At 47.3% G+C, this 141,246-nt stretch overlaps 4 protein-coding genes and 3 long non-coding RNA genes across 15 annotated transcripts; 4 read left to right on the top strand and 3 right to left on the bottom strand.

Annotated features, from left to right (window-relative positions):
• The first annotated feature begins 1,738 nt into the window (after window positions 1-1,738).
• SGK2 (serum/glucocorticoid regulated kinase 2) lies at window positions 1,739-30,448 on the top strand. 5 transcript variants are annotated; one of them, XM_020911437.2, is made up of 15 exons: window positions 1,739-1,919; window positions 7,513-7,756; window positions 9,105-9,164; window positions 9,712-9,761; window positions 10,213-10,270; window positions 10,482-10,565; window positions 11,680-11,811; window positions 12,852-12,964; window positions 13,137-13,173; window positions 14,157-14,243; window positions 21,545-21,640; window positions 22,377-22,532; window positions 25,261-25,350; window positions 27,543-27,749; window positions 30,036-30,448. In XM_020911437.2, the coding sequence occupies exons 3-14, from the start codon at window positions 9,129-9,131 to the stop codon at window positions 27,705-27,707; spliced, it is 1,104 nt and encodes a 367-aa protein (XP_020767096.1). In that variant the 5' UTR covers window positions 1,739-1,919; window positions 7,513-7,756; window positions 9,105-9,128; the 3' UTR covers window positions 27,708-27,749; window positions 30,036-30,448. The 5 variants fall into 5 exon arrangements, with proteins under 5 accessions (XP_020767096.1, XP_070328758.1, XP_070328760.1 ...); XM_070472657.1 differs by lacking the exon at window positions 7,513-7,756 and having other exon boundaries at window positions 1,851-1,919; XM_070472659.1 differs by lacking the exon at window positions 1,739-1,919 and having other exon boundaries at window positions 7,671-7,756; window positions 12,870-12,964.
• On the bottom strand, window positions 22,825-32,614 carry LOC110149107 (uncharacterized). Its single transcript, XR_011489634.1, has 3 exons — window positions 31,630-32,614; window positions 27,535-27,747; window positions 22,825-23,226 (listed from the first exon to the last, which is right to left on the bottom strand). It is a non-coding gene; the product is annotated as an uncharacterized lncRNA (long non-coding RNA).
• Window positions 32,615-32,694: 80 nt separating this feature from the next.
• On the top strand, window positions 32,695-60,242 carry IFT52 (intraflagellar transport 52). The gene is given in 15 exon segments (XM_020911438.2): window positions 32,695-32,805; window positions 34,808-34,935; window positions 35,551-35,638; window positions 36,578-36,707; window positions 36,998-37,073; window positions 38,124-38,195; window positions 42,018-42,144; window positions 45,460-45,546; window positions 46,695-46,763; window positions 50,035-50,189; window positions 54,879-54,966; window positions 56,072-56,180; window positions 58,101-58,246; window positions 59,988-60,000; window positions 60,003-60,242. Coding segments are annotated over 14 exon segments (1,305 nt in total). The 5' UTR covers window positions 32,695-32,805; window positions 34,808-34,816; the 3' UTR covers window positions 60,029-60,242.
• Window positions 60,243-61,337: 1,095 nt separating this feature from the next.
• On the bottom strand, window positions 61,338-64,652 carry LOC139036778 (uncharacterized). Its single transcript, XR_011489635.1, has 2 exons — window positions 64,291-64,652; window positions 61,338-61,500 (listed from the first exon to the last, which is right to left on the bottom strand). It is a non-coding gene; the product is annotated as an uncharacterized lncRNA (long non-coding RNA).
• Window positions 64,653-72,242: 7,590 nt separating this feature from the next.
• MYBL2 (MYB proto-oncogene like 2) lies at window positions 72,243-97,492 on the top strand. Of its 5 annotated transcripts, none has more exons than XM_070472662.1 (15): window positions 72,243-72,339; window positions 75,927-76,020; window positions 79,735-79,806; window positions 80,625-80,717; window positions 80,853-81,073; window positions 82,998-83,160; window positions 87,094-87,381; window positions 90,133-90,546; window positions 90,950-91,089; window positions 91,469-91,664; window positions 92,375-92,474; window positions 93,745-93,858; window positions 94,945-95,037; window positions 96,231-96,380; window positions 96,961-97,492. In XM_070472662.1, exons 1-15 carry the CDS (start codon window positions 72,320-72,322, stop codon window positions 97,140-97,142), a joined length of 2,340 nt encoding a protein of 779 aa, XP_070328763.1. In that variant the 5' UTR covers window positions 72,243-72,319; the 3' UTR covers window positions 97,143-97,492. The 5 variants fall into 5 exon arrangements, with proteins under 5 accessions (XP_070328763.1, XP_070328766.1, XP_070328762.1 ...); XM_070472661.1 differs by having other exon boundaries at window positions 72,256-72,339; window positions 75,924-76,020; XM_070472665.1 differs by lacking the exon at window positions 91,469-91,664 and having other exon boundaries at window positions 72,244-72,339.
• A 1,963-nt stretch (window positions 97,493-99,455) lies between these two features.
• Window positions 99,456-104,874, top strand: LOC139036779 (uncharacterized). Its single transcript, XR_011489636.1, has 3 exons — window positions 99,456-99,811; window positions 100,333-100,380; window positions 102,346-104,874. It is a non-coding gene; the product is annotated as an uncharacterized lncRNA (long non-coding RNA).
• A 2,070-nt stretch (window positions 104,875-106,944) lies between these two features.
• On the bottom strand, window positions 106,945-107,872 carry GTSF1L (gametocyte specific factor 1 like). Its single transcript, XM_020911416.2, has one exon. The coding sequence runs from the start codon at window positions 107,500-107,502 to the stop codon at window positions 107,044-107,046; it is 459 nt and encodes a 152-aa protein (XP_020767075.1). The 5' UTR covers window positions 107,503-107,872; the 3' UTR covers window positions 106,945-107,043.
• Window positions 107,873-141,246: the final 33,374 nt, after the last annotated feature.

A 141,246-nucleotide genomic window follows, 5' to 3' on the forward strand; every position in this document is an offset into this window, starting at 1 on the left:
GTATGTGTTGACCCGGGCTTCCCAGGTGGCACTAGTGGTAGAGAACCCACCTGCCAATGCAGGTAGACTTAGGAGAGCTCCATCCCTGAGTGGGTGAAGATCTCCTGGAGAAGGGCATGGCAACCCACTCCAGTATTCTTTCCTGGGGAATCCCACGGACAGAGGAGCCTGGCAGGCTGCAGTCTGTGGGTCACACAGAATTGGACATGACTGAAGTGACTTAGCATGCGGCATGTACACATGTGTTGACATGGAGAGTTGTGTCTGAGGGGAAAAAGCGAGTTGCTGAACAATATGTACAGTATGGTCCATTTTTCAGCGGGATGGGGGGGGGTGTGGATGAGATATGCAGATGAAGGTGTAGGCAAAAGTCTGAAAGAAAAGTCACCTTTGAGTTAATAGCAGTTATCTCTGGAAATGAGGTTGAAGATAGGCTGGAGGAGAAGTTTTCACTTTTTATTTCAAGGTCTTTGGTGTGTTGGAATGCTTCCATACTGTTTACGCAATACCATCTTGTGGGGTTTTTTTCAAACTGGCTGGAAGAAAGGAGGAGGTTGGCAGAGGAGGAGCAGCTCAGACCAGGAAAGAGGCAGGACCCTGGGATCTGCCCTGATTTGCCCGGTGCTCTAGAGCCAGCCGCTGCCCCTCTCTGGGCCAAAGCCAGGCAACTGCTGCTGTGTGTGCTGGCGGAGGAGTGAGGCAGGCAGAGCTGTCCAGAGCACATCACCAGTTTCTAAGGCCCTGGAATGACTGGGAAGTTGTTGACATTTTAAAATTTTTATTTTTGGCTGCACTGGGTCTTTGTTGCTGTGCGTGGGTTTCTCTTGTTGTGGAGCATAGGCTCTAGGCATTTGGGCTTAGTAGTTGTGGCAAAGGACTTAGTTGCCCCAAAGCGTGTGGGATCTTCTCAGACCAGGAATCAAACCAATGTCCCCTGCATTGGCAGAGAAGGGGGACACAGGGCAAAGCTTTGCTCACCTGTCCAGCAATCCAGGCTCCACCCCTGCTCTGAGTTAGAATGCTCAGTCTGGGCAGCTTCAGATCAAACAGGACAAAGCCTGGGGCGAGCTGAGCCCTGGTCCCTGAGTCTCAGTTCTCCAAAGGGCAAAGTGGGGCATGGGTCTCCATTCAGACAGGGTACTCCTCCCAGGTCGGTGCCCAGGCAGTGCTGGGGCAGGTGAGCTCTGGGCCCAGGATTTGGCTCAACACAAGAGAGTTCCAGGGGTATCAGGTGGCCGGGCTGGCACAGCGGGCAAATGAGCTGCTCTTCCCCAGATGGATCCACGATTGGGCTAATCAAAGAGGCTGGGGGTCCCCATTAGTGAGAACCGTGCAAAACAAGTGCCTTCCTTGGTCAATTTCTCAGGCTCTAAGTGGAAGGGATAGTGACTCTGCTAATGGAATCAGGGAAGGCTACGTAGAAAGAGTCAGCATTTGAGCAGGACTTGGAGCTGGGGTTGGTGGGGGCAAGATTTCAGAGAATGAAATGTGACAATGTTAAAGGGACTTCAGAGCCCCTCCCTGCTGGACAGCATCACAGATTCACCCGAGGTTCTGGGAGCTGGAGTCACTTGCCCAAGGTCACACAACGTAAGTTGTGCTGTACCTTTTAAAAGACGGTCCCCAGGGCAGGGCCCGGTGAAGAAGCCAGTGGACACCGCCAGCATTGTGATTCAGGTCCAGCAGTTAATTAGTAACCGGAAAGCCCGGTAGCCAGTGCCCAGCCAGCAGGGCTGAAGGTTGAACTTCAGCTGGTTTGGGAGCCTGAGCGAGTGGGTGACAGGTCGCTCCTGCCTGGGAAGGTTGTTCGGCCAGTCAGGATTGGGTTGTGGGTCAGAGGGACCATGCAGAGAGCCTGGAAGGCAGAGCTGGGTACGGGGCCGGAGCCCAGGACTTGAGCGGGACCTTGTTTTGTTCAGGTGAGTGACTCCACCGTGAGCAGGACATCTGCCTGCCAACGTGTTTGTCTGCCAAAATGGGAAACTAGTTACCTAGCTAATTTCCTTCCTAACTCCCATCCTGACTTCCTTTCCTTTTTGACACCCCCCTCCCTAACTCCTTTCCTTCATTTTTTGCTTCCTATCACTTCCCTCCCTTCCTTCTTCTTTTCTTTCCTTCCTTCCCTCTCAGCTAATTCTCTACCTGTGTTGCCTAATTTTCTTCCTTCCTAACGAATCCATTTCATCCTTGCTTCCTTCCCACTAACTTCATTCCTTCCTTTTTTAATTAAAAAAAATGGTAAATGTTTGTTTAATTTCTTGGCAGTGCCACGCAGCGTGTGGGAACTTAGTTCCCCAACCAGAGCTTGAGCCTGCACCCCCTGCATAGGAAGTGCAGAGTCTTAACCACTAGATCACCAGGGAAGTCCCCCTTTCTTCCTTTTCTAAATTCCTAACTTCTCCCTGAAATTCCAGACTATGGGCTTTGGTGTCAGACTGGCTGGTTTCAAATCCAGTTATATCGTTAAGTACCTAGATGTCTGAGTGACATCACTTCACCTCTCTGTGCCTGTTTCCTCCTTTTTAAAACAAGAATGATGATAGTTCTTAACCCATGGCACTGCGGAAACAAAATAAGACCGAAGTGATACGTAATGTCACTGGTGTGTCATTGCTAGGCGCTGGGCGGCTTGTAAATGGATAAACAGCAATAGAGTGAAGACTAGCAACAGAAGTGGGCACAAGGAAGGAAGGGGTCATGGGATTGGGGGTGGTCTGGTGAAGCTCATGGGAAAGGCTGGTGAGGACAGATGCAAAGGGTTAGCGGAGCATCTGGTTGAGAGGGTGTTCCAAAGAGAGGGACCTGTGTGACCACCCCCGCCCCCCGCATTCCCACTGCATCCAACAGGTCCAGAAGACGCGGGCAGGAACATGGAGTGATGGGGCAGAAGGCTGCACATCTAGGCTGGGGCAAGTTAGAGGAAGGAACAGGCTTGAGGGCTCTCAGGAACTTGGACCACCTCCCAAGAGTTTGCGGAGTCTCTGTAAGTCTAAAGAACTGGGAGAAAATGCTGATGCTCATTCAACCTCTAGCCAGAAAATCAGAAGGCAGTGGTGCAGGAGAGAAAGACGCTGAGAACTACTCAGGTGTGGGCGTCACAGTCAAGGTGATGGGAGAGTGTGGTGGTGGGCAATGAGCCTGTCAAAGTTCCCACCAGGACTTAGCACCCAAGTAGTAAATGAACAGCACCACCTTGAGAATTTTTACGCAATGGTACAAAGATAAAAAGATAACTAAGGTAACCCAACCCCACTGTCACCTTGGGTCATGTCCCTCCAGCCATTTTTTGGTGGTTATGTGCATTATGTCTTTATTTTCTTAACAAAGTCACCTACCATTGGTCACCTACCATTTGGAAACCTGCTTTTTTTGCCTTGACATTGTATTACATATATGTTCCCATTTCCGTTTACATAGGCCAATATGTCATTTTTTAACTGGGTGATTTTCCAAATTGTAGATGTACTCTAATTTATCTTTTCAATTCATTCCTCGATTCATTAGTCACATATGTACTGTGCTCCAACCCTATCCCAGGCTCTGATCTGGATGATAGAGATTCAGGGTGAATAAGAGAAGCCTTTGCTCTTGCAGAGCCAATGTTCAAGTTCAAGACAAAAAATAAACAAAGCGTTGTAAGATAAGGTGTCAGAAAGTGATGTAAAGTAAAGTTGTAAAGTAAAGTATTGTTGTTGTAAAGTAAAATATAAAGCAAAAAAATGTGGATGGGGAACGGGTGGGACTGGTATTGCAGAGTGTTCAACCATCCTGGTTTGCCCAGGATTGCACTGGTTGAAACACTGAAAATCTCACATCCCGGGAAACCCCTAACCAGGACAATTGGTCGTGGAAAGGGCCTCTCTGGGAGGTGACGTTTGAGCAGAGACCTCTGTGATGTGAGTGGAAGGCGATCACGCAGATGTCTGGGGGAAGAGTATTCTAAGCACACTGAAATGTAAGGGCAAGGGGCAGGAGGTCAGAGGGTGCTCTGTGGGTTTGAGGGACAGCAAAGAAGCCAGGCTGGAGCGTAGTGAAAGGGAGAGCCTGGAGACCAAGGAGGAAAGGGAGACAGGAGCCAGGTCACGTGGAATCTCGTAGACTGTGGTAAAGACTGGATTTTAATCCTAAATTTGGTGGCAAGTACACTGGAGTTTTTGAGCAACAAAGTCACATGATCTGACCTCCAGTTATAAAGAGTCACTCTGGTTTTTGGTGAAGAAAGATTGTAGAGGGTCAAGTAAGAAATAGGAACACATTGGGAAAGTGAGTGCAATAATCCATGCAAGTGATGATGGTGGCTCAGGGCCAGGTGGTTGCAGCTGTAGAGTCTGGATAGATTTAGTTTCATTTATTTATTTATCTAGCATATAATTGCTTTACAGTGTTGTGTTAGTTTCTGCTGTATGATGAAGTGAGTCAGGTATATGCGTACATATATCCCTTTCCTCTTGGACCTCCCTCCTACCTACCCCCATCCCACCCACCTGAGTCATCACAGAGCAGCAAGCTGAGCTTCCTGTGCTTTTTATAGCACGTTTCCCCTAGTTTTCTGTTTTACACATAGTAGTGTATATATGTCAATCCCAGTCTTCCAATTCATCTCACCCTCCCCTTCTCCCACTGTGTCCACATGTCCATTCTCTACATCTGTGTCTGTATTCCTGCCCTGCAAATAAGCTCATCTGTACCATTTTTCTAGATCCCACATATATGTGGGATTTTGAAGATAAAGTCTAAGGTGATTTTATGGTGTAGTGGTGGAAGCAGGGTGAAGGTGCAAAGTTTCTAGGATCAATTTATAGTTGCTGGTTAGAACTTTTGAGTAAGTGGTAGTACCATTACGGAGATAGATGTCAATGGAGGAGCAGGCTGGGGAGAGTGGAAAGAATGAAAGTCAGGACTTTCGTTTTGGACATGTTAAGAGTGAGGTGCCTCTAGACCTCTAACTGGTGAAGTGTCAGAGAATCCAGAGTCAGGAGTGTATCAGAGCTAGAGAGATGAGTTTGGGAATTATGGGGTTTAGTCGACACTTAAAACCGTTAAACTGGTTGCTATCAACTGGGAAACAAGTATAGAGAAAGGCCGGGCCAGTGTTTCTGGGGAAAAAAGAGGGAATCCAGTAGAAAAGATGGAGAAAAAGCAATTGGCAAAGTAGGAGGAAAACCAGCAGATCCTAACGCCAAGTGGGAAAAGGGGGTCATATCCTCAGAGACACAGAATGACATGAGAACAAAGAATTCATCACTGGCTCTGGCACATGGAGGTTACTGGTCTATTCTTTTGGGAGCATGTTGGGATAACAGCCTCTTTGGAATGGCTCCAAGAGAGGAAAGGAAGAAGGAGTAGGAACTGAGTCCAGACAACTATTTCAAGGAGTTTAACTGAAAAGAGAACATAGAAAATGGGACAGTCTCTCAAGATGTAAATCCCAGAGAGGAAACAATTACGGTCAGCGAGTATTCTAACGTGCCCTATGCTTGGACCTTGAGGTTACTATTATTTTCATTATTGATTTCCTGTTCTAAGCAGTGCTCCTAAATGAAGGCTTCATCAGGGTCTTGTCATTGAAAAGAATGACCTTGTTCCGGGCGTTATGTTTTGTCAACATAATATCCTACCCATCTGTGTGTTGGCTCAACATTTCCATTTTCTTAAAAAACGAAAGGCTCTGATTCTGTTCAGTTGAGTTTTCCTTAGATGACTCCCCCCACCTACATCAAAGCCCACAGAGGACCCCCCCCCCAAGGCCACTGGGCTCAGGTCCCTTTCTGACGAGCCCCCTTGGCCCCAGCTCCACAGATCCCCCCTCTGTGGTGAATTACAGAGGTCTGAGTGTGGCATGTGGCAGCCACACAGAAAGTTCCCGAAGAGCAGGGGCCGTGTCAGTCCCTGTCAACCCCTTCATTCCCCAGAACACCCCGTATAACCTCCTGGAGAGAGGAAGATACCCTGTGAGTACCTGATTATTGCACTAAGCCGTCATGTGCTAGGTTGCCGCAGGGACCCTGCTTCCTGGTGATACCAACCAGGGTTCTTGACCTTCACAATGAATAGAAATTGACCAGAGACCAGGCAAGAAATTCAGGCAGGATTTTCTGGGGTCCCTGTTGCAGCAGGGTGAGCGAGAACAAACAAAATATCCTTTTGCTTGCTCATTCCTTAAGTAGGGGACAAGCTTGTTCCTTACATGGGTGAGAGTAGGGGTGTGTCCAGGGCTTTCTTGGTAGCTCAGCTGGTAAAGAATACGCCTGCAATGCAGGAGACCCCGATTCGATTCCTGGGTTGGCCAGATCCCCTGAAGAAGGGACAGACTACCCACTGCAGTATTCTTGGACTTTCCTTGTGACCCAGCTAGCTGGTAAAGAATCCGCCTGCAATGCAGGAGACCTGGATTCAATCCCTGGGTTGGGAAGATCCCCTGGAGGAGGGCATGGCAACCCACTCCAGTATTCTTGCCTGGAGAATCCCCATGGACAGAGGAGCCTGGTGGGCTACAGTCCATGGAGTCACAAAGAATCAGATGTGATGGGGCAAGTAAGCACAGCACAGGGGTGTGTCCAGGGGTAGGGGGAGGAAGGGTAACTTTAAATATCTTGCCCCCACCCTTAAGTGGTATTGAGTGAAGGAGGCATGCACAGTACCCTGCTTTTGCTCCAGGCTCCTCAAAAGTGGCAATTGGTTTTTTTGGTCTCTTTGTATCCTTTGGGTTCAGAAGTTTGCCCCATCTGCCCACGCATGCAGTTATTTTTAGCCCCACACAGTTTCTTTGTATTTTGTTGCTAGAGGAGAGGTGTGTCCAGGTGCAAGCATTGCAGCACTGCAGCAAAGAGTGCTAGGTCCCAGTCCTGCTCTGGAGACAATGGTCAGAACCTGGAGGGCCATCGGGAAGGACCCCAAAGTCCAAGTGTTCAGCAAAGACCGAGGCCAGGCTGATTGAACCAGACACCCAGGCCCTGAAACACCGGCAGGTTCTCGGGAGCCAAAGTGCTCCCAGGTCTCTGAACTTCATCTTCAGCCCCAGATGGTCTGCAGCGGGCCTGGGTAGGCCCCGGGGAACATGTCTCCTCCCAGACAGGTTCCCTACACACACACACACACACACACACACACACACAGATTTACGGATAAACACCGATATGAACACAGACCCACAAAGACCACTGTCACACACGTGTATTCATAGACACACACACATGCACACATGTTAACATGTATGAGGTACACACTGCCGGATCCACACACTATACTACACAGAGACTCACTGAGGCACATCGACACACAGGCCAGTCACTGATGTACGACAAAATCACACAAACATGGTCACACTGATGCACAAATACCTTGACACACAGGGACACACTGATACACCAGATAGACAGACAGACACACATCTCTGCACCAAACACCTGCACACACACCCCCACCCCACACTCACGTGCATTCCAACAAGCCCCAGCATCGCTCCGGCTCTCCCGCAGCTGTCGCTCACGCCCTTCTACCCACACCCCCCAGGGGGAGGCGATGTCCCCGAGGGAACAGAGGACTTCGGTCCCTTCTTAAGCTCTGCTGGCTCCCGCGTGACATCAACAGCTCCCTCGCCGCGGCCGGGAGTTCCGAGCTGGGGGCCGGGGCCGGGCCGGCGCCAGGCACAGACACTTCGGCCCTTGTTGGGAGAACAGAGAGGGCTTCTTGTCCACTGTCCACCCTCCAGCTCCCACTGCGGCTTCTCCCAGCGGCCTCTCCGCAGGCTGTGCAGGTACGTGGGGCCAGGGAGGCAAGGGTCTGGCAGAGGGGCTGCCAGGGCCGGGCCAGGAGGGATGTGGGCTGCAGGAGTGTGGACTCAGGGCACTGGCTGAAGCCAGGCTACGCTCCGTATTTGGGCAGCTCTGCGGCTCACCTTCTCAGGGCTCTGTGGGGCTGGGCCTCCTGGAGTAGCCTGGACAGGGAAAATTCCCTCGCTTCCCCTGTGGTCACTTTCTCAGCTCCCGAGAAGACCAGGGGGTGGTTGCTCTAGGGGCCCCCTTGTAAAAATGGGTGGTCTCCATGGCAGCCCAGGCCCCACCACAGGCCAAAGCTGTGGTCTCAGGAGGCACAGTACCCTGCAGTCCCTGAGAGCAATCTGAGTTCCTGGACTTGATCTTCCAGTCTAGGGTGGGGCTGTGGGGTCCTGGGCTTGCCGAGCCAGGGCCTGGACATATAAGCATCTTCCACCATGCAGGCTAGGGGGCAGGGAAGACATATGCTCCTGGCTGCACAGACCGCGGTTCACACTCTCCACTGTTTATCTCAAACAGACACAGCCAGGGGCTTCCCAGCCAGTGTTAGTGGTAAAGAACCTGCCTGCCAGTGCAGGAGATGTGAGAGATGCAAGTTCGATCCCCGGGTCAGGAAGATCCCCTGGAGGAGGGCATGGCAACCCACTCCAGTATTCTTGCCTGGAGAGTTCCATTGACAGAAGAGCCTGGAGGGCTACAGTCCATGGGGTCACAAAGAGCCGGACACAACTGAAGTGTCTTAGCTCGTTTGCTCTTGGGTCTGTTCGTGATTCTGGTCCAAGGTCCCCAGGGCAGCTGCCCCTCCAGGGACATTAGGCGGAAGTCCTTGTGGCAGAGATATAATAGTCAACACAGCACCCAGCCCAGGGCTGTCTCTAGGGATCCAGGGTGGCAACATGCCTGTATGGGATCCAAGGGAGCCCAGCCTACCCCTCACAAGCTGTGGGACCCTAGGCAAGTCCCTTTCGAGGCTTCAGGCTCCCCGCCTCTGAAATGGGAGGAAGAGTCCAGACTTTATGCCCTGCAAGAGTCCTTCCAGCCTTGGCCTTCCCAGACATCAGAGCTGCCCTGGCCACCCCCAGTGCTTGAAAAGACTCAGCCTGGGAAGGGCCACCCCTGACCATTCTCCCTCCTTCTCTCCTGAGATGTCTGACTGGAGAAGCTGGGCCCAGAGGACATCATTTCTTGTCCCAGGCAGGGGTTGTTAGCCTAGGGCAGGTGCAGGGCGTCAGGCAGGGGACGACAGAGCAGCGGTGCCTAACACCCTAGACAGGCGACACTGATTCCCCAGCGGCACCTCCCTCATCCTGCTCCTCCTTGCGTCCCCAGAGCGTACCTGATCATTGCTACAGCATGGACTCGAGCCCAGCTGGCACCCCCAGTCCACAGGTAGGTGGGTCTTGGTTCCCCCACCCACCACTGGGGGGCGGTCCCTTCCTCCCAAGGTCAAGGAAACCCAGGGAGGTCCTCATCAGCCAGGTGGACGGTCCCAGGATTGGGGCGCCCACCGGGATCACTGTGAGCTCATGGAATTGGGCCATTTGCAGGGTAAAGAGAAAAGACACTTGAGCAAGGTCTTCAAGAAGTAAGTGAGGTGGAAAAATTATGGGATTGGCTTCGAGGTCACCTGTATTCTCATGCTGGTGGGGCTGCCTATAAGTCCTCTGACAGCTCTTCTCTGGGTCTCAGTTTCCTCATCCTCACATTTGGTATAACAGCCTCCCAAGGCTATCATGAGAAGCAGGTGAGATGTGGATGGTTGGGTGGGTTGGTAGATGGAGGGAAAGAAGGAAGGGAGACAGGGATGCAGGAAAGAAGGCAGGCAGGCTAGTAGAGATGTTGGAAAAGGGAGCAGGGCTTGGGCCAGCGGGGAGGGAGGAGGCCAATGAGTCGGGAACCTCTGATCTTCATCGCCTCTTTCTTTAAATGTCTTTAGCTCCCGAGGGCCAACGGGAATATCAACCTGGGGCCTTCTGCCAACCCAAAGTGAGTTCCAGTCTCTCAACCGCTTTCTTCCCTGGCTCCCCTCACCTTGGGAATAGAACCCAAATTCTCTGATTCAGCATCAAGACCCTCTACCATCTGAGCCCAGGACCGGCCCCCAGTTTTATCTCCCACTCATTCCCCAGCCTCTTCTCATGCTGAGCCCTGTGGCTGGAATATCCCCCCAAAGCCTGCATTATTAGCAGCCCCCCACCCTCCAGGCCCTTCTCTGTCTTTGGAGACCAGCCTTCTGTGGTTGTGTTTGGTTTTCTCTCCTTCTTGTCTGTTGTTTACTCCATTGTGAGATCCCCAGAGGCAGGGGCCAGTCTGAGAAGACCCTCTTGGATGGAAAAACATGGCCTTCTCCAGCTTCAAAGAGAAGCCCTGATTTGAACTAATGTACCGGTTTCCCAAGCTGGCAAATGCTGACCTGTGTTCCTTCCTCTTGCCCCAGTGCCCGGCCCACGGACTTTGACTTCCTCAAAGTCATTGGCAAAGGAAACTATGGGAAGGTGAGTGACCTATGAGCATGGGAGACCTGGGTTTCCCCCCTTTCCAGCCCCTTCCATCCCTTACTGTCACTCACGTGTGCAAAGTGGGAGCTTACAACCTGGGCAAAAATCATGGGCGCGGGGCTGGAACTGGAGGTCTGCACCACCACTGAGAAACCCAAAGCTCAGAGGAGTAGTCACCTGTGGGTTCTGCATTTGTCCTCCTGCTCAGGTCCTACTGGCCAAGCACAAGTCCGACGGGATGTTCTACGCAGTGAAGGTGCTGCAGAAAAAGTCCATCTTAAAGAAGAAAGAGGTACCAGGGCTTGGGCTCAGGCATCTCCTCTCCTGCTTCTTGACCCCCAGCCTCAGGTGGCTTCTAATGATGGGTCCAACTCTGGGCATAGAGGCAGTCCAGTGCAGGGGGGCTGGGTGTTCTGCTGGCCCTTCTCCAGGAAGGCAGGCTAACCGCCTCACCTGGAGGGCCTGCAGGTGACCCTGTCCCGGCCCTCTGCTTTCCCCTAAAGACCCAGGGCTCCATGGCGAACCAGTCTTCTGCCCTGTCAACTGCCAGCCTCCTTACCTGTGCAATGTGGGGGTCACACTTCAGGCTCGCCAAAGGCCCTTCAGGCCACAGCCATCCAGGGATTCTAGATGCTTCCACTGACTCGAGTCTCTTTAATGCCAACTCTATAAGAAGGACAGAGCAGGCCCCGAGGAAGGACTGAATGTCAAGTCAGAGGACTCAGGAGAGGGAACTGATGTTAAAAAGGAGCTCACGGGGCAGATCTTGCTGAAGGAGGTGGCCTTGAAGATAGGCTTTTGGTGATCTGAAAAGAGGACGTCTAGGCAGGGGAACAGGATCAGAGGCCTGGATATGCGTAGTGCCTGCCTTCTTTTCTCTGAGAGCTTGTCCTTGGAACTCATCTATTCAGTCATCTCGCAGCTTTGTTGAGGCTTCCCTGGTGGCTCAGATGGTAAAGAATTTGCCTGCAATGCAGGAGCCTGGGTTCAATCCCAGGGTTGGGAAGATCCCCTGGAGAAGGGAATGGCAACCCACTCCTGTATTCTCGCCTGGAGAATTCCATGGACAGAGGCGTCTGAGGGGGCTACAGTCCATAGGGTCAACGAAAGAGTCAGACATGATTGAGCGACTAACACTTTCACTGGGGTGGGGGAGGCAGGGAATTTGGACCCAGGGCTGGAGCTGCACCCAGCTGCACTGGTGGGGGATGAGGTGGACCGCGCAGAGCCCTGAATGCCAGGCAAGGCCCCTGGGCTTGGCTCTGAGGGCAGTGAGGAGCCACGGAGGGTATTTGAGCAGTGTGGCTACGTGGGTGGTAATGCGACCCGTGTGTGTGTGCGCGTGTACATGTGTGTGTGCATGTGTGTGTGCATGTGTGCGTGCGTGTGTGTGCGTGACTCCGCAGCAGAGCCACATCATGGCCGAGCGCAGCGTGCTCCTGAAGAACGTGCGCCACCCCTTCCTCGTGGGCCTGCGCTACTCCTTCCAGACCCCCGAGAAGCTCTACTTCGTGCTGGACTATGTCAACGGGGGAGAGGTGGGTGACCTGGAGCTCTCCATGCCATGTGCCCACGGGGCACCAGCTTCTGGAATGACCTCCCCTCATCCTTATCCCCGACCCATTTTGCAGCTGAAAAGACTGAGGCTCAGGGAGGTAACTCACTGGCTCAAGGCTACCCTGCATGCGACTGGCAGAGCCAGGATTTGAAGACAGGTCTGTCTGACTCCCAGCCATTTTCATTTCCTGACTCCCACGCAAAGCTGCCCAGAATCCCTTCAGTGAACCTGGGAAAGGTCAAAGTTAGAGGAGCTCTGTGTTCAGTAGTTCTAATTTTACCCATTTTATACCATAGACCACAGCATGGGAGTGAGCAGTCCCTGTGGTTGTGATCTGGGGCCACCTGGTGACCCAGAAGCACAGCTGGGGAAAGCTGGGCTCCCTCCTCTGTCTCTCTGAGCAAGATGGCCCTTCTCAGTGACCCCAGATTTAACCTGTGTGACCTCATGCTCCGTAGCCTGATGCCAAGAGGGAAGTTTTGTGTCCTCCATCCTTAAATTCCCTGGTGGAGGTGACGGACTTTTCTTTGCCAGTAAAATAGATGGAAGCAATTGGCCCAGGGCCAGATCTAACCTGGACTCAGTTTGACCAACATAATCACTTTATCACGTGGGTTAGAGGAAAAGCACATGTCTGACCCACCCAGGTTCAAATCATGGCTCTGCCAGTTATAGTCCGTGACCTTGGGCAAGTCACCTGGCTGCTCTGATACTTCCAGTTTCCTTTTCCGTGAAACTGGCCTCCTACTTGAAACCTGGAAGGTAGTCAGGAGGATAAAAGAAAAGTAGAGATGTATTAGGGTGTGACTGGCACCTGGCACACAGTAGGGGCTCCATTCTTGTTGATTCACCTTTGCGGCTGACACTTCGCCAGCTCTGTAGGGCGGGGGCCGGCATGCCCTTCCTTGTATGAGGGCATTGGAGCCTAGAGAAGGGGTGACTTGCCCAGCTGCCTCCCACCCTGCATCTGAGGAGCAGGAGCCCCCCAGGAACCCGCTCACACGGCTCCTCCCCCTCCAGCTCTTCTTCCACCTGCAGCGGGAGCGCCGGTTCCTAGAGCCCCGGGCCCGGTTCTACGCTGCCGAGGTGGCCAGCGCCATTGGCTACCTGCACTCCCTCAACATCATTTACAGGTGAGGCCTGCCTGTGGCGCAGAGCCAGGCCTGGCCCTTCCGCCCCAACAGCCAGGGGGGGTGTGTGGATCCCTAGATCCCAATGAAATCCCAGTGAACTTGGTCCTCTGTCTGAGGAGGAGGGGCGGCGTGGCTTTGACATCACAGCACCCTTTTCTTTCAATGTCTGCAGGGACCTGAAACCAGAAAACATTCTCTTGGACTGCCAGGTTAGTGTGTGTGTGTGTGTGTGTGTGTGTGTGTGTGTGCACATAGTTGCACATGTATGCTGTGTGCCCAAGAACATGTGTATGTGCATGCATTGTGCATGTGTGCCTATGACTGTGTACACGCATGTAAATGTTTGTTGTGTGCACATGGATGTATATGTACTTGTGTCTGCACGTGTGTATATGAGGCCTGTGGTGGGGCAGGGGTTGTGTTACACAGAGGCTGGAGGATTTTGTAGTGCTTCCATGTCTTAGACTGAGTTCCTTGGAAATAGACTCTGAAACGGAGTATGGGGTGCCGAAGGTTATTGGGGAACACATTTAAGGGGTGACGGGCAGGTTTGAGCAGAGGAAGAACCACACCGGCACTCTGGTTGCAAGTGAGACCTCAGCTGATCTTTCAGGGGTGGGGTGCACCCAAGCTGGGATGGTTCTCTAGGACTCTTCCAAAGTGAGGCAAGGATGCGGGCATCTGTGCCACTGTACTGGCCAGTCATCAGATGGGGATTGCCCCTTGAGAGGGGCATGACTTTGGGTGAAGGCAATGGTCCGGCATAGGGGGTGGGCAGGACAGCTCCTAAACAGGGGATCTGGGAAGAGCCCGGCAGTATCACTCACATCACGACCTCCACCAGCCACCCTCTCGCCCAGCCACAAAGTGTGCTCACCCTCTCGGACCCCGTCCTCCGATAAGGGGGCTGCTGCCACCAGGTCCCTCCAGCAAGGACATTCTGGAACTGCTGGGTGTGGACGTGAGTCTGTGATGAGCTGGGGGCCGACAGCGCGAGGCCATCTCCCCACCCCTGTGCTGTGCTTGGCGTCCAGGTTAGAAGCACAGAGTGAGTGGAGCCTCCAGCTCGGGCTTGTGCCGGGGACACAGAGCCCACGGCCATGACCCGCAGGTGGCATCTGTGCTTTAGGGTTAGACCTGGCCATCCCTTTGGCTCAGATCCCCCTCCCACCCTGCCCTCCCTCCTCTACAGGGACACGTGGTGCTGACAGACTTTGGCCTCTGCAAGGAGGGTGTAGAGCCCGAGGAGACCACATCCACGTTTTGTGGGACCCCCGAGGTAAGCTAAACCTCCTGGGAGGGGTGAGGCAGGAAGTGGGTGAGGCCATGGCTCCTGACTAGAGCCACCAGATTATAGCAGAGGGGCTCACTCCCTCCACCCGCGCTTCCCCTGAGCTGACTGCACCCAGAGCCTTGGTTTCCTCGTCTGTGTCGTGGGTGGACCAGCTCCGGGGGCTTCTGGGACCTGGCTTTGAGCCTCTGCAGCAGTGCTATCCAACAGAAACAGAAACAGAAATGCAAATCATATATGCAATTTTTAAATTTCCAGCAATCCACACTCAAAAAGATGAAATCAATTTTAATAATACATTTTATTTAACCCAACATATGCAAAATAGTGGATTTCCCGGGGGGCTCAGTGGTAAAGAATCCACCTGCCAATGCAGGAGATGCAGGTTCGAACCCTGGGTTGGGAAGATCCCCTGGAGGAGGAAATGGAAACCCACTCCAGTATTCTTACCTGGGATATCCCATGGACAGAGGACCCTGGTGGGCTGCAGTCCATGGGATAGAAAGAGTCAGACACAATATTGTAGAGCAATTGTCCTCCAATAATAGTATTTTGTTCTGTACTTCTCAATATTGTACAGTTGTAATCTTTGATAATTAAAAAAGAAAAACCCAGCATGTGGGACATCCCCAGTGGTCCAGTGGCTAAGACTCTGGGCTCCCAATACAGTGGGCGTGGGTTCGACCCCTGGTTAGGGAACTAGATCCCTTAGGGAACTGAGAGCCAATGCAGCCAAAAAAAAAAAAAGTCAGAGATGACTTGGCGACTAAACAACAGCAATACAAAATAGTATCATGTCAATATACAGTCAATATAAAATTGTTGAAATACTTTGTTTTATTTTTTCTAACTAAGTCTTTGATCCTGTGTGCATTTTACACTTCCTGTCCCTCTCAGCTTAGCTCAGCCACATTTCAACTGTTTGGTGGTCACACGTAGCTAGTGGTTACTGTGTTAGATAACACTGCCCTGCAGGGTGAGGTCCATGTGCAATAGGAGGCCCTGGCCTGACCTGACAGTTAAGATCAAACGTGAAGATACCGATCTCCCTCCTTCTTCCAGCCACGAAGAGCCTGGAGGGTTAAAATTTGTGAATCTCAGCAATCATTCATACATGTCTCTTTGTCCTGCCAAGGCCTCCCTGCAACTTTGGGGTTAAAAACCTTTCCTTAAACTTCTACCAGTGTTGAACCTTGGACCTTGAACCCAAAGGGGTTTCCAGCTGCTTGGACTGATGTCTGGGGCGGGGGTGGAGGTCTGAGGCTGCAGGGCTGAAGAGTCCTCTCAAGCTGGCATGGCCCAAGACTTTAGCTTTTGTTTTTTTCCATGTGCTTGAGTATCTGGGTCTCAGATTTCAGCTGAGCCTCCTCTGTTTGGTTTTAGGAGAGCCAGTGGACAGATAACCTCTCTAACCAGGAGTAGTTTTCTGCGTTTGGGTCTGGAAAGGTGTTCACTGGACAGAGCTAGCCTCCCAAAGCCCTGCCAGCCCAACCATCCCTTCTCTGGCTACTGCCAGGAACAGATGGACCATGTAGGAGACATGTGGCTCTAACAGGTCATCTCTTGCATGACTCAGGCACTGCCAGGGTGCCGGGGAGCACAGACAAGAGATATCACCGTTGCTCAGTCATTCACAGTTGTTCAAGGGCCAACACATACATTAGCTTGTGTCTTTTTTATGTGTGTGTGGCTACGCTGGCTCTTTGTTGCAGCATATGGGCTTTGTCTAGTTGCAGTGAGGGGGCTTCTCTTGCTGCAGTGTGCAGGCTCAGATGCCCTGCAACATGTAGGATCTTAGTTCCCCCACCAGGGATCGAACCCGCGTCCTCTGCATTGGAATGAGAACTCTTAGCCACGGGACCACCAAGAAAGTTCCTCATCTGTGTCCTTAACACAGTCCCTAGGGAGAGATTCTGCAGTTCCATTATGTGGGATCAGTTCAGTTCAGTTCAGTTCAGTTGCTCAGTTGTGTCCGACTCTTTGTGACCCCATGAACCGCAGCACACCAGGCCTCCCTGTCCGTCACCAACTCCCGGAGTCTACCCAAACCCGTGTCCATCAAGTTGGTGATGCCATCCAACCATCTCATCCTCTGTCATCCCTTTCTCCTCCTGCCCTCAATCTTTCCCAGCATCAGGGTCTTTTCCAATGAGTCAGCTCTTTTCATCAGGTGGCCAAAGTATTGGAGTTTCAGCTTCAGCATCAGTCCTTCCAATGAACACCCAGGACTGATCTCCTTTAGGATGGACTGGTTGGATCTCCTTGCAGTCCAGGGGACTCTCAAGAGTCTTCTCCAAACCACAGTTCAAAAGCATCAATTCTTTGGCACTCAGCCTTCTTTATAGTCCAACTCTCACATCCATACACGACCACTGGAAAAACCATAGCCTTGACCAGATGGACCTTTGTTGACAAAGTAATGTCTCTGCTTTTCAATATGCTGTCTAGTTTGGTCATAATTTTCCTTCCAAGGAGCAAGCATCTTTTAATTTCATGGCTGCAATCACCATCTGCAGTGATCTTGGAACCAAGAAAAATAAAATCAGCCACTGTGTCCACTGTTTCCCCATCTATTTGCCATGAAGTGATGGGACCAGATGCCATAATCTTAGCTTTCTGAATGTTGAACTTTAAGCCAACTTTTTCACTCTCCTCTTTCACTTTCATCAAGAGGCTTTTTAGTTCCTCTTCACTTTCTGCCATAAGGGTGGTGTCATCTGCATATCTAAGGTTATTGATATTTCTCCTGGCAATCTTGATTTCAGCTTGTGCTTCTTCCAGCCCAGCACTTCTCATGATGTCCTCTGCATATAAATTAAATAAGCAGGGTGACAATATACAGCCTTGACATACTCCTTTTCCTATTTGGAATGAGTCTGTTGTTCCATGTCCACTTCTAACTGTTGCTTCCTGACCTGCATATAGGTTTCTCAAGAGGCAGGTCAGGTGGTCTGGTATTCCCATCTCTTTCAGAATTTTCCACAGTTTATTGTGATCCACACAGTCAAAGGTTTTGGCATAGTCAATAAAGTAGAAATAGATGTTTTTCTGGAACTCTCTTGCTTTTTCGATGATCCAGCAGATCATTGGATCCAGCGGATGTTGGCAATTTGATCTCTAGTTCCTCTGCCTTTTCTAAAACCAGCTTGAACATCTGGAAGTTCACAGTTCACGTATTGCTGAAACCTGGCTTGGAGAATTTTAAGCATTATTTTACTAGCGTGTGAGATAAGTGCAATTGTGCGGTAGTTTGAGCATTCTTTGGCATTGCCTTTCTTTGGGATTGGAATGAAAATGGACCTTTTCCAGTCCTGTGGCCACTGCTGAGTTTTCCAAATTTGCTGGCATATGGAGTGCAGCACTTTCACAGCATCATCTTTCAGGATTTGAAATAGCTCAACTGGAATTCCATCACCTCCACTAGCTTTGGTTCGTAGTGATGCTTTCTAAGGCCCACTTGACTTCACATTCCAGGGTGTCTGGCTCTAGGTAATTGATCACACCATCGTGATTATCTGGGTCCTGAAGATTTGTTTTGTACAGTTCTTCTGTGTATTCTTGCCACTTCTTCTTAATATCTTCTGCTTCTGTTAGGTCCCTACCATTTCTATCCTTTATTGAGGCCATCTTTGCATGAAATGTTCCCTTGGTATCTCTAATTTTCTTGAAGAGATCTCTAGTCTTTCCCATTCTATTGTTTCCCTTTATTTCTTTGCATTGATCACTGAGGAAGGCTTTCTTATCTCTCCTGACTATTCTTTGGAACTGTACATTCAAATGGGTATATCTTTCCTTTTCTCCTTTGCTTTTTGCTTCCCTTATTTTCACAGCTATTTGTAAGGCCTCCTCAGACAGCCATTTTGCTTTTTGCATTTTTTTTCTTGTGGATGGTCTTGATTCCTCTCTCCTGTACAAAGTCATGAACCTCCATCCATAGTTCATCAGGCACTCTGTCAGATCTAGTCCCTTTAATCTATTTCTCACTTCCACTGTATAGTCATAAGGGGTTTGTTTTAGGTCATACGTGAATGATCTAGTGGTTTTCTCCACTTTCCTCAATTTCAGTCTGAATTTAGCAATAAGGAGTTCATGATCTGAGCCACAGTCAGCTCCCGGTCTTTTTTTTTTTTTTCCTTTTTTTAAAATTTTTTTATTTTTTTAATTTTTTCCATTTATTTTTATTAGTTGGAGGCTAATTACTTTACATCATTACAGTAGTTTTTGTCATACATTGAAATGAATTAGCCATAGCTCCTGGTCTTGTTTTTGCTGACTGTATAGAGCTTCTCCATCTTTGGCTGCAAAGAATATAATCAACCTGATTTCAGTGTTGACCATCTGGTGATGTCCATGTGTAGAGTCTTCCCTTATGTTGTTAGAAGAGGGTGTTTGCTATGACCAGTGTGTTCTCTTGGCAGAACTCTATTAGCCTTTGCCCTGCTTCATTCCGTAATCCAAGGCCAAATTTGCCTGTTACTCCAGGTGTTTCTTGACTTCCTACTTTTGCATTCCAGTCCCTTATAATGAAAAGGACATTTTTTGGGGTGTTAGTTCTAGAAGGTCTTGTAGGTCTTCATAGAACTGTTCAACTTTAGCTTCTTCAGCATTACTGGTTGGGGCATAGACTTGGATTACCGTGATATTGAATGGTTTGCCTTGGAAATGAACAGAGCTCATTCTGTCGTTTTTGAGATTGCATCCAAGTACTGCATTTTGGACACTTTTGTTGACTATGATGGCTACTCCATTTCTTCTAAGGGAGTCCTGCCCACAGTAGTAGATATAATGGTTATCTGAGTTAAATTCACCCATTCCAGTCCATCTTAGTTCACTGATTCCTAGAATGTCAATGTTCCCTCTTGCCATCTCCTGTTTGACCATTTTCAATTTGCCTTGATTCATGGACCTAACATTCCAGGTTCCTATGCAATATTGCTCTTTACAGCATCGGGCCCTGCTTCCATCACCAGTCCCATTCACAACTGGGTGTTATTTTTGCTTTGGCTCCATCCCTTCATTCTTTCTGGAGTTATTTGTCCACTGATCTCCAGTAGCATATTAGGCATCTACTGAACTGGGGAGTTCTTCTTTCAGTGTCCTATATTTTCACCTTTTCATACTGTTCATGGGGTTCTCAAGGCAAGAATACTGAAGTGGTTTGCCATTCCCTTCTCCAGTGGACCATATTCTGTCAGACCTCTCCACCATGACCTGGCCGTCTTGGGTGGCCCCACACAGCATGGCTTAGTTTCATTGAGTTAGACAAGGCTGTGGTCCGCGTGATCAGATTGGCTAGTTGTCTGTGATTGTAGTTTCAGTCTGTCTGCCCTCTGATCCTCTCTATGTGGGATAAGGACACCAAAATTCTTGGAGGTTCAATGACCTGCTTGGGACCACACATTCAGTGGGACTCAGTTCAGTTCAATTCATTTGCTCAGTCGTGTCTGACTCTTTGCAACCCCATGAACCGCAGCACACCAGGCCTCCCTGTCCGTCACCAACTCCCGGAGTCCACCCAAACCCATGTCCATTGTGTCAGTGATGCCATCCAACAATCTCATCCTCTGTCGTCCCTTTCTCCTCCTGCCCTCAATCTTTCCCAGCATCACGGTCTTTTCCAATGAGTCAGCTCTTCACATCAGGTGGCCAAAGTATTGGAATTTCAGCTTCAACATCAGTCCTTCCAATGAACACCCAGGACTGATCTCCTTTAGGATGGACTGGTTGGATCTCCTTGCAGTCCAAGGGACTCTCAAGAGTCTTCTCCAACACCACAGTTCAAAAGCATCAATTCTTCGGCACTCAGCCTTCTTTATAGTCCAACTCTCACATCCATACATGACCACTGGAAAAACCATAGCCTTGACTAGATGGACCTTTGTTGACAAAGTAATGTCTCTGCTTTTTAATATGCTGTCTAGGTTGCTCATCACTTTCCTTCCAAGGAGTAAGCGTCTTTTCATTTCACAAGACTAGTCCTGGGAACTCCCTGCCCCTCTCCACACCCATGCAGTCTCTCAGCGTGCCTTGGTCTGCTGCTGAGGCCTCTTTCCTTGGTGGTAGAGACCCCAGTCTAAGAGGTTCCCAAGCCCTCGCGTCTGCAGGAAGCACAATTCTGCCTCAGGTTCTCCACCTGAGCAAGGTGCAGATACACAGCACACATTCAGCTGTCAGTAGGAGCTCAAATGCAACCTCCTCTTTCCCGACTCCTTTCCATCTCTCTGTTACTAAGGTTACCCGTGCAAAGATGGGCCACACTGACTTACACTTCATCTTGAGTCTTCCCACTGCCCTGTGAGTATCCCCAGGGCTCTCCTCATTCCAAGACATCACTTGGATGCTTTTGAGCAAATTAAAGGCACTCCCTTTGGGCAGACTCATTAGAATATGTTTTCCGTTTATTTATTTTGTATTTTATTTTATTTCTGGCTGCTGCTCATTACTGGGCATGGGCTTTCTCTAGTTGCAGCAAGCAGGGGCTACTCTTTGTTGTGGTGCTTGGGCTTCTCATTGGGGTGATTTCTCTTGTTGCAGAGCCCTGGCCCTAGGGCACATGGGCTCAGTAGTTGTGGCATATAGTCTTAGTTGTCCTGTGGCATGTAGGATCCTAGTTCCTGGACCAGGGATTGAACCTGTGTCCTCTGCACTGGAAGGTGAATTCTTAACCACTGGACCACCAGGGAAGTCCCAAGTTTTCCCTTTAAACATGTGTGAGTTGCTGGATGGGGATTCCTAAGTGCAGCTAGTGGTAAAGAACCTGCCTGCCATGCAGGAGACATAAGAGATGCGGTTTGATCCCTCGGTCAGGAATACATGGAGGAGGGCATGGTAACCCACTCCAGTATTCTTGCCTGGAGAATCCCATGGACAGAGGAGCCTGGTGGGCTACAGTCCATCAAAAAGAGTCAGGCATGACTGAAGCAACTTAGCATACATGCACACAAGTTGCCAGAGATCCACTGTCTTGTACTAGGGTTATGGTTTGGTGAGTTGGTCACAGACAGGCTTGCAGCCCCCTTTACCCCTTTGGCTGGTGCTTCTGTGTGGTGCACAACATATACAGCCGTACAGGGCAGTCCAGCCAGATTTCCTCTATGTCCTCAGCACACTGGCAAAGGGTCCTGCACAAAGCAGGTCTTTGATGAACTGATGCTGAAGGAACACACGCACAGCTAAGTAAATACCACCACAGAATCAGCTTCTGCTGATCTTTTCCTCCAAGTACCTTGTTTACAAATGGGGAGATGGAAGCTGAGTGTCTTTCAAATAAGTGTGTTTTCTCTCAACAGTACTTGGCTCCGGAAGTGCTCCGTAAGGAGCCTTACGATCGGGCAGTGGATTGGTGGTGCTTGGGAGCGGTGCTCTACGAGATGCTACACGGCCTGGTGAGTCGGGTAGAGCTGATTCTGGAAGAGATGGGAAGTGGATCTCTTCCTTGTGTGGCCTCCTCAGGCTCCTCAAGGAATTGAATGAGCCACCTCTTCTCTACAAGCTCAAAAAGGGTGATGCAAACATGGATACAAGGATAAAGTATATTTTTTTCAATAAAGTCAGTTCCACACTTTATCATATATTATCTCATGTGTTACTCCTTTGGTGCCTCAAAACAGCCTTTGGATGCGGGCACTGCAGGAAATGGGGTTGTTCTTATTTTACCAAGAGGGAAACTGAGACTCAAAAAGGTCACAGTCCTGGGAGGTGGTAGAACTAGCTCCTGGATCCAATCTTAGACTGCCTGCGCTTCTTGTCTGAAAAATGACAACATGTCTCATAACCATCATGAGGCTGGAATAAAATGATGATGGGAAACTGTTAACTTTGCAAAGTGCTAAGTTGGTACACAAGCTTGATTAAGAGACGTGGGATAGAGGGGGCACCTGGAGAGGTCCACAAGCCTCATGCTGGAGCGGAGAGACCTCTCGGCCTTCCCAGCAGCCTCTCCACTGTGCTGGAGGCCAAGAGGTCTCTGTCTGTCTCCAGTCTGCCGCGTGAGCCATCGCCCAAGACACAGGTCTGGCTGAATCCTCCCAGCTGCTCCCCCACTTTGCTCCAAGTGTCTCTGAGAACTGTGCCCACTTTAGCATGGATGATCCTCCCATCTCTCTGCCTGTCTCTCACCAGCCGCCCTTCTACAGCCAAGACGTGTCACAGATGTATGAGAACATTCTGCACCAGCCACTACGGATTCCCGGGGGCCGGACGGTGGCCGCCTGCGACCTCCTGCAAGCCCTGCTCCACAAAGACCAGAGGCAGCGGCTGGGCTCCAAAACAGACTTTGTAGGTGCCCTGCCAGTGGGGCGCTGGGCTCTCAGCCTCCTGCAGAGGCAGCCCAGAAGCAGTCACGCTTCCAGCTGTTCCCTAGAGCCAGGCACTGCTAATTCACAGCTGCTGCTGTTTATTTCTTTCGATCTAACGCTTCTAGTCAACCAATATTTATGGAGCACCTACTATGTGCTGGACTTTGAGTTAAATGCTAGGGACTTGTTAGATTGGGTCTCTGCCCTTAAGTTTATGAGGGAAAGGCAGACAAACATAAACTATTACAGAGTGTGACTATGCTGAGGCCAGATGGGAATTCAGGCAAGGCTTTATTGGGACTTGTGAGGTAGGAAGAGGGAGCAGAAATAAGTAATAGGTGCCCTTGTTGGCTGTCCGAGGAGGGCAGACTGATTCATTATATGGGGTGAGGGTAAGGGCAGATCTGGGGTCAGGCAGGAGAGGTGGCTTAGGTGGTCTGCCCACCCCCTTGGCGGTGTTGTGTGCAGGGTTCATGCACAGCACCCTGCTTTTTCTTCCAGCATCCCAGAGGGGGCAGTTGGTTTTTGGTCTTCTTGTATCTTACAGCTCATAATTTGTCCCCACGGCGCATGGGTGCAGTTCTTTTTCGTCCCTTATAGTTTCTTTGTATTCTGCTGCTGGATGAGACATTTCTCTGGGTGTTTGTCTCCGGTAAAGGGTCCCAGGTTCCAGCCTGTTTCAGAAAGACATGAACAATGAGCAGAGATAGACAATAATGGGGGACATTCACACTGGCGTGGTCAGGGCAGGCCTCTGTGAGGAGGTGACAATTGAGCAGAGATTTGAAGGATGGGAAAGAACTGGGAGGAGGCATCCCAGACACTGGACACAGCATGTGCAAAAGTCCTAAGTTGGAGCAAGGCGGAGAGAGATAATTAGAGGATTGATTAATTAGTATATGCTGAGCAGGAGAGTGGACGCCCCAGGTTAAGTTTTGACAAATTCCTCTGGCTTCTGTACAGAGAGCAAACTAAATTGCTTTTCACAAATATCTGAGCACTTCCTCTTGCCTGGACCTAGGCTAGACATCTGAATGGAGAGGTGAAGAATTCAGAGTCTGTTCTCCAAACAAGTTCATGGCTTAAAAAAAAAAATTAAAGCAAAATTTAAAAAATAATCATACATTCTCTACTCAACAAAAGATCATTTGGATTTATAAAAAGACCACAGTACTTTTCTCCATAGAAGTTTGTTCTTTAAGCGTAGAAGCTGAGATTGCATGAACTGTGAGACAGACTGCCTGGATTCAGATCCTTTCTCCACCAATGACTAGGTGCAGGGTAAATGGCTTAACCTCTCTTTGTTGTTTAGTTGGTAAGTCACGTTCAAGTCTTTTGCGACCCCAGAGAGTGTAGCCTGCCAGGCGCCTCTGTCTGGAATTTCCCAAGCAAGAATACTGGAGTGGGTTGCCATTCCCTTCTCCAGGGGATCTCCCACGTCTCCTTCTTGGCAGGCAGATTCTTTACGGTTTGAGGCCCCTGGGAAGCCCCTGCTGTAACGTTTCTTCCCATCTGTAATAACAGCACCCAGTTCATAGCTCTTATGAAGGTCAAATAACATAAGCACTTAGGCTAGTGCCTGCCACGTAGTAAGTGCTTTTTGAGTGTACAAACTATCCTATATTCCAGATACTGTGAAGTTTAACAACATTTAAGGCTTTTGCCTACCCATCCCTGGACAGTTTAAAGAAAAGGCTTTCATGAAGACAGGTCCCTCCTTCCCAGAGGAAATTTGCATCGTAAAAAAAAATGTGATTTTTTAAACTAAGGTATACTTTCCTATAGACCAAGATTCAAAGGATATTCAGAAGAAGTCCCTTCAGCTACCTAGTTTTTTAAATTTGGAGGCAACAAGTGTTACCAGTTTTGTGGGTATTCTGGAAATAGTTTGAATCTGGCTTGTTAACAATTCCCTAGGGGGTTCAGATACACAGAGTTAAGAATCATTCTTTGAGAGACAGAGAGAGAGGGAGGGCTTTGCTGGAAAAGGCGGAAGTTTTTGTCAACATTAGTTTGGATTAGGAAAGAAGTGATGAATCATGCCCAAGGCTGAATCCTTAATTCTGGATCTTTGCGAAACTGCAGCTTTTCTTGGGGCTTTATTTCTCAAATCTTCCTTAGTGAGTTGATTTGGTCTGTCTAGAATTCTGGAAGAGGGATCTCCCTGGTGGCCCAGTGGTTGGGACTTCCTCTTCCAATGCAGGGAATGTGGGTTCAGTCTCTGGTTGGGGATCTGAAATCCCACATGCCTTGCAACCAAAAAGCCAAAACATAAAGCAGAAGTAATATTGTAACAAATTCAATGAAGACTTAAAAAAAAAAAAAAAAAGAATTCTGGAAGAGTCAGGATGCACTGAGAGAGTGGGGTAAGATTCCCCGGGACCCTCCAAGAGCAGGTTCTGCCATCTTCTTCACTGACATACCTCACAGCCTAGTATATATAGTACAGGGTAGGTGCTCAATAAACAGCTGTGGCATAAACAGATGTTACAGGGAAAAGATCTGGGTTTGAGATAACGGCTAAGGGGAGAGGTCTTATGGCAGACACTCCTTTGTTCCAGGAAACCAGCTATAATGGCAAGTTGCCTTCCTAGTAAAGATTTTAGGGCTAGACAACCAGTTGCCGATAGAGTTGGAGCTCCGAGGCATGTGGGGTGGGGTGGGGGCGCCAATGGAGAGGACTGCGACTGATCACCTTCTTCCCACAGCTTGAGATAAAGAGCCATGTATTCTTCAGCCCCATAAACTGGGATGACTTGTACCACAAGAGGCTGACTCCACCCTTCAACCCAAATGTGGTAAGAGGCCATCATGTTCTAGCTTCTGGGTTCCCAGGACTGGTGGAAGCTTGGAGGGTACCTGGGGAGGGTATCCTGGCCTGGCCTCTTCCTAGAGATGGGAGAACCGAGGGTCCAAGAAGCTCAGTGATTTGTTCAAAGCTACCCTGTAAGCAGAGGCAGAATTGAGTCTGGAACCTGGAAGTCCTGACTGCCAGTTCAGCTCTGTAAGAGGAGCCAGGTTGCCTCCCCTTTACTGTCAATACCAATAACTCTCATCGCAAAGCACTTTACAGCCTTTAAAGTGTTCTGTGTCGTGGAGCACACCCAGACAGAGCCGAGTCCTGTTAAGATTTTTTTTTCTAGGTTTAGCTTTCTTCCTGGTAATAAAAATGACATGTATTTATTGTAGAAAGTGTGTAAAACAGAGACATTTAAACCATCATGGAGAGGGGCTTCCTTGCAGTCTACTGGTTAAGACTTTGAGCTTCCGCTGCAGCAGGAGCAGGTCTGATCCCTGGTCAGGGAACTCAAGATCCTGCATGCTACACAGCATGACCAAGAAATAAAATAATTTTAAAGCATCAAGGAGAAAAAGCGTATTATCTCACCACCCAAGAGAAAGCATGCACCACTGGCATGTTTCTTTCAGGTCTTTTTTTCTGTTTTTTATGTAGGTCATAGTTCATACATAGACACATATATCATCTCCCCCAACATAGATCATAATTCATGTATATAGATAGATCTCATTTCCTCCCTGTTTTTGCTAAAACTATGTCGTCATTTTCCTAAGTCACATAAGACTATGACTTTAAGTGGCTGTATAATATTTCAACCCTATGTTGGTAACATAGTTTATTCCACCATGTTCCTAATGGTGCACTTTAGGTTAGTACCATTTTTTCTTTATCATGATGGATTAATGAATGTCTTTAAGTTCACGTCTTTGTCCAGTTATTTTTTAATTAAATTTTTCATTGGAGTATAGTTGATTTACAATGTTAGGCTAGTTTCTGCTGTAAAGTGGAACAGTCGCACATACGTAGATCCACTCTCTTCCAGACTCCATTCCCATAGAGTCATGACAGAGCACCGAATAAAGTTCCCTGGGCTACACAGTAGGTTCTTACTAGTACTCTTTCATAAAATAGTGTGTATATATCAATCCCAGTCTCCTAATGTATCCCTCCCCTGTTCCCCGTGGCAACCAGAAGTTTGTTTTCTATGTCTGTGAGTCTATTTCTGTTTTGTAAATAAGCTCATTTCTATCATTTCTTTAGATCCCACATAGAAGCGATACCATATATTTGTCTTTCTGTCTGACTTCACTCAGTATGACAACCTCTAGGTCCATCAATGTTGCTGCAAATTGTCCAGAGTTCTGATTATTTCAAGATGGATTCCAGATGGGGGATTACCAAGTCAAAGAATGTGAATATATTTTATTTTTTATTGTTGAGGTATAGTTAGTTGCGGCTTCCCTCATAGCTTGGTTGGTAAAGAATCTGCCTGCAATGCAGGAATCCCAGGTTTGATTCCTGGGTTGGGAAGATCCCCTGGAGAAGGAAATGGCAACCCACTCCAGGATTCTTGTCTGGAGAAGCCCATATGGACAGAGGAGCCTGGTGGGCTGCAGTCCGTGGGGTCACAAGAGTCGGACATGACTTGGCAACGAAACCACCAGCACCGCCACAGTTAGTTGACTTACGCTATGATTTTAGTTTCAAGTGTACAGCGGAGTAATTCAATATTTGTACAGATTATACTCCATACAGAGTTACTAAAAACTACTGACTATGTTCCCCGTGCTGTCCATTACATCCTTGTAACTTGATACCTAGTGGTTTGTACGTCTTAATCCCCTTCACCTGTTCTGCCCTTCCTCCAGCCCCTCTCCCCTCTGGTAACCACTCATTTGTTCTCTGAATCTGTTGTGCACATTTTTGAGGTTCTTGATTCATACTTTCTTCATGTCACAATCTACCAGCAGCATATGGAGGGTTGATGTAGAGCAGGCAGGGGGCCAGGCGGGTAGAGGAATTGGTAAATGGTTAATGGACCTTGTGGAATATGATGATTAGTGTAAATGCATGAAAAAGTGATGCCCCTGGGGCACTCAGAGGGGACATCTGACAGCTCTCTCAGGGCTCTGGGCTCCTCTGGCAGCTCTGACCCAGTGTTCCCTTCTCATCGTTGGCTTACATTCACAGGCAGGACCTGCTGACTTGAAACACTTTGACCCAGAGTTCACACAGGAAGCTGTGTCCAAGTCCATTGGCTGCACTCCTGACACCATGGCGAGCAGCTCTGGGGCCTCCAGTGCCTTCCTGGGATTCTCCTATGCGCCGGAGGATGATGCCATCTTGGATTGCTAGAAGAGAAGCTCCCGTAAAACCACCAAAGCCAGCTTGAAATCTGTAAGGAATTACCTTCAACTGTTAGTCACAGAAGCCCAAAGTAACAATGGCTTAAACAAGATTCCCTCCCTGCCCCAGCCCATGGAAGAAGGATGGTGTTAGGTGATCCAGGGCTGGTACCACAGGTCATCAGAGGCTTTCTGTATTTCTTCTCTGTCATTCTTGGCAAGTGGCTTCTACTATTAGGATTATTATATTATCCTAAGATGGTACTGGAGCTCTAGCCACTGTTTCTGGGTCCTGGGCAGGAAAAAAAGGAGGAAAGAGCAAAAGGGCACCTTTACAGAGCTTCCCAAGAAGCCCCACCCAATGACTTCTGCTTGCATCTCACTAGCCAGCCACCTTACCTGCGTTGGAGGATGGGATATATGTCCAATTAACTGGGCACATGACTCCCCACAATAATGCAGGGGTTCTGACACTAAGGGAGAAGGGAAAATGTTGGGTAGGCAATGAGCACCTTTTAACCAGAAGATCTCTTGGTGTTTGAATTTTGATCTCAATGTGTAAAATGACCAAGGTGTAACAAGCCTGTAAGGTATCACCCAACATCCACTTTTTTTCCTATGTCAATGATGTCTTTCTTTGGGTGAGTGGTATTGCACATTTATTAGGTTTGTCTGCCTGGCATCTGAACCCCAGCCTATAGTCAGGGAATCTCTTATTTTATGAGCCATGATGGGAAGTAGTTCACTACCTCCACTTAACTGTAGCTGACAATGCCAAACACTAACTTTCCCAGCCTACCCTGGAGCTCGGGCCAGGCATGTGGCCTCAGGATGCACCTGTTATCAGATTTTTGGCTCAAGGAAGGAACTGGGAGCTCCCTTTCATGTGGTTGCTGTGGTAACAAAACTGAGTTCCTGGTGTACAAGTGGCAACGATGCTCTTATTGGCAGCACCAGATCTTTTGCTCTTTCCTCCTTTTTTTCCTGCCCAGGACCTAGAAACAGTGGCTAGAGCTCCAGTACCATCTTAGGATAATATAATAATCCTAATAGTAGAAGCCACTTGCCAAGAATGACACAGATAACATCCTGGTGCTTATTGGAAAACACCAGAGATCACATCCATGCTGCAGTGTCATGCCTCGGAATCCTGGATTCTCCCTCTCTAGTTTTCCCAATGATTTTGAGAGCTTCTGTTAATCACTTCTTTTTTTTCTTCATCCCTCTGCTTCACGTCTTGACCAGAGACGTGTTAGTGTGTCTTTTGTCACCTGCATGTTATTAAGATGTATCAGTATCACTTACAAAACAAATCGCTGGCCACAGGTGTCAGTTTCTGCAAAAGTCCTGTGGTGCATAGAGTTAACTGGTCAAAGTCAGCCTCAGAACATCTGCCTACTCTGATCCAGTTTCTGTGCTAGACTTTTTCATGTCTGTTACCAGTTTTCATCCAAACAACCCTAAGGCAGGAATCTCCTTTTTACCAATGAAGAAACACAGAGAAGCTGTACCTTTCCTAGAGGTCACAGAGCTAATAAGGGCCGGAGTTGGGACTTGGAGCCATATAAACTGACTCGGGCTCTCACATGTAACCTCTGTGCTGGTCTGCTGCTCACTCTGGCTGTTAGGTCCAAGCAGAGTAACTGTCAAAATCTCTAAGCAGAGCCAAGCCAGGAACTGTCTGGAACAAGCCAGGTAATGGGAAATGGGGTCTTCCAAGAGGAGGCTCAATTGGATGCTCATGGTCTGAGCCTGGTTGCCAAGTTAATTCTCTGCTCCTTTTTCTGGATGGAAAAGAATCTGCCTGCAATGGAGGAGACCTGGGTTTGACCCCTGGGTTGGGAAGATCCCCTGGAGAAGGGAATGGCTACCCACTGCAGTATTCTTGCCTGGAGAATTCCATGGACAGAGGAACCTAGCGGGTACAATCCATAGGGTTGCAAAGAGTCAGGCAGGATGGAGCCCCTAACACTTTTTACACACGTCTACCTCATATACTTCTGTATGCTTGTCAAGTCTAGGGCCATAAGGAGCCCAGGAAGGGTCTGTACAGGCCTAGTGATAAGCCATTTCTAAAAGCAATTCTGACCTGACAAAATGTGAGCATATAACACACATGAGTTCAGGACACCCCTCACTTGTCTGATGGATTTTATACTGCCTTATTTCAGTGAAGAAATCTTTTCACTATAGTTCATCATCTACTTCAGGGAGGTCTTATTAGCTGGGGACAAGAGGAGAACTTTCATTCTTTTCAGCATCAATGTGTGCTAGTGATTTTATCAGCTTTTCCTTTTAACTCAGCCCCACTCTTTGCCTTACATTTTTGTTTGCCCAGCGCCCTGCCCCAGTAATTATGGAGGATGAAGCTGGAAGACCATGGAAAACACATCGATGACACCACAATGACCTACTGGGGATCAAATATGGGTCAAGGAAAACTAGTTACATGTGCTGAGAATTCTGAAAGAAACACTCTGATTTGATTTCCATCTTAATAGTGTCTGCTAAGAGACAAGTGTGGAACGTGATGAGAGGCCAAAATTCTCCCAACTTCCCAGAGCAAAAAGCCAGAGCACTAAGCATCAGAAATGGAAATAGTACTGTCAAAGTACACAACTTGCTATGAGTTGTGAAACATGCAAAGGTTCTATCTGTTCTAAGACTGTAAAATCACAAAATGTTCACCAGGAGAAAAAATAAAAATGAAAAATTATGACTATTCATTAAAAATGAATATGTTTAATATCAGATTTGTTCACACCTGTTTATTGAGCACACTTAGAGCTTCATATGCATTATCAGCCATATGTATTACACCAGCATTTAGAAATTATTAATCTTACTTTACAGATAAACACTTACTCAGAGATAGTAAGCGACTTGCCCAAGGTCACCTAGCTGTACAAGGCACAGCCAGGAATTGGGACTTGGTAGCAGCTGATTCTCAGGCCCTTGCTCTCTCTACAGTCTCCAGTACTGGGCACAGTTCTCTGGGCAGGTACTTTTTTGGTTTTCTAGCAAACAGTGATTGCAAACAGGATTTACGGAATTTTGTACCAAAAGACAGCATCCTCAGGAAGAGAAATCAGAAGCACCCTCTTCTCTACTCTTTAACTTTGCAGGGACAATAGCTGTGAAAAGGCAACAAGAGAGAGTGTGTGTGTATGTGTGTGTTTTAAGACCCTAAACCTCTGTACCTGCTGAAGACAGTAACAAAAATCTTTGTCTCTGCATTCATCAGTTTGAGCCAGAGAGACAGGTGCATTGCACACAGATCCATGCTCCCTCAGGGCAGCCACTAAGTGCTCCCCCCTACCCGGGGAGAAGCGTGGCCAGTTTGTGGTTACCGCCCGCTAGTTTTTTCGATGGCTCTTTCCAAACGCAATTTCTTCTGCTCAAAAGCCCTTCTCCAGCCCTGGCCTTAATGATCTATTCTTTTTTCTCTTCTCTGCTCAACGAGGATGCCTGTCTACCCAGCTTCAGCCCCTCACAGGTCCCTCAAAACGGTCTATATTTTTTATTTAAAAAATAAAAGGGTCTTCGTTTCCGCCAGTGGGGATCTTTCATTGCGGCTTGCGGGCTCAGTTGCTGCCTGGCATGAGCGAGCTTAGCTCCCCTACCAGGGATCAAACCTGCCTCCCCTCCCTTGCAAGGAGAGTTCTTAACCAGTAGATCACTAGAGAAGCCCTATATTTTTTATTCTTTGGTTGGATTGACAAGGTCCAACGTCCCCTAAGGACCACCGCCCCATCCTGAGCCTAGCACTGTGGCGCTCATAGATGCGGGGCTTATCAGAGAGGAGTAAGTCGTATTCCCGTTCTCACCACTAAACCTGCCCGCCCTGCAACTGGATGCCCGCTCTGGTCTCCCAAGAGGCCGAAACTCTCCCATAACGCAGCGCCGACCCTCCAGTCCAGCGTTCCTAGTACCGTTGCTGAAGATCGCTGGCTCAAACTTCCCTCCGGCGGGCCGCCGCTCTGCGCCTGCGCCCTTGGGATCCGGGCTCGGCATTCCGCACTCCCCGCGGGAAGCCTCCATTAGACTCTTCCCTCCGGGTGGAGCGAAGTTTCGGCCCTTGGCGGGGGGGTGGGGTTGGGGGTCTCATTTTTCAATTCAGTTCAGTCGCTCAGTCGTGTCCGACTCTTTGCAACCCCATGGACTGCAGCACACCAGGCCTCCCTGTCCATCACCAACTCCCGGAGTTTACTCAAACTCGTGTCCACTGAGTCAGTGATGCCATCCAACCATCTCATCCTCTGTCGTCCCCTTGTCCTCCCAACCTTCAATCTTTCCCAGCATCAGGGTCTTTTCAAATTAGTTCTTCGCATCTTGTGGCCAACGTATTGGAGTTTCAGCTTCAGCATCAGTCCTTCCAATGAACATTCAGGACTGATTTCCTTTTATTGACTGGTTGGATCTCCTTGCAGTCCAAGGGACTCTCAAGAGTCTTCTTCAGCACCACAGTTCAAAAGCATCAATTCTTCGGCGCTCAGCTTCGTTTATGGTCCAACTCTCACATCCATACATGACTACTGGAAAAACTAGACGGACCTTTGTTGGCAAAGTGATGTCTCTGCTTTTTAATATGCTGTCTAGGTTGGTCATAACTTTCCTTCCAAGGAGCAAGCGTCTTTTAATTTCATGGCTGCAGTCACCATCTGCAGTGATTTTGGAGCCCCCCAAAATAAAGTCTGTCACTGTTTCCACTGTTTGCCCATCTATTTACCAAGAAGTGATGGAACCAGATGCCATGATCTTAGTCGTTTCTATCAGCCCTTAATGAAACTAGACATTAATGGAGAAAATACAATGAGTTTGTTTTTAGCCTAAAGTTATTCCACGTTCTGTCTGGATTTACCCCCATCCAAAATAATGGTACAGTCCCGCATAGGCCCCGCCCCTGCCCACCGGACTCCGCCTCCTAGAGAGTTAGGCCTAGCGGCGTCTTCCGCCAGGTCTTCGGCACGTCGCTCCGGAGGTGGGACCACGACCCGGTCCCCGCCTTCCCAGCGGGCAGTTTTCCCAGCCCCCGTTGCTAAGCGGCCGTTATCTGGCCGCGCGGTGCTGGGCGGCGGCAGTTGCAGACCGTGGTCACCGGGCCTCAGGTAAGGCGGATTCCTGCTGCGGTGGGCCGGCCAGGGCGCTGAGGCGGCCTGGGAGTTGGCGAGGGCTTCGGCTAGGTGTCCTCGAGGATGCTGCGCATATCCTAGGGAAAATTGAGGTCCACTAGGGTAAAGTAAACAAGGAGCGCAGATAGAGGCCCGGATCCCAGACCTCAGATGGGTCTCGAATCTGACTCGCCTTCTGCTGGAAGGCCTTTGATCATCCTCCTAAGTGGAGCATTGACATGAAACCGTAATGTAACATCCTAGTCCTATCCCCTTTTCCTAGGTATCCTGCGCTTAGGAATTTGTTCTAGGACAAAAATAGTGACAGAAACAGAAATATGTAAATTGCAGTAGGCCAGAAATAGAAAAGATGCTTATGAATATTGGGTTTATTGTGGCACCCATGCAACCACTAAGGTAATCAGAAGGCAGGGTATAATGTTGTTTGTACACTCTGAAAATAAGCATGGGCGTGGATAAATAGAACATGAGAAGATCATGGGGGGATTTTTTTTTTTTTAGCCTGTCAAAATCATTTTAAAGTTCAGCTTGAAGAATGAAGATGTGGGACTAGCCAGGAAAATTCTAAAAATTCTGAGTAATAGAGGGACTAGCTTTTTATCAGCAACACCAAATATTATAACATACCTATAGGAATTAAAATAGGTGAGACTGAGCAGGAACTTACAGGCAGATAGATTATATAGAATATATAATAAAATTCAATTTTTAGGGATTTACTGTATAGGCAAGGTGATATTTTAAATCAGCATTGAAAACATAGATTAGTGTCAGGCAGCTTTCTAGTAATTAAAACAATAACAAAAGTAATTTTAAACACCAAAATAAATTGCAAGTGGACTAAAGTTTAAACCTTAAAAATTATAACATCATAAGAATACTAGAAGAAAGCATTGTGAGATGTATTTATAACCTTAGCATGGCAAAAACTCTTCTAAATACACCATGCAATTCAGAAGCCAAAAAGGAAAACGTTAATACTTTTGATTCTACTAAATGTAAAACTGTCCCTACAGCCTGCAAAATTCATCCAAAGGAAACCAAAAAAAACTACCAGTAACTTAAGTCTAAAAACAAACTTCTGAAAATATTTGTTTCATGATCAACTAAAAAGTATTAAGCCTAATAGAAAAATGATCTGCGTATGTGAACAAGAAATACAAGTGGCTAATATACCCAGTGAAAGATGGTCTTCTTATAATTTCAGAGTGCAGATAAAAACAATAAGGGTTTTTTTGCCTATCTTATTTGCAGAGATGAAAAAGTTAAAAAGAGTGGTGTGGAAACAGAAATGTATTAGTGAAAGTAAAAATTAGTACAGTTTTTTGTAGGGCAATTTAGAAATAATTTAGTTAGCCATTCAACAGGGATTTATTCTGAAGATCTACAAAGTGTGCCAAAATGTCATGTTCAATGATGTTCGTAGTACTGTTTTACTAGCAAAAAATTGGGGGAAAAAACAGATGTCCATTGGTATATGACTGATGACATACATTTTGGTACATCCATAAAATGGAATATTGTGCAGCACTTAAAAAAATAGTGGTATATAGTGACATGAAAAGATGTGAAAGATACAGGTTAGATGAAAAAAGTGTGTTGCAGAATAGTGCATATGGTCCTATTTTGTAAATAAAACTTCAACTGTATGTGTAAAAAGAATTTAGAAAACTGTACCCCACATTTAAGAGTAGTTAAGGGTGAGGAATCAGGTTGGAAACATGGTTCCCCATGTGGCAGGGTGATGGCAGAGCAGGGCCATGAGAGTGAGCTGGTAGGAAACCCAGGGTCTGCCTTGGGTTTCTGCAGCCATGATTATTTATTTCACTTTCAGCCTTTGGGAATTGTAGGTAAGTTGCAGCTGTGCTCCTTTTCTTAAAGAATTATAGGAAATAGACTATTTATTCCTTTTAGGGTCTTTCTTTTTGGAGTATTGTTTATTGTTTCCCTTTTTCTGATTCCTTCTTTTTCCCGTAAGGAGGTGACCATGGAAAAAGAGCTTCGGAGCACCATTCTTTTCAATGCATACAAAAAGGAAGTCTTTACCACCAGCAATGGCTATAAATCCATGCAGAAAAGGCTTCGGAGTCATTGGAAAATTCAGAGGTGACTGAGTATACTGTTTTCGCTTCTAAGCAGTAAAAACAGCTTGTTGTTGAGGTGGGAGGGGTTCCACTAAACATTGTTCAGAAGTAAATTATTAAACCATCTTGTTTGAAAATTGTCAGTTGGCATATTATTAAGTTGTCCCCCCAAATTACAAGTCAAAAAATGATTCTAATTATACATATATGAGTTTTTCAGAGGCTAAAGCCTTTCTCCATATTTTAACTCAGGTCAGTACTTCAGTTTAGGGAAAGGAAAAACTGAAAATATCTCTTGAGTGTGTATGTATGGTTTTTCTTAATGGATAAGGATATGTAGTCATGTGAGCTAATGGTAGAACTGATTGAATTAGTAGTTGGGGGACTTCTTTATGCTCTAGTGTGGTCTCTTGGGACATCTTGTCTTATAGGTATATTTGAACAGAGGCTGATGACTCTGGGACAGGCCTATTAGAGAGGAGTCTCACTTTTGATAGAGAAGCTAGACTAGGTACCTCTAAATCCTTCATGTCTGGGCCTCTGTAGCCTCTGATTCCATACAGTCTAGACGCTAAAATAGCTCATAAATTTGTTTAAATCATGGACCTAACGCTTGCTTTTAAAATCATATTTCTAGCTTAAAAGATGAAATCACACCTGAGAAGCTCAGTGGGGTGAAACTATGGATTACAGCTGGGCCGAGGGAAAAATTTACCGCAGCTGAGGTAAGAAACATTCATAAAGACATGTAGTGAGATAGCTAGGAAAATGGGCTCTGAAATCTTGAATGTAAATTCCTCTTCACCACTTACCTATGAGGCCTCAAAGTGGGCACTTCATCTGTGTCTTCATCATGGAGTTGTGATGAGTCATGCAGCACAACGGCTCTGGTATGGTGTGGCTGTGGTGTGGCTGAGTTATTGCGTGAAAAGTGCCAGACACACAGTGCAGGCGAGTTCAGTATCAGTCATACCTCTTTGCCATATTTTTGCTTTAAAAATAGGAAATTCCATTTAAAATTAAGCTATTTTTAAACTCTGTTTCATGGCTAGACAAAGAATGAGAAATGTGAAACCCAAACATAAATGACAAGTGAAGATGTGAAGAAATCGGACCCCTTATGTCCCATTGGTGGAGAGGTGAAGTGGTGCAGCCGCTATGGAAAACAGGATGGTGGTTCCTACAAAAATGACAATTCCATGATTCAGCAATCCCACTTCTGGGATATATGCAGAGAACTGAAAGCAGGATCTCAAAGAGGTGTTTGTACACCCATGTTTGCTGAGAGCACCATTCCCAGCAGCCAAAAGGCAGAAGCAACCCAGGTGTCCACCGAGAGTTGAATGGATAAACAATATGGGATCTATATGACAGTGACTTGTGATCTTCCTTTAGCTAGTAGTTTTCCACTTTTGCTGTCCAGATAGTCAACTGGGAAAATGTCATTTCAGTTTGAGTATTTTGGAGCTTTATGCTAATGACAAATATGGAAATCTTATTGATACATAGAGAGTAAATTTTATGTTTTCTTAATATAAAGTTATATTTAAGTGCCTTTACAGATTGGAAGTGTTTCTTTTTTAGCTAGTTAAGATCTTATTCACAGTAGTTTTGACAAAGGTCTTTAGCATAAATTTATAGATTGTTTTTTTTTCTTTGTGTAGTTTGAAGTCCTAAAGAAATACCTTGAAGGTGGTGGAGACATCCTTGTGATGCTAGGAGAGGGTGGGGAATCCAGATTTGATACCAACATTAACTTTCTCCTAGAAGAATATGGAATCATGGTTAATAATGGTAATTATTATTATTTTATTAGAGGCAGTAACTTCCTATTTATTATTTATATCATAGTCCTCTGGGCCTAATAGTACAATGGAGAAAGCCCTGGGCTGTAAGGGTGCTTGGTCCTGCATTCTGACCTCCCCAGCAGTCTCACTTTTTTGGTGCTTAGCTTCTTTCATGTATGAAATGAGAGCAATTGGAATACAGTTCCAGGATTCCTTTCAGGTCAAAATTTGTACCTATCTGTAATATCAAACTTACTTCTCATCTAAGATGCACCTTCTTCTCTTTTCTGCCTAAAGATGCTGTGGTTAGAAATGTGTATTATAAGTATTTCCATCCTAAAGAAGCTCTAGTTTCCAATGGAGTCTTGAATAGGTAAGCATATCAAAACGGGACTCTCCTCTTTCCTCCGTGACTCTTCCCCTCTGTCTTCTCACACATTGTTTTCTCCAGCCCTTTTCCTTTCTTGCCTTTTTGTTTTATTTTATTAAATGATAGTCTATTGTATTATATCACTTCTTAACCATCAAATAATATTACTCCCATCTTTTGAAACCTGACTTCACATCACCTTTTGACAGAATATATTCAATTTCAAGTAACAGAAAACCCTGTTCAAATGGGATTAAGCAATAGGGAGATTTTATTGATTCATGTAATTGAAAAGCCTAGAAGTTGGACAGGCTTTGGATATGGACTGACAGAAAGATTCCTGATGTCATCAGGGCTCCAGTCCCATTTCCCTGCAGTTCTCTTGGCTCTGCTGTCCTGTGTGTGTGGACTGAATTGTTCTAACAGTTCCCAAATTGGTATCTTCATGCTACATGAGTTAGGGCAAGAGTTCAGGCCTTGGTTCCAACCTGCTCAGCAAAAGTAGACCTGAGGTGTGGTTTCTTTGAGCTGACCTAGACCACAGGCTCATCATGAACTAGTCGCTGTGGCAGAGGGCATGGAAGGCCCTGGGTCATAAACACCCCTGGAACCAAAGGTGAAACTCGTTTTTTCTCATTCATTGGATCCTAAACCGTAAGAGCTTTGAGAAAGGAACTGAGTGTATCGGGGCAATGTCAAGGACCGTCTGGTCCCCGTATCCAGAACGATTCATTCTACACTTCAGCTTGCCAGGTACGTAGGGTCTGAAGATCCAGAGTCTAGAATACAAGGCTAGAATTTGGGTCTAACACATATTTGAGCCCTATCCTCAGGACTCAAGAAAGAGCAACTAACTCTTACATTTTCATATTAACTTTTGCAAACTTCCCAGAAGAGATAGAAGTGTATAGGAGTACCTTTATTTAATTTTTTTAAGAACCGTATTTTCAACAAGTCTGCACAGTCCTTGTATCTGACAGCTAATGAATGGAGTGTGAAATCCCTAAATTTTGTTGTCATTGTTTACTGGATTTTAATTCGTTTTTCTTCAAGGGAGATTAGCCGAGCTGCAGGGAAGGCCGTGCCTGGGATCCTTGATGAGGAGAGCAGTGGAAATAATGCCCAGTGAGTGTGTTCCCCGAGGCCACCTGAAGAGGGCGGAGTTGTCATTTGAAGAGTTTCCTTTTTCAAAGTGAAAAAGTTTTCGTTCTTGATTACAAAAGTAGTTCTCATCAAAAAACCAGTTTGATCAGTTCAAAAGGAAGAAAATAGAAGTCCTCCACTCTTAATCCATGCCCTTGTCCCCAAAGATAATCCTTCTAAACAACATTTAGATTAAAAAAAAATTTTTTTTTTCATATATAAGAATAGGGATAGGTACTTTATCTTTCCCTGGTGGCTCAGAGGTTAAGGTGTCTGCCTGCAATGCGAGAGACCCAGGTTCAATCCCTGGGTCAGGAAGATCCCCTGGAGAAGGAAATGGCAACCCACTGCAGTGTTCTTGCCTGGAGAATCCCATGGAGGGAGGAGCCTGGTAGGCTACCATCCACAGGGTCACAAAGAGACTGACAGGACTGAGCCACTTCACTTCACTTCACTTTATCCTTTTAATAATGACTGGATTAAGTTGGATGTATGCTAACCTAACCAGTCTCCTCTTACTAAACATTTAGGTAATTTTATTTTGCATTAATAATACCACCTAACATTTAATGAGCACTTACTATGTTGTAGGCATGGCATGTATTATTACTTCAGTTAATCTTCACAGCAGCCTCTAAGATTATTGACAAATTAACAGAGGGTGTAGTTGCCCATGCTCACTTGACTAGTGTCAGAACTGAGTTTCGGTGCTAGGCAGTCTGCTCCGAGGCCTGTACTCTTAACTTCTTTTCCTTATTTTTATTATACACAGTTTGATGATGATGTTCAGCCACCAAGTCGTGTCTGACTCTTTGCGACCCCATGGACTGCAGCATGCCAGGCTTCCCTGTCTTCCACCGTTTTATATTAATTGTCATAAATAACAAAGCACAAAGTGAACATCTTTGTAGGTAGTTTTTGAGCACTTATGCTAGTATCTTAGTAGGCCAGATTCTTGGCATTTAAATTTCAGGGTCACAGATCTTCCAGTTGATGCATTGCCAAGTGTGATGCATTAAAGTCACCCTCCAGGCATGTGTAACGTTTACGGTTCCTATGAACATGCCCCTTTCCTCTCTTGCCAGCACAGAATATTCTATTGAAAAATGATACCACTTTATTTTCAGTTGTAGTTCTTTGATTATTATGATTGGGATGGCTGTTAAAGTTTATTGACTGATTGTGTATATCCTGTGAATTTCCTAGTCACTGCTTTTGGTCTGTTTTTCTGTTGATGGTATATCTTATTCATTTAAAGACCTCCATGTGTTGCAAGTATTTTTCCCAGTTTATCATTTTACTTTGGGGTATTTTGCCCCATAAAAGTTGAATGTCTTTATATTATTAATGCATATTACAAACCTCTAATAGCTAAAATACTGTGACACTAATTCCAAACTAGTGAAAAATAAAAAATTAGACCCAAAATATGTGGAAGATAAGGGTTATTTTATAGTAAAAGTGACATTTCAGATTATTGGGGAATGAATGGTAGAATTTTGACTAAAATGTTTTTCACTTGGAAGAACATAAACATTCCTATTTTCATGCCATATCTCAAAATGTATTTCAAATGGGTTAAATTTTTAAATATTAAAAATCAGACCACAGCAGCACTGAAACTCTTAAGTGAATGTTTTATAATCTTAAAGTAAAAAAACTTTATTAGTATGAAACCACAGTAGTCATAAAGAGTAAAAATATGTAGCAACATATAAGTTAACGTTTTTGGACATTCAAGAATCACAATCTGATTCTTGGTGAAGAAGTGAAAGAACTGTGGACTTGGATTTAGAAGGATTTAGAAGTTCCTGATTTCATGCGTTAGTTGCAGAGTGGCCCAGGGCAAAGTAACTCTTAGGTTTAGTTGCTGTATCTGTGTAATGGGGATGATATGAATCTTAGAGAGTTGCTGGGAAACTCCAGTGAGGCAATACTTGTGGGAGCGCTTGTAAGCTATGAGGCATTGTACCTTCCCGGCTGTCACATTCTCATTTACTCAGTCATTGTACTGAAGGGCAGATGGCAGGTTGGTGTTTCCTGGGTTATCTCAGAAGCAGAACTGTGTCTTGAGAGGCTCTGAGGTTTGGATAAGCAGCCCTGCTTTGTGCTTTGAAATCTCTTAGCTGTTGGAGTCTCAGGCTCTCATTTAGCCCTGTGTTTTTTATCATGTCTTTTTTCCTTCTCTAACTCTGCTCTAGCCACACTGACTTTGTTTGAATTCCTTAAGTGTGCTAAGCTCTCTCTCACCTTCGGACCTTTACATACCTGCTTCCTCTTCCAGGAATACCTTCCCAGCTAATCTTACTCATTCACATGTGTTAGGAGAAGTCCTGTTTTGGGGGTGGGTGTTTAGCTTTAACACTTAAAAGTCCCATCAAAATGTCAGTCTGATTGATTTCTTAGTAATAATAAAAGAAATGGAGTATAAATAGCTTGACAGTTTTCATCTTATAACCGACCATTCTCTGCTTTCTTAAGAATTATCTCCCTTGAGTGCACTTGGGAAACTGTGGGAAAGGATGGGCCCTGACATCCACATAACATCCCTTTTCTTCCTCCTCGGCAACTGCTCACTTCCTCCTGCTCCTGCTCTGGAAATCCTGGGCTGCAGCTGCCTTACTGGGATACTGTTAGGTATCCCAGTAGAAGGAAGGAAGGAAGAGAATGGGCAAGGGGGGTCAGGGGCCTCTCTTCAGCCATGATGAGACCTAGAAGTCAAAGCTGTAGATGAGACTTTACTGAAGGGACAGGGAAAACTGACACAGGAAGGAAATAATGGAAAACTTAAGCTAAAAAAATGAGTCTGAAGCTAAAAAGAACGGTCTAAGAGAAAGAAAAATTAAAATCTTCATAGGGAACTCTTCATGGGTATTCCCTCTGCCCGTTCCTCCCACCTCCTGCCCCAGTTTCTAATTTTATGCTTTGCTTTTAAGACTCCTGTTTCTCTCCATTCTGAGAACAATTCTTTCAAACAAATACTTTGGAGAGCTCCTTTTTTCTCTTTTTTTTTTTTTTTTGTGGCTGCGAAGCTCCTTTTGTTTTTTTGGTCACTTAGCAAGCAAGATCCTAGTTCCCCAACCAGGGATGGAACCCGCACCCTCTGAACTAGAAGCACAGAATCTTAACCACTGGACCACCAGGGAAACCCCTCCATTTTTCTTTCACTGAAACCCTAGCTCTTCCTGCAGGGCCTGGCCTCACCGAGGTGTGCACCCCACCCTTAGCTGCTCAGTCCCACACCTTTTCCAGGAGTACATTGCCCAACTAGTGATTCACTCTGGTACTCATAGTCTTTGACAGAACAGTGTGGAGTAGAGGGGGTACTCCAAGATTGGTCTGTGTAGAAGTCTCCAGTGTGGGATAAATATACACCTGTATTCGTATAAGCCCTCAGCCACGCCACACCCTTCCAATGGCAGACTTCGTACTTAGCAATAACACCAGTCAGGTTTATGAGGGGGAGAAAACTGTCCAAGACATGGTTCCCCCAAGCAGGCTCATGTGTGGTTCTGGTTCAGTTCTTAGATGAAGCCGTCTCCTCTTTTACTTCTTCCATAGGGACTACTTTCTTTCTTTCTGTTACAATCATTTACACATACGATTGTACATTTTTCATTTATATTCACATTTCTTAAAATGCTTCATTAAACTTAGAGCTAGAGTTATACTGATTTTGAGTTAACAAACCAAAGCTTATAGAAGATTTTCTGTCTGATTGTAACTTGCTCAGGAAACACTGAGATTATCTTCAAAAACTTTTTATTCATTAAACACCTTGAACGTTTCTTTTCTTTCTTTCAGGGCTCTCACCTTTGTCTATCCTTTTGGTGCCACGCTGAGTGTCACGAAACCTGCAGTGGCTGTTCTGTCCACAGGCTCTGTCTGTTTCCCGCTCAACAGGCCCATCCTGGCTTTCTATCACTCGAAGGTACAGCCTTTCTTAGATACGGGTGGATATGTAATTTTTATTACTGAAATTGTGAGAACTACTTTACTGTTTCTATAGGGGTTTCATATATTGTCTCTTTTTTAGGGGGGGGAGGGCTACACCACTATGCAGGATCTGAGTTCCCCAACCAGGGGTTGAACCCGTGTTCCCTGCAGTAGAAGTGTGGAGTCTAACCACTGGTCCACCAGGAAATGCCTATATTTTCTCATTGGTTTTCACAATAGTCCTGTGAAGTAGAATTTCAATGAATTACATTTTACTTATGGGGAAACAGTGGTCACTGATGGAGTCAAGACCTAAACCTAGCTCTTATTATAAATCCAGTGCAGCATGAGCCTGCCTGTAGTACAGCTGCCTCTGACTGCCAGCCCTCACCCTCAGTGTAAGAGAATCCGTTTAGAGAAAGGTTGATTTAGCAAACTATACCACAGAATTGTGCTGCTTGTATTTTACTGCATTCCAGGAAAACATTCCAGGAGACTAGTTGTTCAGTTCTCATCCTGGAGTACCTGCAAGATACCGGTTCAGGTGGCTCGAGAGGGCACCATCGTCCTCCTCATCACCCCATATGTCCACTGCCTTTTAATTCATGTCTGTTGAACCCACCTTCATCTGTCTACCAAGATGTGGATTTCACCAGTGACCTCCCAGTTTTTCCAGAGACCCACATGTCTCTAGTTCAGCAGGATCCTATTTTTCTTTATGGGACCTAGGTATTACTTTTCCTTCTTATACTTAAAATTTCTGACATCATGTTATTAGGAAGTAAGTAAAATGTCTATGCTGTGCTTGAAAGATGATTTTAGACAAAATTGGTATAGCTATTATGGCAGTTAGTCTCGTCTAATCAGAAAGAAATACTGTTTTAGAATTAAAGTGTTATTAAATGATTCAAGATGTGAAAATGACCAGTTTACATGAAATGTCTGTTCAGAGGCACAAAAGTCATGAGACACCATCTTAAGGAGCCTCTGGTATTGTGTGTAATACCAGAGCTTTGATTTTTTTAACTAGGCACAAAGATGTTACCTGGCTTAATCAGTGGACTTTATGGAGTATCTGGTGGGTATTCCATTCTGTGCTAAGTGTGGCGTTTCCTCTGGAACTCATGAGATTATTATCTGTTCATTGCCTAGCTATTTAAAGCCCATTTTCTCCTCCTAATAGGCTTTCAGTCCTGCCTTGTAAACACAGTCTTTCAGAGAGGTTGCTGCCTGTCACTCTTGTCGGTGAGATGAGGCAGTGATCCCCGGGAGGAGTTCCACCTGGTCCCATGAGCAGGGTCAGGCCAGCACTGGAGGGTTCTGCCTCCTTGCCCAGAGCCCTTGCCTTCACTGGGCTCATCACGAGCCTTTCAAGGTCTTCAGTTTATTGGTACAGACTCATTAACACTGAAGGAGCAATGGTCCTTGAGTTAAACATATGCCTGTTTAATTGGAACAAGTTATAGACAGATGCTGGAAAAGGCCACTGAACACAATGGTATAATCTGTCAGGATAGAATAAAAGGATTAAAGGACAATCTACAGTCTATTTGAAATAAATGAAGTAGGAAAAAGAAAATACAGCCGACCCTTGAACAGTGTACGGGTTAGAGGTACCGACCATCTGCATGGTGGAAAATCGTGTGTGATAGAGCCAGGCCTCCATCTGTGCAGTCTGCTTCTATGAACTCAGCCGACCATGGACTGTGTTATACAGTAGTATTTACTGTTGAAAAAGTTCACTTGTAAGTAAAACCATGCAGTCGAAACCCATGTTCATTCAAAGGTCAGCTGTATATTAAGGGAAAGATAAATCTGTAAATAGTTTTATGTATTTACTTAGCCTGTGGGGATTCAAATCACAACCCAGTTCATCTAGTCATTTCCCCATTCTTTCTGTAGAATTCCACGCAGTTAATTTCCTGTTCTCAGTAACCGATCTGTTTGCAGTGGTTATGGTGTAGAAATAATTTATTTTTCCTATGAAGCATTTGCTTTTCATGTGGGACCTTTTAGAGTTTGTTTTGCAAATTTTATTTACAGAATTTGTATATTTGTATCCCAACATCTATGGCTTAGGTGTCATTCTTTTTCAGTACCATTATAACTGTGTCTTCCCTGTATGTGACATTGCTAGAAAATCTGATTTCATTTTGTATTTTTAATTCTGTACTCTTTTTTTCTTATGACAAAATAATATATACTCGGCATTTTAAAATACAGCTATGGAAGGATTTCCCTCGTGGTTCAGTGGTTAAGAATCTGCCTTCCAGTGCAAGGGATGTGGGTTTGATCCCTGGTGAGGGAACTAAGATCTCACATGCTATGGGGCAATGAAGCCCGCCCAATCTAGAGCTCATGCACTGCATGGAAGACCCAGCGCAGCCACAAAATACAGAGATGGAGGGAAAACATGCGGCCTCCTGCACTGTTCTGAGGCGGGCCAGGCGGACATTGTGGTCATTTTCTCCTACTTCTGCTTGTGCTGCATTTTTGTTTATTTGTCTCACAGGCTTTAAACTCTCTACAACTGATGGTATACTTTTTTTTTTAACCTAATGTTATGGCAGAAGCATTTCCCCAAGTTATTGAAAACCCCTTCTAATATATAATTTAACAGCTGGGGGAAGTCCCATTGTTCTTAACCGTATTCTGGGTGAGCGTTTGGATTTATTTCTGATCTTTTGTGGTTGTTACTGTAAAGGGGTGCAGAGTTTGGTGTATTGCATACTGCTTTGTTGCTTTTGTTGGCAGTTTCAGCACCATGTCAGAGACTGTCACTGAAAGCTGGCCAAATTTATGGTCACTTTTTCTTGCTTATTAATCTGATAGGGAAAAATACTTTATTTTTTAATTACTAATACTTAAAGTTTTTTATTATTAGCTAGTCATTTCTTTTGTGAATTTTTCATGCTTGCGGCTTAGTTTTCTGTCTCTTAAACACTTTTTTTGTACTCGAAATGTCTAAATCTTTACAGATTGTTTTTGGATTTGTCTTTTTTTTCCCCTTTAAGATTATGATTTTCATTTATAATTTCACTAACAATGGGAAAATTCTGTCAAACCAATTTACTTTACATTACTTTCTGTTAAAGTTGAATAGAAGGGTATAGAAGTGTCTAAATTGAGAGGCAGGTTGGAATATAGTTGTCATAATTGACATTTCTAAACCATTAAAATGCCCATGTGAATAGACCCATGTTAGTATGTAGAAGACATTTGCTCACATGATTGTGATGATGTTTGGTGACTAGGATGCACGTGGTCCATTTGGGGATCTGAATTGCTGACCCTGCTTTGTCATCAACAGAACCAAGGTGGGAAACTGGCAGTGCTTGGCTCATGTCACATGTTCAGTGACCAATATTTGGATAAAGAAGAAAACAGCAAAATCATGGTAAGCTCTTTTCTTTTGTCATACTAATGAATATTGTAGATGATTTTCATGTCATTTAAGAAACGTCCTGCTGAGTTCATCTATTCATTTAAAACCAGCTCTTCAGAGCCCATTCTGTTCCAGGCACTAAGGACTCAGGTGAGTCAGGCATAGTCTCTGCTCTGGAGAAGGATATAGGACATTGAGAGAGAGTGAGAGACGAACGGTCAGTGCAGAGGGATGTGGTGAGTGTCTCTAGGCATGCCACCCGGCTGGACGCCTCCCTGGGGGAGCAGCGGGGAGCAAGCCCAGCCAGGGCCTCGTGGGTGTGTAGAGCCTTGGAACTCAAACTCTCTTTGAAAAGCCATGGCGAGCCCTTGTAGAGTATCCGGCAGCCTTGGGCTGTCAGATCTTTGGGTGTGGAAGGGGGAACAGAGGGAAACACATAGCCAGTTAGGCTGGCTGGCTCAGCTAGGCAAGGAGGGACCAGGACCTGAATGAAGGCAGGGAGGGGGTGACTGGGCGAGGGACTGGCCAGCACAAGGAGACTGTGATGGGACTGGCTGCTGATCGAGGCAGGGAATGAGGGAAAGGCATGGCAGGTGTGAAGGGAGCATGTCCTGGGAAGGACGGCAGGGTGCTGGCCAGAGCTGGACTTTGGCGTGATGCTGGTGACTCACTCACCAGAAGGAGAAGGTCCCTCTGAGCTTTCTCATTAATGAAAGATGTTCCTTCAGCCTTAAGGATTGTTGTTGTATTGAGATTGATTGAAGATCTTGTTTCTATAGAATCCATGTGACGTTCCATTGTCTTTAGTCACATTCTGGGGGCATCTTGCTGTATTCTGCATTTTAAGTCCAGACTGTCATCAGCACATTATACGAGGATTGTTTCAGAATTGTGAACACATTTTAATAAATTTGGGCTTGTGGTTAAAGGCTTGAGTGCCCTAAGATAAATGGTAAATTTCTAAGAATAAAAATGGCACTAGAGTGAGAAAGACTTTTTTCATATGATTTCACCAAGACAGGGGTGACTGCCCTTTTTCAAATCACTGCTGTATAGTCTCTTTCCTATCATCATTTTTCTTGATTAAATTATCTAGTCCTGCCTACAGCTTTCTCAAATACCCAGTGTGTAATTCTGTGTTTATTTTTTTTTAAATTTAGGATGTTGTTTTCCGGTGGCTCACGACAGAAGACATCCACCTAAACCAGATTGATGCTGAAGACCCAGAGGTAGGTAGAAGGTTGTGAATTACTTAAAAACTTTGAAATGAAAAATGGGTCCAGCTTCTCAGCACCACTTCTAACAGTTCCAAAAACATAGCTGTCTCTTACCTTATCTGTAAGATATCAAGCAATGATGCTTTTTGGCAAGATGAAGCCTATGCTGTAAAAAAAAATCAGTAAATTATATTGTTAGTCATAGAATTCAGCAGGGTGGGAGCCTCTCTCTGTATATGTTATAACTGGAACTTAACATATGCTCTCTGGCTGAAATATTCAGAATCAGTATCTGTAGAGAAATAACGTCTTCCAAACTGTGAAGGATATAAAAGTACTTTTTCATAAAGAAACAAAGACCTTCAGAATTTAAGTTTTAAACTCCAATTTGGTTGCCTTTAGGAAGAACAATCCTCAAGGCATTACGATAATGCTTCATCAGACGTGGGAGAGTGGTAAGACCACCACTGGAGGGACTTCCCCGGTGGTCTGTGGCGAAGACTGTGCTCCCACTGCAGGGGACCTGGGTTCAGTCCATGGTCGGGGAACTAGATCCCACTTGGCGCAATTGAAGTTTCCTCATGCGGCAACTAAGACCCAGTAGAGCCAAGTAAAGAAATATTTTTTAAAAAATAAAAGACCAGCACTGGACTGGGAACCAGTAACTACATTCTTGGTCCCACTCCACCATGAGCCTTGAAACCTTAAGCAGGTTACTTCTGACCTTTTTTCATATTCAGTTTCTCATTAGTTTTGGGGCTACTAGTACCTGTCTCATAGGGTTATTATGAGGCTTAAGTGAATCAACATAAATTTACTTGTTAAACTAAAGTGTATAAAGGGGCTACACATCTATCAAGACTTTTTTAAAAAACCTCTTGTATTTGTTATATGTTAATACCAGGCCCTGTATATCACATACTTCCACATAAATCATTCTATTTAAACCTCACTACATCTCTGGGAAGTAGATGGTTTTATTCTCTTTTTATTAATGAAACTGAAATTCTGCAAGACTGCAATATGCCCAAAGTACCAACAGTTACAGAGCCGGGAACCAAACCCAGGACTCCTGACTCAAAAGTCTACTCCTCCTTCATTTACCTCTGTGTTTCTTAACTGCTGACATGTCAGGAACATTATTTTTTGGCTATGGGTCGCACAAGGCGGCCAGAGACCATCAGAAATGGCTGCCCACAGACGGCCTGTGCCCTCGGCTGAGGACTGACTTGGCTGGGAAACCTCGGGCTGATCAGGTTCGGAAACATGAGAGCCTCACGTCTAAAACATGCCCTCACGTGGAAATATGAAGTGTGGGGCTGTTGTGCTTAAATTCCTCCTGAAAAGTGATGTAAGCCCCAAAACCAAAGAATTGGGGTACAACCAGGAATTGGCTTTTCAGGTTTCAAAGGACCCAACTCTGAGTGGATGGTGTGTTTGGCAGCCAACCCTAGTTAGAGTGTTGTGTGTCAAGGGAAGTAATGCTAAGAGGTGTTGCGTCTGCTCCGGTCCTGTGTGGCCACCTTGCTCTTGCTCAGTTTCTGTCATTCCTGTTTTCTCACTGAGGAAACGGAAGTAAGTAAATTCTTCAAGGTTCCCACTTAGATTAATCCCTGGCTGAGCCATTGTTCCTGGGTCAGGAAGATATCATGGAGAAGGGAATGGCAACCCAATCCAATACTCTTGCCTGATGAATCCCATGGACAGAGGAGCCTGGTGGGCTACAGTCCATGGGGTTGCAGAGTCGGGCACGAGTGAAGCGACCTTTGGGATGTCTCGGCCTGCACTCATCCCCATGCCCTGTGCTCATATGTGTCCTGCTCTCACCGTCGTCTCTTCCCTGTTAGAGGGTTGAAGCCTCTGCATCAGCAGATCATGCTAGGAAGGGCATTACTGAAGCTTCCCCCTTGTTTCTGGTCTAAAAAGTTTAAGGATCAGGGAAGTTTATGATGCGTGGGGTGTAGAAAAAAGTGCGTCTGTTTGGCCCAGAGTCTCACTGTCATCAAGCTCAGCCGCATCTCCCCGAGCACTGGTGGTGGAGAATGTGTAGCCGTTTGTTGTCAGTGAGTTTAGAGATCAGTTTTTAAAACTGTTAGCAAGTTAGCCTTGTTAGAAGTCCAGGATAAACGCAGTTCAGAGGCAAATTAGGAACACACAAACTTCAGGCTGCCAGCATGCATTCATTTAAACTTAAATTTATTGCCTGGCTAGGTAATGTCTTCCCATCGTTTGGAATTCAAGAGCAGGCACACTGAAGGCTCTCCCTTCTGCCCTTGCCCAGCCGCCTGGTTCTCCTCCCCAGTGACACCAATCTTAGCAGTTTCTCATATGTTATTCCAGAGATAGTTTATACAGAGATAAGCAAACGTGTGTGTGTGTATACTCTCCTTCCCCCTTGTTTTACCCAGATGGTGCTATATGTATGGTATGTATATATACTGCCTAGCACCTCACTTTTTAAATATCATGTCTGGGAGATTTTTCCATATTGTTCATAAAAAGCTTTCTTTTGATTGTTTTTTGGAAGCTGTATTGTCCATTATTTGTACTGTGGTATACTGACTGTGGTACACCTATTGATGGACATAGGATTTCCTGGTCTTTTACTGTAACCAAGGTGTCATCATTCAAGGTTCTCAGCAGGGCTGCAGGCATGTCCTCGGCTAGGCAAGAAGAATTAGGGTCTAGTGTTCAGGAAGGGGTTGTCTGCCGGGGTCACACGTGATTCATATATAGGACAGGAGAGAAAGCAGAGTATACAGCCCGGATGCTGGTGGCTGGAGAGAGGATAGACTTTGAAATGGGAGCTTGTGGATTTTCTCTTATGGTTGCTTCTGTTTTCTCACTGAACTAGAGAATAAGGTCACCAACTAAAATTAAGAAAGGGAAAATCATTTTAGTCGGTTGAGGTGGCAGACAGAACTGCCTAGGAGAATGGGAATAGGGAATGAACTTGAGAATTGAGTTGATGGCTGAGCCTTCAAGATCACAAAAAGGAGAAGGAGGGCCATCAGCAGAGGTTATGCATTTCTCCAGCTGTGTCCAGCTGTGTGCACACCAGCCTGCACCATGGATTTCGCCAGCGCTGGGGTTTACTCAGGTGACCTTGGTCCTTCTTTCCACAGAAATTGGCATATTTAAGGTTTGGTTGTCAGTGAGTGTAATCAGTGAGATGTCTTAGCAAGAGAAGAGAAATATTGCAGATTCAGACCTGAGGTGTTGGAGACCAGACAGTAAATCCTAGCCCCTGCTCTGCTGAAAGGAACCGTCTTGTCACTTTCAGATTTCCGACTACATGATGCTGCCCAACACAGCAGCCCTGTCCGAGCGGCTGCGAGTGTGTCTCCAGGAGGGCGATGAGAACCCACGTGACTTCACCAGCCTCTTCGACCTGTCCCTTTACCAGCTGGATACCACCTCCCTCCCGAAGGTCATCAAGTCAGTACCGCAGCTCTCCACTGCTCTGCACTCCAATCTGAGTGTTCAGTCTGCAGACACGAGCCTGGGGACAGGAGATAGGGTCACAATAAGTGTGACGGACAAAACGTGTTCTCAGATCTGTGATGAGGTTGACCAGGACAGCTGGGGGATGGGGGTGGGATTTGATGCAGAGGAAACTGCCCGCAGTTATCAGCCTCTGCTGTGTTCCAGGCTCTGTATCAGACATTTAGAGGAACCAGCTTGGCCTGGTTTGCCCGAGACTTTCCTGGTCTTAGCACAGAGAGCCCCACGCCCCAGGGACCCACTCAGTAAATCAAGATGGTTAGTCACCCTGTAAGCACGCCGCGTTGTGCCTTCATTTAATGCTTTCAGTGGTCCTCTGAGTTACCTGCCTTATTTTTGGTCAAGGAGTCTGAGGTTTCTTGGGGAAGGATTCTTCCACATTGGGAGCAGGAATTTCAAGCTAGGCCCAAGTGAGCTTCAGTGTCATTGCCTGCTCTGTTGTGGTTTTCTGCCTGCTCTGTTGCATCCCTAAGGACAGAGGCAGGGACTAACATTTTTGAGCATCTTGGGCCTGGCCCAGGATCTATTAATACATCTTTAATAATAAACCAAAGGCTGAACACACAGCTGTAGATGATTGTTTAATGTCCTGTCCCCTGTATTTATGTACAAGGTCACCAAGTACTCCTAGAGCTCCAACTGTGCTGAGCATAAAACCCTAAAGTGCAGGGTTTTATGGAGGGGACGGACAGAAGCTGTGATGAAAGGTTATCAACCTAAGGCAAAGTATGAAATGTAAAACTAGAGGCCATGGCATAATGAGGCAAGAGAAGTCCATTCTGACTGGGGTTGCCAGGAAGGCTTTAAGAAAGAGGGGTCCTTTGAGCCAGCCATTGATGATTTCCAAAAACATTTCTTGGTGACCTGTGTCTGCCTGGCCTTCTACTGGATGCTGCACTTTACGGGGTGAGAGGATTTCAGGAGAGGGTTGGGGGTGCTGGAAGAGAGCCTTCTGCAGGAAGATCACTATGAGCAAAGGCAGGGTGTGTCCAGGCAAGGCAGTTTATCCCTAGTTGCTGTTTGAACTGCATTTAGCCTTGACTTTTAACAAGTACCATGTTAAGTTTTCTCTGTACATTGCTTTATCACGTAAAATCAGAATGTGGTTCATTCTCCTTGTTGTACGTGTGAGACACTGAGGCACAGGGAAGCTAAGAGGCTTGCCTAAGGTCATACAGCTAGTTTTCAGTGGGGCCTGAATTTGAATCCAGCCAATCTTAATGCTGAACCTGGGAAGAAATTATCTGGGGATTTGTTAGGAGACTAGATTGTTTCTCAAAAAGCAAAACAGTCATCCAGTGGTTAATACTGCACTTCCACTGCAGAAGGCACAGGTTCAATCCCTGGTCAGGGAACTGAAATCTCACAGGCCATGTGGTGTGACCAAAACCAAAACAACAACAGAACCCTGCACCAACGTTCCCAGAGCTGCCCAGGCATCTCTGCACCCCTCGCCGCCTGCAGCAGACAGCCAGGTCATAAGTTCTGGCTGCACATCTGGCTCTCTACTTGCTTGGTTTTGTGCCCCAATGTTTGCCTTCTCAGTCAGGGCTTCTCTTAGAAGAAAAGTTCGTCACCCTGCTTCATTAGCTGCTTCAGTCCATCCGGCTTCTGCCATTTTGAGCTGCTTTTGTCCTGATGCGGGGAGGGCTGGGCCATCATAGCCACTCCTCAGTGTTAGATGAGGGGTTCACTGGAACCGTCTGCAGTTTTAGTGTCTGCAGGGTCGGGGGGTGGGTGTTTCCGAGGCCTGGACAGCTCTTTTCAACGTGTGTGTCTTTCACACCGCAGCAAAGGGCAGGCATTCCTGGTTTCTGGTTTCTCTGTGGAGCTCATAGGTATTTTCATTTACACGCAACAACTTTTGAATACAGCTTCTCTTTTTGAGTAACAGTTCCATTAGTTGTTAAATATTTATGTCAACTGTAAGTATTACTCTGAGGTGACTTCATTTGTCCTTCTGGTCTTGTTTTTTTAGATTATTTCTTTTTTTTTTTTAATTGAAGGATGATTGCTTTAGAGAATTTTGTGGTTTTCTGTCATACATCAACAAGAATCAGCCGTGGGCACACCCATGTGCTCTCCCTCCCCCTCCCTCCGCCTCCTGCGCTTCTAGACTGTCACAGAGCCCGTTTGAGTTCCCTGAGTCAGAGCAAGCTCCTGTTGCTCTCTGTTTTGCATATGGTCGTGTAAATGTCTGTGTTACTCTGTTCACATCTCCCCTTCTCCCTCCTCTCCTCCCACCATGTCCATAGGTCTGTACTCTGTCTGTTTCTCCATTGCTGCCCTGAAAATAAATTCATCAGTGCCATCTCTTTAGATTCCATATATATGCGTCAGTATACGATACTTCTGTTTCTGACTTACTTCACTCTGTATAACAGACTCTAGTTTCGTCCACCTCATTAGAATGGACTCAAATATGTTCCAAATATGTTCCTTTTTGTGGCTGAGTTGTATTCCATTGTATATATGTATCACAGCTTCTTTATCCATTCATCTGTTGATGTCCTTCTGGTCTTTATTGATGCCTGTGGGGTGTGAGATGAGTGTGGCCTGCCTGCCCTCACTGTTCATGGTGGAGTGGGGAGTGAGACATAAGGGTGGTGAAAATGCAATGCCAAAGGTCAGGCCAGAGTATTCTGGAATATGGAGCAGCCCCATTTCACAGATTTGTGTATAGTGATGGCATTTATTCTTCCCCTTTTCCCATATTGATCATCTTTCTCTTTTTTTAAAAATGTATTTGGTGGTACCAGGTCTTAGTTGTGGCACACGAGATCTTTAGTTGCAGCCTGTGGGATCTAGTTCAGTCACCAGGATGGAACCTGGGCCCCCTGCATTGGGAGCTTGGAGTCTCAGACACCGTACCACCAGGGAAGTCCCTGATCATCTTCCTGAATTAGGTTTGGCTTGGTTTTAAGATGAGCTTCTCCACCAACCACACACCCCCATCCGGTACATGTTGGCTCCTTGTAGGAGGAAGATTTGGGCAGGTGGTGAGCTTAGTGGAGAAAGGGAAGACTTAGTAGAGCTTGTTTCATTAGTGATACAGGGCTTTAGTAGTCAGCTTTGTCTAGGGACGGAAAACAGAATGTCATGGCTAGGATGACCAAGGCGAGGACTGGTAGCAGCGGGGTTCTTTGTGTGTGGATAGTAGGACTTTTATCTTAGAACTGCCTTTCATTTTGCCTTCTGGGTAGACTGAGTCATGGGGCTTCTGATTAGCAGGGATTGGCCATATCTGAGTTCTAATCTTGTCTCCGAGGCTTCTTAATCTTGTGACCTTGGGAAGCTACTTCTCTGTACCTCTGTCTCCTCTTCCAGTAAGAGATTACACCCACTGCCCAGGATTGTTTTTGAGGATTCAGTGAAATCAGTGCCTCACCCAGGGTCAGGCAAGTGCATGGTATGCAGTAGATGCTTGAGAATCCTTATTTCTCTTCTCTCCATGGGGCTCTTCTGCTCACTGCTAGGAAAGAGGCTCCCCGAATACCCAGGACTAGTAGAGGAGGTGACAGCAGTAAGCTCAGCTAAGCTCCTTTCTGCAGTCACAGATCGGTGTCCTTTCTGCAAGCACCCGTGCAGAGAAACAGGCATGAACTTTGTCCACACTTGTTGGCATTTGCTTGTTTAGATGAATTTTGAAAGCCTACACATGAGCATACAGTTTCAGTTGGGTGAGTATATTTTAATTTGCCTCATTTCCAGAGGAGGTCAGCCAGTTGGCAGCCTGTACACGATGCAAAAGGTTAACTGAATGTTCGAGAGAAGGGAGGGAAAGGGGAAGTGCAGTTAAAATAAAACCAAAAAAACGATCTCAGAGGAAGGTCAGCACGTGACTCCATAAACCCCTTCCTCCTGCTTGCACTGCAGCCTCACTGGCTGCCCTGCTGTTCTCCGAAAATGTCTCGCCCCCTTTCCCCCTTCTCCTGACTGACCTCTGCCCAGGACACCTCTGAGGGTGGCTGCACGCCCTGGCCCTGCCTTCACTTGGGGCAGCTCGGCCCAGCTGCACTCCCGCCCCTCCCCTCTCTGTCCCTCTCTCCTGATCTGCTTTTCTTCCTAATGCTTATTAATCCCTGGCATCATAGCTTTTGTTTATGGGGTGTCTCTCTTCCGCTAGAATGTCAGTCCCATGAGGGCCTGCCTTGGTCTTTTTTTTTCCCCCTGCTGCTGGACTCCTGGCGGATAAAACTGACTGGCACACAGTAGGTGTTCAGTAAATGTTTATGGAGTGAATGGACACACAGAAGTGCATATCCTGCGGCTCTATTCAGACTTCAGGTTTGGCTCCTGTCTCTTAATGGTTAAAACAAATAAGGAAACACAATGAGTTGCAGAATTCAGTGTCCGGTGGGTAAAAATTAGAAGCCTATTCAGAAGCCTGATAGGAAACTTTCCCTTTCAATTCTCGATAAAGTCACACTGTCTACTACAATAGAGGAGATGTCTGAAAGGCTCATTCCATTGCATGTAACAGCGCATTTTGTGTGATTTTAATTTTTTTTGCCAAGATGCTACACTGCCTGATTCAGTGGAGAAGAGCACCGTGTGATCAATTAGACGTGCTTTGCCTTGGTGTCTCATCTTGATTCCCACATTTTTATCTTCTCTACACAGGGCTTATGAACAGCTCAACGTGAAACATGAACCTCTCCAGCTCATCCAGCCTCAGTTTGAGACGCCGCTGCCAGCCCTTCAGCCAGCGGTGAGTAGGTGTGCGTGGAGCATCTGACTGCAGAGCCTCCATGTCTGCCCTTCCCTTGCCAGCTGGCCTCGTGTGCAACAGGCCTCCCCGTGGGGTCACGAGCGTCTGGCTCTACATGTGCAGAGACCAGGCCTGTCAGTATTCCACAGGTGCTTCCACTTGATGTGGTTCTCACCTGAGGAATCTAGGGCATGGACCTCTTTGGCTGCTGAACATTTCCCATCCTGTTGGGTTGAGGGCATATATGAGAATTCCTGGGTGAAAAGGAGGAAGAGCTTTGTGCTAGAAAGATTCACAGCACAGTTCTCATAGCCCAGGGGCCAACCATGTGTCTACAGGTTATTTTTCAACATTCCAGTTCAACATGAACTCCACTTGCCTTTGGAACTATCTTATGCTGAACTTTTCCCTGGTGGTCTAGTGGCTAAGACTCCACGCTCCCAATGCAGGGGGCCCAGGTTTGATCCCTGGTCAGGGAACTAGATCCCACATGCTGCAAATAAAGATCCGACAACTAACACCCAGTGCAGCTAAATAAATAAATGAATATTTAAAAAATGTGTTTTATCCTCCTATATTCTGGAATGTTACAAGGCAGTTAACTGGCTACAGCTTGGTAGCTTGAAAATTGGCCATGGTGGAGGTATTTATAGAACAGAAAATGACAAATGCTACAGATCAGGCCTCCTGTGTTAAGTGATAGCTCAGCATTTAGCAGCACACTGCTGGTTCATACCTGTGAACTCTGGCTCTTAAGTTCAGCACTTTCTATATTAATCTACATTCGTTGCCCTAATTTCTGTCATGATTAGATGAGAAACAATAAAAAATTCAACACAAATAAAAGCCTGAGAAGCGCCAAGCTTTGTGTCCTTGAACAAGTTAATGGGCGCTGGGACCCCAGCTTGGTCAGTTCGGTGGTGTGGTTGGAGCTGGTTCTGCTGGGTTGCTTCGTGTGCTGCCATCTTGCTTGCTATGGCCTCATGGGTTAGGGCGGAGGGGTGATGGGCGCTGGGCGTTTCATCCTCTTGTTTTCCTTCTGTCTCATTCCTGTCAGTTACAGCTCTGGATATGCTCTTTCATAAAAGACCTCATTGCCTTTTAGGTTTTCCCTCCTAGTTTCAGGGAATTACCACCTCCTCCGCTGGAGCTATTTGACTTAGATGAGACGTTCTCCTCTGAGAAGGCCCGGCTTGCTCAGATTACCAATAAGTGTGAGTTTGGCCAAATTTTTGTTTTCTTTTGTGAGTTTTAGTAAATTGTGAATTTCTGAGATTTGCCATGAGAGAAAGTTTAGTTTGTTTATGGAGAAGAAAATAGGAATGGGAGTATATAAAATGACAGTTTTGCTTATTTCATATAAATGATGTTGACTGTTAAGAGCCAGTTAGCTCAGGGAGTTAGAGGGCGGTGCCAAGCAGAGGCCAGAATCTCAGCTTTAATTACTGTGAGTCTTTATCTCTGACCTGTTGAGTGACCCCAGGATGAATCCTGACCTTGGCTGCCACATAGCAAATCTAGGCCAGTGGTCACAGGAGCACTTGAATAAGAAGATTCAGTTAGGTCCAAAAGAATTACAGAGACCTCAGACTGGAAGGGACCTGGAGAGTCCAGTGTGCCCACCCTGACCCACGGGTGAGGAGAGATCCCGGGCTTCACAGCTGCTCCATGAGTGGCGCTCCGACTGTCAGCCCAGGGCTGCTCCTGACGTGCCCTGCCTCCAGGACAGCACGTGGGCCTGCACACGTGTGCTCAGAGACAAAAGTAACCATCCACTCCTGGGACTCTACCCTAGGGAGACAAATGAAGGTATACAGATGAGCCTACTACATTATTTATTTAAAAAGTAAAATACAGTTGGGAATAGCCTTAGTGTTCAGTCACAGGGGAATGGTAGTAAACTGTGTCGTATTCAGTCAGTGGGATAAAACATGGTCATTATAAAAGAGCTTTACAAAGCCCGGGGTGGGGGGGGACACTGAGTGAACTGGAGATTCCTAAACGAAGAAAGCAAAATAGAAAACTGTACTTGTGGTCGGATCGCAACTATGCAAACATCTGTATATGCTCAGAGACGAGAGAGGAATATGCAGAAGTGAACACAGTTCAGTGTCAGACACTGCATTTCTGTTCCGTTCCGGATACTGTAGTAGGTTCTGCGCAATCAGATATTAGTAAGACCCAGTAATTACCCTGTAGGAATAATAGACCTGTGAAGGATTAGATGCTTTGCCCCAGCATTTCTGATTCTAGCAGTCTATCTTCCAGAATTTCTTGTAGAAATGCAAAACAAAAAAGGTACAGCTGTAGAGCTATTAATTATATCATTCAAAAAATTAACAACAGTCTAACAGCCTATCAGTAGGAAGACTGGTTTAAAAACAATATGAAACAAAACTGTTGAAAGATGAGCATAGGCTTTGACATGGAATGTCCATGTTACACCATTAAATGATAAAGACAACTTATAGAACTATTGTAGTTTCATCCCTAGACATGTAGGGATTGTTTTTTACACATGTAGATATGCAGGCATACATAGCAGTATTTATCCTAGATAGTATTAGTGGGGATTAGAGTGAGATATCATTTCTACCGTAACTTTAAAAATGTAAGTCAGAGGGTAAAAAGAAAGAAGTTACAGTCTAGTGTAAGAAGGGCAGTAATGACTATCCATTCTTGATATAGAGCCGGAAATTGTTTCAGAGAATTATGGGTGATTTTTTCTTTCATTCCTTTTCTATAACATTGCCATAATAAATGCTCTTTAAAATATCCATATGTCCTTCTCATAATGGCCCCTGTGGCATTCAGAGAATGGTAATTTCATTTCCTGCTGGGTACTCCTCCTCTTTGTAATGTAGGAATGCGGGATCTGGGAATAGTGAGCCAGAACCAGTGCAGCTTTATTCTATCTAGGAGTGTCACACTTCTGGCCTACTAATTTACAAAAACAGCACATTAGAGATCTCTACAGTCTATCACTGTTTGAGTCCTTTGGTCACATTACCCAAGGGAGAGGTGAGTGACCTTGAGAGATGTAGGAACCCTACCGGGATATCCAGACCACAGTAAGTCTGTACTTGGGGCAGGGCAGAATCAAGGATGAATCTAACCACCCCAACTGTGCTCAGGTACTGAAGAAGACCTGGAATTCTATGTCAGGAAGTGTGGCGACATCCTCGGAGTCACCAATAAACTCCCAAAGGACCGGCAAGATGCCAAACATATCCTTGAGCACATCTTCTTCCAAGTGGTGGAGTTCAAGAAGTTGAACCAGGTACAGAGCCCAGAAGGCCCACTCAAGTGGTCAAGTGGGGATATCATCCATATACTGGACTTCTCATGTTATATGCCATTCATTCATTCTGTTGGCATTTCACTGTCTACTAGGTGGACAAAACAGGTGATGATTTCTGCGCTTGTGGAATGTCTCCTCTAGCTGGAGGAGACAGACAGTAAACAATCAACATAGTATCTTAAGTATTAAATCACACAGGATGCCAGGAGATGAAACGTGGTATAAAAACAGAGCAGGGTCAGAGGGGTTAGTGTACTGAATGTACAAGATTCAGGGGTGGTCAGGGTGGGCCACACACACTCCAGAGCTGGCATGGGAGCCAGGACTTGAAGGTGTTCATGGGCTGGCCATGGAGATAGCTGGGAGATGAGTGTCCTGGGCAGAGAGAAGACCGGTGCAGAGTCCCTAAGCCTGGACTCTGCTTGGCTCGTTTGAGGAACAGCAGTGATGCCTGTGTGGCAGAAGAGAACTTGGCTAAGGACAGAGCAGCAGGATATGAGGACAGAAATCATCTTGCCCTGGACTGAGGACTTAAAATTTATTATGCCAGGCCTTCATCTTATCTGTCCTTGGACAGGATTTATAAAATTAAATGCCCAACCACTGCTGGTAAATGGATATTCATTTATATACTACTGATTGGAGAATAAGCTGGTTCCATTTTTATGGAGATATTTTTTTAGGATATTCAAAGCCCTGAAGTACATGGATACCTCTGACCCAGCGATTTTAATCTTCAGAATTTGTCTTAATAATACAATCCTGGGACTTCCCTGGAAGTTCAGTGGTTAAGACTCCACACTTCCACTGCAGGGGGCACAGGTTCAATCCCTGGTCAGGGAACTAACATCCCAAGTGCCACACCACACAGCCAAAAAATAAAAATAAAGAAATAATATAATCCTGAATACATGTCGATTTACCAGTCAGAATGCTCAGCAAAGTACTGTTTTCATAGAAGAAAACCATCAGTAGGGAACTAGTTAAGTACCTAGGGTGCATACATAAGATTAAGAATGTTTAGAAGGATGTTCAAGCACTTGGGAAGACATTCATGATATAGCAGTGGGATGGGGGGGAAGGGCTATAAAACAGTATGAAGAGAATCCATTTTTCACACACATACACACACACATTCTAGATGCTGAAGAGAAAGACTAATTGGATCTGAGCTGGTGGGCGCTGGCACTGCTGGGTATTCATACTGTAGGCCTCGTGTGCTAGCATGGTGCTGGATGTCAGGGTTATGGCAGTGAATGCAGTCCTTGCTGTCTGAGCTCCATGCAGTGGGCAAGGCAGGAATATATGGGCATTTACGGTGCTCTTCAGATAAGTGCCAGGAAGGCACCTCAGAGGCAAGGTGTGGATAACCTGCTCAGCACTGACATGCAGGAGAGGGGGCCAAGTAAACGTCCAGCAGTACTTACACTGCTGACGAGGCAGGGTCAGGCCCCCAGGGCCAAGGTAAGAAGTCTGCTGTGGTGTTTGCATCAGTACCTTCAACTGTGTTTGCTCCCCACTCATCATGGTGGGTGGTGGGTTGTGGTCAGAGCCCTATTCTGGTCATGAAAACTTGATCCTTGGGCTGGATGTAACCTTAATGCCAGAGATTACCTATGTGTCCCAATTAGAATCGCTCATCAAAGTCCAGAACAACAAAGAGTTCACATTTTAGGTTTTGAACTGAAATACTAACATTCTGTCTTATTCCCTCCTCCAGGAACATGACATTGACACACGGCATTCCAGAACAACTTCTGAGGACCAAGCCTCTTGAAGCATTTTCTGCCTCCTGATTCTTTGTAAACTTTTTGAATTATCTCTCAGTTTTTTAAGAAAATTGTCTGTACAGTTTTTCCTCTCTGACCTGTGGGAAGATCTGTGCATCTTCTGTAGTGCCCAGAGAGGGACAACATTTCTTATGTAAGATATGTTCCGTTTTTTAAATTAAATGTTTGAATCTGTACTTTGATAATTGACGCATCAGTCTTTCATTGAAATCTTTCCTTTCCAGTTCTAGATGTGATTCTCTTTTATCAAAAGCATAAAAAACACACTTAACCCAGTCTGTCTGCCCCACTGTGCCTATGAATAGGCCTCCCAGGTGACACTGGTGGAAGGTAAAATAGTTGGTAGGTATCTTCCTCACATAGATCACTCACTCCTTCACCTACCTCCCAGCTGCCCACAGGCTCAACCATTTGGAGGCTGTTGTCTTAGCCCACAGTTTGTCCCCCTCCTTTGAGCTCCTGAACCACTCAGTTTTATCATTCTAGGTTAGAATGTAGGACAAAAGGTGATCATCTGTCCCAAGGACAATGGGAGAGATTTTACTTGCTTGAGTGTGACAGCCAATATGGAAATGCACAATGTACTGGATACACTAGGAACCAGCTTTAGGGAAAGCCTGAAAGACAAAGATTGCAGATCCACCACCATGTATGTAAGGGATATGGTTCAACGGGAGTAGCTTAACTGGTGGATTCTGTAAAGGTAGGAAGCGTGGAAGGAAGGCCCTTGGGGCGTCATAAAACCCCAAGAGGAAATAACAAGGGTAGGGATTTAAGATGCTGTTGTAGGGACTTTCCTGGCGGTCCAGTGATTAAGACTCCGCTTCCAATGCAGGGGGCACAGGTTTGATCCCTGGTCAGTAAGCTAAGATCCCACATACCGTGGTGGTACAGCCAAAATATTTGAAGGAAAAAAAAAAAAAGGTTCCTAAGATGCTATTGTAAGAAACCTGGCATTCTGAAATAGATTTGGCCTGGGTGTTGAAGGTCAGGTTGGCAACATTTTGAGCCTGATTGCCTGGAACAGTGGTGAAGCTAATGGAAGACAGGGATTCTAAAGGGTGAACTCGTTTGGAGCATAAGAACCAACTGAGACAATGTCAATTCATGGAAGTCAATAGCTAGAAGTCCCTAAATGAGGCTTAGAAAAGATGTCCAGTCTTAATACCTTAGTTTTTCACATGGAGTTGATCACTGAAGCCAGAACACACTTGTCAAGGAATGAACTTTTTTTTTTTTTTTAATTTAAAACCTTGGGAAGAAAGACTCAAGTCACATACTGAATTCCAAAAGACTTATTTATTCATGTTAAAGCTGTGTTTGTAGGCTTCCATTTTCTCACACACTCAAGCCTGAGTGCAGGGTTTCTTCATTGAATGCTGGGGACGGGGGAGACCACTTTGATGAAAGGGCAGAATCCGAGGGTCTGCTAGGGACAAGCAGCTATGGAACAGCATAGAGTGTTGTAGAAATATATTTGGAATACATTCCAAAAACGTGCTCAAAAATTACCTCCCAACCCATGTGCTCTTCTCATACACTCTGGGTCTGGTGCTCCTGCCTTTGAGAAGTGAGGTCCGTGACGGTGCCTCTGACGGTGGCACCTTGGAAGTGACACTGACTTCCGAGGCTAGGTCATAAAAGGCTATACAGCTTCTGCCTGGTTCTCTTGGGATACTCATCGTTAGAGTCACAAGCCTACATGCAAGAAGTCTGAGGTTACCTAGATGGCTAGGTGGATAGGCCATGAATAGATGTTATGTTCTGGCCAACAGCCAACCTGTACGAGCATTGCCTGCTAAACTCGTGAGTGAACCAAGTGCTTCCTGCCCCTGATATGAAGTCACTCCGAGCCTTCCAATTGTCCTAGCTGAGGTCCCAGATGCTATGGAGCAAACTGTCCCTGCTCTGACCTTTTTGAATTCCTGACCCACACAATCTATAAACGTAATAAAATAGCAGTTGAAGCCACTGATTTGGAGTGATTTGTTAAGCAGCAATAGATAATTACAATTTTACTATTTTTTGAGGTAACCTTGGTTTGCAAGTTTCATGTGTACACTCCTGCTTCTGTATTTCCTAGTGTTTCCCCCCTGCCCCCAGTCCCCTCCTCTCTGGTAACCACGACTCTGTTCTTTGTACCTATGTGCTCATATCTACAGTTTTAGAAGGAACTTTTTAGATCTAATCCAAATTAACTTTCCAGTGGAGACACGGGGGCCTTGTAGACAGGGGCAGAGGAGCAGTGACTACCTGCCTACTTGCTAACCTGGAGCTTCTCCCATCACACTCCTGACTCAGGAATTCTTGTTTCCTTGGAAGGGGCAAGGAAGGCCTGTCTTGCCATGAACTGGCTTTTCCCCTTCATCTATGGATGACTTATGGCAATGAGGTATGCTTTTCCCCAACTTCTTATGAAAAATTTGAAATACAGAACAGTGGAAACAGAAGTACAATAAACCTACTTTTCAAAAGTTAATATATTGCCATATATACTAAATATGTGTATAATTTTTCTTACTGAACATTTGAAATTAAATTTCAGTCTTTTATAACACTTGACCCCTTAATATACATCACTGTGTAACTAAGGTATACCATTATCATATCTAGTATTTAATACTTATTCAGATGTTCCCCATTTGTCCCCAAAATGTGTTTTGTATCTTTCCAAGCTAGGATCCAGTCACATATTGGATTTCATTGTCTCTAGTCTCTTAAAATCTCTCCCTACTTCGTGTTCCTTTTTCTTTCCGTTTTTTTTTTTTTTAAGTGACATTGATTGGTTTTTTTTGGTTATGCCTCATGGCATACAGAACTTTCCCAACCAGTGGAAGTGCAGTCTTAAGCGCTGGACCATCAGGGTTGTCCCCACATTGAATTTTTGAAGAGATTAAACTAGGGTGTCACACATTCTAGAAATCTGATGGCTTCATGATGGTGTCTATGGCCCCTTCATCTCCTTTATTTCCTGCAAGCTGGAAATCAGGCATAGAGGCTAACTTTGAACAAAACATTTTTGGTGAGAATACTTCACAGGTGATGCTATGTATAATGTCAGATAGGTCCACTATTGGTGAAATTAAATTTAATCAACTGGTTAAGAGAGCGAGTAGCGGTGTTTTTAAATTCAAACACGAGCCCTTAAACACATGCAACGGGGCTCAACAAGCTCATCATTAAAGAAAATGCAAATCAAAGCTACAGTGAGGTATCATCTCACAGCAGTTAAAATGGCCGTCATCAAAAAATCTACAAACACTGGAGAGGATGTGGAGAAAAGGGAACCCTCTTACACAGTTGATGGGAATGAAAATTGTTATAGCCACTGTGGAGAACAGTATGGAGATAACATTTAAAAAACAGGAATATCAATGTATGACAAAAACTACTGTAATGATGTAAAGTAATTAGCCTCCAACTAATAAAAATAAATGGAAAAAAAAAAAAAGGAGGGAAAAAAAAATAAAATCTAAGACACAATATCTCAACACAGTAAAAAAAAAAAAAAAAAAACAGGAATAAAACTACCATATGACCCAGCAAACATGAGCCCTTTATCCCCGTTGCTGTTCACCTACGTACACAAACTTTTCCTGGCACATAAGGTACTTGAGATGAAAAAGTTAACTTGAATAAGTGTTGTTTCACACTTAAAAAAACACAAAGCAACCACAAAAAAGTGGTAGAACTTGGCCTAGTAGGTAAGACCAACAAAAAATTGTTGGAGATTTTATTTAATAACTCAAATACATCTCTGACAAGAGAAACGTTTGTGTCAAAACAAAAAGGAGTTAATATAGTGAGAAAGATACCTATGGGGGACAAAAGGTCTTTCCCTCCCAAAGAGCAAGGAAGAAAATTTGTGCTATCTTATCATAGATCATAGATCTACTATGCGGCTTTTGCTAAGTTACTGTTTACTTATAAAATCAAGTAAGAGAGGTTTTCAGACTCTTCCGTAAAAAGTCCTAGAAGACTATTTATGTCTCAATGAAGCTGAAGGATGTTGGAGAGAATTTCAACCTCTTTAGCCATTCAGCTTACCTTTCTACAACCAATGCTATTAATTTCTTCCGCTGCCTTCAAGAGACAGGAAGAAATATATACACTTTAAAAAGAATAATAAATCTTGCTCATACCAAATTTTAACATGAAGCCTACTAACGTTTCATCCTAGGGCTGTGCTCCTGTAGCTCACAATGTAAACGGTAAAAGAAACGAATCTCTTACGTGGCAAACAGTGACAAACAGCACGAAGGAAACCTGCAGCGTTAGGGGCTCGTCCGGGGCTGCTGAGCCACAGAAGGGGGTCAACCGGGCTCCTGGCCGTGACCGCCACGGAGTCGGGGGCCGGCGATGTACCTGCCTTGCTCCCTCTCCCTCCTGAGCATTCCTGTCATCGTCCTCCCACGATCCGAAACGGCAGGCTCCCAGCGAGCACGGCTCTGGAGGGGCAGGACCAGAGGGATCAGCGGGCGACCACGAAAGCGGGGAAAAGATGCCGGAGACCCACAACCCAGCAGCAGGAATCCACGCCGACCCCGAGAGCCCGCGCCCTTTAGTGACGTCAGGCGGCGCGACTCCCGCCATGCCTCGCGCGGCGCCGGACACTGGGCGCGTGCCTGAAAGTGGGTGGGCTGAGACTGAGGCGGCGGCTGTGAGGTTTACGCTGCCTGGCACCTTCCGCCTTTGTTTACTAGGTGGGGCGCGTCAAAGCAGGTCACGTTTCTAGTTCCCCGTCACTCTAGGAGACCAGGGACCGCCAGGTGGACTCCACGGCCTGATTTTCCCTGTCTTCACAGAGAAGAGCGATGTTGCCTCCAAGTGCGGCCCCGGATCCTGGCAGGGCTAGGCGGTGCGGGTGGTTTCCACCCGCCTCTGGACTAGGCCTTGGTGTTCGTCGTCTGCTCCCTCCCTGACTGTGTGCCCTAGCTGCGTAGTCCGTGACTTCTTCCTGCTTGATTGCTGAACTGCAAGTGGCCACGTTACAAAAGGAAGAACTAAGTGTTTGCGAAAGCTGATACCCCAGAAGGCGCAGGGTAAGAGATCAGAGGTGTGGGCTGGACTTGGTGTGTATATAAAAGCAGCCCAGGCCTTGGCACTCGTCTCAGAGTCTCATCCTCCTCGTCAGGCTTGCAAGAGATTTGCAGTAGATGGTTTCTAAGAGACCAAATTCTCACCGTTTGGACCTGCTATATAGCACATGGAACTCTGCTCAGTGTTACGTGGCAGCTTGGGTGGGAGGGGAGTTTGGGGGAGAATGGATGCATGTATATGTATGGCTGAGTCCATTAGCTGTTCACCTGAAACTGCCACAACATCGTTTGTTGATCAGCTATACCCCAGTACAAAAAGTTTTTTTTTTTTAAAGTAACAAATTGTCACCCTTTGCAATAGCATATGTGAGGACACAGCTAGACCTGGCATGAACCTGAACAAACCCAGGCAGAATTGATTGCTCTGTTCTGTGGTAGTGACCCCACATTTTCCCCAGTGATTGAAGAGGGACCCCTAGAGTCACTCCGATGGAACATATCCATCACTACCCCAAAACTTCGTGTCCTTTTGTTATCCCTTCTCTACAACCGTTGTCACCTTAGATTGGTTCTGTCACTACTGACTGGTTTGCAGTTTCTAGAGTTGTGCCTAAATGGAATCAGACAGTGCGTACTCTTCTTTCAGCATAATTATTTTGAGATGCATATTGTGTAAGTAACCCCCTTTTATGGTCAGAGTGGATATATTTGTTTTGTATCTGTAATTGTTTATCCAGTTACCAGTTGGTGGGCACTGAGGCGATTTCTAGTTTGGGGCTGTTACAAATAAAACTGTGTCAAAGGCTGTGTGTGGACATGTGCATTAACTTTTCTTGGCTCCATATGGCATTAACAGGTGTGTATGTTTTTAAGAAACTGCTGAGCTGTTTCTAAAGTGATTGTACAATTTCATATTCCACCAATAGTATTTGAGATGTCTGATGACTCCCCATCTTCACCAGCATTTGGCGTGATTAGTCTTTTTAGTCAGCGATTCTACTAGGTGTGTAAATCTCATTGTAGTTTTAATTTGCATTTCCCTAATGAAATAGTATTTAGCATCTTTTCACGTGCTTTGCCACTTCATATATTTTGAAGGTGAAGTTGGAGGGGAGAGCCAGTAGGATTTGCAGGTAGATCAGATAAGTGATGTGAGAGAAGTCAAAAATATCTTCAACTCTGGTCAGTCCCTGAGTACTTCCTAATAGTTCTGTCCCTAACATGCACTGGATGTTCCTGCAGACCACCTTGCAAATTCCTAAATCGCCCAGCTTTGAAGAGCCTTCAGTGACATGTTTGTTTGGTACCCACAGCTCTTGCCTTTGTTTTCACCCTTAGAGATCTAATTTTCTGTTTACTCATTGTCTCCCCTGTCAACTGGTGAGCTTCTGGAGAAGATGGATGGTTGGATTGTCTCCAGATGACTAGCCCCTGGTGCAGCCTAGCCCAATCATTTTGGCATATTTTCACAAACTGTACTCTTCAAATTTGCATGTCAAAGTATGGGTGCTTTGCTTCAAGCTGTGGGTCCACTAGCTGCGTAATCACGGCCTCTTAACAGCTGTGTGCCTCAGTTTCCTCATCTTTAAATGTTGATTGATACCCGCTTCTCATAGTGATGAGTATTAAATGCAAAATGAATGCAAAACCTTTACTATGTTGCCTGGCCCTCCCCAGTAAAATCTAGCTTTTCTTTTCTGACCTGAATATTTTGCCAGTCCTTTTCTAGAACTTAAATATAGATGGTTTGCAAATAGTTATCTATAAAATCTCAATCATTTGAAAAGTGGATGGGGAAATTTCACTGTTGACGTTTGATTTCTTGAATCAGATAACTGAATTGCTTCCCTGCATCGAAATGGGAAAGTTTCCCATTTCCAGTGCTGGTCCTGGACCTCTCATGCCTCTGGCCACCTGTTACCGTGATCTACAGTGATACCCTTAGGGGTGAGGCAGAAGTATTTTTTTCTTTTTTAGCCATGCCTCAAGGTTTTCGGGATCTTACTTTCCCGACTAGGGATTGAACACTGATCCTTGGCCTTGAGAGCACAGAGTCCTAACCACTGGACACAGTCAGAATTCCATGAGCAGAAGTATCTGGAAAACATACCTTTGTTTCAAAATCTCTTGATGGTCCTTATAAGATACAATTCAAATGCTAACATTCCAAGTTCCCCCAATTCTGCTCTGTGCCTTCCTAACAACTCTCCAGCCCAAATGTTAGCTTTACTATTTCATTCATTCATTCAATTAAAAATGTGTAAAAGCCCTTCTGTGAGTGCTTGCCAAGAGCCAAACATTATGGTCAACCTCCGAAGCTAAAAAAGTGAATGTGGGGGCTCTCCCAGTGGTCAGTGGTTAATACTGAGCCTCCACTGCAGAGGGTGCACATTTGATCCTGGTCTGGGAACTAAGATTGCACAGGCATGCTGTGCAGCCAAAACGAATGTGAATATGGGGTTGTCCCTCCGCTTGAAAGAGCAGTAAAATCGTGGGCAGAGGAAGTAAGGGTGGGAAGACAAGGATGATAAGGAGGTGCTCAGTGGATAGTCCCTAGGATGGCAAAGAGTCGGACACGACTGAGGCAATTTAGCACACACCTAGTAGATGGAGGGGAGACGCCTGGCAAAGGGACTGTGATCCTACTTATCACTTGTGACCCCGTGGACGGTAGCCCACCAGGTTCCTCCGACCATGGAATTCTCCAGGCAAGAATACTGGAGTGAGTTTTCAGAGGATCTTTCTGACTCAGAGATGGAACCCAGGTCTCCTGCACTGCAGGCAGATTCTTTACCATTTAAGCCACCAGGGAAGCCCACTTATTGACATGTTATCAGTCAGTGTTTGATTTGTGTCCAGCCTGATGCTGTACCCGGAGCATTTAATAAGTAGATTTGATGCTGTCTTCCCAAGCAGGGGCAAGCTGTGGGTCTGGAGCCTGAGGTGGGGCAGATTGTGCAATGACCAAATGACTGAAGCCTTCCTGTCCAAAGAGGCATGTGCAGAAAAAGTTTCCCGGTAGAGTGTAATCTGTATGTTATCAGTCCTGGGCCCAGGGACCACTCCCAGCTGTGGCTGCACCCAGGACACTCGGAATCCTCTCTCCAGGGGTGTCTGTTGGCATGATGATAACTGGAAAAGACACACTTGTGCAGATAACCAGATTCCATCTGGTACCAGAGTGACCTCCCTGCTCACTGACTCCAGGCTTCTTAGGTTCTGGTGTAGACAAAGAACGTCACCTGAGTCACTTCAGTAAACAAAGGATGTTGTGGCCATCAGCCACTGCAGCCAGCCCTGACAGTGTACCCTGAGAAGATTTAGGATGGAGAAAAATAGGATACTGGCCCTAGATAGTTAAGGTGCAAATCAGATGAATAATTTCAGTACACCTAGACTTTTGGATCTTCCTATACGTAGAAAAGTGCTAAATTCATTAACTTGAGATGTCTTTTCTTTAATTAACAATAATCATTCGATGTTCTGACCCCTGTTTTTATTTTTTGTTTTATAAAACTCCTGTATAGGAAATTCCCCGACAGACCAGTGGTTAGAACTTGGCACTTTCACTGCCATGACCCTGGTTCAATCCTTGGTAGGGAAATAAGATTCCGCAAGCCGCGAAGAGTGGCAGAAAACAAAAAATGAACAATTTCTTGGCTCCTCCCTTCTTGAGAACAGTTCCCTCGGAGCTATCTGAGAGGCTATATGCCAGTCTTAAGTTCTCAGTAAGTCTGCTGAATAAAATGTGATTCTCGACTTTTAGGTTGTAAATGTTTTCTTCATTCAGTAAATGTATTGGTCAACTGGCAACTGGAGACAGCTGCTTCCTATCTCTGGCCTTGGGCAAATACCTTGCCCAAGGTGCCAGTGTTACAGCAGGTAGGTAGCTAGGTAAGTGCAGAGAAATAGGGGCAGGGGCCAAGTGGCAGGAAATCGCGCATCTTGTAAACAGCGGGGATCCATGGACAGTTTTTCTTTGTGAAAAGCAGGAACCTCCAGACTGAGAGGAAACCACACATTTTTTTTTTTTCCCATCTATTTTTATTAGTTGGAGGCTAATTACATCATTGCAGTGGTTTTTGTCATACATTGAAATGAATTAGCCATGGATTTACATGTATTCCCCATCCTGGTCCCCCCTCCCACCTCCCTCTCCACCCGTTCCCTCTGGGTCTTCCCAGTGCACCAGGCCCGAGCACTTGTCTCATGCACCCAACCTGGGCTGGTGATCTGGAAAACCATACATTTTAAGTGATGTGTGTCCTGGAAGCGGACAAAGAAAGGTGACTAAAGGCGGGAATCTCCTGGGTCAGAATGTAACCTGTTGCTCATTAAGCTCTCATTACAATAAAATTAGCCTTATTGAGTTAGATAAAATGTTCCCATCACGCACCAACACGCACCAGCTTAGCTTCGGATCTAAGCTAAATAAGGACAAAAATCCCTCTTCCCCTTCGGAAAATGGAGCTGGGATGAAAATCAGGGAATATGACCCCCTTACTCCTCCTTCCCGGAGAATATTCCACCCTTTCATTTGTATCCCCCTTAGAGCCAGCTTGCCAGAGAAATCCAGGGCAGCAGCTCCTCACCTGTCTGCCTGCTCTCATTCTGAGGGGGTATTCTTGCTTAAATAAATTCTCACTTTACTTTCCTAATCTCCTTGCTTCGTTTCTAAATTCTTTGGAGACAAAGAAAGAACTTTAACTGAGAACACCAGGTTCTTTTTCCTAAAATGAGACTAATTAGCCATGTGAGAGTATGTGCTGGGTGCAGTGTAGCTTCCTAGACCTGAAAGGACAAGCATGAGAGCAACTGAAGAGTAATAATAGTAATACAATAACAACAAATAATGTAGAGCTTATCAAGTGCCAGGGATTGTTCTCAGAGGTTCACATATATCAAATTATTTAATCCTACAACCACTTCATAAAGTAGATAACCAGTGTAGTGATCAAGAGCATAGACTCTAGAACTAGACAGCCCAGGTTTGACTCCCTGCTTTGCCATTTATTAGCAATGTAACCTGGGAGAGGCCTGTGTCTCAGTGTCCCCATCTGCTGAAAGAAGAGAGTACTATTGCTAGCTCATAGGAATAAATGAGTTAAAATCTGTTGTCGTTCAGTCGCTAAATCACATCTGACTCTTCCGTGACCCCATGGACTGCAGCACACCAGGCTTCCCTGTCCTTCACCATCTCCCAGAGTTTACTCAAAACTTATGTCCATTGATTTGGTGATGCCATTCAACCATCTCATTCTCTGTCACCCCCTTCTCCTCCTGCCCTCAATCTTTCCCAGCATCAGGGTCTTTTCCAGTGAGTGGGCCAAAAGTATTGGAGCTTCAGCTTCAGCTTCAATCCTTCCAATTGAATATTCAGAGTTGCTTTCCTTTAGGATTGACTGGTTTGATCTCCTTGCTGTCCAAAGAGTCTTATAAAGCAATAAACCAGTGGCTGAAGGTGAAAGTGAAAGTCATTCAGTCATGCCCAACTCTTTGGGACCCCATGGACTATACAGTCCATGGAATTCTTCAGGCCAGAATACTAGACTAGGTAGCCTTTCCCTTCTCCAGGGGATCTTCCCAACCCAGGGATCGAACCCAGGTTTCCTGCACTGCAGGTGGATTCTTTACCAACTGAGCTATGAGGGAAGCCCAAAGCAGTGGCTAGCACATGGTAAAAAGCTATCTAAGGTCTTGGTAAATATCACACTTACAGATGAGAAAAGAGAGGCACAGAGAAGCTACTTGCCTGTGATCCCACAACTAGTAAACATGGAGTTGGGAATCAAATCCTGGGCAGTCTGGCTTCAGAGCCTGGACTCTTAAATACTATGCTCTAGCAATGAAGAGGGGGTGTCCTCATGAATTACTTTACAAGGGAAGTAGGTGGGGGAAGCCCTGAGATAATTGCTGGGGAAGCTTCCAGCATGGAACATGTCAGTGTTTCCTCTGTTGTGGTAAGTGAAGTTTTCAGCAGCTGGCTGGACTGTCCCCAGGTGGCCAGAAATTTCTGGAGAGTGAGCTGAGGCATAAGCAGGGGCTAAGAGGCTGAGGTTCAGCCCTGTGTCCCCAGGCTCCCATCTCATAATTCATTTACTTTTCTCTCAGAACTCCTTCCAGGACATGGCATGAAACTCATGGTAAAACGGCAACTTAAAATGGAAAATCATTGCTAAGACTCTAGGAGTTTAGGCATTGTGGTAAACTGAATTTAATGCAATCGCTGAATTCTGGGTCTTGGGGATACTGCTGTGAATTGAGGAGCCTCTTGGACTTCAGCAAGCCCATAGTTCAGATGAGGACGTCCGTAAATCAGCAAGTAGATTGTGGGCTGTGGGCTCTTAAAGATCAACAGGAACTAGTTTCGGTGGGAGAGGTAGGAAGTGTACCCGCCCCAGCAAAGACCAGGAGGCTGAAGAGTTTGCTCTCACGAGGGGCAGGGTGGTGATCTGGCAGAGTACTATAAACCTGATTGCAGAATATTTTACCCCGAGGGAGAGGACAGAGATTCCTGGAGACGCAACATCAGGTTTGCTTTTTAGGAGGCTTGCTTTGCGCTGCCAGAGCAGGAGCTGGAGCCACTTGAGTTCGAGGCTGGAAAGGAAGAAGGGAGTGGGTTCCAAGTCTCAGCCCTGGTCTAAGTCTAGGTGAGGAGGCCTCTTGGGGGTGGGGGGTGGGGGTAGGGACATAGGAGCTGCTTGGACTAGCGCTGGGCTCTTTGCACAGGTGGTTTCCCTCGGCCTGACTCTCCCATCCTTGGCGGCTCATTCCCTTTTCTCAGTCTTCCTTCCTCCAGGCCTGCCCTACGGCTCTTGGCCGAGCCACGCCTCAGTCACCGGGTTGCGGGGTCAAAGCCGCGCCCAAGAGCTCTCAGCCCTAGGAGCTTCAGTGCGGTGCCCTCAGGCCCCGCCCCGAGCACGGCCCTCCCGCTGGCCCCGCCCCGCGTCGCTTGCTGGCCCCGCCCCCGCGCACCAGCCCGCCCGCGCGCTGGCCCGGGCGGCGCCGACGCGCTTGGCGGGAGATAGAAAAGTGTTTCTGCGAGCGCCGGCGGCGGCCGCAGTCCCCGTGAGCAGCGGCCGGACCTGCGGTCACGCTGACGCCTCGCCACGCGGCCCGGAGGCCCGGAGCGGCCGGAGCAGCTCGCACCCTGACCCCGGCCCGGCTCCCGCTCCGGGCTCGGCCGGCGGGCGGGCGAGCGCGGTGCGGCCCGGGCCGGGGGGATGTCGCGGCGGACGCGCGGGTGAGCGGAGCCGGGCGGCGGAGGGCCCTTCCCCCCTCCGCAGGCGCCATCCTCCTCAACCCCGACCCCTACCCCCACCGCCACCCTCGCCGGGGCCCTTCCGAGCCGGCCGGGCCGGGCGCTGTTGGGGTCGGCAGAAAACTGAGGTGTCCTGCGTCGCCTAACGCGGGGAGACGCCGGGGGTGCGCGCGAAGCCGGGGGGCTCCTGGGGGCCCCTCGCTCGGCACCCCCGGGCCTGCTGGGCCTCGGAACTGGGGCGGGCGGGTCTCCTGGGACCCGGGCCAAGCCTATATGATGTCATTTTGTCTCCCGCCTAATTGCGGGGTGGGGGGTGGGACGGTGGTGTCAGCTGGAAGGGCCTTTACCGGGGAGGGAGGCGACCCCTGGAGAAGAAAAATGATTTTCGAAGTCGCGGCTGGTGGGAGGCCAAAGCCTGGAAGACGCTTGTCCTTCGAGCCTTTTTTTTTGGGGGGGGGGTCTGGTTTTGCCGGTGGGCATTTCTTAGCATTCGGGAAGCACGGAGCACTCCCGGCTGTCTCCCCTGACCTAGGAGGGTTGCTGGGGCCGGGAGGGACTTTTTGGTACCCCACCACCTGGCCTCGGGGCCTTAGGTCGGTCTCGCTCCGGAGACCTTCTTCCTGTTCGACATGCGGGGTTGGGGCAGCTGGGGTTGAAAGCGAGGGGAAGAGAGACTGATCTGTACCAGCAACCCCTGGGGCGGAGGCGAGAACTGCAGTCTCCATTTTACTTATCCCCCCAGAGTTGGAGTGGCAGAGACAAGCCAGGAATCTGGTCTATGGGCTCCCCGTCCCTGTCTTACACCTGTTCCGTCAGTGTCCGAGTTCTAGGCTTTTCAACCAGTCTGGGAGTCACAGTACAGAATCACAAGGGGCTCTGACCTGTTCCCTGCCAGGATTCATGCATCCCAGGTAGCCTGAAATCCGCTTCAGGTGGTGTCTGCCTTCACAGGCTCAGCAGATAGATCTGAGAGGCGGTGGTTGCAGCTTTCCCTAGAATTCTTCTCAGCAAGGAAACATCTGATCCCTGGGCAGATCAGGCACAGGGTGTGTCTTCCTCAGGCCATGGTTTCTCAGGGCAGCTCCAATTCCCAGGAGTTATTTTCTGGGCAGGCACTTGTCAGGCCCTGAATTTCTGGTTCAGGAAGTGTTCACTCTAGGCAACAAACCCAAGGCCCCTGACAACCCCCAAGTCCTCTACCATCTATGCCCTGGGGCTCAGTGGAGGAATCCCAGCTCCCAGGTGAGGGGTGGGTTCTGCACTCTGGAACCCCACAGCTTTAAGTTTGATTCTTGGCCCCTTGCTGTAACTCTTCTGCACCAGTGCCCTACTTCCTGCTCAGCTTCTGACTCACCCCAGCTGGAGCAGAGCCCAGCAAATGGAAGGGCGTAGAAAGGGTGTGTGGGACCTCCACGTGGTTGCCACTACTGACTTAGCCTCTGCTTTTCCCGCTGGGATTATGAGAGGAGGACCTGCATGTGCAGGTTAACCCCTGTGAGCTTCGTGTGTGCGTGCTAAGTTGCTTCAGTCGTGTCTGACTCTTTGCAACCTTATGGGCTGTAGCCTGCCAGACTCCTCTGTCTATGAGATTTTCCAGGTGAGAATACTGGAATGAGTTGCCACGCCCTCCTCCAGGGGATCTGCCTGACCCAGGGATTGAACTTGCGTCTTCTGTGTCTCCTGCATTGACAGGCGGGTTCTTTACCTCTAGTGCCACCTGGGAGCTCAGTTTTCACATCTATTAAATGGGAATAGTGAGAATGCCTGTGAAGCAGACAGTCATTACTGTGATGGTAATATAAATATATTAAACCTCACAGAATTCCCCCAACCATCTGAACTGCTGTCCCCATTAGAGTATTGGAGCTCCAGAGAGTTCACACAGAAATTACTTTGTCCTTGAAGGAACATTTGCTGAGCATCTGTTAGAAGCTGGGTGTCAGAGAACCAAAGATAGTTTCTGTTAGAAAAGAGGCCAGGGGCAGTTGATGTTAAAGCCAGCTTCCTTCTGTTATTAGTATCTTGTAGAATTTTTTCCTCCTGTTCTGTGATGGTGGAGGACTCCATGAATTGGGTTGGGAATGACGAGACAAGGTTGAATTCCAGCTCCTCGTGACTTGTGTTGCTGGGTTTCGATGACGTCTGTCCCTTCCTTACCTGATTCTAAAAGTTGACTAATGTTAGCTTTTCTGATCGACTAAGAGGCAGCAGCTTTGCATGTTTAGTCATTCATTCCTATATCTGGCCATTTCCAGAACAAACATTTCTTGGGCATTTTGGTGCCATCCTCCAAAGGCAGATTCGGAGGTGGAGGTGACCTCTGTCCTGGTTGTCAAGGAGATAGGCAGTTGCAACCTAAGAGCCTATGTTATATGACAGGATTTCTGAGGTGCTGTGGGGAGTGTGGGAGTGACTAGGGAGATGCTGAGAAGGGGAAAGAAGTTTGGCTGCAGAAGGAAGTCCTCTTCCTTCTTTCGACACCTGACCTCTGCTTGGAGACTCATAGACTTTTCCTACTTGAAGATTCTTGACTGAAGAATGTCCCTGACAGAGATCCACCTGAGTTGGAAGGGTACTCTAGTGGGTCCCAGACATCCCTGGGGTGTGGATAGCGTGATCTTCATTTTTGTAACCACGTAAATAGGAAGATTTTGGAGTGACTTGGAAAATTACTTGTTAGAAAATAAAAGCATCCAGAATTCAAAGTTGCTTGTACTCTGATTTTTTAGCTCCATAAATTAGACCTGTGTGTAGGCAGGGATTGAGAAGGGGTATGCAAAAATGGACATAGTTACTGAGGTAATATATTTTATTTTTTAATATATATCTTTGGCTGTGCTGGGTCTTAGTTGTGGCACATGGAATCTCTAGGAACTCTCACTTGCAGTATGTGAGATCTAGTTCCCTGACCAGGCTCGCTGCATTGGGAACATGGAGCCTTAGCCACTGGACGACCAGGGAAGTCCCTGAGATAATGTATTTTAAATGGTTTTCTCAGATAACCAATATTTCTTAAAATCCTGGTGCATAATGATTACATACATCTTTGGCTTTAATCCTTAAAATATCCATGCAAGTTAAACTTTAGTTACTGAAAAGGAAATATGAAATGGGTGTCTGGTGTTGAATATCCTAATATTCTTGGTGAAATCTTTTTTTCTTGTAGCTTTTGAAGTCATAAGGGTGTTGGTGAAAAGACAAGAATAAAGAAATAGACCATAATTCTATTTCTTCTTTTAATATATATTTTTATTTATTTCTTTGGCTGTGGTTGGTCTTAGTTGCCACATGTGGGATTTAGTTCCCTGACAAGGGATTGAACCTGGGCCCCCTGCATTGGGAGCTCAGAATCTTAGCCACTGGATTACCAGGGAAGTCCACATAACCCCATTTCATCAAAAACCTTTTAGAAAGGGGGAGGGTGGAAGTACCTACATTTGTGCCTACAGTAGAAGCCCACCCCCCTGAAACCTTTCCCTTGAGGTCACTGGCCTCTGTCCACAGTGTCCATCCATCAGGGCAGCCCTTAGAGATGCATATCCTTGACCTTTGGCTTTTTCCCCCAGCAGTGAGGAGCTGGATGAGCTGCACTACCAGGACACAGATTCAGATGTGCCAGAGCAGAGAGACAGCAAGTGCAAGGTCAAATGGACCCAGGAGGAGGTGAGTGACACTGAGGGGCAGCTGCGGAGTGGAGGAGGGGAGGGCAGACTGAGAACCGAACCTGGGGTGTGTCTGCCTGATGCCCCGACCAGTATGATGAAGGGGGGGCGCTGTTGAAAGAAGCCAGTGGGCCCTCTGTTTCTCTCTGATGCTTCTCAGAGCATTCCTGGAGCCTGTCAGTATTGAGGACTTTGAGGGATGTGTCTCTGAGGACCAGCAATTGCGCTCTCTGGGAAGCTGGCGTGTTCTGTATCCTGAACTTTAATTGTGCTGCTTGTCCTGTAACTGCTGGGAGGTTTAGCCAAATCTGCCACCTCCTACTTTATTATCATTTAGAAACATAATAATTGTATTGTGTCTGTAATACCGAGCTCTGAATTGATTTTCTTTTTATTCTTTAATCATGTTTATGGAGTGTGTCTGTGTATGTGTATATATATATAGTCAAATGCACCTTTTAAAAGTGGACAGTTCCATCACTTTTAATAAGTGTGTATTACTTACATAAGTGCCGTCTTTCTGGCTTCTTTTGTTCAGCGTAATGTTGCATGAGTCAGTACTTCTTTCATTTTTTCTTGCTGAATAATATTCCATTGTATGGTTAGACCATTGTATGCTTCACTTGTTGATGGGCAGCTTGGCTGTTTACAGAATTTGCCTATAGAGGCTAGAGCTACTATGAAAATTCTTGCCTAAGTATTTTTGAGGATTATGTTTTCATTTCTCTAGGCGGATACTTTGGGATGCTCATGGGGTAGGTATATGTTTAGTTTTATAGACTGTCGAGTCTTTTTGTAACTTGACTGTACCATGTTAAACTCCAATTGGCCTTATCTTTTTATTCTACGTCTGTTTTCCTGGATGTGTTTAGTTGTGATTCTCTTCCCACCCCCCCACCCCTTCTTAACTTACTGTTTTGAGTTGTGAAACACTCTTAAATCATAAAAGATGTTTCTTCACAGGAGTGCTAGGCCAGCCTTTTCTGTTCATCCCACTGTAGACAAGGGACTGTATTCTGCTCTTGTGGTCTTAGGAGACCAGACAAGATGGGGTCCCTACCCCAGAGCATCTCTCTGCCTGGGATGGAGAAATAAGACCGCACTCAAGGCCCGTGGACATGCTGTGGCCATCACAGTGCTGGCAGGACCGACGTTCTTTATGCCCACCGTGGTGTCTCTTTTCTTACACTAAGCCTCCTAGATGTAAGAGGTGCCTGTCATTGTCTTAAATGCCTTTAGAAGTTGAGTTTACTGTTGTCTGAGAGGTTAAGGAACGCTTCATGTGTGAGGATTTGGAAATTCAGCCATCAGGGAGGTATGCAAAATGGTGGATAAGTCAGAACAGGAAAGGGGTTGTGGGTGGGAAAAGGCAAGTAGAGGGGCCCTGGTGTGGCTGGAGGGAAGGGTCCTTGAAGAGGTTTTGAAAAGGTCGATTTAGACGGAAAGATGGAACAGGGTCCAAAGAGGAAGACCTTGAAGGTTGGGCTCAGAGACTGAGGCTTGCTCAGCTGGCAGGGAGGAGCCAGTGATGATTTTTAAAGCAGATGAATGATATGACCGTAGCCCGGCTTCAGGGAGCTGGTCTACTGGATGTGGGGTGGATAAGGGATCTGGCGGCAGCCTGAGGCTGAGCGAGCAGGGAAGGGCGCTGCGTTGTTCAGACAGAGGATGGCTGTGGAGGGACCAGGGCAGTGCAGGTAGGAGTTGACAGGTGGAGGGGCCCCTGGGGTCTGGGAGGAATTGGAGAGGGGGGAAGTTGTCCACCCCAGTTGTCAGGGAAGATGGTGGTGCTGGAGATGGACACAGGGAACATGGACAGAAGGCAGGGGTTAGCCTGACCAGGTGGGGTGGGCAGCATGGTGTCTGGAGCCGACTATGTGGATGTGGGCTGGCCCTGCAATAGGATTTATGGGGACTTTGTCCAGCTGGTTCTGGGCTGTGGCCAAGCTGCAGTTGAGGGTATGGATGTCTGTGGTGGCCTTTTTTTTTCCCCTGCCCGGGAGAGAGTGTGTGAAAAAACACCTAATGTTAAACCATTGTAACGGTTTTTAAGTGTATGTTCAGTACATGAAGTATAGTCTCACTGTGCAGCAGATCTTTGGAACTGTCATCTTGCAAAAAAAGCTGAATCATTAAACACTAGTTTTCCCCATCCCCTCCCCCTAGCCCTTGGCAACCACCTTATTTTACTTTCTGTTTTTGATTTCTTTTTTTTATTTGGCTGCACTGGTCTTCATTGTAGCACATGGGATCATTTTTTAGGTGCCACATGCAGGATCATTAGTTGCAGCATTTGGAATCTAGTTTCCTGATCAGGGATTGAACTTGGGCCCCGTGCATCGGGAGCACAAAGTCTTAGCCACTGGACCACCAGAGAAGTCCCTGGTTTTTATTTTTGACTACTTGAGATTCTTCATAGGGGTAGGCTTAGACTGTCTTTGTCCTTTTGTGTCTGGCTTATTTTGCTTAGCATAATGTCCTCAAGGTTCATCATGTTGTAGCTTGTAACAGAATTTCCTTGTTTTGAGGCTGAATAATACTCCACTGTGTAGATAATACTACATTTTCTTTATAAAGTTTTAAAAAAAACAGATCGGGGGATTCCCTGGCTGTCCAGTGGTTAGGACTCCAAGCTTTCACTGTGAGGGCCTCGGTTCAGTTCCTGATCGGGGAGCTGAGAAACCTGCAAGTTGCAGGGGGTGAAAACTGTCAGTTTGCTGGAGGAATATTTTACACACCACCAGCTACAATTGTTGAAGTACAATCCAGTGAGTTTCAGTGGATGTGCTGCCGTGAAACTTGCAGCAATACTACCTTGTAGGGTGTTTCCTTCACCCCAGGCATCTCTTGCTCCCTGCTGTTCATTTCTCCCTCCCACCAACCAATCCTGACCACAGACACCACTATCTTTTTGTCCCTGTAGCTTAGTTTACCTTTTCTAGAAGTTCCTCTGCACAGAATTAAGCAATGTGTACTCTTGTTATGTCTGACTTTTTTTTTTTTCTTTCTCTCATCCTAATGATACTGTGATTTTAATGTTGTTGCGTGAATCAATAGTTTATGTTTGGGAGAACGTTCTAACAGGTACTGTTTTCCCTTCCAAGTTTCCACGTTCCCGCAATCTCCAGGGCTGGGTCACTTGCCTCTGGCCTGGATGACTCTAATGGCCTCCTCTCCTCCATTCTGCCCTCCTGCAGCCCTTTCTCCTGCAGCTGCCAACATGGTCACAACAAGCACGTTGGACCGTGACCACCTGTCAGTGGTGATGCTTCAGTGCATCAGTGGCTTTGCATAACGCAGAGGCCTGAATCAACCCTGTGTGTGGTCTGGTCCCAGGTGCCCCCCTCCCCACCTCCCCAAATCCTCTTGCCTCCCTCTTGCCTGCTTCCTGCAGCCTAGCCTCACTAGAGTTCCTTGGAGCCTGTCCCTTGGTTCCCCCATAGGCCTCATAGGCCTCTCCATTCCCACAGCACAGGGTGGCCCTCCTTTTGTTTGCAGGAGCCTTTGATTAGCGTCTGCTTCCCTCTAGACTTTACGTCCCAAAAGTTGAGCAACTCTGATGCTGGCGTGCCTGGTGCGTAGTTAGACGATCGCTTCATGACGTGAATAGATGAATGGGCTGTTCCCTTTGTTGGGAGGAGCATGGGTCTCGGTCCAGAGCAGCCACTTTCTGCCCATGTGTGAGCTGAGCCCTCTGTCTTCCTGGCTTTGGCAGGATGAGCAGCTGAGGGCCCTGGTGAAGCAGTTTGGACAGCAAGACTGGAAGTTCCTGGCCAGCCACTTTCCTGTGAGTGCAGCCCCTCTGCTGCCCGTTCCCCTGGACAGGGGGCCTGGGAGAGACTTGGTGTCAGGGAGAAGAAAGGGGAGTTCCTTACCAAGCCCCCCATCCCCACCCCCGCAGCTCTCCCAACAAAACAACCTTCCAACCTCCCGAGGCCATTTCTACCCAAACTGGAATCAGAGGCGCCCTGATGTAAGCATCCTCACGTGGCAGCCTCTGGGTGCCTGGGGGCCTTAGGCTCCATGCTCATGCGTCATATCAGTGGCATATTTGCATTTCTTCCTGCAAGTCACTGACGAGTTGCTGCTCGGTCTCTGAACCATGAAACTGAACGTGAGAGGAAACGATGCTTGAGCAGGCTTCATGGTGAGGCCCCCGCAGAGCTGACTGGAGCCACCATGTCCAGCATCTAGAGCCTTTTGGTGATGTGGGTCCCCCACCCCAGTTCTGCAGGCGGCCGACAGGGAGGGGATGTGGCAGGAGCTGTTGTTCTCTTTCTTGGCTCATGGGCAGCTCGGGGACCAGGTCACCAGACCCTTTGGCCCCATTCCTCACGCCCTGTCCTCTACGGGTTCTGAAACCTTCAGGGAAATAGCCCCTCCCGGAAGCAAGTGAGAATACCTGATGTAGCCCGCAGGCTGGCACAGGGTGGTCATGGGCAGTGGCCCCACACTGGGTTCTGAGTTTGTCTGCTTCCATCCAGGCCCACCTGTAGCAAAGGGAAGCGTGGTGTCCTAGTCTGTGGGTGTGTAGCGTGTGGTGGTTCTGGGAACGAGGCGGGGCCACAGGTCAGGAGTTCTCAAGGATGCCTGTCCTCTTCCCAGAACCGCACCGACCAGCAGTGCCAGTACCGGTGGCTGAGGGTCTTAAATCCAGACCTCGTCAAAGGGCCATGGACCAAAGAGGAGGACCAGAAGGTGACGCCTGGGCCTGCCACACCGTGGCCTTCACCCACCCCGGGGAAGGGGATCAGGGGACTGAGGATGACATCCCCGTGGTGGGTGCTGGGGGGCGGAGGGGTCCCGCTGGCCTCACAGTGACTTTCCCCCAAGGTCATCGAGCTGGTCAAGAAGTATGGCACGAAGCAGTGGACGCTGATCGCCAAGCACCTGAAAGGCCGGTTGGGCAAGCAGTGCCGTGAGCGCTGGCACAACCACCTCAACCCCGAAGTGAAGAAGTCCTGCTGGACGGAGGAGGAGGACCGCATCATCTGTGAGGCCCACAAGGTGCTGGGCAACCGCTGGGCTGAGATCGCCAAGATGCTGCCGGGGAGGTGAGCTGCCTGCCGGGGCCAGGGCCAGTCAGGGCATCCCCTGGCCTTTGTGGGGAAGTTCAAGGCCCAGTCCGATTTCTCCGGGGTCATTGACTTTCCCCAGAAGAGGAGTCCTTCAGATTCTTGCCTGGGGCGGTGCAGGGACCTGGCTGCTGGGAGACGGTGGGGCAGGGCGGCCTGGGGGGCTCCTGTTTACTGTTCAGGTTCTCATCTGGTCGCACTTTGGGCTTCGTGCCCTGGCCATGATTGCGTGCCTGCTCAGTCGCTTAAGTCGTGTTCTGACTCTTTTGCAATCCCATGAACTGTAGCCCACCAGGTTTCTCTGTCCATGGAATTCTCCAGGCAAGAATACTGAGTGGGTTGCCATGCCCTCGTCCAAGGGATCTTCCCAACCCAGGGATCAAACCCATGTCTCTTGGATTTCCTGCATTGGCAGGCAAGTTCTTTACCACTAGTGACACCTGAGAAGCCATGTGGCCTGAGTTGCCTGGTCTTTTTCTTTTCTTTTTTTTTTTTTAAGAGAATAAGTCTTTCCTCCTGCCTGTGAGATCAGGGCCAGGATCTGGGTATCCAAACCACTGTCTGTTTTCCCTCTAGTCCTCACTGGGCCTGGCCTCTCTAAGCACTGGGCCTCTTGGGGTTCTGCAGGGAGAACTGGAACAACTTGAGACTTGGGCTGCAATCTTGCATCTTTCTTTACCATGGCATTGTGGGAAAGGAGATACCAGATGGCCTGTTTTCCCTGGAGTCTGAAAGCATCTGTTTCCAAACTCAGCCCCAAGTGTGTTAATCCTTTTGGTGCTTCCTCTAAGCCTTGGATTGGAGACTCTTCCCTGTGTGGCCAGCCTGACCTGGCCAGTGCCACGAGCCTCACCTTGATCTGCAGTCACCCTCGCTCACCCATCGGCATTCGCGCTACTCTGCTCCCCTTGCCCCCACAGACACGGAGCCTGGACGCCCCCTGCCTCGTGCCCACTGTATAGCCAGCTCGCGCTCGTCCTTTGGTTGTTGGTAGGGAAGGTTTGTCTGTCCTTCCCGACCGTGGTCGGTCTCTGGCCACCTCCCCGTAGTGCCCAGACCCTCCTCTGAGACTGGTGGTTCAGTCGAGCTGTTATTCTGGTGGAAAAGCACTCAGCTCAGGGCCCCAAAGAAGGCATTGTCTGTGTGTCCGCGCTTCTGCACTGCTGTGACCCGTGCGCTCTGTGGCTGCTCATGCTGATGCCGACGTGTGCTTCCACGGTTCCGTGCGTCTCCGTGCCTTGTCCTGCCCACCACACCTGCTTCTCTGCTGCCCTGTCCTGCTCTCCTGCGCACCCATCGGCCTATCTCCGTCCGCACTTCCCTGCACTCCTGTGCCGCCATGCTGCTCTCTGCATCTATGCATCACTACTCTGATTTATATGACTATACGTGTTTCCTCTAATCTTTAACAAGTGATGGAGGAGGAAGTGATCTGATTCTCCAGATTAAAAAGCCATGGCTCAGAGTAGTCAGCAGGGGACCCTGTGTCCTCTTGCTCTGCCCTCTCTGGCCATTTTCTATCTATGGGAGGTGATCAGGGCTCATGTTTGAGGTCCCTGAGCCTCTGGACAGGGGCCAGCAGCCAGCAGCTTGCTTCCAGTTTCTACAGATGCCCAGTGAGCCAGGAAGGGACTGAGAGTTGCCAGAACACTTCAATGTTAGGATTCTTGCCCTGTCGACTGAATAAGATGTTTGCTTACTTCGCAGAGGTGTGTGGGAATACTCCGTAAATCATGCCAGGCTGCGGGCCTGTCAGACTTCATCTTGGGTGGAGAGCCCTTAGAGGTCCTCAGGTTGAACCCTGCTTGACAGAAGCCAGAGCTCAGTTCAGGGAGGCTAATGGTGCACCTGCTGGGGCGCGGGCCACAGGGCTGGGGTCAAAGGTCCTGGTTGGCCCCTGCAGGACGGACAATGCTGTGAAGAATCACTGGAACTCTACTATCAAGAGGAAGGTGGACACGGGAGGCTTCCTGAGTGAGTCCAGAGACAGCAAGCCCCCCATGTACTTGCTGCTGGAGCTGGAGGACAAGGATGGCCGCCAGAGTGCCCCCTCCTTGGAAGGCCAGGTGAGCAGTGGGGAGCGGAGCTCGGGAGGGCTTGGCCACGGCGCTTGGGTTGCTTGGGTGGGTTGGCTTGTTTTCATGTGTATCTGATGCCATCCCATCAACACCTGCTCCTCCCTTTTCACCTGTTCCCACAGCTGTTAATCCTGCAGGAAGGTCTGTGTGGCCACATGTCTCATGAGGGCCTTTCCCTATGAAACCTGTGTCCACGCTTGGCACTCACCTGCCCAGAGATGCAGGATGCAGAAGCCAGCATCAGGGAGGGTCAGGCAGGGAGGTCTTCAGCCTCCTCCTCTCGTCATCAACGGCTTCCTTCCCACCTGTTGCTCTCTCCAGCTTTTTCATAGTAAAAGCATGTGTGTACTTTAAAATCAGATGTGTCCAGGTGCAATCACAGTAAAATTCATCATTTCCTGTGGAGGTCAGGACCGAAACAGTCATGTCGCCATCACCGCAGTCAAGATGCAGAATGTTCCCATCAGCCCCCAGGCTCTTGTGCCTCTTTCAGCTCAGAATCTCCCATCCTTAGTCCCTGGGACCCTTCATCAATTTTTTTAATCTCTTTAATTTTCTAAAAAGTCATATAAATGAAATCATATGGTGTCACATTTATCATTGTTAACAACTCACATCCCTTGTGGCTCAGCTGATAAAGAATCCGCCTGCAATGTGGGAGACCTGGGTTGGATCCCTGGGTTGGATCCCTGGGTTGGGAAGATCCCCTGGAGAAAGGCTACCCACTCCAGTATTCTGGCCTGGAGAATTCCATGGACTGTATAATCCGTGGGGTCGCAAAGAGTTGGACATGACTGAGCGACTTGGACTTTCACATCCTACACCCTAGGGCACACTTTTTTAAAAAAATTGACGTTTCAGTTCAGTTGCTGAGTCGTGTCCAACTCTTTGCAACCCCATGTACGGCAGCACGCCAGGCCTCCCTGTCCATCACCAACTCCCAGAGTTTACTGAAGCTCATATCCATTGAGTCAGTGATACCATCCAACCATCTCATCCTCTGTTGCCGCCTTCTCCTCCTGCCTTGGTAGTAAATGTTGGCATATGCATTAAACAGTATATCTGTTCTCTCTGGAAGTTGGGATTTATAGGCTCAGTCTTGAGCCTTACAGGCTTGTTTCTGACTCTACAATGATCACTGTATTATTTTTGAAGCACGGGAAAAAATTGTAATTGCAAGCATTGACCAGTGAGGTAATCCCATACACAGAAAAGGTGAGCGTTTTCTGGCAGGCAATCTAGCAAGGCATTCAAGTTTTTAAAGCATGTGTCTGCCTACCTCAAGGAATTTAAGAAAGAAGTGAGCAAAAAAAAAAAAAAAGAAGTGAGCAAATGAGCAGTGATTTAGCTATCAGGACAGTCATTAAAGTTCTGTTTCTAACAAAAAAAGTCGGATGTTAACCTTAGTTAAATAAATTACCAGCACAAGAGAATCATTAAAATAACAGTGGAGAGGAATGGGTGCGGCTGGACCTGTGAGGTCCAGACCCAGGTCTAGGCACCCGCTTGGGCCAGCAGGGCCAGCTCCCCAGACACAAAACATCAGGGGGTGTTTTGTGTAAAATTCGACCTTCAGTTTCAGTTCAGTCGCTCAGCCATGTCCGACTCTTTGCAACCCCATGGACTGCAGCACACCAGGCTTCCCTGTCTATCACCAGCTCCCAGAGCTTATTCAAACTCACGTCCATTGAATCAGTCTTCGAAATGGGCTTCCCTGATGGCTCAGTAGATAAAGAATCTACCTGTATTAGAGACATAGGAATCTCCTGTATTGGAGACATAGGAAATGTGGGTTTGATTCCTGGGTCAGGAAGTACCCCTGGAGGAGGAAATGGCAACCCACTCCAGTGTTCTTGCCTGGGAAATCCCATGAACAGAGGAGCCTGGTGGGCTACAGTCCATGGGGTCACAAGAGTCGGACATAACTTGGCGACTAAACCACCAGTTTTACAAACATCTTTTTCTCCTTATATCTTCCCCTGTCATTATGTGTATACAGACCTTTACCTTATTCTTGAATTTGTCATGTCATCTATCATAGCTTGTATTGATGAGCATCTTGTCACCACGTGTGCTGCAGTGAGCGTCACTGTTCACATTCCTTGTACATGTGTCTTTTTATGTGTGTGGAGTGCTTAGCCGAACCACGTAGACATTTGAAATTTTCTTTCTTTCTTTTTTTTGAAATTTTCTTAAAAGTGAAAGTCACTTAATCGTGTTTGACTCTTTGCAACCCCATGGACTATACAGTCCGTGGAATTCTCCAGGCCAGAATATTGGAGTGGTTAGCCTTTCCCTTCTCCAGGGGATCTTCCCAACCCAGGGATTGAACTCAAGTCTCCTGCATTACAAGCAGATTCTTTACCAGCTGAGCATCAAGGGAAGCAAATTTTCGTAAGGCATTGCCAAATTCCCATTCAAAGGGCAATGTCATTCTGCAGTAGCAGTGAGTGGAGCTGCCTGTTTTCCCACACTGTGGTCACAGCTGGCTCAGATTTTACAGAATGTCTTTGCCAGTTTTATGAGCAACTGCAGTATCACTGCTTCACTTTCATTTCTTTTACTAGTGAGGTTGACCATTTTCTCTTTTTAAATTAATTTTTTACTTTATTTATTCTATTTTAGCCACAGTGTGCAGCCTGCAAGATCTTAGTTCCCCATCCAGGGATTGAACTTTTGCCCCTGCATTGGGAGTGCAGTCTTAGCCACTGGGAGTCTCACATGTGCTGTGTTCAAGGCTCCTCGGGCTGTCAGTTTAGCATGTCAAAGCTTGTTTCCAAATCTGCCAGGAGAACTATTGCCACAAACAATCTTCCATCTATTTCTTTTTTCTTTTCCTGTCACAAAGTTAGTATTCACTCCTTTTACAAACCTTCGTTTTGAAATAGTACTAAACATACAAAGAAGTTGCAGGCGTGCTCTCCTATACCCTTTACTGGGTTCATTAATTTTTAACATTGGTCAGATTTGCTTTTTCTTTCTTTGTATGCATATATATATTTTCTAACCTGAGCTATGTGAGAGTTGGTTGCTTACATTGTGCCTTTTATCCCTTAATACTTGAGTTATATTTCCTAAGAATGAGGACATTCACCAGTGTACCTTCAGTACACACTTGGAATTTAACTACTTTAGGAATTTTAACTAATCTTCCATACAGATTCCATTTTTTTCCTGCCCATGATCCAGTCCAGGATTAGGCACTGTTTTGTTGTCCTGTCTCTTTCATCCACTTCAGCCTTTCATGGTACTGATACTTTTGAAGCATAAGGTTAGGCTTTGTTGTTGTTGAGCTGCTAAGTTGTGTCTGAATCTACGACCCCGTGGATGGTAGCACGCCAGGCTTCCCTGCCCTTCACTGTCCCAGAATTTGCTCAGGTTCATGTCTGTTGAGTTGGTGATGCCATCCAGCCATCTCATCCTCTGCTGCCCCCTTTTCTTCTTGGCCTCAGTCTTCCCCAGCATCAGTGAATTATCTCTTCGCATCAGGTGGTTAAAGTATTGGAGCTTCAGCTTCTTTATCAGTCAGCCCTTCCAGTGACAGTTCAGGGTTGCTTTCCTTTAAGATTGACTAGTTTGATCTCCTTGCTGTCCAGAGGACTCCCAAGAGTCTTCTCTAACTCCACAATTCAAAAGTATCAATTCTTCAGCACTCAGCCTTCTTTTTAAGGCTCATCTCACATCCATACTTGACTACTCGAAAAACTATAGTTTGTGACTAGATGGACCTTTGTTGGGAAAGTGATGTCTCTACTTAGTTATGTTATAGACCGTCTTTCAATTTCGGTTCACTTAAGTTTCCTTATCAAGTGATAAGGTTGATAGGCTTCTGATAAGGTTCAGATGGTGCATTTTTGCTGAAACATGGCACAGATTGTATCTCATAATGAGAAACCCAAACTGCATGCCCTGTGTCCCCAGGGAAGTGTCATGACCAGCTGGCCCCCGGCACTCCCTGCCCTGAAGGAAGAAGAGAGCAGCGAGGAGGAGGTCGCAGCGGCCGCCCCCGCCCAGGAGCAGGAGCCCGTCCCCGCGGAGCTGGACGGAGTGCAGACCCCGGAGCCCCTAGAGGGCTTCCCCAAGCATGAAGACCAGGAAGGCTCCTCGCCGGAGACCAGCCTGCCCTACAAGTGGGTGGTGGAGGCTGCCAACATCCTCATCCCGGCTGTGGAGTCCGGCCTCTCGGAAGCCCTGGACTTGATCGAGTCGGTAATGTTGGTTGCGGGACTTCCTGGTGGGCCCTGAGCGCTTCTGGCAGGAGCACTTGTGCCCCTAGACGGCTGTCCTTCCATCTGCTCATCGTCTTGCTGACGTGGCTGAGCCGATGCCAAGCGCCCAGCCGGGGCCTGGCAGCCCCAAGAGAGCGGCGGTGCCGTCCCTATCTTTAGGGAGCTCCTGACTCACCCGTGAAGCCCGGGGGGTGGGGCAGGCTCCCCAGCGGAAGTGGGGCGACAGAGCCCTCGGGGGGTGAGGAGGGCGTGGAGTCCTTAGCCACACCGCAGAGCACTGGCGTTCGTGGTAGGGCCGACGGTCGGGTGTCTGGAGAGGACCCCGGGCAGGGCGGGGTCTTGGGGCTGCGGCGGTGAGTGCGTCCTGGTTGCTCAGGGAGAGCCGCCCTGAACCACGCTGGCTGTGGGCTGTGCCCCTTGCGGAGGGGCTCCGGTGGGGGCTGCACTTCTCGGGGTGACTTCACCACTCCGTCCGCCAGGCCTGAGGCGTGGAGTGGGTTTCAGGAGGTGGTGGGCAAGAGGCTGGTGACTAGGCAGGCAGAGGGGTTCAGCGGGCAGCGCCCACACAAGCCTTCCCACTTACGCTTCCTCTTATTAGCTGAGCATAATGATGCTGTTGATTGAACTGCTGAGTGTCAGGCTGTGTGCCTAACAAGTAGTCCACGTGGTATCTTGGGAGGGGTGTCTTGTCTGTTTTTTTGTAGATGAGGGTGAGGCTCAGAGATCAGATAGTGCACCCAAGTTAACACAGCGAGTAAGGTCTTAACCATCGTGCCCAGGGTCCTGCCCAGTGAGGGGTTAGACTGTGAAATCAGTCTCAAGGGGCTGCCTGCTCAGACCCTCTGGGTTTCCCTGCTTGCCACGGTGGCAGGAACTCTGGTGTCTCCTCCACCAGAAGGGACTTCAGAGTTAGCTGGGTGTGTCAGTCTGTTGAGCAAACTGCCCTGGGGCCACCGAGGGCAGGCTGAGATGAGCGCTGTCCCGCCCTGCTGGTGCTGCCTCGGTCCATCCTGACTGTTCTCTCAGGCACCTGTCATGACCCTGTCCTGGTGCTCCTTCTGTGATGATAGTTTCTAACCCAAGTGCCTGCCACGTGCCAGGCGCACTGCTTGCTGCCTCTGTATGCTCTCCGTCCTTAAACAGCCTGTGAAGAGTGTTGGGTGGTGGACTCAGCCCAAGCTCAGAGAGCTTAGGAGGCTCATCCAGCGTCACACAGCTGGTGAGTGCTGAGCTGGGCTGTCTCCACGATGACCTTCAGTGACTGATGGGGGGGTCACAGTAGCTGCAGAAACACTGCCGTCCATCCCCCAGGCCAGTCCTTGGCGCATGTGCTCAGGTCTGTTAGATGCTGTGAATTCCAGGGCCCCCGCAAGGTTGGCGTTTGTGCTGGGAGGTGGCCCTGGAGTCAGCACTGCCCTGAGCCGCCCTCCACCTTCGGGAATGGACTTGCCAGGCCCCTGCGAGCTCCAGGGACCAAAGTGGAAACTTGTGTCTCCAGAAGCCCTAGGGCTAGGTTGTAATTAACTAGACAAAGGCAGAAAGGACCCAAGCGTTCCTTTCAGAATTACTCTTAGAAACTTGGTGACCTTGGCAGAATCACACCCTCTCTAACTTGGCTGCCTCGGGTTGAAAGGGAGAGAGTAATACTCCCTCAGGGTGGCTAGCGGGTGGATACGGTTTAGCTGAAGCACCCAGTGAGGTGCCATGATGGACAGGCTCATGGAGCCCAGGGCCGCTCCTGTCTGGGAACATGACTGGCTAATGAAGACCCTTCATCCTGCTCATGGCCTTGGGCCCAGGTCTTCACTTCCAGGTGTCTATCAAAAAACAGATTTATATCCAAGATGTTCATAAAGAACATCTGTATTTAATCTTTAAGAATTAGGAGGAAGAACCCAAATGTCCAACAGAAGGGGGTTGAGTAATATATGTTCAAATGATAGAACATTTTTCAGCTGTAAGAATTATTATAGAAGTTAATGTTTTTATAACAACAACTAAAGTCTACTGATGGTAAACATTAAACTTTGGTAATAGAATGAGGTGCCTGCATTATTCCAGCTCTACAGAAATTTTAAACGGAAAAAGAAGCGAAATAGAAATGATTTGTACTAAAGTTAGGAATGTTGAAAATACTAAATATTTAGGGACACATGTTAGTGTTAATTGATAAAGAAATGCATAAAGATGGTCAATACTTAATTTCAGCAGTGGTTTCCTGCATGCGGGCAGAGGTTTGCCAGGTAGACCTGGAGCTTTAGTGATAAGGTTTTATTTCTTAGGCTTCTTGATGGGCATATGAGTTTTCTTTGTATTTTTCTCGGTGTTTTTTGTATATCTTAAAAACACATAGCACTTTTTTTTTTTTAATAGCGAGCAGCCATGTGCATGATAGGATTTCAATAATATTTACAAATATAGATATACAGACATCGAAGAATCTTGGAAGAAAGGCAAAGAAAAGTTAAGAGTGATTGTTCCTGGGCTGTGGAGTCGGGGTTTTTTTGTTGTTGGTTGTGCCACATGGCCTGCGGGATCTTGGTTCCCTGACCAGGAGTTGAACCCGTGCCCCCTGCAGTGGAAGCGTGGAGTTTTAACCACGGGGCCGCCAGGGAGTTCCCCGTGGGATCGTCCTTGATGCTCTGTTATTTCCAGTAGCACACGAGCCCTGTGGTTTATTAGCCGCTGGGAAAGCCAGTTACTCCCAACCCCGCCTCCTGTCTCTGGGCAGGACCCCGACGCGTGGTGTGACCTGAGCAAGTTTGACCTCCCCGAGGAGCCGTCCCCCGAGGGCAGCCTCGTGGGCAGCCCGGGGCAGCCCCAAGCCTGGCCGCAGCAGCAGCCCGCGCCGCCCCGGCCAGCTGCCGCCGCGGCACCCAGCGTGACCGAGTACCGCCTGGACGGCCACACCATCTCCGACCTGAGCCGTGGCAGCCGGGGCGAGCTGATCCCCATCTCCCCCAGCACTGACGTGGGGGGCTCGGGCGTGGGCACGCCGCCCTCCGTGCTCAAGCGGCAGAAGAAGAGGCGTGTTGCCCTGTCCCCTGTCACGGAGAACAGCGCCAGCCTGTCCTTCCTGGACTCCTGCAACAGCCTCACCCCGAAGAGCACGCCCGTCAAGACCCTGCCCTTCTCGCCCTCCCAGGTGCGTGCACCCCGCTCTGACTGCTCACTGGGAGCGGGTGCTGGCCCCCCGCTGCCCAGTAAGGCCATTCACTGGGTGTCTGCAGGCCCTGTGCCTGGTGCTGGGATCGTGGGACCCCGGACCAGGTCTGGCCCTGCCCTTGTGAAGCTTAGGAAGACCATTTCAGAGCTACTTTTTTTTTTTCCTTCTGAAAAGAAGCTGCTCTCAGACAGCCAGCTTGCTTTGCCTTAAGTTCACGGCCAGCGGCACAGGGGGGTGGGAGGTAGACCTCCCATCAGGCTGGCAAAGGGAGGATTGGGCGACGCCAAGCCAAGGGTCCACATGGACCTGCCTGCCTGTCCTGGCCTTTGCTCCCCGGCCCTGAGCTCATCGCCTCGCCTGGTTTCCTGTGTCTTCCTGGCAGTTTTTGAACTTCTGGAATAAGCAGGACACACTGGAGCTGGAGAGCCCCTCGCTGACGTCCACGCCCGTGTGCAGCCAGAAGGTGGTGGTCACCACGCCGCTGCACCGGGACAAGACGCCGCTGCACCAGAAGCACGCTGCGTGAGTGCCGGGCCTGCCCCTCTGCCCCGGCAGGGACTGGCTCTCGGGGCGAGGGACACCTGGGACTCTCGTTTCATGAAGGCAGCCTCCTCCTGGTCATCACACCTGCTTCATCAGTGTAGTCTGGTGCTTCACTTTTGTTCTAATTCTGTTTTTTTTTTCTTGTTTTGTTCGTTTGGCCACATGGCTTGCGGGAACATAGTCCCCAACCAGGGATTGAACCTGTGCCCTCTGCAAAGTGCCGAGTCCTAACCACTGGACCACCAGGGAATTCCTCTTTTTTATTTTTTTAATTGGATGGTTTTCTAAATTCAGAGATTAGAAATGTGGAGAGTCTGCCTTGCCACGAAAAATGTAATGTTTGCGTCATTTTTGTAAGTTTTGAGTGCAGATCCACTGTGCTTGCACAGCTCTTCGGGAAGGACCCAAGGCCCCCCAGTTCTCTCCATCTTTCTGGTGCTCAGGAGGGACGGCTGTGTTCACCTTCAGGCCTCTACAGGTTGCTTACCTGCTTCTGTGGAGGTGCTTTCACAATAAGTTTTCTTCCTTGTATCATCATGACCCTTGAATTCCAGGTAGAGTTGCTTAACTGGTCTTGGCCTTGTTACATTTGCTGGGTGGGGGAGAAGCATTGCTATTTATATTTCAGGAGTCAGGCTGTAATTCAGGGATCTGTTCAGGAATTTTAGTTCTCGTAATGCTAGGTAATTTCAGATAAGATGTTGGATCCTTTCGGTCAGAAATCAGTCTTTCAACGACAGATCTAAAATTTAACTTGGATAGGTTTCATGAGAAATGATTCTCCTGTCAGGTTGAAATCTTGGTCTTCAAATCTTAACTCTTAGACATCTGGCACCACAAAAGGAGTTGCTGCTTCTCCAGAGAGACGTGGGGGAGGGGTGTGGTCTTCCTGGCCCCCCACCCTCCTTGCCTGCCCCTTCTCCCGCTGGTGCTACAGTCTGGCCAGAGGCCGCCTTGTTTTATGGAAAATCCTGGTGACGGCAACACCGTCAGCCGTTCTTCCACCCATTCGGGTCTCCCGGCCTCCCGCAGGCTCTTCCTGTTCTTTGCTGTTTCTGAGGACGGCCCTTCCTCTCTGCCCCAGGAAGCCCCCCTTGCAGATGGGGAGGTGCGTGGGTGGGCAGATGGGATGGGAAGAGACCACGTCTGGGGGCTGCCTTTCTGCCACTGAGACCAAAGGTCAGTTGGGGGTGTGGGAGTCAGGGGCAGCCCACGGCAGAGCCCTCCAGCGCCGTCGCCCAGCCTCCTCCTCCATGCCCAGCAGGTTTGTAACCCCAGATCAGAAGTACTCCATGGACAACACTCCCCACACACCGACCCCGTTCAAGAACGCCCTCGAGAAGTACGGACCACTAAAACCCCTGGTAGGTGGTGTGGCCGGGCCAGGCCTCCAGCCGTTTATGGTCACTTGCCCTGTCCTTCTGAGATCCCATTGGCGTCTCCTGACTGCCCCGAGAAGTCGCAATTCCCTAGGTTGATAAACAGGGCCCCCTGTTACAGTGAGTTACCAGCTTGCCAGATGTCTCTGGAGCAACCACCACGCAGGCGGTGCTGGCTGGTGCTGGCACCACAGCGGCGTCCTGGTGGAGCTGGAGGTGGTGGAGGCCAACATCCAAGTGACCAAATAACTCAGCTCGTGGCCGTGCCAGGCAGAACGCGGACAGGCGTTGGGATGGAGGAGGACTTGTGTGGGTGCTGCGAGCTTGTTGAGGAAAGTGGCAAATTGCTCTTCAAACCTGAGCCTGTTGACTGGCTGGAGACAGCTGGCCAGTGCAGACGTCTCCTGGGTTGCTTTCCCCGCAGTGTGAGGATGGCCCTTCTCCCCCGACTCCTCCCAGTTCATCAGATGGTCCTGCTTTCCAACAGGGCTGGCTCCCCGGGATTTTCTGAAGCAGGCTGTTTCTGAGAACCCAGTTGCAGGTGGGAGGAAGGCAGGTCCTGGAGAAGAATCCCTGCAGCGATCTCCCCTCCCAGCTCACTATGGGGGGGCCCAGGCGGGGGGCCGTGGTCTCCCCATCCTGGCGTGGAGCTGGCGGAGTTGCACAGTCAGCCCGGCCGTTTTCCGACTCGGACTCGGCTCCCAGATACTGAGTGTCTGTGCTCGCAGGACACATCCAAGAGAGCGAGTCTGACCTTGGCAGGATAGTTCAAGTACCCAGGGGCTTTTAGAGTGACTTCCCGGTTTCGCTGTGCCCTGCACCCCCTGGCCTCTGCCACCTGAGCGCCCAGGCCCAGGAAATGGACGTGGAACTAAGACCTCTGTTAGCGTGGGGCGGAGGCGTGGAGGAGTTTGGGTTCTGAGCGTGTCCAGGCTCAAAGCTCACAGCCGTGTGGCCCTAGGCCAGGCTCTCGCGCTCTCTGAGCCTCTGTACCCAGCGGAGGATGCCAGCTGATTCCTCGGGCTGGGTGAGGGTGGCTGTGATGAAGTGGAGTGCTCCCACCCCTCAGGGAGCTGAGGACAGTTAACGACCATGGACGCCATGTGTGAGGCCAGCATCCCAGCTCCAGGCCGCCTCTGGCATCACTCAGGGCAGCAGAGGTGCGGCCTGTCTGTCCTGCCGCCCCCACGGGCAGGCTCAGCCCGTGTCCTCCGGCCTGGGCGCGGAGCCTCACCCTGACCATCCCCGCCTGCAGCCCCAGACCCCCCACCTGGAGGAGGACTTGAAAGAGGTGCTGCGCTCCGAGGCCGGCATCGAGCTCATCATCGAGGACGAAGTGAGACCCGAGAAGCAGAAGAGGAAGGCCGGGGTGAGCGGCTGGCGGGGTGGGGGGCTGTGGGGCGGGGGCCCGGCCGTCTGTTCCTGCAGCCTGGTGGTCCATGACATCGGCCGGTGCAGCTGCCTGCCACCCTTCTGTCTCCCCTTGAACTGGTTCCTTGCTTATTCCGCGTTGTTTGGACCCTCCTGAAGTGGGCTCTGGGCTGGGTGGGATGGGTAGAGCGATGATTAAGACCCAGAGGGGGTCGCTCCTAGAGTTCAGTGGGCAGAAATGGCAAACACCCTCAGTGACTCAGTACACGCGGCATTCGGGGACAGAAAAGGCCCAAAGAGGATTTCAAGGGGCATCCTTCAGACGGAGCCGCCGGCCAACTGTCGGGGCAGCGTGAGGAGTGGGGCCAGCCGGTTCAGGTGAGGTCGGGAGTGGGTGGGGACACTGCTCTGGACGCCCGGGTGCGGAGGGCCGGTCCACGCTGGACAGGCCTGTCCCACCCTCAGCCCACGTTGTTTCTTGACCGCAGGCGGCTCTGTGTCCCAGGGAAGACAGGAGTGGGACAGGGTGGTGGTGGGTGGGGATGGTGGGTGGCCAGGCTGGGAGGGGACCCTCCAGCTGGGCCCCCGGGTGTGTGGGCAGAGCATGACCAGGGCCCTCCCTGGCCTCTCTGTGTCTGAAGGTGGGTCCGAGCCAGGGTAGCAGCTATTTTGGGCACAGGGCTGAGTTTGGGAACAGGTGTCAGTCTCAGAGGCCCTCCCTGGGGTCGGAGCCACCCCCTGATCTGCTTATAGGAGGTGCAGGGCTTGGGGGCTGGGCATTCCCATAACAGCCTGTGTCCCATGCTGTCTTGCGTCTCTGTAGCTCCCCAGCAGGTGGGTGTTCTAGCTGTAACTTGCCTGTGTGGAGGAGTGTTCAGTGCAGTACAGACTTGGGCTGCACTTGGTCCCCTTGGGGATGAGGTTGGGTGGAGGTGGCGTTGGAGGTGGCACTGCTCACCAGTAGCTGGTGAGCAACTGGCAGGACAGTCTGCTCTATGGACAGAGTCTGCGACGGGGCCAGTGTCATCAGGCGCTGGGGGTGACGGGAATCCAGGCGTGTGCCCTAACCACCACCTCCCCCCAGATGCGGCGAAGCCCCATCAAGAAAGTCCGCAAGTCCCTGGCTCTCGACATTGTGGACGAAGACGTGAAGCTGATGATGTCCACGCTGCCCAAGGTTGGTAAGGGGTCTAGGAGAGAAGCCGTCCTGTGAGGCCACCCCCTATTCCCCACCCAGCTGCAGGAGGCTGAGAGTATGGAGTCGCCCTGGGGGGCCTGCGCCTCTGGGGCCCTTTAGCCTGGAGAGCTCTGGAGGTGGAGTCGGCGGGGCTTTCGTGTGCCGGGCTCAGCGGGGAGGAAGGGGGCAGGTGGCACTGGGCATTCGCACACTGGTGTCGATCCAGGCCGCCCTGCTCTTGTCCTTCACAGAAGGTTCGGTTGGCAAGCGTTGGCTGCTAGAACTTGTTGGGTACGTGTGTTTTCTGAGTCCCCTGCACCTTCCCTTGTATTAAACTGCTAGGGAAGACCCTGGAGATGGTCAGTGAGGTGCCTCAGGACCCCGCCAGGTGATCGGGGCACCTCTGCCCTGGCATGGGTGCTGCCCTGTTCCCAGGCCAACCTCTGGAGGGGCCACTGCTTCCACAGAGCCTGGGCTGCAGAAACCATGCCGGGCAATCGATCCCTTGCAGCAGGCAGTGGGGTGAGCTTGTTTTTCTCTGGTAGCCGGTAGCAGACAGTGAGGGCTGTGGAAAGGCCCACGAGACAGATCATTGCCTGACAGCTCCTATAGGTCCACCTGCCACTCTTACAGTCCTGGCAGAGAAAGCTCTATCTAATGAGGCATCCATGGCAGACCAGGAACTTGGTGCTCTTCAGCCAGACCCTTGAGCGAGTGAAATAACTAGTGGAAAGAAAAAAAGCCAGGTGAACTGGCTAAATGCAGAGGAGGTGGAGCAGAGGGCCTGGTCTCTGGCATCTCCGCTGCCTGCAGAGTAAAGGCCTGTCCAGGAGGTGGCACAGGCCTGGGGCTGCCTTGACCAGCCCCCCCATGGGCGCTTCTGGTCCCCAGAGAAGCCGGAACACCCTCGTCTCCACCTGAGACGGGGAGGAACCAGCTTCATGTAAAAGGAACCTGCATTCCTGGGTGTTCATCAGGTGCCAGGCTCTGAAACAGGCACTTGCAGCTGTTTTCCTACTTCATCTTTAAATGAAGCGGAAGCTGAGGCTCAGAGAAGTATCCTCTCCTGCCCACATCTTCTGCCCAGACCTCCCGGAGGCAGTGGCACTGGGATGTGCCTGCTCTTTTATGTTCTCCCTCCCACGGAAAGCCTGTGGCAAAACGCTGAGCCTCTGACTTTGTTTTGCTTTCAGCCGACCAGCATCCTCACAGCGGGCTCCTCAGGCCTCACCCCGTCGGGCAGCAGAGAGGACAGCAGCCTGCTCAACGAGGGCTTCCTGCAGGCCAAGTCCGAGAAGCCAGCAGCCCCGAAGCCCCGGGGCCACTTTCCCACCCCTGCCCCCGTGAGTGCTGCCCCTCGGGGCCTCGCTCTGTGATCTCCACATCACAGGGCCTTTGCACCGGCTTTGCCTCTGCATGATGCCCTTCTGTGGCTCTGCTGACTGATGAATGTGGGCTTCACATCTCTGTCCCGATGCCACTCCCTCGGGGACCTGGGTACCAGAGCTCTCCCTCCACAAGCCACTCCTTCACGATGTGGTCTCACTCATAATTAAGACATGTCTCCGTGACTTTGTCCTTGAAGACAGGGATCCCCTGCCTGTTTTCCCAGCCATATGCAGCCTCTCTGCTGCTCTCCAGCCTGCAGAACTAGCTTTTTTCCTCCCCTGGGGCCTGTTGCCACGTGATGGGCACGGGGGAGGGCGGGGGCTTGTGTCCTGGTCCAGCCTCCTTGCTCTGTTCCTGAGGACGCTCAGAGATGGCACTGACTCTCCAGGTCCACCAGGAAGGTGCAGTGAGCACAGATGGTGGCTTCTAGAGGGAGGGAGCGTGGTAGAAATGTCCCCACCCCAACCAGGGTCTCCAGGCTTCCCTAGGAGCCCCAGCCGCTGCCTGGATGGTAACCCCCTTTCTTCCTCCCAGATGACCACCGCCTGGAAGACAGTAGCCTGCGGGGGCACCAGGGACCAGCTCTTCATGCAGGAGAAAGCCCGGCAGCTCCTGGGTCGCCTGAAGCCCAGCCACACGTCTCGGACCCTCATCTTGTCTTAGGGGCTTGGCAGTCACGAGCCCATTCTCATGTTTACAGGGGGCTGGGGGTCTGATTCTGGGCTGTGAATTTGAGAATCACACTCAGACGACCGCCTGCAGGGAGCCTTCTGCCACCAGCCCCTCCCAGACTGCTCAGGTGGGGACAGGCAGGCCCACCTACTGACCTGTCTCCAAGCCCGGCTGCAGCTGCGGGCAGTTCCTGGTGCTAACAGAACAAAGTCCCACCTCTGAGCTGGCCTGGCCCTCCCCGAGTGCCATAGGGAGCCCTCAGCTTCTCCCAAGCCCTGGTCAGGCCTGCCCTCATCTCAGACCCCTGCTTAGGACAGGGGACCTACCTAGCCAGCGTGCTCCTTGTAACTTGTTGGTGCATTTTCTTGAAAGAATAAAATTTGCCTTTCTCCTATGCTCTGAACTCCACCTTCCTCCTGGATCCTGCTTGCAGTTCCCTGGTGACTGTCCTTAGGGCCCTGAGGGATGGGACCTGACCCTCATCCTCAGTGCCACCTTGTCTGCACAGCCCAGGCCTGGGGCTCTGGACCCTATTGCGCCTGGGAACCCAAGGTGCTGGGAGGCTGTTTTCTCTGCACCCAAGTGTCTCAGGGCTCCGAGGTCTTTTGGCTGTTGGGTGGGGTTGGGGGAAGGTGGGACAGTGGTGGGCCTTTGCCGTAGTGGCTGGACTGGCCTGTGATCAGCCCCACACCCAGATCAGGCTGAAAGCAGGAGTAACCATCAGCCGGGTGGAACTTGGCCACAGTGGTCCTAACTCGCCAAGGCCGTGGCAGCAGCTCCAGCCTGGACTCTGGCCCTCCCTCGTCATGGCCCAGTGCACAGAGACTGGGGCCCTTGGCTTGTAAGCTGGGAAGAGTCCCTGGGAGGGGGGTGGGGGGGAGGTCCCAGGAGGTCTATATTGAGGAGCGATGTTTGTATCAGCAGGATCCCTCGGATGGGGACTTGTGGCCATCCCCGGGGGCTGGGATCTCAGTTCACCACAGGACAGCCTGGTATCCATGACCTGCTTCAGCGCCTCTGGTTCCCCAGGGAGACTTGGGGGCAGGGTGTCTTGCCTGGGGTCCCCATCCTCTAAAGAGAAGAAGACTGGAGTTAGCGGGGTTCAAGTCTGTCTCTGACATGCCGTCTCGGTCGAGGCTGCTCACTGTTGCCCAGTATCAGCAGTCTTCCCCAGATGGCCCCCATGTGCTCACACACAGTCAAGCCTGGCTTGAACCCTGACCTGCCGCACCTGATGCCTGTTTGAGACCTGGGACCGGCCTTCACTTCCCACCTGCCTCCCACAGTCTCACACGGCCCAGCTGGACCAGCCAGGCTGGGCCATTGCCTGCTTTCCGCGCCGTCTGTGACTTTGCTGATTTCTGGGCTTGGATCACCCCTCTGCTCCCTACCAGATCCTTCCCCCTGGTGACCTGCGGGACCCAAGCGCTGTCCCTGACTGCCCCAAGCAGGGCTGCTGGCTTTGATGGGCAACCTGCCCTGCAGTGAGGTGGGGGTGTCTTTACTGTGACTGGAACACCCATAGCAGACCCTGCGTGCCTTGGGACAATGTGCACACCATTTCCCCCACTCCAGGTGCATCACGGGGGGAATGGAGATGGTGCCAGTGGTAAAGAACCTGCCTGCCCATGCAGGGGATGCAAGAGACGCAGGTTCGACCCCCAAGTCAGGAAGATTCCCTGGAGAAGGGCATGGCAACCCATGCTAGTATTCTTTCCTGGAGAATCTATGGACAGAAGAGGCTGGCAGGCCACAGTACACTGGGTCGCAGAGTCGGAACACAACCGAAGCGACAACACGCATGCACAGGTTCATCATAAGCTCCCGGGGGGCAGTTCATAGTGACCTGGCCTGCAACCTGTCAGGGGCTTCTGCCCAGCACCCCCTCCCCGCAGTCCTACTCACCCACTCTGGCTTATCCTGAGGTTCTTCCCTGTCCCCTGAAGGAGGTGGCCACAGTAACTGCAGACGTGTTAGCTTGTCCAGGAGCTGTTCGCTCTGCATGAAATACACATCCAGGGTTTTTTCAACTCCTACCACCCTCTGGTGAGGCATGGCTCTGCTGCTGAGCAAAAAAAGAAAGTACCCCCTCCCCCTACCACGCTACCCTTAAACAATCTCACTCTCCTGGGTCTTAGATCCTACCAGGGGCAGACAAATCTATATATAACATGCTGGGGGCAATAGGGGCTTGGAAGAAAAATAGCAGGGGAGTGATGGCTTGGGGGCTGGGCTGTCTGCTGTGAGGTGGGGGGAGGGTTGAGACGTTCGTCCACCGTGTGGACAGGGAGGAAAGAGCCCACTCAGGAATGGGGGTGTCGGGTGCCGCTGAGAGGAGGCTGAGGGCCCTGCTTGAAGTCTGATCATGAGATTTGGGCCACAGAGCTCCAGAGGGGCCTGCGGCTTTGGGGATCTTGACTATTCCAGCTGCTCTTAGAGCCTGGTGTTTTCCAGGCCAGAGGTAACAAGCCAGGAAGGAACAAGCCCGCAGAGGCCGAGCTGCTAATCTATATACCCAGAAGCAGGAATGATGGAAGAATGGTATTCCTATTTTTTCCTATGTTGAATTATGTTTTGTTCCAATCAGGTTTCTGGTACTTTGAAAAAAACGGGATTAGTAGCACTTTTGCAACGATGATGCTACTCTATCGCCACCTGGTGGCCATTGATGTGTTTGCGGCAGCAGGCAAAGTGCGCCCATAGGAGTTTCTAGGTAGGTCCTTGAAGCGTTTTTCTGATTTTTCAGACCCCTTCTTGAACATCTGCATCAAGCAGTTGTCTGGCCTTTGCTTGAACACTTCCACTGATGAGGAGAGGTGACTCTATTACTCAACAGCCAGTTCCATGGTGAATAGCAGTTGTGAAGAAAATGATTCTTTACCCAGAGAAAAAAATTTCTCCCTTGTAATACCAAAGCAATAGGAAAGCTGCTTGGGGAACTTCCCTGGTGGTCCAGTGGCTAAGACTCCATGCTCCCAATGCAGGGGGCCCAGGGCTCCATCCTTGGTCAAGAACAATCCCATAGGCCACAACTAAGAGCTTGCATGCCATAACTAAATATCCCACATGCAGTCAAATAATTTTTTTTTTTAAAGAAAAGTGATTGGTGGGGAAATAAGGCTCTCAGAACAGGTAATTGATAGGCCATATTAGTTTGGGACTGAGATTGTCTAAATGAGCCACTTTCTCAGCAGGCCCCAGTGTAAATCATTTCTATATTCCATCTATTTCCAGAGATCACCAAAGCTCTGATGAACGGTGATGGCAGTGATTTAACTCCCTGTAAGTTAGATTTTATGTTTCCACTCTTGGCTGGATATGCTTGAAAGCAATTAAGTTGAATTTAGATATGAGTTGAAAATCGAACTTTTCACTGATACAGACCATGGTCTCAACTGCGCGGGATGAGGGTGTTCCACTTGTATATTAACTAGGGCTGACCTATAGGTATTTAGGTTATAGTCCATGATGCATGGGACAGTCTGACAAGGACAGGGGCAGACTCTGAGTCTCAAATGCCCTGCAGAAAGGCATGGTTGGGGGATGTCCTTCTGAGAGTAGCAGGTTTGGTACCCAGTAGTTGCTAACTAATATCTCATCCTGCCATGATGTGACATGGCAGAGGGAGAAGCCTAGGGCAGCTAGAACTAGAAGGGTAGGGAAGGCTTCACCAATTTTAGTGTTAATTCTTAGCTTCATCCTCCTGTTGTCAGGGAGCATGGTCCGTGTGACTTTAAATCTTTGAAGTTTGCTGATATTTACTTTTTTGGTCAAGCATAGGATGGATTCTGTCAGTGTTTCCTATGCGTTGGGAAAAAAATGTGAGGTCTGCTAGCATGGGCAGCAGTGTTCCTCTTTCTTTTGTGGGCTAGATTAGCCAACCCCTGAATGAGCCATGATAAGAATGTTGTTGGGACTTGCCTGGTGGTCCAGGGGCTAAGACTCCATGCTCCGAATACAGGGGGCCCAGGTTCAATCCCTGGTCAGGGAACTGGATCCCACATGTGCAAATAAGAGCCTGAATGCCACAACTAAAAACTCCAAGTACCGCAACTAAAACCCACTGCAGCCAAATAAATAAACAATTATTTTTCAGAAAAAGAATGTTGTTTGAAGCCACTGAACATTGGGGTGTTTTACAAAACAGCATTAATGCGACAATAACTAGTTCATAGGAAGGTCTGCTGAAGAACCTCGAGGAAAATGAAAAATTCATGGTGGGCTCAACAAGGTGGAAGAGGAACTTAGAAGACTCGGAACTTTGTGGAAATGAGTGGGAGGAAGGATTCTGGAATCAAGAGCTACCGTGAGGCTGCTTGAGTCTTTATTGTCACCCAGGACCACCTGGAAAACCCTCCAGGGCTCTCCTGGTAGCCACGGATAAAGCTCTGACTTTGCATCAGACAGACTCAGATGTGAATCTCAGCTTGTCTCTGAGCCTTGAAGTCCTTGGCTATAAAATGGGAGAAGCCTTAACCTTCCAGAGCTGTTGAAGAAGTTGAATAGAACACTGGCACAGCCTTGGGGTTCAGAAGACACAGGCTCTTGTGATGTTATTACAACATGCTTGCTCATTTCTTTCTTGTGCACAAGAACCCTGCAAAGGGGAAGTTCATGTCCAAGTTTCAGCTGACTGTTCTGAGTGGAAGTTACTGGAAAGTGATCAAGTCAGGACTTGAGCCCAGTCAAGGCCAGCACTTCAGTGCCCTGCTCCATATAACCCGTCTGTTTCGTAGCCAGGGAATCAGAGAGAAACAGTAGAGAAAGTATCTGCTTTAGGTATAAGTTCAGTTTTTCAGGACTTTTCATGGAAGTTCAACCTACAGGACAATGCACAGATCCCAAGTGAATAGCTGGACAAATTTTCACAAAGTGGACACACTAGGGTAACCCAAGTTAAGAAATAGACCATGACCAGCACCCCGGAAACCCCTCCTCCACCTCACCAAAGGTAACTACCATCCTGAATGCACACACCATCGATTTATCTTGCTTTTTAAAAAAAGTTAATGTAAACTGGATTTCACTTTACGTAGGATTTACCCTTGTTGACCAAGTAGTTACAGTCAGTTCATTCTCAGGAGTGTAGCATGGTCCGTCATGGATCTTTTCTATACTATACCCGTTTCTCCTGAAGGACAGGTAGAGTATTTGGAAAATGGCATTACAAATGTTAATATTCACTGAATATTAATAGTAATTAATAAGGTTTATTAATAGTAACATTCATTGAATATTCGTTGCCAGGACTGATGCTGAAGCTGAAGCTCCAATACTTTGGCCACCTGATGAGAAGAGCTGACTCATTTGAAAAGATCCTGATGCTGGGAAAGATTGAGGGCATAAGCAGAAGGGGGAAGCAGAGAATGACATGGTTGGATAGCATCACCGACTCAATGGACATGAACTTGAGCAAACTCTGGGAGACAGTGAAGGACAGGGAAGCCTGGCGTGCTGTAGACCATGGGATCACAAAGAGTCAGACACAACTTAGCTGACTGAACAACAACATTAGAAATAGTGCTGTTGAGAATAGCTGTCCTCATCTTTTGGCAAACTCATGTACACATTTCTGGTTTCTACAAATTTAGGAGTGGAATTGCTGGGGATGGGTTCATTAGGCTACTCATCACTTACTAACTTTATGAACCAAGGCAAATTATTTAGCTTCTCTTAGACTCACTTTTCATATCTGTATATTGGAAACAAAAATACTTTCCCCTCAGGATTGTGGCTGGGGCTTAATATCGGCAAGGCAACTGGCCCCAGGGTAGCTCCCCCCAACTTTCTTCCCCCAACCCTGCTGGGTCCTTGCTGCCTCGCACAGGCTCCGCTAACTGTGGTGTGTGAACTTGGCTGCCTCACTGCATGTGAGATCTTAGTTCCATGACCAGGGATTAAACCCGCATTCCCTACAGTGCAAGGTGGATTCTTAACCACTGGCCCACCAGGGAAATCTCTAGCCCCCCTTTCTTTTTTCCTTCCTCTGCTGTGCCAGAGCCCGAGCACATGGCTTTTCATGCTAGGCTGCGCCTTTGCCAGGAGTCCTCACCCAGAACTTGGAAAGTTTACCTGCTGCCCAGGGCTCCTGGGGCTGCCTTTACACCCAGCCCATTCTCCTCTGTGATCCAGTTGCTGGCACCCAGCCCAGCACTGGCTTGCTGCGGTCACTGTCACTGCTAACATGTGTTTTAATGATGGTCCCTGCCAGAGGCTGGCTTGCCTGGATGTCTCCCCTGGGAGACAGGCCCAGCAGAGGCAAGGGATGAGGAGACTGAAGAGCTGGCTGAGATGTAACTCGGGAGTTTAGAACAGACATTCCTCTCTTGCCTGGTCTTTCCTCTAGATTTCCAGGTAGGATGTTTTCTTAGGCCCCTGAATTTCTTTATTCTTTCTGGAACACGAGTTGGAACGTCAGAGCGCATCAAGTGGGGAATCTGCCTAGGGGTGGATGCTGTCAAGACAGAGCTGACGTCTGTGTAATAGCAGCCTGGAGCCTTGTGTTGAGAAGGATTCCGAAGGTATTGTCCAGGCTCAGGAAAGAATGCCATGATCGATTGGTTATGTCTGTTAGGTGTCTGGAGGTCGAGGTGGAGGTGGTGGTGGTTTAGTCACTGAGGCGTGTCCGACTCTTTGCGAGCCCGTGGGCTGTAGCCCGCCAGGCTCCTCTGTCCGTGGGCTTCTCCGGGCAAGAATACTGGAGTGGGTTGCCATTTCCTTCTCCAGGGGATGGGAGCTGGTGGCAGCATGTATTTCTTAAAATCTCAGTTAGTATCGATAGAAAATGGACATATATTTGATTTAGAACTATAAATAGGATTTTTAAATAGGTAAGCTAAATCCTTTTACATCTATATGAATATTGATATATTTGGGTTGATTTCTACCATTCAAATTTTTGTTTTCTCTTTACTATCTATACCTTTTTTCCTTTTCTTCATTGAATTTGTGAAGTTTCTGTAATATCCTGTCTCTTTTCTCCTCTTGCTGGTTTGTAACATAGAAAAAATTATTTTGGGGGCTACATAAACATTTTTAATATACACATTTGCTATTCAGTGTTTCTTTCCTTCTGAACAATGCCCCTTCCTAGCTTATTTTTATCATGTTAAATGCAACATTGATGATTTTTCTGAGTTGATTAAATTTGTTTATATATTTTATAAATTGACTTGCTCATCATTTTTTCCCTTACCACATGACATTTTCTTTTTGCTGAATACCTCCACCATTACCAGCACTAGCAGTTACCATAATCCAGGGCTTCCTTTGTGGCAGACACTGTCCTAGTAATCCTGCACGTGTTAAGTCCGATAGTCCTCCACAACATCCTGTGAGTGTATCATCTCTGTTCTGCGGATGAGCAAACAATCACAGAGGTAGGCAACAGTTGGACATGACTGAGCGACGGGGCATGAGGCAGCTGCCCAAGGTCAACGGGGTTGCGGAGAGTCCAGAATTGTGCTCACTGTGTTGCTCTTTGCTCTGTGTTTAAATTTTATTATTTTAAAACCATTTTAGATTTACAGAAAATTTGCATGGGTGGTACAAAAAGTCCCCCTATACCCTCCAACCAGCTTTCCCTAATGTTAACATCTTGAAAGACCATGGTGCACCCAATAAAATGAAAATTCACGCCAGCAGAATGCTGTTAACTAAAAACTACAGACTTTAATTGTATTTTACCACGTATCCACTAATATCTTTTTCTGTTCCAGAAGCCAACCCAAAATACTATATTGCATTTAATGTGTGTGTATATACATCTCTTTATCTTACTATTTTTATACAAACTTGAAATATTCATAATATAATACTTAAAATAGTGCATATAAATATATTTATATATTTAAACTTTTTAATTAAAAATGTAATATATAATACACATTTATATGTAATATATAATATATGGTTTTTAAATTAAAGAATTGAAGTACAGTTAACTTACAATATTGTATTAGTTTCTGTTGTAACAGCAAATTGATTGTTATATATGTATAATATAGTTATATTACTTACATTATTAAATATTTATATTATTGTATATATTATATACATTATTACAAGATATTGAGTATTGCTAATATATTTATATATATTATTACAAGATATGCGCTATTCAGTAGGACCTTGTTGTTTACCTATTTTATATATAGTGGTTTGTATCTGCTAATCCCGTCTCTATCCCTGCTACCTCAGAGGGGGCAGTTGACTTTGGGCTTCCTTTGTGGCTTAGCTGGTAAAGAATCTGCCTGCAATGTGGGAGACCTGGGTTCGATCCCTGAGTTGGGAAGATTCCCCTGGAGAAGGGAAAGGCTACCCACTCCAGTATTCTGGCCTGGAGAATTCCATGGACTGTATAGTCCATGGGGTCGCAAAGAGTCAGACATGACTGAGCGACCCTCACTTCACCCACTATATATATATATATATATATTTATAATATATTAAGTATATCATAAAATATATTTAAAGCTATTTTTATTATGGAAGACTTCAAGTTTATATATAATACATATTTTTAAAACTATTTTTATTAAAACATATAACACCTAATTTATATAAAATATATAAGATTGTATAATGTATTTCTATTAAAATATATTATAAATATATTAAAATACATTTAAACTATTTTTATTGTGTAAGATTTCAAATTTATACAAAAGTAGAGAAGGCAATGGCAACCCACTCCAATATTCTTGCCTGGAGAGTCCCATGGATGGAGAAGCCTGATGGGCTACAGTCCATGGGGTTGCAAAGAGTCAACTGAGCGACATCATTTTCACTTTCACGCATTGGAGAAGGAAATGGCAACCCACTCCAGTGTTCTTGCCTGGAGAATCCCAGGGACGGGGGAGCCTGGTGGGTTGCTGTCTATGGGGTTGCGCAGAGTCGGACACGACTGACGTGACTTAGCAGCAGCAGCAGCAGAGAATAACAAAATAGTAAAATAAACATTTAAATAAAACTAGTATTAAAATTTATTCTTTACTCAGCTTCAAGAATAACTAACTCATGACCAATTTGTTTCATACTCCACACCAAATTTTTTTTTCCTTGTCTTGTTGACCTGAATTTCATAGATATATATACCTTACGTACCACTTTCTTATTTTACCTACTTCCTATGTGGCAATTCTCTAGTCCAAGTATTTTATTAACCATAGAGTTTCTAGGGCCAACACTGGGAACTTCTCTTTTTTTTTTCCCAAGAAGTCTTTGCATACCACTTTGTAGAAACAGTTGAAGAGGCGAGGGATGGCAAAGTTACAAGTACTTAAAAAAAAAAAAAAAATTAGCACCAAAGGTTAGGACACGTGGCCTGGGGACTGACTCATCTCTGTCCTTTGCTTTAGGTTATGTTCCCCTGGCCATGCCATTTCTTTTGTTTAAACCCCAATCTCCTAATTTACAAAGTGTGGATACTTAATCTACCTCATTGAATTCTTGTGAGGATACCATTAAAGAGCATATTTTAAAGCCATTTTAATATTGCATAGTTCCTATGCACATATAAAGCCTTGTACGTCCCTGGTGGTCCAGTGGTTAATAATCCACCTGCCAGTGCAGGCGATGCAGCTTGGATCCCTGGTCCCAGAAGATCCCACATGCCGCAGAGCAGATAAGCCTGTGCACCAAAACTGCTGAAGCCCCTGTGCCTAGAGCCTAAGCTCCACAACAAGAAAAGCCCCTGCAATGAGAAGGCTGAGCACAGAAATGAAAAGCAGCCCCAGCTCGCCGCAACTGGAAAAAGCCCGTGTGCAACAAGGAAAACCCGCGCAGCCAAAAATAAATAAAATGAATCTGTTAGGTAGGTTAAAAAACAAAGGCACCCCAGTGTAGTTCGCTTTGTATGCCTTTTATTCTGGTGAATTGCATCTCCCATCATGCATTTAAGAGGCTTGTATCTTCTTTCTGCTGCTGGCGGTTCACTCTCCCGGCTTAATGATCTTCTGGGGGAGCGGTCAGGAATGAGGTGTAATCGTCTGTCTCTGACTGTCTGGTGTCGCTTTCGCAAACAAGCTTCTGGGGAATGAAAGACTTAAGGACAAACACGGGGTGGCAACATGTGCTATCAACATTCCAGACGTCGGGGCTGGGGAGACGCGGCGACCCCGGAGAGGCGTTTCCGTTGCCCTTCTGCCCTGCATTTGGAAGGCTGATCTTCAGGGGACTCAGGCTGTCCCCTTCCTCCACTGTGCTCCTGTTGACACAGGCAGCCTCGTGCTCCTCCAGCTTCTTGATGGGGACCACGTGGCAGGCGTTGTATTTGCAGCTGGCCATCTTTTTGGCTATCTTGGGGTTCTTTCTCCGGCATGATGCCAGGTGGTACTGAAATCTGCTGAGTGGGATTCGGTGGTGAGGATTGTAAGGGCAAATTTCTAAGGCTTCTGGCTCCATGGGAACTAGTTCTTGAAGTAGGGTTGCCCACTGCCTGGAGTCACGATGAAATGCCCTTCACGGAAAAGCCCTTTGGTAAGAAGGATGGAGCGGTCCTCCGTTCCAGCGCTGCCCCTTGGAACTCTGGAGCCGCAGGTCTGAATAACTCGGGCTGCCTATTCTTGGGACCATGAGTGGTGGGTCAGAAGAGGGACAAGGGGCTGAGAGGAGCAGCTGCACAGACAACAGGCGGTCATCAAGTGGCATGTGAGATGGAAGGACCACTCAGAGCAGATGCCAGAGCCCAAACCGCAAGTGGCCGCTCAGGGAGCTGAAGAACGAACGTGCCAGCCGGCCTTTGCCTTTAACTCTCACTTATGTGCTGCTGCCGGGCAGTCATGGACAGTCACAATGGGCATTGTGAGTCATCAGCCGCATTCTTGCTGTCCTTTACTTTCAAGGCATGAGGTGGGCTTGGGGAAAGCTGCCATTTACAACTGTTGGTGACATGTCATCATTTAGCTGTCTTTCTATTTTGTTTTTTTGTTCCAGTTGAAGTCTATGTTAGTTTCTGGCATACAGCCAAGTGATTCAGCTATACACACACATATATTCTTTTTCAAATTCTTTTCCATTATGGTTTATTACAAGGTGATGAATATAGTTTCCCGTGCTGTAAAGTAGAACCTTGTTGTTTATCTATTTTACATATAATAGTTTGTATCTGCTAATCCCAAACTCCTAGTTGATCATTTACCTGTCTTTAAACCTACAGGTTTAATATCATTTGTGATACATTTGGGTTTAAATCTATGATCTTCTTTGGTGCTTGGTTCATTTTCTTCTATCTTCCTTTAAATAGACTTTTAAAAGCTCCATTTCTTTCACTAGTTTGTAAGTTATACACTGTAGAACTAATCATTTCGTGGTTACTCTACAAGTGAAAACAAAGATAATTTATCAAAGCTTAAAGTTAATAAGTATTAGCTTCTTTCTGGATAATACAGAGCTTTTTCTTCATTTACTTTCCTCATGATTTATTATGTTATTATTCCCTGTATTTTTTTTTTTTTTTTTTTTTTTTAGCCATACCACATGGCATGTGGGATCTTCCTTCCCTGACCAGGGACCAAACCTGTGCCCCCTGCAGTGGAAGCACAGAGTCTTTAACCTCTGAACCACCAGAGAAGTCCCTGTTCCTTGTATTTTAAGCCTAATTTTTAAAAAAGCTTTGCAAGACAGCATTGCTATTATCAAAGTTCGATTACACTTATGTTCACATTTATTTCTCTCTCCTTTTGCACTTCGACTCACTATGTGGGATCACTTTGTTTCTGCTGAAAGTTTTCAAGTTTTAGAATTTCCTCTTGACACATACTTCTGATTTCATTTGTCTGAAGCCATCTTTATTTCACCCTCACTCTTTTTTGTTTATCTATTTTTAAATTTTATTTATTTATTTTGACTGCACTGGGTCTTCACTGCTGCACGGGCTCTCCTCTCGCTGCCGAGAGCCGGGACTGCGCTCCAGTCGCACCATGTGGGCATCTCTCTGCAGCGGCTTCTTTCGTTGGGGTGCACAGGCTCTAGGGTGCCCAGGCTTCAGCAGTTGCAGTTCCCGGGCTCCGGAGCACAGGCCCAGTGGTTGTGGTGCATGGCTTAGTTGCTCCCCAGCAAGTGGGATCTTCCCGGACCAGGGATCGAGCCTGTGTCTCCTGCATTGGCAGGCAGATTCTTGACCACTGAGCTATCATGGAAGCTCTCACCCTCATCCTTGGAAGGTGTTTTTGCTGACAGTAGTCGTGCTATTTTCTTTCTTTGTATTGAATCAGAGCCCAATTTCTTCTAACTTCCGTGTTTGAGAATTCAGAATCTCACAGTTACCTCACTTCTTTTGAAGCCCATCTGTGTCTTTTCATAGGTCTGTTTCAAAGAACTTTTATCTTTGATTTTCCTACAGTTTCACTAGGTTGTTGACCTGTGGATTTCGTTATACTTATTCTCTCCTTATGTTTATTGGCTGCACTTCTGGGTTAGTGTCTTTCATTCAGTTTGGAAAATGCTCAGTCACTGTCTCTTCAAATATCTCTTCTACTTTATGCTTTTACTTCCACTGAAATGACAACGTTTTCATTCTACTGACATTTCATGTCTAAAGTGAGTTTCATGGTCACACCTAACTTCAGGGATCAAGGAAGTCCAGGCTTGTCACATGCATAGAAGGGGGAGAATAGAAACTTTGACAAGAGTCCTGACAATGTCCCCATTCTGTCTTTTTTGTCTCCAGTAATTTTTCCCCCTTTTCTCTACACATGCAGAGTATGCTGCCTCCTCCCCAAGGGAGAAAACCCCCCAGACTGGGAGAAGATGCTCAGTCAGTGCCCACTGGGACCTTCCCAGGTTCCACGCAGGACCTTCCATCTGCATGGGTGGGAATTCTAGCGCCTCCAGCTAAGCTATCCCCTATGAGGAAAGAGAGGCTTGCAGAGTTATGCTCACTGTACCCCTGCCACCCACTGGAACATCCTCTACACAAGGACAGCTCCTGGTATATTTTGCTGAGAAAGGGTCCTTGGAAAACTATAACTTCCATACCATTTATGCAACAGAGAGTCCGTTTTCTCTAAGCCTGAAACCCAGTGTCGAAGGGCCCACGGGGAGTTAGCAGGTGGTTCAGCATATGCTCTGATGTGTCCCCAAAGCCCAGCATGGTGTGTACTGATGATGCTGACAATGTTTTTTGGTTTTATTTTGTTCCCATTCCCATAGCCTCTTTCATGCCCAAACCAGAGGTAGCGGAGACTTGAGTGATTTAAGCATCTATAAGTCTGTGAATGAAATTAATAATGAAAGCATTTCTTCTGTCGCTGAAATTCACATAATAGGGAACAGGGCATTAGCTGTTGTAGGTTTCTTTGTGGCCAAGAACGCATTAGTGGGGCGGGCTAATGTTTAGTCCATTATTGAGAGAGGGAAGACTAAGCTCATTAATGCTTCTAATGGACCTCTTGAATGGTCCTCCAGCTTTCAGCCTTCTCCCAGCATCTACTTCATCTCCGGGAGCTGACAGGTCACTCACCATAGCAACCAAATGGGAGAGAAGGATGCAGATACACCTGTCTGGGCTGCACTTCTCAGGCCTGTACATGTCAGAGACCAGTAATGAAAGCGAGGTCAGATCTGCCTTCTGCTCACTCCCTCCCCACTCTGATCATCTTGAGAGATGCTGCCGACAGCTGGAGTTGCAGGCGTGGAGAAGGGGTCACAGAATGTGCAGAAACTGTTTCCTGAAAAAGAAAAACTATGTGTCCTGGGCAGCCAACTCAGCAAACATCATTATGAGGTGGGATGGAGGATCAGAGTCACCATAAATCCGAATCCTTCAGCCTCAGAGAAACTTCAGGTCAGCTTCTCTCTCAGGGCCAACATCCCCTCCCAGGCATCCCTGAAGGATGATCACAGTGACAGGGAGCTCCCTGTGAGCTGCCCTGCCCAAACATTCCCTAGTTAGCTTTATCCTGCTCACTCACTCAGTCATGTCTGACTCTGCAACCCTATGCACTGTAGCCCACCAGGCTCCTCTGTCCATTCTCTCTCTCTCTTTTTTTAAAATTAATCTCGTCCCTCTCTGTCCATTCTTAGGAATTCAGTGGCAATGCAGGAGACAAGGAGACATGGGTTTGATCCCTGGGTCGGGAAGATCCCCTGGAGAAGGAAATGGCAACCCGCTCCAGTCTTCTTGCCTGGAGAATTCCCAAGGACAGAAGAAGAGCCTGGTGGGCTTCGTACAGTCCATGGGGTTGCAAAGAGTTGGACACGACTGAGTACACATCCAGACAGTAGTCTACTAAATGTGCAATAGTCACACAATTATGTCTAAAGCAACAGTCTACACACTTTAAAATTGCTTTATGGCTAAAACATTTCTAACCATTATCTCAGCCTTCAGCAAAGTGTAATCTCTTTACAACAGTAACATCAAAGATCACTGATTACACAGATCACCAAAGGACATTTAATAATATCTTAAAAATTCAAAATACTGCAAGAATTGCCAAAATGTGACATAGGGACATGAAGTGAGCAAATGCTGTTGGAAAAATGACTCCAATAGACTTGCTTGATGCAGGATTGCCACAAGCTTTCAGTTGATGGAAAAACACAATAAGGGCTTCCCTGGTGGTCCAGTGGTTAGGAATCCCAGTGGTTAAGCCTGCCAACCTAGGGCACATGAGTTTGATCCCGTCTAGGAAGATTCCACATGCCTTGGGGCAACTAAGGCCATGTGCCACGACTTCTGAGCCCGCAACAGAGATGCCACCACAATGAGAAGTCCGCACGCTCTATCTAGAGAAAGCCCTGGCACACCCGGAAGGCCCATCGCAGCCCAAAACCAAACAAAACAACACAATAAAGCAAAGTGCCATAAAGATGAAGTGTGCCTGTGCCAGGACGCGTCATACATGGTTGACCCTCAAGAAGTAAGAGAAAACATTAACATGGAATTTCCTGAAACATGTTCCATGGAAAACTAGCTGCTCGAGGCAGTGTGAGGAGTCGGGAGCAGTGGCTGCGCTCAGGAGACAGTGAGCGGAGCCAAGGTCCACAGTGGCCCTGACCGAGGGCTTCCTGGGTCCCTGCTGGGGGCACCGGAATCCCCAGAGCTGCTCACAGGATCCGTGCTTCACGGAAAGTCAGCTTGGAAAAAGCAAGCTCTGTGTCATAAATTAATACGAACGGAGAAGACACTTCATTCAAGCATCTGTGAGGAACTGAAAGAAACATGCCATTCGAGGCCACAGAGACGACCTCTGAGGTGCTGACAAGCTGCCCTTTTCTGGCCGCAGTATCTGACCACAAAACAGAAATTAAAAACAAAGGGATAAACAGAAAAAAATTAAACCACTTGGAAATTGATTCCTGAATAAAGAATGGAACAAAACTGCAATTATAGGCCATTCAGAACACAACAGTTGGAACGCCACAGAGCAAAACTCAGAGAGTGTAACAAAAGACTCCCAAGGCTCAAATGTTTGTGTGATTAAATGGGGAAGGCTGAAAGTTAATGAAGCGTCCAACTCAAGAAGCTAGAAAACATGTCACAAGATAAACCTAGGGAGAGAATTAAAACTTAGGGTAGAAATTAATGAGACAGGGAACACAAAAATCAGTAAAACTGGTAAACCTAAGACTCAGCTACTTGCAAACTGCTATAAGACACCTAGACTTATAAGAGCTCCCTAAAGGGAGGGGGTAGGAAGCAAGTGAGAGAGAGGACATGAAAAGAGAAAGAAAAGGAAAGAAAGAAAGAACGGGGAGAGGGAGGGAGGAAATTAAGAAAGAAAGGAGAGAGAGAGAAGAAGGGAGGAAAGAAAGACAGGAAGAAGGGAAAAAAGCAAGTTAAAGGAAAGTCAGCCAAAGATGCAGAGACAAGCTCTCACGTTAGATGAGAATACTAAATACATATGGCACACTAGTTCATTTGAAATGTTCAATGGAGAATGCATGTCAACTCAGGCTGCCATAATACCATGCCAATGAAGAGAAGCTAAAAGCAAAGGAGAAAAGGAAAGATATTCCCATTTGAATGCAGAGTTCCAAAGAATAGCCAGGAGAGATAAGAAAGCCTTCCTCAGTGATCAGTGCAAAGAAATAGAGGAAAACAACAGAATGGGAAAGACTAGAGATCTCTTCAAGAAAATTAGAGATACCAAGGGAACATTTCATGCAAAAATGGGCTCGATAAAGGAAAGAAATGGTATGGACCTAACAGAAGCAGAAGATATTAAGAAGAGGTGGCAAGAATACACAGAAGAACTGTAAAAAAAGATCTTCAGGACCCAGATAATCACAATGGTGTGATCACTCACCTAGTGCCAGACATCCTGGAATGTGAAGTCAAGTGGGCCTTAGAAAGCATCATTACGAACAAAGCTAGTGAATGTGATGGAATTCCAGTGGAGCTATTTCAAATCCTGAAAGATGATGCCGTGAAAGTGCTGCATTCAATATGCCAGCGAATTTGGAAAACTCAGCAGTGGCCACAGGACTGGAAAAAATCAATTTTCATTCCAATCCCTAAGAAAGGCAATCCCAAAGAATGCTCAAACTACTGCACAATTGCACTCATCTCACACGCTAGCAAAGTAATGCTCAAAATTCTCCAAGCCAGGCTTCAGCAATATGTGAACCGAGAACTTCCAGATGTTCAAGCTGGTTTTAGAAAAGGCAGAGGAACCAGAGATCAAATTGCCAACATCCGCTGGATCATCACAAAAGCAAGAGAGTTCCAGAAAAACATCTATTTCTGCTTTATTGACTATGCCAAAGCCTTTGACTGTGTGGATCACAATAAACTGTGGAAAATTCTGAAGGAGATGGGAATACCAGATCATCTGACCTGCCTCTTGAGAAACCTGTATGCAGGTCAGGAAGCAACAGTTAGAACTGGACATGGAACAACAGACTGGCTCCAAATAGGAAAAGGAGTACGTCAAGGCTGTATATTGTCACCCTGCTTATTTAACTTATATGCAGAGTACATCATGAGAAACGCTGGGCTGGAAGAAGCACAAGCTGGAAATAAGATTTCTGGGAGAAATATCAATAACCTCAGATATGCAGATGACACCACCCTTATGGCAGGAAGTGAAGAGGAACTAAAAAGCCTCTTGATGAAAGTGAAAGAGGAGAGTGAAAAAGTTGGCTTAAAGCAAGCTCAACATTCAGAAAACTAAGATCATGGCATCTGGTCCCATCACCTCATGGGAAATAGATGGGGAGACAGTGGAAACAGTGTCAGACTTTATATTTTTGGGCTCCAAAATCACTGCAGATTGTGACTGCAGCCATGAAATTAAAAGACGCTTACTGCTTGGAAGGAAAGTGATGACCAACCTAGATAGCATATTAAAAAGCAGAGACATTACTTTGCCAACAAAGGTCCGTCTGGTCAAGGCTATGGTTTTTCCAGTGGTCATGTATGGATGTGAGAGTTGGACTGTGAAGAAAGCTGAGCGCCAAAAAATTGATGCTTTTGAACTGTGGTGTTGGAGAAGACTCATGAGAGTCCCTTGGACTGCAAGGAGATCCAACCAGTCCATCCTGAAGGAGATCAGTCCTGGGTGTTCATTGGAAGGACTGATGTTGAAGCTGAAACTCCAATACTTTGGCCACCTTATGGGAAGAATTGACTCATTGAAAAAGACCCTGATGCTGGGAGGAATTGGGAGCAGAAGGAGAAGGGGACGGCAGAGGATGAGATGGCTGGATGGCATCACCAACTCGATGGGTGTGAGTTTGAGTAAACTCCGGGAATTTGTGATGGACAGGGAAGCCTGGCATGCTGCGATTCATGGGGTCGCAAAGAGTCGGACATGACTGAGTGAATGAACTGAACTGAACTGAACTGAATTTATTTTTTGGCCTTGTTGGGAGGCATGCAGGGTCTTAGTCCCCTGACCAGGGATGGAACCTGTGCCCCTTGCAATGAAAGTGTGGATTCTTTACCACTGGATCCCCAGGGAAGTCCCTGGATCTCATTTTCTAATACACCTGCTCTGGTATGCTGGGTTGCCATGTAAAATACAGGGTACCCAGTTAAACTTGAGTTTCAATTAAACAATGATACTTTTAAGCTCAAGTGGGCTCCCCTGGTGGCTCAGACAATAAAGAATCTGCCTGTAATACAGGAGACTTGGGTTCGATCCCTGGGTCGGGAAGATCCCCCGGAGAAGGAAACGGCAATACACTCCAGTATTCTTGGCTGGAGAATTCCACAGACAGAGAAGCCTGGCAGGCTACAGTCCATGGGGTCATGAAGAGCTGGACACGCCTGAATGACTAACACTTTCACTTCATGTCCCAAATATTGCATGGGACATACTTGCTGAAAATATATACTTATGTGTACAAATTGGATCATGTTTCAATGCATGGTGGCTGCACTTTCCCCATGTTAGAAGGATCCTGGTGAGAAGATCTTTTTTTTTTTTTTAAAGTTCTTAGAGGTCTAGCTCAGACTCCCCAAGGACAGAAATTTATTTCTCCACGATGGGAATGGGATGTTAGCCTCAGTCACACTACAGGGGCTGAGATGACTATGGAATTTTGGAGGCTTAGACACTCAAGCTTCCAAAAACTAGTAGTTAAAGCTGATGCAAGAGCAGATAAAAATAATAAAATTGATTTTTAAAATATTCATTAATAAATGCTGTTGTACCTGGAGATGATCTATCATATAACATGTCAATTTGGGGAGGTTTTTTTTTTTATCATTTATTGCATGACATATTTCTCCAAAACTAAGTAAATATTTTTATTAAAAAATTAAGAAACAAAAAATTCTTTGGTGTTTATCTGAAATTCAAATGTAAAGGGGCAACCTGTATTTTTACTTGCTCTATTTGGCAACCCGTGAACTGGTGACCTTGTCCTTGTTCTGGTTCAGGCCTAATCATAATAGTGTGGAAACTTTTGGTTTGTATTTTCTTTTTTTTGGAGAGTCTGTCCCTTGGAAACTGCATGAGGAGGGCTGGTTGGCAGAACAGGAATTGGTATTCCTGGGTGCTCCAGCAAACCACCACCAAACATTAGGAAAATCTTACTTTGAAGTCTAATAATTTGGATTTGGATTTGGGATTCAGTTTAACCTGTGCACATTTATTGTCTCACCTATTTTGTTTGACTTAGTTCTGTCATTTTGTTTCTAATGAGCCATGTTTTCTCTAGTTAGTTTTCTTTGGTGGTTTAGAAGTCATACCTCTTATTTTTATAATACAAGACATTATTCTAAATACAAAAATCTAGATTTCCCATCATATGCTTTTTCCTCCTCTCATATATCATGCTTTTTGGGGAAATAATTTGGGATTTTTACAGGCAGATGATTATTCAAAATAAATATTTTATTTATTTATTTATTTATTCAAAATAAATTATTTTAACATATTGTGTATCTTCAGCTTTAATAGTTATTTCTGATAAGTATTTAATGCTTATCAGCTTTAATACTTATTTGTGATAATTGGGAATAAGTTGCATGCCTCAATATTTATAGTCAGCATATTTATAGTATGTTATAAATACAGCAATATTTAAAGTCATCTTTGCATTGTAGTTGTTAGTTTCTATTTTCTTTGTACTGTTTTTACCCTACCCTTGAATTTGCTGTTTGGATTTTTCAGCCTTTTTTTTTTTTAATCACTTAGATGTTTTTGCTTGCACTGAGGCCCTGTCGCTGCACGCAGGTTTTCTCTAGTTGCGGTGAGCAGGGCTGCTCTTCGCTGTGGTGTGTGCACCTCTCACTGTTGCGGCTTCTCATGTGGCAGAGCATGGGTGCTAGGGTACAAGTGCATACTTGGGGTGCATGGGCTGAGTTGCGCCAAGGCATGTGGGATCTTCCCAGACCAGGGCTTGAACCTGTGTCCCCTGCATTGGTTGGTGGATTCCTATCCACTGCACCACCAGGGAAGCCCTGGATTCTTCAGTCTTACTCTCTGCCACCAGGCCACTGAACTCAAGAGTCCTCTGGGCTGTTTTCTCTTTTCCCTCTTCCTGTCTGTATTGTAGACAACTCACCATAAGCAGCTCAAGATCCAAACCACCGCTGAGTGCAAACCCACGAAGCCACTTTGCCAACTGATGCCTCCCCTGGGACCTCACACCTAGCCTGCCCAAACTGTCTGAAAACAACCTTCCACCCTACCAGGCCCCGTGTTGAAGTTTCTGTCTCAACTGACCACGCTGCCGCCTGTCCATTTCCATCCACTCAGCAGAACAGAGGCTCTGATCCTCACTTCCGCCCCTGTGTCGAATCTATCACCGTGTCCTGCCACTCTTAACTTCGGGGCAACTTTTGAATCTATCCAGTTTTCCTCATCCCATCTCCAGTGCTCTAATTCTAGGGACGACTGTCTCTGGTCTGGTCTAAGGTCTCCTAACTGGCCTCCCCACTTCGTCTCTGGCCTCTCTCTGGACCAGACCCAGAGGGAACATCCAGAAATCCAGATACACTGCCCCCTTTCTGCTTCCCACTGCTATTAAGATATTAGGGAGGGGCAAGAGCGGGGTCGAGGATTAAGGGGTACAAGCTGCTATGTATAAAGTAAATAATCTGCAAGGACATCTTGAATAGCACAGGGAATACAACCAATAGTTTATACTAACTTTAAATGGAGTATGGTCTATAAAAATTTTGCCTAGCCATATTACACACTTGAAACAAATAAAATATTGCAGATCAACTGTACTTTTAATAATAATAATAATAATAAAAAGAATCCCGATACAGTCAGGATTCCTCAGGTGCCCACGAGACCCTCCACACTTGGCTGGGCCTGGAGCATGTTTCTGCTTCCCTTCTCCTCTCAGCCTGGCATGGGCTCTGCTCTCTGCCACCACGGGCCCTTGGCACCTCCTGCTTTGAACATCTGATTTTCTCTTTGTGTGTGATTACGCTCCTACTCGCCCTTCAGAGCTCAGCCTCCTCTGAACTCCCTGCGAGGTTAAATTCCTCTATTCTTTACCCTCGTAGTCCCAGCGCCTTTCCTTCACAGCACTTTATGACGGTGTCACTTTATGATTCATTACTGTCCCTCTTCTGATGAGCTCTTATGAGCCCCTCTTCTTATCAGCCCCCAGGAGGCTCTAAGCCCCCAGAGGCACGGATTGGTCTGTATCAATTCCCTACTGTATCTCCAGTGCCCGGCAGAGCACCTGGTGCCCAGTGGTACCCAAGAAATATTTGTTAACTGAATGAGTAAGTGGAGCTGGTCAAGGCTACAAGTGACACTGAAGGTCACTGCTAGTACTAACAGTGGATCTTGTGGCTGAGACCCCAGGGGAGGGAGGATCCCTGAGAAACCTGAGGGACTGAGAGTCAAATGTTAGTGTTTTGAGTTTCAGAGTGCTCTTGAAAGCTAAGGCTTTTGATTACAAGAGCCAGAAGCAGGAGAGACAGAAATGTTCCTGTTTGCTTGTTTTTGTTTTTTTGTCGTTCTGGAAGCTTGGCTTGGCGTATCGCACACAAGGCCAAAGGGACCCCATAGCACTACCATTTACACCGTAAACCACAGGGTGGGGAAGCATGGGTGGCGATGAAGAATATTTCCCAGCTCTAGGGGAGATGAGTTGAATCAATGAATGTGGAAGGGCCGGATGGGGAGGCTGGGTCAGGGTTTAGAATTACCAGGTTCCCCGAGAAAGTGTCCAGGCATCCCATCCTCCAAGGTGACAGCAACCTCAGTCAAGGTTGTAGGGATCCCAGGAAAGGCCTCACAGAGAAGCCCAATATGGCGCCTGACTAGTGGAGCCTAGTGGCCAGGGAAGCGTAGAAATGGAATGGCCTGAGGACAGACAACGTCAGTGAGCCCAGCGACCCCAGGACAGCGGAGAGGAGCGGGCTGGAGTCCTCCAGCCCCCAGAGAGGGTGTGCATGTGGCTGACAGTGGACGGACGCTGAAGGAGGGGGCTACAGCTTACCGCTGCTTCGGCGCTTCAGTTGTGTCCGACTCTGTGCGACCCCACGGACTTTGGCCGCCAGGCTCCTCTTTCCGTGGATTTCTCAAGGCAAGAGACTGGAGTGGGTTGCTATGCCCTCCTCCAGGGGGTCTTCCCAACCCAGGGATCGAACCGGGGTCTCCTGCTTTGCAGGTGGATTCTCTACCAGTGAGCCACCAGGCAAACCCCGTGGGTTACAGGGGCCCAGGAGTTATCGGGGGCCATGGCCGAACTGTAGATCCTGCAGCCGGAATCGAGGGGACCCAGACTCGGAGGCCAGTGAGGGCTGAGGCGGCTCGCGGCCGGACGACCCTCCCAGACGCTGGTGCGGTATGTAACCCCCTCCCACCCAGGCTTGGCTTGCCTCTGGTGTGAAACCTGAAGACACGTGGCATTTACTGAAAGAAAAGTTGAGTGAAGTGGCTGTTCTACTTGATGTTTGCCCCGTTGTTTCCCCACCTTCAGTGGAAACTGGAGCTTACAAGCTAGAATGAATTTAAATAGCAGGCAATAGGGAAAGTAATAGTGTGTTTTTTTTTTTTAATGTTGGATTTGCTTTTATGGGGCGAGCGCGGCAGACCCGCCCATGGACGGGTTAGCGTTCTGCCCTTGGAGGCGGCTGAATCCAGGCACGTCCATACCCACCTGCCTGGGTTAGTGGAACATGCAAAGCTCAGTCTGAAGGTAGAGATGGGGGGTGTTAATAGGTTTTTAATCCCTGAGGAATGTGGTCAGGGGAATTTATACTTACTACATAGACTGACCAACGCCTGCGTTACTTGAGCTTCCAGCAAGAAACAGAATTCAATTCAGGTGGATTTAATGAGGGGAGTAATAGTGGGGAGTGGGTGGAGTAAAGGGACCCAATTACCTGGGTGTCAGGGTCCCTTTGGAGAAAGAAATAGCAACCCACTCCAGTACTCTTGCTTGGAAAATCCCGTGGATGGAGGAGCCTGGCAGGCTACAGTCCATGGGGTCACGGCATCGGACCGACTGAAGCGACTTCGTTTTCACTTTCACAGGCTCCCAGGGAAGAGCAACAGTGAGAAGACTGGGGGAGGGGGGAAGGACAGGGGGTTCCACTGAGGACTGGAGGCAGAAAGTAGGGGCCACTCAGCACGAGCTGTGGTCATGTAGGGGCTGAGCTACTGCCAGAAGGGGGACCCGAAGAAGGGAGACCGCAGGGAAGAAGTTCTGCCATTTCTGGCTGCTCCCAGCTCTGGGACCTGGAGGCCAGCCAGCAAGGGTGTCAGGGCGGCACAGTCCACAGGGGCCAGGTTTTTGGGCACAGAGTAGGGTGGAAAGATGGGTGGGACGGAGTGGGGGTTGAAGAAAAACTAGCACACCCTTCGGATTGACTGGGTGGGGAGACTGAGGCCCAGGCAGGGGAAGGACTTGCCCGAGATGACTTAGCAACTGAAGGACAGAGGACTCTCCCGGGGACCTCATCCTCCTGTTAGAGCTCATTGTCCCAAACTGTTCTGCTGCATTTCCTTAATACACAACTGAATTTTCTCATTTCCAAACCTTATTATAAAAAGGAATCAGAAAATGCAAAAATGTAGAAAGAAGAAAATATCAATAGCATGTTGGTGTCTATTCTTTTAGATTTCCTCTGTATGCTTGAACACACACATTCAATAAAAATGAGAGTGGGCTTAATAAGGCGGGACAAGGAGGGGCCGGCACTCAGTGAGTCAGCAGCTGGTGTCCTTGAAGGTGAGGAAGAGGAAAACGGAAAAAAACCAAACACAAAAATCCAGTGGAGGAGAAGGATGGTGGTTCTGGGGTGGCCTGGGTTTCCCCAGCTGCTCCTGGGCAGGGGTGTTGTGAGGATGAGAGATGAAACAAGCAAACAGCAGGGCTTTCATGAGTCCCCCCGGGGAGTTCCTTTCACCCTCTGGACCTCAACTTGCTCAACCATACAGGGTCGTCGCAGCTCCCACGTTCCTCTGGCTTGGGCTATGTGCTGGGAATTGCCTGGCTCTGACGTTTGCATCCTTAGAGTCTCTCTGGGAGGGGCCAGGTAAAGACTCATGTGCCCCAAAACTTGGTACAGGCCCTATCGGAGGTATGTGAGTGATGTGTGATGGTGTTTCCGTGGGTAGTGTTTCCCTTAATAGTTACATACACGCTTTAATGAACGTCAGCAGGGCTGATCATAAACATATTTAAACAAATATTTATTTTTGGCTGCATGGAGTCTTAGTTGTTATGCACAGGCCTTCTCTAATTGTAGAGGGTGCTTGGACTCAAGGCGCTTGGGCTTCAGCAGTTGTGGAGCACGGGCTTAGTTGCCCCACGGTGTGGGAGATATTCCTGGACCACAGACTGAACTGATGTCCCCTGCATTGCAAGCTGGATTCTGAACCACTGGACCAGGGAAGCCCCCATAAGCATATTTGACAACTGGCATGGCACAGGACCCAACCAATGGACTATGGCAGTAAATGACTCGAGTACATCGCTAGTTGTCCATAACTGAAGCAGAGCAGCCGGCCTGGTGATTGGGGTGCTGACTGTCCCACTGTCCCACTGGTTCACGTTGTTTTCAGCACGCAGGCTCCAAGACCCTCAAACAGCAGTCTTGGACCCCAGACCCACTCCAAGCTTTGAGCTTTAACCACAGCCCTATCTGTCCACTAGGGGGGGGGGGGCAGGAAGGGATTTGGGGTGGTGTGGAGAGACTGGGCAACCCCTATTGGTCAGCCTGTTTCTGGGGTATTTATCCAGGTGGGGCTTCTGTTTTATTAGGAGGCTAGGGCCTCTTCAGAGGATTCTGGAGCCAGGTAGACCCCCACCCCCACCACCCCCTACTGCATACTCATTCCCCTTATCTTCAGGTATACGTTTGTAAATTACTTGTGTTTCGCTGCTTTTTTTCAATTTTCATCAGTTTTTAATGTGGGATAAAAATACAGAAAAAAAAGCTCTTAAGTTCAGGTTAATATGATTGTAACTGCTTCCTGGGACCCCCTCCATCCTTTCCCAATTACAGCCTCCTTCCTTCACCCAGAGATGACCCATATCCTGACCTTTAGCATAATAATTTCTGTGCTGTTCTTTATAGTTTCACCACTTGGGCAAGCCATTTTAGATTTGTTTGTAGAATGATAATCTTTATTTTAAAAAAGGCTTGGGAATCCTTGTTTTCTTTTCTTCCCCACTCCATGTTTCCCCCTCCTCTTATTTATGGTAAATGAAGTTTTTTTCTCCCTTCTACAGTAGGGATTCAGATTTCTCTTTTAAAATGAGTTATTTTATATACAAATATTTAGAGGAAAAAAAATAATAGTTCAGGTGTCATATGAAATGGGAAAACCAAAGTTGGGGAAACACTGTGTTCCACTTACAAAGGGAGAGAAGTCCTGGAGAGCCACTGTAGCCTCATCGCAGTCAGGGATGGAAGGAAGGGGCACCCCCGCTGCGGACCGCGGTCCTCCTGGACGCCCGGCAGCTGCAGCGCCGCCGTGACCACTAGAGGGCAGCACGGCCCCAGTTTCTGCTGCCCTCGCAGCTTCGCCCCCCGGACAGCTGAAGGGGTGGAGGGCTGGGCGGCTCACCCCATCCCCACCCCTCCTTGGGATTCACCGGAGTCTAGAGACCCTGAAACGGAGGTCTGGGACACACGCCCTTCAAAATTACCTGGGTGCACGTTAACAATGTAGATTTGGGGGCCCTTCTGGATCCATTGAATCCATACCTCTGGAGGTCCAGATATGTGGGAAATGGAATGTGTGTGTGTGTGTGTGTGTGTGTGTGTGTGTGTGTGTGTGTGTACAAGTGCATCTGCTGCTGCTGGTGGGAGTGGATGATTACCATGGGGAGCAGAGCAAGTTTGACAAGTTGGAGGCTTTGGGCTTGCATTTTGGCCCCATTTCTTATCCCGATGGATGGAAATTTTTTTTCGTTTTTTAGTATTTTGTATTCATCCATCATCCAACCATCTGTCCATTTATCCATCATCCGTCCAATGTAGTACCTAAACTCTCACGAGTCCTTTTTAGGCAAGGAGATAGAATGATGGCCTCCAGCTTCCTGCAGTTCATGCTTTTGTGGGAGGGGCAGATAATAGCAAATGATCCCACAAACATGAAATTACAAGTTGTAAATAGCTGCTTTGAAAGGAGAGGAAGGCAGGTGTGATTCGAGTAAAGAACTATGGGACCATGTGGGAGGGGGAGGAGGAGCTCTGCCTTTAGGAAATTAGGCTTGATTGAGACCTGAAGGGTGAGTAGGAGTTACCTAGGCAGAGAGTCAGGAGGAAGAGTGTTTCAGGTGAAGGGCCCTGTGTGTGCAAAGGCCCTGGGGTGAGAAGGAGTTCACTGCTTTTGAAGAACTGCAAGGGGGTAGCAGAGAGAAAGGAGGAGAGGGGCTGGGCAGCAGATAGGGACATTTAGGCTCTAAAGTGAGGCAGTAAGGCTTGTCTTGGGTTCCCAGGTGGTGCTAGTGGTAAAGAAGCCGCCTGCCAGTGCAGGTAGACATAAAGGACGTGGGTTCGATCCCTGAGTCAGGAAGAGCCCCTGGAGGAGGAAATGGCAACCCACGCCAGTATTCTTGCCTGAAGAATCCCGTGGACAGAGGAGGCTGACTGGCTGTAGGGTCGCACAGAGTCGGACACGACTGAAGCGACCGAGCACCCATATACACATGCAAGGTTTGTCTTGTAAAGATGATTAACTGTAATAATGAGTCCAGAGCATCTTGTTTAGTACACAGCTGGTGTCATAGATGTGGAAGAGTGTGAGGGGAGGGCACCTAGAGGGCACAGCCGGCTTAAAGACTGAGCTGTGGGAAAGCCCGGGCAGGTGTGGGCACCGGAGGTGTCTCGGTTGATTGTCCATGGCAGGGCCCAGATGAGAAGCGTGTTTTCACCATGGTGAAAATTACCGTTGGCATCACTCTCTTGCTGAAAACAAAGTGAAATTGGAGAACAGGCTGTTGTCTCGAACTAGGCCAAGATGACTAATTATTAGATTCGTTTTCTGAAGGTTACCATATACAGACATGCGATTGGAAGGAGAGAGGAGAGTTTGGAAACCTGACTCATTCTGAAACTCCGATTACATGGAACGCGTGCGAGGTTTCTGAGCAGAATGACTGTGAACGTTCAGTTTCACTCAGCTGTCACCACAGGCGTGACACAGAACAAAATGTTTGCATCAGCTCCAGCGAGCATCTCGGGGTAGGTCGCGGCAGCACCTGGGGGAACCTCGGCCAGGCTGCAAAGGCTGTGAGTGTGGGAGTGGTATTGAGTTAGGGAGGGAGCACCAGACCCCCAGTCCCAGCCCTGGCTTTGACATTTAGTGACCATGCAGCCTTGGCTAACGCTCTCTTTTCTTTTTTTAATTTATTTTTTAATTGGAAGATTATTGTTTTACAATGTCGCGTTGGTTTCTGCCATACAACTCGAATCAGACATAAGTATACATATGTCCTCTTGCTCTTGAACCTCCCTCCCTGTTTCATCTCCGTCTCACCCCTCCAGGTCGTCACAGAGCACCCAGCTGAGCTCCCTGTGTTAGACGGCAACTCCCCACTTGCTAGCTGTTTTACACATACTATGTCAATGCTATTTACTCAGCTCATCCTACCCTCTCCTTCACCCGCTGTGTCTGCAGTCCGTTCTCAACATCTGCATCTCCACTCCTTCCCTGCAAATAGGTTCATCAGTACCATCTTTCCAGATTCCATATATGCATTGATATATGGTACTTGTTCTTCCCTTTCTGACTTGCTTCACTCTGTGTAAGAGGCTCTAGGTTCATCCACCTCGGTTCAGCTAAGTCACGTTTGTTCCTTTTTATGGCTGTTACTTTGGAGCTTAATTCTCCATCTGGAAAAAGGAGGGCCAGACCAGCTGCATGAGCCCAGTGTGGTCCAGTCTTTCTGAGATGCGCAAGTCCACTGGGGTCCAAATATTCCCAGATCCAAAGGACCCCTCAAGGCTGTTGAACCCCTTCAAAACTCACTTCCCAACTCTGGGACTTGCAGTGGAATATTCATGAAGCCAGTATCAGGGTTGAACATGGCTGAGGGCCTTCTAAGTGCCAGGTGCAGTACTGGACACTTGGACATATCTGGTCTGTTATCCTTTTCACTTGGCTTTTCACGTGCAAGGTAGGTACCTTTATTCCTGACTCTGAGGCTCAGAGGGGCTAAGCAATTTTCCCAAGCCTCCCAGTGAATATGGGGCAGAGGTGGCTTGTTCCTCAAGCCAATTTGATTCCAACCCCTTCCTGATTTTGGAAACTGACTCTACCATCTCATTTAATCCTTACAACAACAAAGCCATGAACAGATATCCAGGTTGACAGGCTTCTTAGCAAAACAGTGGAGGAGGCCTTGCCTGTGAGCAGGAGGCTTGGTGGTTTCCAGACCCATCCTCCACTTCCCAGCCTGGGACGTGAAGGCAGAGGGCTTTCATTGCCCACGTGGCTGCGTGAGACGGTCCATTAGCCCCTTCCTGTGGTCAAACTCATTGGTGCCAGAGCATCACTGAATAGAACTGAAGCCATGTTTAGTTCGCTGGGTTGGTTGTCTAAAAATCTTCCAATGGTGGTATTAAAAACACACAATTTTTTCCTTAAACCTTGGCCTCATGGCTAAGCCAGACCAAGTCAGATGTGTCTTCCTGGGTACTTCCTGAATGTACTCACTGCCATGTGGGCATCTGATACCAAGCAACTAATTGGTTATGTCTGGACCTGAACCTCACCACCCTACAATGGGACTGCCCAAGAATCAGTCATCCTATAGACCCTAAGGTTGTCGTTCTTATCAAGACGAGAATGGTGCTAAAATTGAATGCAAGCCACTATTCATTATCAGCAATATATTTAAGAATATAATGCATAATTTAAAGTAATTTTTAAAGAGTTTTCTTGATATGGACCATTTTAAAAGTCTTTATTGAATTTGTTGCAGTATTGCTTCTATTTTGGTTTTTTGGCCATTAGGCATGTGGGAATCTTAGCTCCCTGAGCAGGAACTGAACCTGCACCCCCTACACTGGAAGGCAAAGTCTTAACCATTGGACTTTCCCACAACTGGGGAAGTCCCTAAAGAAATATTTTAAATCAATGCAAAAGGCTCCACACAAGTAAAAGTTTCTTACTCCAAGTAGACACCTGACACCATCTAGGGATGAAGGTGACCTCCCTCCCATCCCCAGCATCTGAATATGGTTTTTTATACTGTTTCCCAAATCTGACCATTTCTGACCATTTCCACGTTACCACCTTTGGTTATTGCAGGGGTCTCCTCACTGGTCTCCCTCTCCCCCCACCCCCCAGCCCCCCATCCCGACCTTCTTTCCCTGCAGGTTATTCTCTGCGTAGCAGCTGAAGGATCCTGTTAGAAACTGGAGTCAAATCACACCCGTCTCTGCTCACCGCCCTCGAGGGGTTTCCCTTCCACTCAGGGTCAGAGCCGAGGTCCCTGCGGTCGCCTGGCGGCCTCAGATCTTGCCCTGCTCCCTCTCTGAGCTCGTCTCCTGCTGTCCTCCCTTTGCTCACCTTGTTCCAGCCACTCTGGCCTCTGTGTTCTTCTTCCAAGGGTCTTCCGACCTCAGGGACTTTATACTTGCTGTTCTCTCGCCTGAAATGCCCAAGCACATTCCCCCAGGTATCCATGTGGCTCCCTCCCTCTCCTCGTTCAGAACTCAACTGACACCTTCTCAGAGGCTGTCTTGGCCACTCTACCTAAAATACCAGTTCCTGCACTCTATCTCTCTGCCTGCTTGCTTTTTCTTCATGGTCTGTCTCCACCTGACATAGGATGTGTTCCTTTATTGTCTTCCTCAACTAGACAATAAGCTTCCTGAGAGCAGGGACTTTGCTCTGCTCACTCTTACATCCGCAAGGCCAAGACCAGTGCTTGCGTAGCCGGACATCAGTAAAACTGGTTGAATTAAATGAAGGATCAAACAAACAAACTGGGTTCCCGTTTGATGAGCATTTTTGTCTATGAAGGAAGCACTTTCTGAGTTTCATGAGTCACATTTTCTGATTTCCATATTGAATGTACTACATTGAAGGCATTCATATGGTCAATTTGAGCTACGCTATAATTTGATATTCCTTTTCAGTACATATAACTCTACATCATCACTTTCTTGGATGCTTTCCCTTTTTCTTCATTTCCTCTTCACTTCTATTACCAACATAAGCAGTTGGATTTATTTTGGAGGCATTTCTCAAAAGAGCCAAGTTCCATTACTTCTTGGGAGGAGGTGGGGGACACAGAAGGACCAGGAGGGAGCAGCAAACCCTGCTGAAATGCACTGGACTGGGCTCACCCACTCGCCAAGGGGCTCTTTAAATACCGCCTACACCCAGCTGTGCCGTGCACGTAATCTGAGTTCATTCCTCAGTGAAATAACAGGTAATCTCATGTTGACATGTTTGAAGACGGCTTACAAATAATTCACAGTGACTTCATAAATGCCAGAGAGTCTGTTGGGTTTCTCTATTCAATCTCTGCTCAACCTTGGTGTCTTCCAGGCTTCTGTGATTCCATCACAATCTGAAGTTCTCTTTGTTTACCCTTGGTTCTAGACTCCCAACCACCAGACTTCCATCAAAATCTCTCACTGGGAGCAGAGAGACACATCACTAGCTGTTAGGCAGTAAGATGGCTGTGTTTGGTCTCCCAGTGTTCTAATGAACTAAGCTTTTAGCCATGTTCTCCTTCCCCCTTGATTTATCTTTTACATTGTAGAAAAGTAGACAGTGGTCAGGATTGAAAATTCTGAGATGCTTGTTTTATCTTTTAAGCTCATGAAGGATTTTGCCCTTGGCCTCTTAATATGTGATCTACTGTATTCCAGCTGCATGTATTGAGGGCTTGTATGAACCATGGCCTTCCATGGGATAAAGGAATGAGCAAGATAGAACTCTTGGTTCTCAAGGATGTATGGTCCAGGAAGTAGGTGGAAGAAGCGTGGCAACACCTGTGGAATAAGGAGAGTGACATGCATGCCATGGAAGGGAGGGTGTGGACCTGTGACTCTAGTTAGGGGAGGGCCAGGGAAGGACTCATTGCTTTCATAAAAATAGTGCATAGGTGTTAAATTGCAAAAATACAGATGGGCACAATAAATAAAAAGACTGCCTCCAGCCCCCTCAAACCATCAAACTATGTTTCTATATGGAGTTTCTAGGTGGAGAGGTAGGTAACAATATTTTTGTGAAATGGGATACTTTTGAAAGTAAGTCATTCAGTGTAACTTTACTTGACTGTTATAGAAGAAAAGGAAACCAATGAAACCAAAGGAATTTCTGAACCTCAAACAGGTATTTCGTCAGTCATTACCAAAGAAATTGTTTCCTAAAATATGCTTCCAAGTTCAACAAGAGATTAAGGAAAGCATTGTGGTTGGAGTCATCTTTTTTAAAAATCTGTGTGTTTTTTGTTGTTGTTCTTGTTTTGGTTTTGTTTGTTTTTTTTGGCCAAGCCTTGTGGCTGGCTGGTCAGACCTAGGTACCTGACCAGGGATCAAACCCAGGGCTCCAGCAGTGACAGTGCCAAGTCCTAACCAGTGGCCTTCCAGGGAATTCCCAAAATCGATGTGTTTTATCATAAGCACAATTAACAGCGGTACTCCCAGATAAAATATTTACTTAAATTAATTCAACAGTGGAATTTTTGACAAAAACAACATAAAATTGCCCGTTAGATCAAAAGACATGGCATATTTTGTGAAAAGTCTGTGACTACTGTCTGCATTCCTGTCCTAATGCATTTTTCACAGAGCAGTGTAGAGTCAGTTCTATGAGTTTTAACAAATGCATAGTCATGTAGTCACACCATAATCAATCAAGATGTGGAATGGTTTCATCACCCTCCCTGGACATTTTCTGCACCCCTATCTTCAGTCAACCCCTTCTTCCACACATGGACCTTGGCATCCACTGATGTCTTTTCTGTGCCTGTTGTTTTGCCTTTTCCAGAAAATCATGTAACATGTACAGAACATGCTTTTCAGTTTGACTTTTTTCACTTAGCATATTGCGTTTGAGATTAACGGGGTCATGCGTTTTAGTTCACTCTTTTTTATCACCGAGTCCATTGTACTGATGTTTGTGTGTGTGTTCAGCTGGTAAGTCATGTCTGACTCTTCACCACCCCATGGACTGCAGCACACCAGGCTCCTCTGTTCTGCACTGTCTCTCGGAGTTTGCTCCAGTTCATGTCCATTGAGTCAGTGATGTCATCCAATCATCTCATCCTTGAGATCCAAGTGTTTTTAAATGACATATTTGCATGTTAGGTAGAATGGAATGTCCTATTCTATAGGACATTACACTGGCCTTCTTCCATTTCTTTCCTACTTCACTCCTCATCTTCATGATTATTATTGGAATTTAACTGCTTTACAATGTTGTGTTGGTCTGTTCTGTACAATGAAGTGAATCAACCATATGTATACCTATAATTCCCTCCTTCTTTCATCTCCGTCCCCCACATCCCACCCCTCTAGGTCATCTCAGAGCCCAAGTTGAGCTCCTTGTGCTATACCGCAGACTCCCACTAGCCATCTATCTTACACATTGTAGTGTCTATAGGTCAGTCTCAATCTCCCAATTGGTCCCACCCTCCCCTTCCCCTTTGGTGTCCACATATCCGTTCTATATGCCTACACCTCTATCCCTGCCCTGGAAATAGGTTCATCTGTACCATTTTTCTGGATTCCATATATGCATGTTAATATATGATATTTTTACATTGATACATTTTAGAACATTGATATTTAAATGAAATGACAATTAGTGTAAACTCTAATTTTGGATAGACTCATTTCTCATTCTTAGTCCTTTTCTCTCTGAGTTTTCTGTTTCTTATTTATCTATTCCTTGCTAGATTTTATTATTAAGTAGTTTTTCCAAGAGAAAGTCATAAGTAAACTAGACTCTTAGTTAGCTGATGCCCATTGCCTTTGTACTTGAACAACATCTATACAGGACAGAAAGACCTTGGCTCACATGTATTTTAAACTGAAACACCATTTTCCTAAATCTTCTAGCTTTGACTGTTGCTGAGTGGAAGTCACAGTCCAGCCTGAGGCCTTTTCTCATTTGTAGATGATTTGCTTTTTCTGCCTGAATGCTTGAAGATTTAATGACTTGGAAGTTTATTTTTCTAAAAAAAAAAAAAAACACAAAACACTTAGTTTCCTTTTTAAAAAAAAGTGTAAATGCACATAGTTTGAAAAGTCAAATTGTTTTCCCAGTTTCATAAGGAAAATCAACTCTTTCCTACTTTTCTTCATTCTTGCCAACCTCCTTTAAGTCTAAGCTTTTTCTTCCTAGTCTTACTTCCATATTTCTAAATAACATCTTACATTGCTCTTATTTTTTTTTTTAATTTACTATTGAGTTACCCTTGTAATTTTACTTTCCCTCTTCTCATCCTTCTTCAGTGGCGTTTGGCTTTTGGAAGCTATGTTCTATTTACTTTGTTCTTTATCTTTCAATTTTCAAGTTTTCCTCCAACTATCTGGTGATCCCTGGCTATCTGCCTGAATTTAAGAGGAGGCACTAAAAGGCTTATTGGAGTCTCTGAGTGAGTTTGGGATTGGGGTGGTGCTTGTTGGCTGGGTGCTTCACGTTGGGATAAAGAGACGGAATTAAGATGTGCCCTAGGGAGGCCTAAATGTCAGTATCTCTAAGTATTTTCTCTTGGGCTAGTTTTCTCTGAGGGGAGCCCTTGCTCTCCCACCTCAGGGCAGCAGGCTGTCTGCCAGTGTTCTGGGGGCCAAGCAAGGATAGGACTTCCATTTTCCCCTGTTTAGTGTACAGTCTTGTACTAAATTCTATTGTTTTCATTAAAGCACCCCAAAACAACTAGTTAGCTGTGATTGATGTTCATACGTGAGCCTCTGACTTCAACCTTTCCAGGGAGAAAACGTCCCACTTTCTTCTGCTGCTTGGTGGGAGACACCATCACCTGGATTTGCAGGGTCAGGAAAGCAGGTCTGGAGCTCTAAATGCTCATCATATAGCCTCTTGGCCACTTCTGTTTCAGTGTCTCTTGCACCCTGGCCTCACTGTACTCTGGTCGATGCAGAGTTCTGTGGGCTTCTATCAGTTTACTGTTTGCAGGTTCTCCACCCTGCAGGCAAACACACACAAATCTCAATTTTCTCTTTTTCTGGGTCAATTACTACTTATCCATTCACTTTTTAACTCTTCAAAATTTTGATGTCTCTGTCATTTCTTTCATTATATTTGTTATTGAGAGTTTATGCTTTTAAAATATTTGTATTCTTATTATGCAGTTTTATAGCAGCATTTTGGTAAATTTTTCTTTTGCTCTAGGTTGTATTTTCTTCTAGACTGGATACTTTACCTTTAGATGATTTTTTTCTTGGGCTGTTGGCTAAAGTATGTTTGCCTTATGTCCAGGCATTTCTCATTTCTGTCCAGATTTATTATTATTATTATTCTGCTGTTATATAGAGTGGTTTGGAGACTCAGTGTTCAGTATATCTAAGACAGGTTAGTTTTTCTTGCCAAGTCATAGTTTCAGGTCTTGGTATTTTGTGTTCTGAACACTTAAAAAAAGTGTGACTTGGTGGGATGAGGGGCAGGAGAAAAAATGGGAAAGCACATGCAGATCAGTATACAGCCTTTGGAAGAAATAGCTGGGATAGGTCTCTCACTTCTGAGATTTTTGCCAGCACATTATGCTAAGTTTACAACCCCTTGGGGAAAAGAATAGCTTTTCTTTACAATCTGGGATAGTTAATATTCATTGCCCCCAGTTTTGTTGGGGGTATAGACACTACACATTGCATCTATTAGAAAATAAAATTTAACTGAGTGAATCGAAGATCTAATTGGCTTTATTAAACACTTTATGAGTCAGGCAGCATCTCATCTGGCAACAAGGAGATACACTGAGGGGTTACACAACATGGAAGCCTTTTATAGCAAGGAGGGCAGGGCAAGAAAAGGAAGTTATCAGCAAGGAAAAAAATTCAAGTTCATTGGAGGACAGTAGGAAAAAAATTAAGTTCATTGGAGGACAGTAGGAAAAAAATTAAGTTCATTGGAGGACAGTAGGAAAAAAATTAAGTTCATTGGAGGAAAGTAAAAGTTTAGGTGACAACAGTCTCTTATTGGCTGGACTTGTTGCTGGGCAGGAAGGAAGTCTTCCTTCCTCCTGCTGCAGTAGTAAAATAGTGGCACTTCCTGTCAGTGCAAGGTAGGTATCTTCCTGTTGGGGTCAGTAACTGAGGTCTTCCTGTTGGGGGTGATTGTTGTCTTCCTGTTTGAGGTAATTGATGATGAGTCTGAGTTGGAACTAAAGAGCCTCTTGATGGTGAAAGAGGAGAGTGAAAAAGCTGGTCCAAGGAGATCAAACCAGCCAGTCCTAAAGGAAATCAACTCTGAATATTCACTGGAAGGACTGATGCTAAAGCTGAAGCTCCAATACTTTGGTCACCTGATGCGAAGAACTGACTCCTTGGAAAAGACCCTGATGCTGGGAAGGATTGAGGGTAGGAGGAGAAGGGGGTGACAGAAGATGAGATGGTTGGATGGCATCACTGACTCCATGGACAGGAGTCTGAGCAGACTCAGGGAGATAGTGATGAACAGGGAAGCCTGGTGTGCTGCAGTCCATGGGGTCGCAGAGAGTTGGACACGACGTGGCAACTGAACAACAATGAGTAGGAAAGCACTATCTATAGGCCTTCCTAACTACAAGTTTAGTTGCGATTTCCTTTTATCAGTTTTCATACACCCAATAACTGAAACAGATGAAGGTGGCCAGTGAGCCCCGTGGGGCAGCTGATGTCTGAGTCAGGCTAGTCATCTGGAATGGTTAGGACGAGGTCCCCCGAATCTGGAGCATCCCTGGTCTCCTTAATGGCCATTATGAGAGTAAGCAGGTGGGGCCAGGTGGGACGGCCCAGTCTGCAAATGGTGGGAGTGGACAAGTGCCCCCGTGGCTGCTTTTGGAAGGTCAGGATCAAAATCCTGCAGTTGAGAATCTAGAAGGCTCTGACCCAGTGGCTAGGGAGTCCAACTCCATAATAAGGTCGAATCACCAGGGACCATTTTTTTGATGTTTCTAGGGAGAAATGAGAAAGAATATATCAATTGACTAAGATGATGTTCGTTTATTACATCTATGATGTCTTTCAAGGCTTTGAAAAACACTCTTCTTTTGTCTAATTAGTCATTGTGACCAGGTCTCCATGGAAACCATTATGTTTGTACCCACAATAGACACGTGTGCATCCATTAAAGGGACATAGTTGCCAAATGTGAGCCATGGGCCCAGGGTGGAGTGGCTTTTTACAGCACAGCCATCAGAGCTTCTGTGAGAAGTGTCAAAACACGAGCAAATAGCTGTCCCTGTCCATAAAGAGAGATGCTGTCTCTGGTGTCAGGCCCTGAATTTAGGGGAGTGTGAAACTCAGGAAAAGTGAGTGCTCATGTTCATGATGTGAGCCCATAGGACAGATTATCTTTTTTTTTTTTTTTAAGTGTTAAAAGATTTTTTAACCCATTAATTACTGAAAAAAACTAATAACGTGTTAAAAACTGCTTCAGAAGAGATTCCAGAGAGCAGATGTGAATATAGGAAATTAGGAAAGTGGAAATGAATTGGTTAATAGATGCAAAATTAGCTTCTTTCAAGAGGGGTAAGGTGAGCGGAGAGAAGGTTTAGGTTTTCATTAAAAAAATATTGAGGGAAAAATCCCTGGCAGTCCAGTGATTAGGGCTCTGTGCTTTCACTGCCGTGGGCCCCACCTTCATTCCTTGGTCAGGGAACTAAGATCCCACAAGCCGTCTGATGTGGCCAAATATATATTTGTGTGTCTGTGTGTACGCGCACGCTAAGTTGCTTCAGCTGTGTCTGACTCTTTGCAATCCCAAGCACTGTAGCCCACCAGGCTCCTCTGTCCCTGGGATTCTCCAGGCAAGAATACTGGAATACCCTCTTCCAGGGTAATCTTCCTGACCCAGGGATTGAACCTGGGTCTCCCACACTGCAGGCAGATTCTTTACTGTCTGAGCCAGCAGGGGAGCCCATGTATATACAGAGAGAGAGAAAGAGCCAAGTACCCAGTTGAGCTAAGTGCTCAATCCATCCTCTGATGGAGCGGAGGATAGGCTAGGATGGGACCATGCTACCCAGACCTGGACTGTCCAAGAGGGCTTCACAGCACGGGAGCAGGAGGCTGCCAGGGGAGGAGGCTGGGTGGGTCCCATCCTGCTTCTGTGATGCACGCAGTGCAGGTCCAGAACCAGGTAAGTGCACCGCAGACCTCGGGACCTGAGTGTGTGGGAGGGGCCTGCCCAGGAGCGGGGAGCTGGAACATACCCATCAAAGCCCAGGATTACAGGACCCCAGCTCTGCTCTGGGGTCAGGAACCAGTCCCTCCCAGTATCACTTCAGCACTCATTTCTGCCTCAGAGCCAAGAGCTGCAGAGGCATTTGTGTTCCTCTTGGCTGCTTTGTCTGATGAGATTTCAGGACTACAAAGACCTGAGCTAACTTGTCAGGCACAGACCATCAGCACAAGCTACAGAAATACTACAGGAGTGAAGTCCTCAGACCCCAGCCAGAAAACTTTTAATTAAAGCATTCAAAATGAGAAAAAATGTACTGGAGAGGCCCTTGGCTTATCTAGATACCTCATGTCTGTAGACCTAGGAAACAAACAGAAGTGAAGCTATCACAGATCTCACTGTCTGTAGACCCATGTGAGGCAAGCCCTTATTCACAGCCATTATCTCTTGTTTTGCACACAGTTCTAATAACCCCAGTATTTTTGGCTTCCTGGTCATAATGGATTAGAAGTAACAAGAGCTTTTGGTGTGGCGACTGGCAGGCACATTGACATCAGCAGGAAGGAGCAGCTGAGAGCCTGACAGTGAGGTCAGGAAGCTGAGAAATACAAAATATTTTATAAAATATAAAAGCAGTTACAAGAGGCTGAGGCCTAAGGATGCTGGGGTGATTTCAAGTTGGAGTAAAAAGCCTCCTCCTTACCCCCAGCCTGGTCCAGCTATTGACTTGCTAGTGATAGCCTTGAGTCAGCCAGGAAAAATGTTCCTGAAAACAGCAGGAATTTGGAGATCATATATTTCTGAGTTCAGTTCCCTACTTATTGTTTGTGGGACTCCAGACAAGCCACTTAAGATAATGGCTTCATCTTAAGAGTGTTGTGAGGATTAAATGAACTTACCCAGCACATAGTAAATGCTCATTAAAAATTAGCCACTGTTAGCAGAGAGGTGGGTGATGGTCAGCTATCTGCCACGATGTGGACAAGTCTCAAAAGCATTATGAGGACTTCCCTGGAGGTCCAGTGGTTATGACTCCATGCTTCCACGGCAGGGGGCACGGGTTCAATCCCTGGTAGGGGAACTAAGATGCCACATGCTGTATGGTGTGGCCAAAAACTAAAACTAAAACAAAACAAACACACACAAAAACACCCCAGAACATATGAGAATTTCCTGGTGGCCCAGTGGTCAGGACTCAGCACTTTCACTGTCCACATTCAGTCTCTGGTCAGGGAACTAAGATCCACAAGTCAAGTGGCTGAAAACAAAAAAGACAAGGGGAAAAAGTCATGCATGAACGGGAAGCCACTGTGTGGGTCCATGTACAGAAATCACACAAAAGACAAAACTAATCTATGACGTAAGAGGTCAGGATGGCAGTTGTGGGATTTAGTGACTCTAAGCAGGCCTTGCCCCTTCTGATGTAAAATAGAACAGATATAGAAATCCACCTAAAACAAATGTGTGGCATCATAATGGATTCTTGTAAGGCCACCAGGAAAGCCGGTCCTGCTTACGGCCCCCTTCTTCCCTCCGAATGTTTTGTTTCTTGATCTGGGTGTTGGTTGTGTGTGTGTGTGTGTGTGTGTGTGTGTGTGTGTGTGTGTGTGTGTGTTAGTTGTGTCCGACTCTTTATGACGCTATGGACTGTAGCCCTCCAGGCTCCTCTGTCCATGGTATTTTCCAGGCAAGAATACTGGAGTGGATTGCCATTTTGTACTCTAGGGGTTCTTCCTGACCCAGGGATCAAAACTGCGTCTCTTGCATCTCCTGCATTGACAGGTGGATTCTTTTTTTTTTTTTTTCAGGGGGTGATAGAAATATAATTCTTTACCACTGTACCACCTGGGAAGCCCAAGGACTGGTTACCCAGGGGTATTCAGTTTAGAGAAACTGAAGGAGCTGTGTACTTAAGATTGATGCATTCTTCTCTATGCATGTTAGTGTTATTATTTTGGCCACACTGCACGGCTTGTGGGATCTATGCATATTATGCTTCAATAAAGAATTTAAATGTCAGTTATTATAATTATTATTACTGTATTAGCTACTATAAACCTCAGATTCTTTATCATGGGGATGATGATTCCTTTCTCTGCCGAATTGTTACAAGGAATGGTGTTTCCAGCACATTCATCCATTGGTCCATTCAACAAATATTTTCTAAGCCCCTATAGGCCCAGGCAGTTTTTAAGGCTCTGGTGATGAGGCAGTGAAACCAACAGACAAAAATCATGACACGTATGTGCTAGTGAAGGGAGAGATATGTGCTAGGCCTTCACTTACAGGAGCATATTAAATTCTGACCCTCTAGCTCAGAAAACAAAATCCTGGAGCATGTCTCCACCTCAACCGGTTAAGATATTTGTTTGGTTTAGTTTTGATTTGGCTCCTTAAGTCATTAGCTTCACTTGTTACGAAACCTTGGTTAGAACAAAGTCAGACTGAGAAAGGCTTGTGTATGCTACACTGAGAATTTCTGCCTGTTCTAGAATTTCTGGGTGCAGTCTAATTGTGACTTAGAGCAAACCACCCTTCGTGGGCTGGGGGATGGATCTCCCAGCAAAAGAAATGTCTTCTCCCTCCTGCTTTGAGGAACTTACGTTTCTAGGTCCCGAGCCCTGCAGGAAGGAAAGTGTTAAGAAAGAAATGTGCATTTCCACTGAACAAGAAAATCAACTTAGAAAAGAAATGTGTATTGGAAAATATCTATTTGCCTGCAAAATAATGTAAAAATAATGAGCTCCTATTCCCCTTTGATGTGCAGCGCACGCTTTTAAGGGAAGATTCTGCATTTCTGAGATACAGGGCCTGGCGTGTAATGAAGTGGTTGTTATGGCAACAACTTTCAAAAGCAAGTATTTTCTGAGAGATGTGCTCCACACAGCCAGCGTGAGAGAGGAAAACATGAAAACAGTCAGAGAGATGAGATGAGCCCAACCGAAGGCATCAGATGCCGAGGGGGAGGGAAAGGGGGCCCCCTCACCTCCACCCCTTCCTGGCTTGGCGAAAACCTATCGGGGAATCTGGGCCCTGGCCCTGGAAGGAATCCAGGTGGGGGGCTGACCAGGGGCGGTCAGGGCTGAGACAATGTTTCTCACCTGGAATGCAGCCTGAACCTGGGGGCTCCAACACCAAGTCCCTCGTCCTCCTCCTCCAGGCTGGCCTCCATCTTTCCATCTGCTCTCTCCTGCTCCCTTGGCCCAAGAGCACCGACGCCCCCACCTCCATTCATTCCAGAGTCCCATCTTCTCACTAGCACTCAGGCCCACCAAGCTGGTGTCCAGTGTGAGCAAATATGGTGCCAAGAGCTGGCATTCATCACCCCCTCTCATCTTTACAACAGCCCCAGGAGCCCAGGACACTGCCTGGCACAGAGTAGCTGCTCCTCTCTATTTGTTGAGTAAACATATTGTCCTTCTGTGGCAGTTACTATACTATCAACCCCATTTTGTTTTGTTTTTTTTAATGAAAAAAATTTTTTTTGGCCATGCCACACTGCAGTGTGAAACTTTAGTTCCCTGACCAGGGATTGAACCTGTGCCTCCTGCACTGGAAGCTCAGAGTCTGAACCAAGGTACCACCAGACAAGTCCCTAGCATCCCCATCTTCCCACAAGGCAAGGGAGGCTCAGAGATGTTCAGTGATTGCCCCTGCCCCAAAGACAGTGAGCAGTGGAACTGGGCTGCCCACACCTCTGCCTGGTGCTGTCTCTTTGTACCCCTACTTCTCAGACTCATGTGTTTGTTCACACTGTGTCTCTGCCTCATACACCCTCTCCTGTGTCCTGTAAGGCCTGGCTCAAAGGCACCTTGACTATAATGTCTTGAAAAAGCCACCTCTAAACTAGAGTCAGGGCCCAGGGACTGGGTCCTCACTGTCAGCTGGTTTGTCTGGGCAGGGGTCACAGGAACAGAGCCGCTTCTGGGGGACTGTGTCTGTCTTGTTCACTTTCTTCGCCCCAGCAGTGCCTGGCACACTCAGTAGCCCTTTGTTGAAGGGAAGAAACTGCAGAGCCCAGACAGTTCTGGACAAGTCCAGGGGGTCAATCGCTAGGTTTCAGAGATTCCAGCCAAAGCTTCTTACAGGTGGGAAACTGGGTCATATGCTGTTCAGGTTCACATCTGACAGTGAGGAGAGGAGCCTATGGTGTGTAAATGCACATGTGTGTGTGTGTACACATCGGCCTTTCCAAAGGGAGTTTACTCTAGAGAAGAGTCTGGGGCCAGGTACTACTCAGCACGTGCTTCTGAGTCTGGGGTAAGGGAGTGGGTGTGCACTCAGGGCTTCAGATCTGCTCTCTAGAGGGGTGTGTGTCTAAATCAGTGTGTATGTTTCAGGAGGAGCAAGTGGTGTGCACAGCCTTGATTGAGGGGACTTACTCTGTAAGGGAGCATGTGCTTACCTGCTTGCAAAGTGTGTGTGTGTGTTTCATGTGCATAAGTGAGGGTGTATGTCAATGCATGTACATGCTTGGCTTTGATGTAGACTGTGTGTGTGGGCAGTGCTGCAAGAGGAGACTGTACAGATGCGTGTAAGGAGTGTGCCTGGGAGTGTGTGGATGGGTGCGTGGGGAGAGGGGCGTTTGCATTCAGGGACTGCTGTGTCTGCCAGGTAGAGGCAGAGGCAGCTTGCTGACCACGCGCGGGATTTTCGGTTCAGTGCCGGGCGAGAGCTCCTGGCAGCAGCTGACTGACCTGCAATCACAGAGGGAAGACTATGCCATTGGACTCTCCCCTGGATCATAAAAGATAATGGTTAGAGCTGGAAGCAGCTTCTCCCGCTGATGTCCATGCCTGATGAGAAACAGAGAGGGTGGCGTGACCTCCTAGGATCACATAGTGAACTCAGAATAAAGCTGGCACTCGGACTTGTACCTGGGTCTGAGATGCCGTCCATAACTCCAATCCACTGCCAGGCCCCTAAGGACGAAGGAGGGAGTTAACCACAGAGTAATTAATATCAGGCTCCAGAGTATTATAAAATTTCATTCCCACTTTAATTAGGGAAAGTTTTTTTTTTTGAATAGAAGTCTTTGTTGTGTCAATTAGTTGATTGACTATCATTGGTTTCTGGGTTAGGGAAACTTGATCCGAGGTGAATGAATTTGTTTATCAGGGAAAAGGAGCCAGGGGATGGAAAAAGAAATTCAATTAAGTGTCAGCCTGCTGAGTGACAGGTTGCATTTGATAGGACTTTTAGCTTAATTGCTTGTATTTCATTAAGAGATTTATTTATCAAGAGAATTCTTCATTTTAAAATCTCAGGCGGTGTCTGAGTGGCTTCTGGCTATCTTTTCTGCCTTGATTGAGGATGCTGAAACGTGGACCTGAAGAATTACCTGGCACCTCAGAGATACTCTTCTTTCTACTAAGATTCTGCCTTCTCCTGACTCCTAGGACTGGCAGTCCCTCTCATCCTTCCTGTCCCAAAGTTATACCCAAAGTTTGGCAAGTGTCTGCATGTCTCTGGGGAGAAAAGTCCATATTTCTCTTTAGATTCCCAAAGAGATCTGAGTCCCATAGAAAGTAATACTCAGCAGGCTGACCACCTTTTGTGTTTTTTTGTTGCTGTTTCCACCCCCAGAAACAGGTTGGATTTCATGCAGATTTGTAAAACTGTACGTGAAGGCAGTGCTAAATATTGCTAATAAATATTCCTCTGCACTAACAAAAGTGACTTTCAAAATAAGTATCCTCGAAAATCATCCCTACAAGATTTAATTAGCTAATTTACTTTTAAAATTTATTTGTTTTTCAAATTTTTGACTGTGCTGAGTCTTTGTTGCTTTGTGTGTGCTTTCTCTAGTTGTGGCTAGCAGGGCCTACCCTTCACTATGGTCACAGACTTCTCACTGGGGTGACTTCTGGTTGTGGAGCACAGGCTCCAGGCACACAGGCTTCAGGAGTTGCAACGTGTGGCCTCAGTAGTTGTGGCGCATGGGTTTAGCTGCTCCGAGGCATCCCTCCCAGACCAGGGATCGAACCTGTGTTCCCCGCATTGGCACATGGATTCCTATCCCTTGTTCCACCAGGGAAGTCCCAAGATTTAATTTAATTGGAGGAATGGTTGCTACTTAAAAAAAAAAAGTCATATAACCTCAAAAATGGATGCATTCTAAACCATATGGGTCTTGATGTCCTAGAAGTAAATAAACTGTGTGTAATGTGACTTATTTGAGCTATTCTTCTTTGAATGCTTCTTGATCCTTCTCATGAGAATTGCCCAATGTATAATTTATAACAGTTGTAGGGAATGTTCACTTTGTTTTATAAATGAGAAAACTGAAGCTCAGAGAGGGCAAGAGGTTTTTCCAAGGATACACAGCCAACCAGGAGCAGAACTAGGATCAACGCCTGTTCCCCCAGCTTCTTTTCCAACAATCTGGCTTTCTGTGGGGCCTCTGGAATTGCTGAGCTTAGGGTCTATAGGGGGCAGTTCAGCCTCTTTTCCTTTTGATGGATAAGGGCAGGTGATCAGAATGGTTAGGACTGCTTTTTGCCATCATCGCCTGTACCTAAATCTTGGATCTGCTATTTATTATGTGAGCTTAAGCAACTGCCTCCCTGGTGATTTCCCTGGTGGCTCAGTCGGTAAAGAGTCTATCTGCAATGTGGGAGACCTGGGTCTCTGGGTCGGGAAGATCCCCTGGAGAAGGAAATGACAACCCACTCCAGTATTCTTGCCTGGAGAATCCCATGGACAGAGGAGACTGGTGGGCTACAGTCCATGGGGTCGCAAAGACTCAGACACGACTGAGTGACTCACTTTCCCTTTCAAGCAAGTGCCTCAACCTCTCCAGTAGTTGAGGGACAGTCGGATTATCTGTTTTACTGGGTTGTTGGGAGGACTCCATGCAATGTGCTTAGACTGTACCCAGTACATAGCAAATGCTTAATAAATATCAGTTGTAATTATTATTGTGCTTTTCAAGTAAGATTTTACTGGGAAATAGGTT

Source organism: Odocoileus virginianus, chromosome 9, assembly GCF_023699985.2.
Source record: "Odocoileus virginianus isolate 20LAN1187 ecotype Illinois chromosome 9, Ovbor_1.2, whole genome shotgun sequence".
Lineage (NCBI taxonomy): Eukaryota > Metazoa > Chordata > Mammalia > Artiodactyla > Cervidae > Odocoileus > Odocoileus virginianus.

Bases quoted from the DNA above. Each gene is read 5' to 3' on its own strand.
- SGK2 (XM_020911437.2), top strand. From the start codon at position 9,129: ATGGACTCGAGCCCAGCTGGCACCCCCAGTCCACAG. The intron at 12,965-13,136 runs GTGAGGCCTGCC...CAATGTCTGCAG, and splicing joins TCCCTCAACATCATTTACAG to GGACCTGAAACCAGAAAACA. The intron at 21,641-22,376 runs GTGAGTCGGGTA...GTCTCTCACCAG, and splicing joins ACGAGATGCTACACGGCCTG to CCGCCCTTCTACAGCCAAGA.
- MYBL2 (XM_070472661.1), top strand. From the start codon at position 72,320: ATGTCGCGGCGGACGCGCGG. The intron at 72,340-75,923 runs GTGAGCGGAGCC...TTTTTCCCCCAG, and splicing joins ATGTCGCGGCGGACGCGCGG to CAGTGAGGAGCTGGATGAGC. The intron at 76,021-79,734 runs GTGAGTGACACT...TGGCTTTGGCAG, and splicing joins TCAAATGGACCCAGGAGGAG to GATGAGCAGCTGAGGGCCCT.
- GTSF1L (XM_020911416.2), bottom strand. From the start codon at position 107,502: ATGGAGCCAGAAGCCTTAGAAATTTGCCCTTACAATCCTCACCACCGA.